The following is a 144,179-nucleotide window of genomic DNA, read 5'->3' as shown; positions in this document are numbered from 1 at the left end:
GAGAAAGTCCATCCCCCACTACAGTTCCAGCTTGGAGAGAGCAACAGTGCAGGTGCAGTTGCTGTACCGTCACGTTAGCTGTTCCGAACAAGGCCTGGCAAGAACTTGGCAAGGAGTTGGCAAGGACCCGGCATGGACCCAGCACAGGACAGCCTGATGCGCGGCCTGCTTCAAATCTCTGTTCTGAAGCCAAATGAACTCTTGGGGTGACTCCTGTGGTCCTTCACTGAAGACCCCTCATCTGCCTCGTTACCACCGTGACAGACAAAGATTGAGAACCCTCCTCCCAAGGACTGGGACTGAGACCCCTACTACAGGGAGGGGGGGAAATGGTGGTCTGACCACGAATGAAATGACCTGTTTCCCTTCAGTAATTCCAGGGCACGTTTTCTTCACTGTGTTCGTCCTGCCTTGGTGGTTTCGGTGGACTCACCTGTTCCCCCGCAGCGATCACAGGAGACTCTCATTGTCCTGCATGTTCCCCCCTCTTTCCTCTGTGGACTATAACTGGACCCCTGAGTTGACCAGAACTTCGAAGACTTCCCCGACACGACAAGAGGGATCCCCATCGTCCGGACCACTGAGGATCTCGCCTGTGTTGTTAGCTATTCCCATCCCCCTCTTGTCTCTCTCTCTCTCTCTCTATCCTTTTATCTCCTTTCTGACCCCCAGTATGGCATTTGCTGTTTTGGCCCCTAATAAAGGTGCATTTGTTGCGATTAACTGATAGTCCCTTGTTGTTGGCCTTTTCGCACGTTTGGGATCGGTGAAAAGAACCATCACGACACCCCGCAGCAAGCGGATCGTGACACCAGCGCCTCTCCTTCCCTGCAGAGTCCCACGGAGGCCGAGCCACGGAGGCTGAGGAGGAGGAGCCCCGCGAGCCTTTGGCTCCTGAGGCAGAAAAGGCAGCAGAGCCTCCTGCTCCCAGGGGGGAGCTGCCATCAGCAGGGACACAGAGCCCAGCCAGTGTCACCCTCAACACCCTGGCCGGCAGCCAGACTTCACTGGACTGGGACCACAACATCTCCAGGGTGATGAGGAGCCAGGCACTTCTGGAGAGCCAGGACCTGAGGCAGCAGCTGGAAGAAGCAAATTCCCTCCAGCAGTGGGTGGCTGTAGAAGTAGAAGCAGTTCCAGCTGAAAGGAAAGGGAGCTCAGTGCCTGCCCTGCACAGCCCCGCCAGCCCCGGGACTGCCCGGCTGGGAGCCCAGACCCCCAGGGAGGAGCAGTAGGAGGAAAGAGCAGCAGCCTCAGTGCGAGCAGGGCAAGAGAGCAAGGAGGGGACCTTGGCTGGAGATGACAATGAGGGGGAAGGCAACACGGAGCCAGAGCTTTCCCAGTGGGAGGGTGAGGAAGTCACAAGTTACCACCAGCTCTCCAAATGGCAAGAATACTTGGAGCAAGACCTGTCCCAGGGAGAAGTCAGCAGCTCCCAAGACCCCTCCGACTGGGAAGAATGCATCGAGCAAGTGCTGTTTGGGGGAAATGTCAGCAGATGTGCAGAACTTCCAGACAGAGAAGAATGCTTTGGCCAAGACCAATTGGACAGCTTTAGGCAGGGCACGACTTAGGGACAAACCAGCTTGGGGAAAACGTGGGGAGATAACAGCATGAACCATTTACCAATAATTTAATGAAATAAACACAAACTGCATCAGGTCCCTGCCTGCTCCGCTGCTGTTGGGGTGCCGGGGGTGGCCCTTTGTGACACAAAGGGCACATGGTGTCACGGCCCTTTGTGATGTGGGACGTGGTGGTGGCCAGAGAGCCTTGTGACATCAGGGAGCCCCGCCCTGGCTGAGGGTGTCCAAGGGGCGCAGAGCCCTGGGGTGCCCAGTCCCAGGAGAGCCGCTGTCTGAGGAGGAAGCAGCTCCCTGGCTCTGTCTGCGCCAGACGCCGATAGCGGCCAACAGCGACAGACGACGACAGCGACGAGGACCAAGCCAACTCCAGCTCCCGGTCCCACAGCCCCTTGCCCAGCTGGCTGGAAGCCCCCAGTGGGCAGTGATCAGGGGCGGTGGGCAGCTCAGTGAGGAGAAGCTGTCCCTTGTGGAAGAGGACATCATGGTGGTTGCAGGGGACAGCCCGACTGAGGAGGAGCTGTCCAAAGGGGAAGTGGCCATCGAGCTTCGTCCAGAGGACAGCATGGCTCTTCCCCCAGAGGGGCCCAGCTCTGCCAGCCCCGTGGGCACAGAGGTGGCAGCAGAGGCAGCCCCTGCCCTGCCCAGTGACTCTCCTGCCCCAGGCAGTCCCACGGAGACCGAGCCGGCAGCTGCTGCCCCGTCCGGAGCTGCTGAGGAGGCTGCAGCGGAGTCAATGCTGGCCGTGCAGGAGAGGATGGACGACTCCAACGAGGAAAGGAAATTTTGGCAGTTCTTGTATGACATGGAGCCTTTCCTGGCTGGAGACCCAGAGCTGTGCCAGGAAGTGTCTCATGTTGAAGAATGCAAGGAGGAAGATCTGTCCCACGGGGACGTCATGAGTTTCCACCAACTCTTTGACTGGGAAAAGTATTTGGAGCAAGACCTGTCCCAGGGAGAATTCAGCAGCTCCCAAGAGCCCTCCGACTGGGAAGAACGCATCGAGCAAGTGCTGTCCGGAGGAGATGCCAGCAGATGTGCAGGACTTCCAGACAGGGAAGAATGCTGTGGCCAAGACCTTTGCCAAGGGGAAGCCTGCATTGGCCAAGAGGTGTCCAGAGGGAATGGCAGCAGATCCTCAGGACACTCCAGCTGGGGAAAAGACAGTGACACAGGGCTCGTGCAGGAGAATGGGGAAGAGGAGACCGAGCACGACATCAGGACCAAGCCCTTGTGCCCAGAGGAGGATGAGTGGGACGATGTGAACATCCTGGAGCTGCTCCCGGAAGACAACAAATACCAGAAATGGAAAGTTTTTGTGGAAGACAGGCTCCCAGTGGCCGTCCCTCGGGAGGCAAGGGTGGAGTGCCCGGCACAGGAGCCGTGCAGCCAAGGGCCGGCGCCTGCCCCGCACAGCCGCCCCAGCCCCTGGCCTGCCTGGCTGGGCGCCCAGGCCATCCGCGGGCAGCCGGCTGCCCCCAGGAAACGTCCCTCCCGCTTCAGGCGGGCGCTGCGGGCGCTGCGGGGGCTGTTCCGCTGTCCCTGCCTCTGGCCACGGCCAGAGGAGTAAAACAGATAAAGAAAAATACGAAGAAGATGAAGACAGAGAAGGTGAAGAGCAAGACAACGAAGAAAGAGAAGATGAAGACAGCAAAGAAGGCAAAGACTAAGAAGACAAGATGGAGAAGACTTATTTAAGAATAGTTAGAAGAAGAATAGTAATAAGAAGTTAGAAATACTTAGAAGAAGAAGTGTACTAGGAATAGGAGTAAGATTTTAAAAATATGAAGAAGAAGAAAAAGAAGAATAGGAATAGGAATAGGAATATAAAAATACATAGAAGTAGCAAAGAAGGAGAGTAGTAAGAAAGAGTAGGAAGAAGAAGAAGAACCATAAGAAGAATAAGAAGAGAAAAAAGAAGAGAAAATTGTAGGAATAAATAAAACTAGCAGATAATTTCTTTTTATTACATATTGTTTGTTTCTATTACAGTCTATGATATAGAAACATTGCTATACCATATGTTGTGATTACAATACATTTTACTGTCCCCACACTGTTCCCGTTATTGAAGAATCTGTGCGTTTTCTAATAAAGTTTGTAAGGGACAAGAGCAGAGTGCCCAGATTCCATGTGCTGTCTCTCCGAGGTGCCGGGGTATTTTCACAGCCCGTGCCACGGAGTGCCCTGTGAGCAGTGAGTGCTCAGCCCCAGTGGCAGCGGGAGAGTTCCCGGCCGGGCCGGCAGGGCAGGGCTGTCGCTGCTCACTGCAGGCAAACTGAAGGTGCAGGTTGAGCCCGGCCGGGAGAGAGCTGTGCTGGGAAGCCCTTTGCAGCAGGGCTGCGCAGCCGCCGCAGCGAAGCCACCAGAGCCCCGCTCTGACGCTGCCCGTGGCCCGGGAGCCAGGCTGGCTCAGAAAGGCAGCGCCAGTTTGGTGTGGGCGCGGGACAAGGGCTGCTCTTTCCCAGGCTTGCTGTGGATGTAAAGGTGCTGCAAAGGCCCTTCTCCCCCTTTGCACTTCTAGTTTGCATGCAAGCCATCCACCGGAAGGAACTTGCAGCTGACCCTGTGGCTAAAGCCTTGCCCCTCTGCTCCCCTGTCCTGCCCAGGACCTGCTCCGCTGAAAGCAGCTGTGGAGTCACCTCTGGAGTCCGTGCAATTTCTACATGCCACAATGGTTGGGGCTGGTTACAGCTCATGTAGTTCCAGTTGATTAACTCCTGCTCTTTGTCTCCTCTCTCTGACAGGGGTTTCCTCTTCCTTTCCCTCACCCTACCTCACACTTCTTGTGCAGTCAATTCCGTGTTGTCGAATAGAATCCATCTGTTGCCATCCCATGGTCTCATTTGCCCCTTAATTTGGGCAGAGGCCTCTCTCCCTCATCGCATCGTGACACGTGGGCAGGGACATCTTCCACTATCCCAGGTGGCCCCAAGCCCCATCCCTATTTTTCACCGTTTGAGGATAACTTTCAGAGAATCCCAGGATCACAGCTGCAGGGACAGGAGCTCCTGCTCAGCCCCTGCAGCAGCTCCTGTGTGACAGCAGGGCCGGGCCCTCCCCGGCCCCGTCAGGTGCTGTAGATCCATCCCTGGAAAGAGAGCTGGTCTTGGAAAGAAAGGCCACGTGTTGGCGTAAGATGTTTGTTGGGTTTTCATTACTTTTATTTACTTGTTCTGATTTTTGTTGTTCAGGGCCTGATAATCTGCTCTTCATTTAGGAATCCTCCTCAGGAATAAATATCATTGTCTCTCTCCGTTTTCTCTTAACAGCCTCTGTGCTTGAGCTTGTAGAATGGCATATGGGATGTGTTCCAGGCCAAAGTTTAATTTTAGCATTCTTGTGATAACTATTTCTACTTAATACCAGTTTATTTAGGTTGTTATTTAAGAATAAATAAATAAACCAGTTCTTATTTAAGAATAGATAGAAGAAGAATAGTAATAAGAAGTTAGAAATACTTAGAAGAAGAAGTGTACTAGGAATAGGAGTAAGAATTTGAAATATTTAGACGAAGAAGAAAAAGAGGAATAGGAAAATGAATAGGAATAGGAATAGGAATATAAAAATACATAGAAATAGCAAAGAAGAAGAGTAGTAAGACAGAGTAGTAAGAAGAAGAAGAAGAACCATAAGTATAAGAATGGAAAAATGAGGAGAAAATTTTAGGAATAAATAAAATTAGTAAATAATTGCATTTTATTACATATTGTTTGTTTCTATTACAGTCTATGATATAGAAACATTGCTATACCATATGTTGTGATTACAATACATTTTAATGTCCCCACACTGTTCCCGTTATTGAAGAATCTGTGCGTTTTCTAATAAAGTTTGTAAGGGACAAGAGCAGAGTGCCCAGATTCCATGTGCTGTCTCTCCGAGGTGCCGGGGTATTTTCACAGCCCGTGCCACGGAGTGCCCTGTGAGCAGTGAGTGCTCAGCCCCAGCGGCAGCGGGAGAGTTCCCGGCCGGGCCGGCAGGGCAGGGCTGTCGCTGCTCTCTGCAGGCAAACTGAAGGCGCAGGTTGAGCCCGGCCAGGAGAGAACTGTGCTGGGAAGCCCTTTGCAGCAGGGCTGTGCAGCCGCCGCAGCGAAGCCACCAGAGTCCCGCTCTGTTTGGGCATCACATCAGCTCTGGGATCTGGGACAGACCCTTGAGCCCAGTGAGGGACGAGGAGCCTCAGCCTTGTCCCCCAGAGGGGCCCAGCTCTGCCAGCCCCGTGGGCACAGAGGTGGCAGCAGAGGCAGTGCCTGCCCTGACCAGCTGTAAGAGGCCGTCTGATGCCCCCGCATTTGCCTTCCGATTGTCACAAGGAGAAAGTCCATCCCCCACTACAGTTCCAGCTTGGAGAGAGCAACAGTGCAGGTGCAGTTGCTGTACCGTCACGTTAGCTGTTCCGAACAAGGCCTGGCGAGAACTTGGCAAGGAGTTGGCAAGGACCCGGCATGGACCCAGCACAGGACAGCCTGATGCGCGGCCTGCTTCAAATCTCTGTTCTGAAGCCAAATGAACTCTTGGGGTGACTCCTGTGGTCCTTCACTGAAGACCCCTCATCTGCCTCGTTACCACCGTGACAGACAAAGATTGAGAACCCTCCTCCCAAGGACTGGGACTGAGACCCCTACTACAGGGAGGGGGGGAAATGGTGGTCTGACCACGAATGAAATGACCTGTTTCCCTTCAGTAATTCCAGGGCACGTTTTCTTCACTGTGTTCGTCCTGCCTTGGTGGTTTCGGTGGACTCACCTGTTCCCCCGCAGCAATCACAGGAGACTCTCATTGTCCTGCATGTTCCCCCCTCTTTCCTCTGTGGACTATAACTGGACCCCTGAGTTGACCAGAACTTCGAAGACTTCCCCGACACGACAAGAGGGATCCCCATCGTCCGGACCACTGAGGATCTCGCCTGTGTTGTTAGCTATTCCCATCCCCCTCTTGTCTCTCTCTCTCTCTCTCTATCCTTTTATCTCCTTTCTGACCCCCAGTATGGCATTTGCTGTTTTGGCCCCTAATAAAGGTGCATTTGTTGCGATTAACTGATAGTCCCTTGTTGTTGGCCTTTTCGCACGTTTGGGATCGGTGAAAAGAACCATCACGACACCCCGCAGCAAGCGGATCGTGACACCAGCGCCTCTCCTTCCCTGCAGAGTCCCACGGAGGCCGAGCCACGGAGGCTGAGGAGGAGGAGCCCCGCGAGCCTTTGGCTCCTGAGGCAGAAAAGGCAGCAGAGCCTCCTGCTCCCAGGGGGGAGCTGCCATCAGCAGGGACACAGAGCCCAGCCAGTGTCACCCTCAACACCCTGGCCGGCAGCCAGACTTCACTGGACTGGGACCACAACATCTCCAGGGTGATGAGGAGCCAGGCACTTCTGGAGAGCCAGGACCTGAGGCAGCAGCTGGAAGAAGCAAATTCCCTCCAGCAGTGGGTGGCTGTAGAAGTAGAAGCAGTTCCAGCTGAAAGGAAAGGGAGCTCAGTGCCTGCCCTGCACAGCCCCGCCAGCCCCGGGACTGCCCGGCTGGGAGCCCAGACCCCCAGGGAGGAGCAGTAGGAGGAAAGAGCAGCAGCCTCAGTGCGAGCAGGGCAAGAGAGCAAGGAGGGGACCTTGGCTGGAGATGACAATGAGGGGGAAGGCAACACGGAGCCAGAGCTTTCCCAGTGGGAGGGTGAGGAAGTCACAAGTTACCACCAGCTCTCCAAATGGCAAGAATACTTGGAGCAAGACCTGTCCCAGGGAGAAGTCAGCAGCTCCCAAGACCCCTCCGACTGGGAAGAATGCATCGAGCAAGTGCTGTTTGGGGGAAATGTCAGCAGATGTGCAGAACTTCCAGACAGAGAAGAATGCTTTGGCCAAGACCAATTGGACAGCTTTAGGCAGGGCACGACTTAGGGACAAACCAGCTTGGGGAAAACGTGGGGAGATAACAGCATGAACCATTTACCAATAATTTAATGAAATAAACACAAACTGCATCAGGTCCCTGCCTGCTCCGCTGCTGTTGGGGTGCCGGGGGTGGCCCTTTGTGACACAAAGGGCACATGGTGTCACGGCCCTTTGTGATGTGGGACGTGGTGGTGGCCAGAGAGCCTTGTGACATCAGGGAGCCCCGCCCTGGCTGAGGGTGTCCAAGGGGCGCAGAGCCCTGGGGTGCCCAGTCCCAGGAGAGCCGCTGTCTGAGGAGGAAGCAGCTCCCTGGCTCTGTCTGCGCCAGACGCCGATAGCGGCCAACAGCGACAGACGACGACAGCGACGAGGACCAAGCCAACTCCAGCTCCCGGTCCCACAGCCCCTTGCCCAGCTGGCTGGAAGCCCCCAGTGGGCAGTGATCAGGGGCGGTGGGCAGCTCAGTGAGGAGAAGCTGTCCCTTGTGGAAGAGGACATCATGGTGGTTGCAGGGGACAGCCCGACTGAGGAGGAGCTGTCCAAAGGGGAAGTGGCCATCGAGCTTCGTCCAGAGGACAGCATGGCTCTTCCCCCAGAGGGGCCCAGCTCTGCCAGCCCCGTGGGCACAGAGGTGGCAGCAGAGGCAGCCCCTGCCCTGCCCAGTGACTCTCCTGCCCCAGGCAGTCCCACGGAGACCGAGCCGGCAGCTGCTGCCCCGTCCGGAGCTGCTGAGGAGGCTGCAGCGGAGTCAATGCTGGCCGTGCAGGAGAGGATGGACGACTCCAACGAGGAAAGGAAATTTTGGCAGTTCTTGTATGACATGGAGCCTTTCCTGGCTGGAGACCCAGAGCTGTGCCAGGAAGTGTCTCATGTTGAAGAATGCAAGGAGGAAGATCTGTCCCACGGGGACGTCATGAGTTTCCACCAACTCTTTGACTGGGAAAAGTATTTGGAGCAAGACCTGTCCCAGGGAGAATTCAGCAGCTCCCAAGAGCCCTCCGACTGGGAAGAACGCATCGAGCAAGTGCTGTCCGGAGGAGATGCCAGCAGATGTGCAGGACTTCCAGACAGGGAAGAATGCTGTGGCCAAGACCTTTGCCAAGGGGAAGCCTGCATTGGCCAAGAGGTGTCCAGAGGGAATGGCAGCAGATCCTCAGGACACTCCAGCTGGGGAAAAGACAGTGACACAGGGCTCGTGCAGGAGAATGGGGAAGAGGAGACCGAGCACGACATCAGGACCAAGCCCTTGTGCCCAGAGGAGGATGAGTGGGACGATGTGAACATCCTGGAGCTGCTCCCGGAAGACAACAAATACCAGAAATGGAAAGTTTTTGTGGAAGACAGGCTCCCAGTGGCCGTCCCTCGGGAGGCAAGGGTGGAGTGCCCGGCACAGGAGCCGTGCAGCCAAGGGCCGGCGCCTGCCCCGCACAGCCGCCCCAGCCCCTGGCCTGCCTGGCTGGGCGCCCAGGCCATCCGCGGGCAGCCGGCTGCCCCCAGGAAACGTCCCTCCCGCTTCAGGCGGGCGCTGCGGGCGCTGCGGGGGCTGTTCCGCTGTCCCTGCCTCTGGCCACGGCCAGAGGAGTAAAACAGATAAAGAAAAATACGAAGAAGATGAAGACAGAGAAGGTGAAGAGCAAGACAACGAAGAAAGAGAAGATGAAGACAGCAAAGAAGGCAAAGACTAAGAAGACAAGATGGAGAAGACTTATTTAAGAATAGTTAGAAGAAGAATAGTAATAAGAAGTTAGAAATACTTAGAAGAAGAAGTGTACTAGGAATAGGAGTAAGATTTTAAAAATATGAAGAAGAAGAAAAAGAAGAATAGGAATAGGAATAGGAATATAAAAATACATAGAAGTAGCAAAGAAGGAGAGTAGTAAGAAAGAGTAGGAAGAAGAAGAAGAACCATAAGAAGAATAAGAAGAGAAAAAAGAAGAGAAAATTGTAGGAATAAATAAAACTAGCAGATAATTTCTTTTTATTACATATTGTTTGTTTCTATTACAGTCTATGATATAGAAACATTGCTATACCATATGTTGTGATTACAATACATTTTACTGTCCCCACACTGTTCCCGTTATTGAAGAATCTGTGCGTTTTCTAATAAAGTTTGTAAGGGACAAGAGCAGAGTGCCCAGATTCCATGTGCTGTCTCTCCGAGGTGCCGGGTATTTTCACAGCCCGTGCCACGGAGTGCCCTGTGAGCAGTGAGTGCTCAGCCCCAGTGGCAGCGGGAGAGTTCCCGGCGGGCCGGCAGGGCAGGGCTGTCGCTGCTCACTGCAGGCAAACTGAAGGTGCAGGTTGAGCCCGGCCGGGAGAGAGCTGTGCTGGGAAGCCCTTTGCAGCAGGGCTGCGCAGCCGCCGCAGCGAAGCCACCAGAGCCCCGCTCTGACGCTGCCCGTGGCCCGGGAGCCAGGCTGGCTCAGAAAGGCAGCGCCAGTTTGGTGTGGGCGCGGGACAAGGGCTGCTCTTTCCCAGGCTTGCTGTGGATGTAAAGGTGCTGCAAAGGCCCTTCTCCCCCTTTGCACTTCTAGTTTTGCATGCAAGCCATCCACCGGAAGGAACTTGCAGCTGACCCTGTGGCTAAAGCCTTGCCCCTCTGCTCCCCTGTCCTGCCCAGGACCTGCTCCGCTGAAAGCAGCTGTGGAGTCACCTCTGGAGTCCGTGCAATTTCTACATGCCACAATGGTTGGGGCTGGTTACAGCTCATGTAGTTCCAGTTGATTAACTCCTGCTCTTTGTCTCCTCTCTCTGACAGGGGTTTCCTCTTCCTTTCCCTCACCCTACCTCACACTTCTTGTGCAGTCAATTCCGTGTTGTCGAATAGAATCCATCTGTTGCCATCCCATGGTCTCATTTGCCCCTTAATTTGGGCAGAGGCCTCTCTCCCTCATCGCATCGTGACACGTGGGCAGGGACATCTTCCACTATCCCAGGTGGCCCCAAGCCCCATCCCTATTTTCACCGTTTGAGGATAACTTTCAGAGAATCCCAGGATCACAGCTGCAGGGACAGGAGCTCCTGCTCAGCCCCTGCAGCAGCTCCTGTGTGACAGCAGGGCCGGGCCCTCCCCGGCCCCGTCAGGTGCTGTAGATCCATCCCTGGAAAGAGAGCTGGTCTTGGAAAGAAAGGCCACGTGTTGGCGTAAGATGTTTGTTGGGTTTTCATTACTTTTATTTACTTGTTCTGATTTTTGTTGTTCAGGGCCTGATAATCTGCTCTTCATTTAGGAATCCTCCTCAGGAATAAATATCATTGTCTCTCTCCGTTTTCTCTTAACAGCCTCTGTGCTTGAGCTTGTAGAATGGCATATGGGATGTGTTCCAGGCCAAAGTTTAATTTTAGCATTCTTGTGATAACTATTTCTACTTAATACCAGTTTATTTAGGTTGTTATTTAAGAATAATAAATAAACCAGTTCTTATTTAAGAATAGATAGAAGAAGAATAGTAATAAGAAGTTAGAAATACTTAGAAGAAGAAGTGTACTAGGAATAGGAGTAAGAATTTGAAATATTTAGACGAAGAAGAAAAAGAGGAATAGGAAAATGAATAGGAATAGGAATAGGAATATAAAAATACATAGAAATAGCAAAGAAGAAGAGTAGTAAGACAGAGTAGTAAGAAGAAGAAGAAGAACCATAAGTATAAGAATGGAAAAATGAGGAGAAAATTTTAGGAATAAATAAAATTAGTAAATAATTGCATTTTATTACATATTGTTTGTTTCTATTACAGTCTATGATATAGAAACATTGCTATACCATATGTTGTGATTACAATACATTTTAATGTCCCCAATTACAATACATTTTAATGTCCCCACACTGTTCCCGTTATTGAAGAATCTGTGCGTTTTCTAATAAAGTTTGTAAGGGACAAGAGCAGAGTGCCCAGATTCCATGTGCTGTCTCTCCGAGGTGCCGGGGTATTTTCACAGCCCGTGCCACGGAGTGCCCTGTGAGCAGTGAGTGCTCAGCCCCAGCGGCAGCGGGAGAGTTCCCGGCCGGGCCGGCAGGGCAGGGCTGTCGCTGCTCTCTGCAGGCAAACTGAAGGCGCAGGTTGAGCCCGGCCGGGAGAGAACTGTGCTGGGAAGCCCTTTGCAGCAGGGCTGTGCAGCCGCCGCAGCGAAGCCACCAGAGTCCCGCTCTGTTTGGGCATCACATCAGCTCTGGGATCTGGGACAGACCCTTGAGCCCAGTGAGGGACGAGGAGCCTCAGCCTTGTCCCCCAGAGGGGCCCAGCTCTGCCAGCCCCGTGGGCACAGAGGTGGCAGCAGAGGCAGTGCCTGCCCTGACCAGCTGTAAGAGGCCATCTGAAGCCCCCGCATTTGCCTTCCGATTGTCACAAGGAGAAAGTCCATCCCCCACTACAGTTCCAGCTTGGAGAGAGCAACAGTGCAGGTGCAGTTGCTGTACCGTCACGTTAGCTGTTCCAAACAAGGCCTGGCGAGAACTTGGCAAGGAGTTGGCAAGGACCCGGCATGGACCCAGCACAGGACAGCCTGATGCGCGGCCTGCTTCAAATCTCTGTTCTGAAGCCAAATGAACTCTTGGGGTGACTCCTGTGGTCCTTCACTGAAGACCCCTCATCTGCCTCGTTACCACCGTGACAGACAAAGATTGAGAACCCTCCTCCCAAGGACTGGGACTGAGACCCCTACTACAGGGAGGGGGGAAATGGTGGTCCGACCACGAATGACATGACCTGTTTCTCTTCAGTAATTCCAGGGGACTTATTCTTCACTGTGTTTGTCCTGCCTTGGTGGTTTTGGTGGACTCACCTGTTCCCCTGCAGCAATCACAGGAGACTCTCATTGTCCTGCATGTTCCCCCCTCTTTCCTCTGTGGACTATAACTGGACCCCTGAGTTGACCAGAACTTCGAAGACTTCCCCGACACGACAAGAGGGATCCCCATCGTCAGGACCACTGAGGATCTCGCCTGTGTTGTTAGCTATTCCCATCCCCCTCTTGTCTCTCTCTCTCTCTCTCTATCCTTTTATCTCCTTTCTGACCCCCACTATGGCATTTACTGTTTTGGCCCCTAATAAAGGTGCATTTGTTGCGATTAACTGATAGTCCCTTGTTGTTGGCCTTTTCGCACGTTTGGGATCGGTGAAAAGAACCATCACGACACCCCGCAGCAAGCGGATCGTGACACCAGCGCCTCTCCTTCCCTGCAGAGTCCCACGGAGGCCGAGCCACGGAGGCTGAGGAGGAGGAGCCCCGCGAGCCTTTGGCTCCTGAGGCAGAAAAGGCAGCAGAGCCTCCTGCTCCCAGGGGGGAGCTGCCATCAGCAGGGACACAGAGCCCAGCCAGTGTCACCCTCAACACCCTGGCCGGCAGCCAGACTTCACTGGACTGGGACCACAACATCTCCAGGGTGATGAGGAGCCAGGCACTTCTGGAGAGCCAGGACCTGAGGCAGCAGCTGGAAGAAGCAAATTCCCTCCAGCAGTGGGTGGCTGTAGAAGTAGAAGCAGTTCCAGCTGAAAGGAAAGGGAGCTCAGTGCCTGCCCTGCACAGCCCCGCCAGCCCCGGGACTGCCCGGCTGGGAGCCCAGACCCCCAGGGAGGAGCAGTAGGAGGAAAGAGCAGCAGCCTCAGTGCGAGCAGGGCAAGAGAGCAAGGAGGGGACCTTGGCTGGAGATGACAATGAGGGGGAAGGCAACACGGAGCCAGAGCTTTCCCAGTGGGAGGGTGAGGAAGTCACAAGTTACCACCAGCTCTCCAAATGGCAAGAATACTTGGAGCAAGACCTGTCCCAGGGAGAATTCAGCAGCTCCCAAGACCCCTCCGACTGGGAAGAATTCATCGAGCAAGTGCTGTTTGGGGGAAATGTCAGCAGATGTGCAGAACTTCCAGACAGAGAAGAATGCTTTGGCCAAGACCAATTGGACAGCTTTAGGCAGGGCACGACTTAGGGACAAACCAGCTTGGGGAAAACGTGGGGAGATAACAGCATGAACCATTTACCAATAATTTAATGAAATAAACACAAACTGCATCAGGTCCCTGCCTGCTCCGCTGCTGTTGGGGTGCCGGGGGTGGCCCTTTGTGACACAAAGGGCACATGGTGTCACGGCCCTTTGTGATGTGGGACGTGGTGGTGGCCAGAGAGCCTTGTGACATCAGGGAGCCCCGCCCTGGCTGAGGGTGTCCAAGGGGCGCAGAGCCCTGGGGTGCCCAGTCCCAGGAGAGCCGCTGTCTGAGGAGGAAGCAGCTCCCTGGCTCTGTCTGCGCCAGACGCCGATAGCGGCCAACAGCGACAGACGACGACAGCGACGAGGACCAAGCCAACTCCAGCTCCCGGTCCCACAGCCCCTTGCCCAGCTGGCTGGAAGCCCCCAGTGGGCAGTGATCAGGGGCGGTGGGCAGCTCAGTGAGGAGAAGCTGTCCCTTGTGGAAGAGGACATCATGGTGTTTGCAGGGGACAGCCCGACTGAGGAGGAGCTGTCCAAAGGGGAAGTGGCCATCGAGCTTCGTCCAGAGGACAGCATGGCTCTTCCCCCAGAGGGGCCCAGCTCTGCCAGCCCCGTGGGCACAGAGGTGGCAGCAGAGGCAGCCCCTGCCCTGCCCAGTGACTCTCCTGCCCCAGGCAGTCCCACGGAGACCGAGCCGGCAGCTGCTGCCCCGTCCGGAGCTGCTGAGGAGGCTGCAGCGGAGTCAATGCTGGCCGTGCAGGAGAGGATGGACGACTCCAACGAGGAAAGGAAATTTTGGCAGTTCTTGTATGACATGGAGCCTTTCCTGGCTGGAGACCCAGAGCTGTGCCAGGAAGTGTCTCATGTTGAAGAATGCAAGGAGGAAGATCTGTCCCACGGGGACGTCATGAGTTTCCACCAACTCTTTGACTGGGAAAAGTATTTGGAGCAAGACCTGTCCCAGGGAGAATTCAGCAGCTCCCAAGAGCCCTCCGACTGGGAAGAACGCATCGAGCAAGTGCTGTCCGGAGGAGATGCCAGCAGATGTGCAGGACTTCCAGACAGGGAAGAATGCTGTGGCCAAGACCTTTGCCAAGGGGAAGCCTGCATTGGCCAAGAGGTGTCCAGAGGGAATGGCAGCAGATCCTCAGGACACTCCAGCTGGGGAAAAGACAGTGACACAGGGCTCGTGCAGGAGAATGGGGAAGAGGAGACCGAGCACGACATCAGGACCAAGCCCTTGTGCCCAGAGGAGGATGAGTGGGACGATGTGAACATCCTGGAGCTGCTCCCGGAAGACAACAAATACCAGAAATGGAAAGTTTTTGTGGAAGACAGGCTCCCAGTGGCTGTCCCTCGGGAGGCAAGGGTGGAGTGCCCGGCACAGGAGCCGTGCAGCCAAGGGCCGGCGCCTGCCCCGCACAGCCGCCCCAGCCCCTGGCCTGCCTGGCTGGGCGCCCAGGCCCTCCGCGGGCAGCCGGCTGCCCCCAGGAAACGTCCCTCCCGCTTCAGGCGGGCGCTGCGGGCGCTGCGGGGGCTGTTCCGCTGTCCCTGCCTCTGGCCACGGCCAGAGGAGTAAAACAGATAAAGAAAAATACGAAGAAGATGAAGACAGAGAAGGTGAAGAGCAAGACAACGAAGAAAGAGAAGATGAAGACAGCAAAGAAGGCAAAGACTAAGAAGACAAGATGGAGAAGACTTATTTAAGAATAGTTAGAAGAAGAATAGTAATAAGAAGTTAGAAATACTTAGAAGAAGAAGTGTACTAGGAATAGGAGTAAGAATTTAAAAATATGAAGAAGAAGAAAAAGAAGAATAGGAATAGGAATAGGAATAGGAATAGGAATAGGAATATAAAAATACATAGAAGTAGCAAAGAAGGAGAGTAGTAAGAAAGAGTAGGAAGAAGAAGAAGAACCATAAGAAGAATAAGAAGAGAAAAAAGAAGAGAAAATTGTAGGAATAAATAAAACTAGCAGATAATTTCTTTTTATTACATATTGTTTGTTTCTATTACAGTCTATGATATAGAAACATTGCTATACCATATGTTGTGATTACAATACATTTTACTGTCCCCACACTGTTCCCGTTATTGAAGAATCTGTGCGTTTTCTAATAAAGTTTGTAAGGGACAAGAGCAGAGTGCCCAGATTCCATGTGCTGTCTCTCCGAGGTGCCGGGGTATTTTCACAGCCCGTGCCACGGAGTGCCCTGTGAGCAGTGAGTGCTCAGCCCCAGTGGCAGCGGGAGAGTTCCCGGCCGGGCCGGCAGGGCAGGGCTGTCGCTGCTCACTGCAGGCAAACTGAAGGTGCAGGTTGAGCCCGGCCGGGAGAGAGCTGTGCTGGGAAGCCCTTTGCAGCAGGGCTGCGCAGCCGCCGCAGCGAAGCCACCAGAGCCCCGCTCTGACGCTGCCCGTGGCCCGGGAGCCAGGCTGGCTCAGAAAGGCAGCGCCAGTTTGGTGTGGGCGCGGGACAAGGGCTGCTCTTTCCCAGGCTTGCTGTGGATGTAAAGGTGCTGCAAAGGCCCTTCTCCCCCTTTGCACTTCTAGTTTGCATGCAAGCCATCCACCGGAAGGAACTTGCAGCTGACCCTGTGGCTAAAGCCTTGCCCCTCTGCTCCCCTGTCCTGCCCAGGACCTGCTCCGCTGAAAGCAGCTGTGGAGTCACCTCTGGAGTCCGTGCAATTTCTACATGCCACAATGGTTGGGGCTGGTTACAGCTCATGTAGTTCCAGTTGATTAACTCCTGCTCTTTGTCTCCTCTCTCTGACAGGGGTTTCCTCTTCCTTTCCCTCACCCTACCTCACACTTCTTGTGCAGTCAATTCCGTGTTGTCGAAAAAAACCCATCTGTTGCCATCCCATGGTCTCCTTTGCCCCTTAATTTGGGCAGAGGCCTCTCTCCCTCATCGCATCGTGACACGTGGGCAGGGACACCTTCCACTATCCCAGGTGGCCCCAAGCCCCATCCCCATTTTTCACCGTTTGAGGATAACTTTCAGAGAATCCCAGGATCACAGCTGCAGGGACAGGAGCTCCTGCTCAGCCCCTGCAGCAGCTCCTGTGTGACAGCAGGGCCGGGCCCTCCCCGGCCCCGTCAGGTGCTGTAGATCCATCCCTGGAAAGAGAGCTGGTCTTGGAAAGAAAGGCCACGTGTTGGCGTAAGATGTTTGTTGGGTTTTCATTACTTTTATTTACTTGTTCTGATTTTTGTTGTTCAGGGCCTGATAATCTGCTCTTCATTTAGGAATCCTCCTCAGGAATAAATATCATTGTCTCTCTCCGTTTTCTCTTAACAGCCTCTGTGCTTGAGCTTGTAGAATGGCATATGGGATGTGTTCCAGGCCAAAGTTTAATTTTAGCATTCTTGTGATAACTATTTCTACTTAATACCAGTTTATTTAGGTTGTTATTTAAGAATAAATAAATAAACCAGTTCTTATTTAAGAATAGATAGAAGAAGAATAGTAATAAGAAGTTAGAAATACTTAGAAGAAGAAGTGTACTAGGAATAGGAGTAAGAATTTGAAATATTTAGACGAAGAAGAAAAAGAGGAATAGGAAAATGAATAGGAATAGGAATAGGAATATAAAAATACATAGAAATAGCAAAGAAGAAGAGTAGTAAGACAGAGTAGTAAGAAGAAGAAGAAGAACCATAAGTATAAGAATGGAAAAATGAGGAGAAAATTTTAGGAATAAATAAAATTAATAAATAATTGCATTTTATTACATATTGTTTGTTTCTATTACAGTCTATGATATAGAAACATTGCTATACCATATGTTGTGATTACAATACATTTTAATGTCCCCACACTGTTCCCGTTATTGAAGAATCTGTGCGTTTTCTAATAAAGTTTGTAAGGGACAAGAGCAGAGTGCCCAGATTCCATGTGCTGTCTCTCCGAGGTGCCGGGGTATTTTCACAGCCCGTGCCACGGAGTGCCCTGTGAGCAGTGAGTGCTCAGCCCCAGCGGCAGCGGGAGAGTTCCCGGCCGGGCCGGCAGGGCAGGGCTGTCGCTGCTCTCTGCAGGCAAACTGAAGGCGCAGGTTGAGCCCGGCCGGGAGAGAACTGTGCTGGGAAGCCCTTTGCAGCAGGGCTGTGCAGCCGCCGCAGCGAAGCCACCAGAGTCCCGCTCTGTTTGGGCATCACATCAGCTCTGGGATCTGGGACAGACCCTTGAGCCCAGTGAGGGACGAGGAGCCTCAGCCTTGTCCCCCAGAGGGGCCCAGCTCTGCCAGCCCCGTGGGCACAGAGGTGGCAGCAGAGGCAGTGCCTGCCCTGACCAGCTGTAAGAGGCCATCTGAAGCCCCCGCATTTGCCTTCCGATTGTCACAAGGAGAAAGTCCATCCCCCACTACAGTTCCAGCTTGGAGAGAGCAACAGTGCAGGTGCAGTTGCTGTACCGTCACGTTAGCTGTTCCGAACAAGGCCTGGCGAGAACTTGGCAAGGAGTTGGCAAGGACCCGGCATGGACCCAGCACAGGACAGCCTGATGCGCGGCCTGCTTCAAATCTCTGTTCTGAAGCCAAATGAACTCTTGGGGTGACTCCTGTGGTCCTTCACTGAAGACCCCTCATCTGCCTCGTTACCACCGTGACAGACAAAGATTGAGAACCCTCCTCCCAAGGACTGGGACTGAGACCCCTACTACAGGGAGGGGGGAAATGGTGGTCCGACCACGAATGACATGACCTGTTTCTCTTCAGTAATTCCAGGGGACTTATTCTTCACTGTGTTTGTCCTGCCTTGGTGGTTTTGGTGGACTCACCTGTTCCCCTGCAGCAATCACAGGAGACTCTCATTGTCCTGCATGTTCCCCCCTCTTTCCTCTGTGGACTATAACTGGACCCCTGAGTTGACCAGAACTTCGAAGACTTCCCCGACACGACAAGAGGGATCCCCATCGTCAGGACCACTGAGGATCTCGCCTGTGTTGTTAGCTATTCCCATCCCCCTCTTGTCTCTCTCTCTCTCTCTCTATCCTTTTATCTCCTTTCTGACCCCCACTATGGCATTTACTGTTTTGGCCCCTAATAAAGGTGCATTTGTTGCGATTAACTGATAGTCCCTTGTTGTTGGCCTTTTCGCACGTTTGGGATCGGTGAAAAGAACCATCACGACACCCCGCAGCAAGCGGATCGTGACACCAGCGCCTCTCCTTCCCTGCAGAGTCCCACGGAGGCCGAGCCACGGAGGCTGAGGAGGAGGAGCCCCGCGAGCCTTTGGCTCCTGAGGCAGAAAAGGCAGCAGAGCCTCCTGCTCCCAGGGGGGAGCTGCCATCAGCAGGGACACAGAGCCCAGCCAGTGTCACCCTCAACACCCTGGCCGGCAGCCAGACTTCACTGGACTGGGACCACAACATCTCCAGGGTGATGAGGAGCCAGGCACTTCTGGAGAGCCAGGACCTGAGGCAGCAGCTGGAAGAAGCAAATTCCCTCCAGCAGTGGGTGGCTGTAGAAGTAGAAGCAGTTCCAGCTGAAAGGAAAGGGAGCTCAGTGCCTGCCCTGCACAGCCCCGCCAGCCCCGGGACTGCCCGGCTGGGAGCCCAGACCCCCAGGGAGGAGCAGTAGGAGGAAAGAGCAGCAGCCTCAGTGCGAGCAGGGCAAGAGAGCAAGGAGGGGACCTTGGCTGGAGATGACAATGAGGGGGAAGGCAACACGGAGCCAGAGCTTTCCCAGTGGGAGGGTGAGGAAGTCACAAGTTACCACCAGCTCTCCAAATGGCAAGAATACTTGGAGCAAGACCTGTCCCAGGGAGAAGTCAGCAGCTCCCAAGACCCCTCCGACTGGGAAGAATGCATCGAGCAAGTGCTGTTTGGGGGAAATGTCAGCAGATGTGCAGAACTTCCAGACAGAGAAGAATGCTTTGGCCAAGACCAATTGGACAGCTTTAGGCAGGGCACGACTTAGGGACAAACCAGCTTGGGGAAAACGTGGGGAGATAACAGCATGAACCATTTACCAATAATTTAATGAAATAAACACAAACTGCATCAGGTCCCTGCCTGCTCCGCTGCTGTTGGGGTGCCGGGGGTGGCCCTTTGTGACACAAAGGGCACATGGTGTCACGGCCCTTTGTGATGTGGGACGTGGTGGTGGCCAGAGAGCCTTGTGACATCAGGGAGCCCCGCCCTGGCTGAGGGTGTCCAAGGGGCGCAGAGCCCTGGGGTGCCCAGTCCCAGGAGAGCCGCTGTCTGAGGAGGAAGCAGCTCCCTGGCTCTGTCTGCGCCAGACGCCGATAGCGGCCAACAGCGACAGACGACGACAGCGACGAGGACCAAGCCAACTCCAGCTCCCGGTCCCACAGCCCCTTGCCCAGCTGGCTGGAAGCCCCCAGTGGGCAGTGATCAGGGGCGGTGGGCAGCTCAGTGAGGAGAAGCTGTCCCTTGTGGAAGAGGACATCATGGTGTTTGCAGGGGACAGCCCGACTGAGGAGGAGCTGTCCAAAGGGGAAGTGGCCATCGAGCTTCGTCCAGAGGACAGCATGGCTCTTCCCCCAGAGGGGCCCAGCTCTGCCAGCCCCGTGGGCACAGAGGTGGCAGCAGAGGCAGCCCCTGCCCTGCCCAGTGACTCTCCTGCCCCAGGCAGTCCCACGGAGACCGAGCCGGCAGCTGCTGCCCCGTCCGGAGCTGCTGAGGAGGCTGCAGCGGAGTCAATGCTGGCCGTGCAGGAGAGGATGGACGACTCCAACGAGGAAAGGAAATTTTGGCAGTTCTTGTATGACATGGAGCCTTTCCTGGCTGGAGACCCAGAGCTGTGCCAGGAAGTGTCTCATGTTGAAGAATGCAAGGAGGAAGATCTGTCCCACGGGGACGTCATGAGTTTCCACCAACTCTTTGACTGGGAAAAGTATTTGGAGCAAGACCTGTCCCAGGGAGAATTCAGCAGCTCCCAAGAGCCCTCCGACTGGGAAGAACGCATCGAGCAAGTGCTGTCCGGAGGAGATGCCAGCAGATGTGCAGGACTTCCAGACAGGGAAGAATGCTGTGGCCAAGACCTTTGCCAAGGGGAAGCCTGCATTGGCCAAGAGGTGTCCAGAGGGAATGGCAGCAGATCCTCAGGACACTCCAGCTGGGGAAAAGACAGTGACACAGGGCTCGTGCAGGAGAATGGGGAAGAGGAGACCGAGCACGACATCAGGACCAAGCCCTTGTGCCCAGAGGAGGATGAGTGGGACGATGTGAACATCCTGGAGCTGCTCCCGGAAGACAACAAATACCAGAAATGGAAAGTTTTTGTGGAAGACAGGCTCCCAGTGGCTGTCCCTCGGGAGGCAAGGGTGGAGTGCCCGGCACAGGAGCCGTGCAGCCAAGGGCCGGCGCCTGCCCCGCACAGCCGCCCCAGCCCCTGGCCTGCCTGGCTGGGCGCCCAGGCCCTCCGCGGGCAGCCGGCTGCCCCCAGGAAACGTCCCTCCCGCTTCAGGCGGGCGCTGCGGGCGCTGCGGGGGCTGTTCCGCTGTCCCTGCCTCTGGCCACGGCCAGAGGAGTAAAACAGATAAAGAAAAATACGAAGAAGATGAAGACAGAGAAGGTGAAGAGCAAGACAACGAAGAAAGAGAAGATGAAGACAGCAAAGAAGGCAAAGACTAAGAAGACAAGATGGAGAAGACTTATTTAAGAATAGTTAGAAGAAGAATAGTAATAAGAAGTTAGAAATACTTAGAAGAAGAAGTGTACTAGGAATAGGAGTAAGAATTTAAAAATATGAAGAAGAAGAAAAAGAAGAATAGGAATAGGAATAGGAATAGGAATATAAAAATACATAGAAGTAGCAAAGAAGGAGAGTAGTAAGAAAGAGTAGGAAGAAGAAGAAGAACCATAAGAAGAATAAGAAGAGAAAAAAGAAGAGAAAATTGTAGGAATAAATAAAACTAGCAGATAATTTCTTTTTATTACATATTGTTTGTTTCTATTACAGTCTATGATATAGAAACATTGCTATACCATATGTTGTGATTACAATACATTTTACTGTCCCCACACTGTTCCCGTTATTGAAGAATCTGTGCGTTTTCTAATAAAGTTTGTAAGGCACAAGAGCAGAGTGCCCAGATTCCATGTGCTGTCTCTCCGAGGTGCCGGGGTATTTTCACAGCCCGTGCCACGGAGTGCCCTGTGAGCAGTGAGTGCTCAGCCCCAGTGGCAGCGGGAGAGTTCCCGGCCGGGCCGGCAGGGCAGGGCTGTCGCTGCTCACTGCAGGCAAACTGAAGGTGCAGGTTGAGCCCGGCCGGGAGAGAGCTGTGCTGGGAAGCCCTTTGCAGCAGGGCTGCGCAGCCGCCGCAGCGAAGCCACCAGAGCCCCGCTCTGACGCTGCCCGTGGCCCGGGAGCCAGGCTGGCTCAGAAAGGCAGCGCCAGTTTGGTGTGGGCGCGGGACAAGGGCTGCTCTTTCCCAGGCTTGCTGTGGATGTAAAGGTGCTGCAAAGGCCCTTCTCCCCCTTTGCACTTCTAGTTTGCATGCAAGCCATCCACCGGAAGGAACTTGCAGCTGACCCTGTGGCTAAAGCCTTGCCCCTCTGCTCCCCTGTCCTGCCCAGGACCTGCTCCGCTGAAAGCAGCTGTGGAGTCACCTCTGGAGTCCGTGCAATTTCTACATGCCACAATGGTTGGGGCTGGTTACAGCTCATGTAGTTCCAGTTGATTAACTCCTGCTCTTTGTCTCCTCTCTCTGACAGGGGTTTCCTCTTCCTTTCCCTCACCCTACCTCACACTTCTTGTGCAGTCAATTCCGTGTTGTCGAATAGAATCCATCTGTTGCCATCCCATGGTCTCATTTGCCCCTTAATTTGGGCAGAGGCCTCTCTCCCTCATCGCATCGTGACACGTGGGCAGGGACATCTTCCACTATCCCAGGTGGCCCCAAGCCCCATCCCTATTTTTCACCGTTTGAGGATAACTTTCAGAGAATCCCAGGATCACAGCTGCAGGGACAGGAGCTCCTGCTCAGCCCCTGCAGCAGCTCCTGTGTGACAGCAGGGCCGGGCCCTCCCCGGCCCCGTCAGGTGCTGTAGATCCATCCCTGGAAAGAGAGCTGGTCTTGGAAAGAAAGGCCACGTGTTGGCGTAAGATGTTTGTTGGGTTTTCATTACTTTTATTTACTTGTTCTGATTTTTGTTGTTCAGGGCCTGATAATCTGCTCTTCATTTAGGAATCCTCCTCAGGAATAAATATCATTGTCTCTCTCCGTTTTCTCTTAACAGCCTCTGTGCTTGAGCTTGTAGAATGGCATATGGGATGTGTTCCAGGCCAAAGTTTAATTTTAGCATTCTTGTGATAACTATTTCTACTTAATACCAGTTTATTTAGGTTGTTATTTAAGAATAAATAAATAAACCAGTTCTTATTTAAGAATAGATAGAAGAAGAATAGTAATAAGAAGTTAGAAATACTTAGAAGAAGAAGTGTACTAGGAATAGGAGTAAGAATTTGAAATATTTAGACGAAGAAGAAAAAGAGGAATAGGAAAATGAATAGGAATAGGAATAGGAATATAAAAATACATAGAAGTAGCAAAGAAGGAGAGTAGTAAGAAAGAGTAGGAAGAAGAAGAAGAACCATAAGAAGAATAAGAAGAGAAAAAAGAAGAGAAAATTGTAGGAATAAATAAAACTAGCAGATAATTTCTTTTTATTACATATTGTTTGTTTCTATTACAGTCTATGATATAGAAACATTGCTATACCATATGTTGTGATTACAATACATTTTACTGTCCCCACACTGTTCCCATTATTGAAGAATCTGTGCGTTTTCTAATAAAGTTTGTAACGGACAGGAGCAGAGTGCCCAGATTCCATGTGCTGTCTCTCCGAGGTGCCGGGGTATTTTCACAGCCCGTGCCACGGAGTGCCCTGTGAGCAGTGAGTGCTCAGCCCCAGCGGCAGCGGGAGAGTTCCCGGCCAGGCCGGCAGGGCAGGGCTGTCGCTGCTCTCTGCAGGCAAACTGAAGGTGCAGGTTGAGCCCGGCCGGGAGAGAGCTGTGCTGGGAAGCCCTTTGCAGCAGGGCTGCGCAGCCGCCGCAGCGAAGCCACCAGAGCCCCGCTCTGACGCTGCCCGTGGCCCGGGAGCCAGGCTGGCTCAGAAAGGCAGCGCCAGTTTGGTGTGGGCGCGGGACAAGGGCTGCTCTTTCCCAGGCTTGCTGTGGATGTAAAGGTGCTGCAAAGGCCCTTCTCCCCCTTTGCACTTCTAGTTTGCATGCAAGCCATCCACCGGAAGGAACTTGCAGCTGACCCTGTGGCTAAAGCCTTGCCCCTCTGCTCCCCTGTCCTGCCCAGGACCTGCTCCGCTGAAAGCAGCTGTGGAGTCACCTCTGGAGTCCGTGCAATTTCTACATGCCACAATGGTTGGGGCTGGTTACAGCTCATGTAGTTCCAGTTGATTAACTCCTGCTCTTTGTCTCCTCTCTCTGACAGGGGTTTCCTCTTCCTTTCCCTCACCCTACCTCACACTTCTTGTGCAGTCAATTCCGTGTTGTCGAATAGAATCCATCTGTTGCCATCCCATGGTCTCATTTGCCCCTTAATTTGGGCAGAGGCCTCTCTCCCTCATCGCATCGTGACACGTGGGCAGGGACATCTTCCACTATCCCAGGTGGCCCCAAGCCCCATCCCTATTTTTCACCGTTTGAGGATAACTTTCAGAGAATCCCAGGATCACAGCTGCAGGGACAGGAGCTCCTGCTCAGCCCCTGCAGCAGCTCCTGTGTGACAGCAGGGCCGGGCCCTCCCCGGCCCCGTCAGGTGCTGTAGATCCATCCCTGGAAAGAGAGCTGGTCTTGGAAAGAAAGGCCACGTGTTGGCGTAAGATGTTTGTTGGGTTTTCATTACTTTTATTTACTTGTTCTGATTTTTGTTGTTCAGGGCCTGATAATCTGCTCTTCATTTAGGAATCCTCCTCAGGAATAAATATCATTGTCTCTCTCCGTTTTCTCTTAACAGCCTCTGTGCTTGAGCTTGTAGAATGGCATATGGGATGTGTTCCAGGCCAAAGTTTAATTTTAGCATTCTTGTGATAACTATTTCTACTTAATACCAGTTTATTTAGGTTGTTATTTAAGAATAAATAAATAAACCAGTTCTTATTTAAGAATAGATAGAAGAAGAATAGTAATAAGAAGTTAGAAATACTTAGAAGAAGAAGTGTACTAGGAATAGGAGTAAGAATTTGAAATATTTAGACGAAGAAGAAAAAGAGGAATAGGAAAATGAATAGGAATAGGAATAGGAATATAAAAATACATAGAAATAGCAAAGAAGAAGAGTAGTAAGACAGAGTAGTAAGAAGAAGAAGAAGAACCATAAGTATAAGAATGGAAAAATGAGGAGAAAATTTTAGGAATAAATAAAATTAGTAAATAATTGCATTTTATTACATATTGTTTGTTTCTATTACAGTCTATGATATAGAAACATTGCTATACCATATGTTGTGATTACAATACATTTTAATGTCCCCACACTGTTCCCGTTATTGAAGAATCTGTGCGTTTTCTAATAAAGTTTGTAAGGGACAAGAGCAGAGTGCCCAGATTCCATGTGCTGTCTCTCCGAGGTGCCGGGGTATTTTCACAGCCCGTGCCACGGAGTGCCCTGTGAGCAGTGAGTGCTCAGCCCCAGCGGCAGCGGGAGAGTTCCCGGCCGGGCCGGCAGGGCAGGGCTGTCGCTGCTCTCTGCAGGCAAACTGAAGGCGCAGGTTGAGCCCGGCCGGGAGAGAACTGTGCTGGGAAGCCCTTTGCAGCAGGGCTGTGCAGCCGCCGCAGCGAAGCCACCAGAGTCCCGCTCTGTTTGGGCATCACATCAGCTCTGGGATCTGGGACAGACCCTTGAGCCCAGTGAGGGACGAGGAGCCTCAGCCTTGTCCCCCAGAGGGGCCCAGCTCTGCCAGCCCCGTGGGCACAGAGGTGGCAGCAGAGGCAGTGCCTGCCCAGACCAGCTGTAAGAGGCCGTCTGATGCCCCCGCATTTGCCTTCCGATTGTCACAAGGAGAAAGTCCATCCCCCACTACAGTTCCAGCTTGGAGAGAGCAACAGTGCAGGTGCAGTTGCTGTACCGTCACGTTAGCTGTTCCGAACAAGGCCTGGCAAGAACTTGGCAAGGAGTTGGCAAGGACCCGGCATGGACCCAGCACAGGACAGCCTGATGCGCGGCCTGCTTCAAATCTCTGTTCTGAAGCCAAATGAACTCTTGGGGTGACTCCTGTGGTCCTTCACTGAAGACCCCTCATCTGCCTCGTTACCACCGTGACAGACAAAGATTGAGAACCCTCCTCCCAAGGACTGGGACTGAGACCCCTACTACAGGGAGGGGGGGAAATGGTGGTCTGACCACGAATGAAATGACCTGTTTCCCTTCAGTAATTCCAGGGCACTTTTTCTTCACTGTGTTCGTCCTGCCTTGGTGGTTTCGGTGGACTCACCTGTTCCCCCGCAGCGATCACAGGAGACTCTCATTGTCCTGCATGTTCCCCCCTCTTTCCTCTGTGGACTATAACTGGACCCCTGAGTTGACCAGAACTTCGAAGACTTCCCCGACACGACAAGAGGGATCCCCATCGTCCGGACCACTGAGGATCTCGCCTGTGTTGTTAGCTATTCCCATCCCCCTCTTCTCTCTCTCTCTCTCTCTCTATCCTTTTATCTCCTTTCTGACCCCCACTATGGCATTTGCTGTTTTGGCCCCTAATAAAGGTGCATTTGTTGCGATTAACTGATAGTCCCTTGTTGTTGGCCTTTTCGCACGTTTGGGATCGGTGAAAAGAACCATCACGACACCCCGCAGCAAGCGGATCGTGACACCAGCGCCTCTCCTTCCCTGCAGAGTCCCACGGAGGCCGAGCCACGGAGGCTGAGGAGGAGGAGCCCCGCGAGCCTTTGGCTCCTGAGGCAGAAAAGGCAGCAGAGCCTCCTGCTCCCAGGGGGGAGCTGCCATCAGCAGGGACACAGAGCCCAGCCAGTGTCACCCTCAACACCCTGGCCGGCAGCCAGACTTCACTGGACTGGGACCACAACATCTCCAGGGTGATGAGGAGCCAGGCACTTCTGGAGGGCCAGGACCTGAGGCAGCAGCTGGAAGAAGCAAATTCCCTCCAGCAGTGGGTGGCTGTAGAAGTAGAAGCAGTTCCAGCTGAAAGGAAAGGGAGCTCAGTGCCTGCCCTGCACAGCCCCGCCAGCCCCGGGACTGCCCGGCTGGGAGCCCAGACCCCCAGGGAGGAGCAGTAGGAGGAAAGAGCAGCAGCCTCAGTGCGAGCAGGGCAAGAGAGCAAGGAGGGGACCTTGGCTGGAGATGACAATGAGGGGGAAGGCAACACGGAGCCAGAGCTTTCCCAGTGGGAGGGTGAGGAAGTCACAAGTTACCACCAGCTCTCCAAATGGCAAGAATACTTGGAGCAAGACCTGTCCCAGGGAGAAGTCAGCAGCTCCCAAGACCCCTCCGACTGGGAAGAATGCATCGAGCAAGTGCTGTTTGGGGGAAATGTCAGCAGATGTGCAGAACTTCCAGACAGAGAAGAATGCTTTGGCCAAGACCAATTGGACAGCTTTAGGCAGGGCACGACTTAGGGACAAACCAGCTTGGGGAAAACGTGGGGAGATAACAGCATGAACCATTTACCAATAATTTAATGAAATAAACACAAACTGCATCAGGTCCCTGCCTGCTCCGCTGCTGTTGGGGTGCCGGGGGTGGCCCTTTGTGACACAAAGGGCACATGGTGTCACGGCCCTTTGTGATGTGGGACGTGGTGGTGGCCAGAGAGCCTTGTGACATCAGGGAACCCCGCCCTGGCTGAGGGTGTCCAAGGGGCGCAGAGCCCTGGGGTGCCCAGTCCCAGGAGAGCCGCTGTCTGAGGAGGAAGCAGCTCCCTGGCTCTGTCTGCGCCAGACGCCGATAGCGGCCAACAGCGACAGACGACGACAGCGACGAGGACCAAGCCAACTCCAGCTCCCGGTCCCACAGCCCCTTGCCCAGCTGGCTGGAAGCCCCCAGTGGGCAGTGATCAGGGGCGGTGGGCAGCTCAGTGAGGAGAAGCTGTCCCTTGTGGAAGAGGACATCATGGTGGTTGCAGGGGACAGCCCGACTGAGGAGGAGCTGTCCAAAGGGGAAGTGGCCATCGAGCTTCGTCCAGAGGACAGCATGGCTCTTCCCCCAGAGGGGCCCAGCTCTGCCAGCCCCGTGGGCACAGAGGTGGCAGCAGAGGCAGCCCCTGCCCTGCCCAGTGACTCTCCTGCCCCAGGCAGTCCCACGGAGACCGAGCCGGCAGCTGCTGCCCCGTCCGGAGCTGCTGAGGAGGCTGCAGCGGAGTCAATGCTGGCCGTGCAGGAGAGGATGGACGACTCCAACGAGGAAAGGAAATTTTGGCAGTTCTTGTATGACATGGAGCCTTTCCTGGCTGGAGACCCAGAGCTGTGCCAGGAAGTGTCTCATGTTGAAGAATGCAAGGAGGAAGATCTGTCCCACGGGGACGTCATGAGTTTCCACCAACTCTTTGACTGGGAAAAGTATTTGGAGCAAGACCTGTCCCAGGGAGAATTCAGCAGCTCCCAAGAGCCCTCCGACTGGGAAGAACGCATCGAGCAAGTGCTGTCCGGAGGAGATGCCAGCAGATGTGCAGGACTTCCAGACAGGGAAGAATGCTGTGGCCAAGACCTTTGCCAAGGGGAAGCCTGCATTGGCCAAGAGGTGTCCAGAGGGAATGGCAGCAGATCCTCAGGACACTCCAGCTGGGGAAAAGACAGTGACACAGGGCTCGTGCAGGAGAATGGGGAAGAGGAGACCGAGCACGACATCAGGACCAAGCCCTTGTGCCCAGAGGAGGACGAGTGGGACGATGTGAACATCCTGGAGCTGCTCCCGGAAGACAACAAATACCAGAAATGGAAAGTTTTTGTGGAAGACAGGCTCCCAGTGGCCGTCCCTCGGGAGGCAAGGGTGGAGTGCCCGGCACAGGAGCCGTGCAGCCAAGGGCCGGCGCCTGCCCCGCACAGCCGCCCCAGCCCCTGGCCTGCCTGGCTGGGCGCCCAGGCCCTCCGCGGGCAGCCGGCTGCCCCCAGGAAACGTCCCTCCCGCTTCAGGCGGGCGCTGCGGGCGCTGCAGGGCCTGTTCCGCTGTCCCTGCCTCAGGCCACGGCCAGAGGAGTAAAACAGATGAGGAAAAATACGAAGAAGATGAAGACAGAGAAGGTGAGGACGAAGACAACAGAGACAAAGAAGATGAAAACAGCAAAGAAAGCAAAGACTAAGAAGACAAAGAAGATGGAGAAGACTTATTTAAGAATAGATAGTAGAAGAATAGTAATTAGAAGTTATAAATACTTAGAAGAAGAAGAGTACTAGGAATAGGAGTAAGAATTTAAAAATAGGTAGAATAAGTAGAAGAGTAGGAATAGGAATAGGAATAGGAATAGGAATAGGAATATAAAAATACATAGAAGTAGCAAAGAAGGAGAGTAGTAAGAAAGAGTAGGAAGAAGAAAAAGAACCATAAGAAGAATAAGAAGAGAAAAAAGAAGAGAAAATTGTAGGAATAAATAAAACTAGCAGATAATTTCTTTTTATTACATATTGTTTGTTTCTATTACAGTCTATGATACAGAAACATTGCTATACCATATGTTGCGATTACAATGCATTTTAATGTCCCCACAATGTTCCCGCTATTGAAGAATCTGTGCGTTTTCTAATAAAGTTTGTAAGGGACAAGAGCAGAGTTCCCAGATTCCATGTGCTGTCTCTCCGAGGTGCCGGGGTATTTTCACAGCCCGTGCCACGGAGTGCCCTGTGAGCAGTGAGTGCTCAGCCCCAGCGGCAGTGGGAGAGTTCCCGGCCGGGCCGGCAGGACAGGGCTGTTGCTGCTCTCTGCAGGCAACCTGAGCCCGGCCGGGAGAGAACTGTGCTGGGAAGCCCTTTGCAGCAGGGCTGCGCAGCCGCCGCAGCGAAGCCACCAGAGCCCCGCTCTGACGCTGCCCGTGGCCCGGGAGCCAGGCTGGCTCAGAAAGGCTGTGCCAGTTTGGTGTGGGCGCGGGACAAGGGCTGCTCTTTCCCAGGCTTGCTGTGGATGTAAAGGTGCTGCAAAGGCCCTTCTCCCCCTTTGCACTTCTAGTTTGCATGCAAGCCATCCACCGGAAGGAACTTGCAGCTGACCCTGTGGCTAAAGCCTTGCCCCTCTGCTCCCCTGTCCTGCCCAGGACCTGCTCCGCTGAAAGCAGCTGTGGAGTCACCTCTGGAGTCCGTGCAACTTCTACATGCCACAATGGTTGGGGCTGGTTACAGCTCATGTAGTTCCAGTTGATTATCTCCTGCTCTGTGTCTCCTCTCTCTGACAGGGGTTTCCTCTTCCTTTCCCTCACCCTACCTCACACTTCTTGTGCAGTCAATTCCGTGTTGTCGAATAGAATCCATCTGTTGCCATCCCATGGTCTCATTTGCCCCTTAATTTGGGCAGAGGCCTCTCTCCCTCATCGCATCGTGACACGTGGGCAGGGACACCTTCCACTATCCCAGGTGGCCCCAAGCCCCATCCCCATTTTTCACTGTTTGAGGATAACTTTCAGAGAATCCCAGGATCACAGCTGCAGGGACAGGAGTTCCTGCTCAGCCCCTGCGGCAGCTCCTGTGTGACAGCAGGGCCAGGCCCTCCCCGGCCCCATGAGGTGCTGTAGATCCATCCCTGGAAAGAGAGCTGGTCTTGGAAAGAAAGGCCACGTGTTGGTGTAAGATGCTTGTTGGGTTTTCGTTACTTTTAGTTACTTGTTGTGATTTTTGTTGTTCTGCTCTTCATTTAGGAATGCTCCTCAGGAATAAATATCACTGTCTCTCTCCGTTTTCTCTTAACAGCCTCTGTGCTTGAGCTTGTAGAATGGCATATGGGATGTGTTCCAGGCCAAAGTTTAATTTTAGCATTCTTGTGATAACTATTTCTACTTAATACCAGTTTATTTAGGTTGTTATTTAAGAATAAATAAATAAACCAGTTCTTATTTAAGAATAGATAGAAGAAGAATAGTAATAAGAAGTTAGAAATTCTTAGAAGAAGAAGAGTACTAGGAATAGGAGTAAGAATTTAAAAATAGGTAGAAGAAGAAGAAGAATAAGAATAGGAATAGGAATATAAAAATACATAGAAGTAGCAAAGAAGGAGTGTAGTAAGAAAGAGTAGGAAGAAGAAGGTGATCCAGTATCTGGATAATACAAAACCACTGGCAAGACCCCAGTGTAGTCAAAAAGTCTGTTGAAGATAAGCAGCAAGATCCTAAGGCAGAAATCAGGAGCCAGGATAAAAGAGCAACATGAGTAAGCACAACTTCCATCAAATGGCTCTTTCGGACGTGAAACATCTGATAGGTGGGTGCCCACCATGCAAGCTCTCACCTCTTCAATCTAGAGTTTGCTGGAACTTGACTGCTAAGGCAAAGCCTTCCTCTGTGGGATCTTTTTTGGAACTGTTTTGGTGCTTCTTTGAGTTCAAAAGCAATGTAATGTATTTCTTTATGAGCTAAGGTACTGTGACATTCAAAAGCAATAAATTCTATTCTTTATTTATTTCAGTCAGTAATTTCAGAGTCTCCAAATAAAAAATTAAACCCACCTTCAAGCTAATCTTAGCCATGCATTATCCACTTTCCTTTCTACCCTCATTCTTCTAATTCACCTCTTTTATCTAATTTGCTGCATTTACCAAATTTGAAGCACGTCTCAACAAACAACTGTGCAGAAACTCTCTTTATATTGCTTTTGTCTGTAGTAATGGAAAGTACTCTGCTAGACAAACAGCAAAGTGGATCCATATCTGCATTTTATGATGTGCTTATGAATTATAGGATTGTGTAAAATTTTCCTCCATCATAATGGAAAGGCAAATTTGTTCTCCAAGGTATCTGTGTTACCAAGTATTTCATGAAAATATAAAAAGAAAAGTCACAAGGGAATTGAAGAAGTACTGAAGTTTTTCCTGCTGGCATATTTTGTAAATCACTTTTGAATTTCCTTAGCTTCAAAAGGACAGTCCAATCTGGCCTTTTATTCTGCTGAGTAACCAGACATATTAGCCTTCACAATCTGACCTTTTATCTCCAGAGACCTGTTTCTTGCAAGTATAAAGGTGTTAATAGAAACCTTCAAGGAACTCACAAATTTCTTTTGGTTCATATTTCATAGCTCAAATACAGTTCTTTATTGGTTAAATAGATATTTTTAGAATTATTTCTTTCCCTGTCTGAGGTTGTAAGCTAGCAGCACATGAGCCTTATTGTTTCCTTTAAGAAAATGGTGTTTTAGTAGTTTGAAGTCTGTCGGGTTCTGCCCGCAGCCCCCTGAGTTTAGTGTTTAACAGGATTTTTCTAATTTTAGATCCTTCTCAAGTCTGACCAGCAGGTCCTTTCACTCCTCCCTTCCCTCAATACCCAAAGCTGTATTAACAACTTCAATTTATGCACTTTCAGATGTTTTCGAGGCAATATCTGATTTTCCACCATGTGTTGCTTTTGCATTTTCCCTCTGTTTCCTATCTCAAAAAGAATCCAAGCTCATTAAGGTGCTGTTTATTCTGTAGAGAGAAAGAGATTTCAGTGCCATCCTGCCAGGGTATCTAGACAATGAGTGGGTTCAAGGGAAGACTTCAAGTAGAAAAGAAATCCACTGAGAGCCATGAAGGCTTTAGCCACTGCAGGAGACTATATAGACCTTTGGTCTTCTCTAGTATGATTGTGATGAGGATCTCACCAAATTAACATTCCAGATATTCAAAGTACTTTATGTGGAGTACCATCAAAGGATGCAGAATTGCATTGAATTTAGGGGGCTGGGGTTTAGGTTTAGGTTTCACCTTTGAAGATCACATAAGGAACTGAGCCACAGCAGTATAAAACAAGTGTTTAATCATGGTGTATGTGACAAGCAGAATGGTCCTTCACACAGGGTAGTATATACAGCTTCCATTGTTTGTTTTCCCTCTGGAAAAATAGAAGTTTTGTTTTAGTTTTCTAAGTTTTAGCCCTCAGACAGAGATATCTGGACAGAGACACAGATGATGAAGGAACTCTTGAGGGAGGGCTGGGTCTGCCAGCTGCCACCTGTCCCACATCCATTGGGGGACTGCAGCTTTTTCCTCTCCTCCACAACCAGCCTGGGCCAGTAGAGAAAGAGGGGACAGGAATATAAAAGACAGCTCCTGTCTTTCTGCTTCTCACTGGCTACCTCCAAGTCTGAGGAAAGGGACTGGAGGATGAGGGAATGGAACTCTGCAGTCCAGGGGCTGCTGAGGTGTAGTGCTAAGAGAGGGACAGCCATGCCCTGTGCAAGGGGCTTGCAGAAAGTGCTGGTAGAAGCCAAGAGGGCTGATTCTGTCACTGTTTGGCCTACCCAGGCAGTTCCCTAGGCATGGTTGTGGGTCTAGGTGGGCTCAACCTTCACCTGCTCTTCCCTGTGCCCTGTCTCCAAAGAGACTCTCACTGGGAGGCATTGAGCCCTGGCTGGCCACTGGTTTGGCGTGGAGTGAAAGCAAGGCGCTGAGTCCAAGGGGAATTTGATGAGAGAGAAAAAATTCAGTTAATCCTTAAGGCTGCATTTAGGGTTTTATTATCAGGGAGGGGTTTTTTTTCAGGGTTTTGACAATCCAGTGAACTGGTTTTGGTTGCTGATTAAGCATTTCCTTTCTTTCACACCAGGCAGTCCTCTTGCCCGTGTCACAGACTGCTGAAAGCACTAGACTGATGACACCAGTGAGTAACATTCGTCGATATTACCTTAGGAAGGATTAATTTAAGCTTCCTCATATCACTAAATCTCCTTCTATCACATCTCAATTCAGCTATAATTGATCTTTTCTGTCTCTAAAGAGCATGCTGTAGAATAATCTATGTTATATCTGTGTTAAAATACACACCTCTTTTGGTCCTAAGCCCTCCTCTCTAGTTCTCAAAATGTCTTTGTTTACTTCACTGGAGCAGATGTTGAAAAACCTGCATTTCACTCCAGCTGTGGGACTGCTCTCTTTACTTCCAGGGCCTTAGTCCTAGCATAAAACAAAAGAATGATTTGTTCCATAATCAGTAACAGAGGATATATAACACCCCCTTATCATCCTGCTATATTACTTTCATGACTGCCATGGGTCAAAGTCTCCAAAGGGTATTTTCTTGTGTGACTGCACTAAAATAGAGATATTTCTACTTGCATCAGGCTACATTTTAGGTCTCTCAAGTTCTCTCTTGGCATGTACACATGACAGAATTTATACAACAACATGACTAAGAGAGCCAGCATTTTATGCTACAGTTATCTTCAACACTAGTCCCTAATCAAGCATACTGTGTCAGCAGCACTGCAAATTAAAAAGATACATACTATGTAGGAGGAGACCTGAGACCTGGAGCTCTAGCAATAAGCTCCATTTCACAGTGCAGTTCTACACAGAACAGCAGTTGTAAATTGTCTGAACCACTGACATAAAATAGAGCTAGAAAGGTAAAGAATATTTCATAAATGTCTTCAGTATTACCCAGTGCTGGCCCACATGACCACCAACAATAAAAATAATAGTGGTAAATCATACTTCTGGAAGACTTATTATAAAGCTGCTTCCAACCTTCAGTTCTAAGCAAAATAAAATCCTGTACATTGTGTTAGTGTTTTGTTTGGTGTATAAGACCTTTCAGGATGTGCCACTTGGGCAGCATTTTTGCCTCATTGCCAAGAACAACAACCATGCAAAATAATTTTTTAAAAAATTTGCATTTCTGTAATTAGAACATTTTTGTGAAAATACGACTACTGCAGTGAGAGTAGTTTGGGTTTTTTACAATCTGAATGATATTGCCTGCAAATTCAGGTAATACAACACTCACACTGAAACCTCTAAATATGTTTACTTTTTTAAGAGTCAGAGGGGGCAACAGAACAGACTTCAAAATTTAAAGAGGCCCAGGAGTGAGTACACTGAACCCAGGGGCTTTACGTTTTGGCTGCGTGAAGAACAAATTCATTGATTGAAAAAATTCAATGGAATTTGCCTTTTTGCACATTATAAAACAAGTTGAATATTTCAACTAGTTCAGCTATTTCTAGCACAAATAGAACTATTACTGCTGTTTAACTCTGTATCTGTAAATACTGCTGTTTAACTCTGTATCTGTAAATACTAAACTCTTGTCCTCTAAAAAAGGCTTTACATTTTCTCCTTATTTTCTGGGATTGACAGTAATCCCAGACAGAATATTACTGTTTAAACATGACTGATTAAAAGATTGATAAACTTTGAGGTATTTTAAAACACTCACTATATACATTTTTGTTTCATGTCAGTTTTTAAAAATGTCTTTCTGTAGTGCTATTGTGAGTTACCATTTTTAATATTTTTCTTACTAGTGCTGGCAGTCATGTATAAATAGACATGTTTTGTATTCAGTCAGTCTGTGTCACTGTCTCGGAAAGCAAATTTAATGATAGAATGTTTCCGTTAATTTCTTTTATCTCAAAACTTTTCCATTAGAATGTTTCCGTTAATTTCAGAATGATAGAATGTTTCTGTTAATTTCTTTTATCTCAAAATTTTTATTGTCTTTCTTGCTTACTTTTTACTATTATTTTTCTTTCAGGAAGAAATATGATCAAAATTGCATTAGGCTTAGTCCTAAAATATTTTTGAACACCTATAATTTTAATTTAATTTAGCAGAATCCGACAATGTTTGGCACCATTTATCATGCCCATCAAAGAAGAGACAGAGGTTTGGCAGAGCAGTTGATTGAGTTTCTTTTTTGTTAATGAAAACAATACTGCTGACAGGCCATTAAAAACATTCAATTTCTTTTTAATATTCCTGGAGGAGCAAGAATAAAGCCAGAGGGAAAGCTAAAATTGGAAGAATTGTTTTAGACTTCACTTCTCTTATTTGTGTTTAGACTTATAAGGCACTGGGTCCTCTTGGTACTTTTTTTTTTTTATTCTTATATCTGTGACAGAAGATGAAAGGAGGAATGGAAATGCCCCAGAAACTTTCTTTGGACATTTAAAAGCAGTTGCACCCAATTTGTTCTGTATAAACTTGTACCCAACATTAAAAAGATACTTTTTAGGTTTTGTTCCTTCTGAAAAACAAGCCTAAGTGGCCGGACTTACCTACCACACAAGTGATCAAAAAATACATTTTAATACCTTTAAATGTTACTGAAATGTGAATTTTAAAAGTAAATCTAAAAAATAAAATATACTTAGACTTTAATTATGTTAGGCACTCAGTTTTGAGTCATCATGATATTTTTTTTTTTTTTAAGGGGGATTCAGCCGTTGCCAAGAATGGCAACATTTTTTTTCCCATTGGAAATCTATTAGCAATATAGCCTGCGCACACAACTTGAGATCAGGTCTTTGCAGCAAAAGTGCTTACCTAAAAATTATCTTTTTGTTTCACACGCCCTCCATTCTCCTCACAGCACTTTAGCAAAAATAGGAGAAGCAGCTATATATTGCTGCTCTATTTGCTAATGATATATATTCTGAAATTTAATCCAAAAAGAAATTAGGAATTAATTTTGATTTGCTTCACTGCTTTGCTTTTAAAACAAATACATCTGATTAAAGGTGTAATATGTACACTACAGAATAGCCTAAATTATACCAGTCCAATTTAAAAGAAAGTTTTATGTATACATGTAACTCTGCTCTATTTCTTCTCAGTCCTCCCACCATATGAACCCCAGAATCCATAAAGATGATGTTCTGCCCTGTTCTTTCTGATACTATTTCTTTCAGTCCTAATGCAGTCTTTCCATCTGTGATGGGTACTCAAAACTAATTCACAGCTGAGTGGTAACATTTGCTAAAAAGATAACCTTGAACTCTACTTACCTGCCAAACAGTATTCAACAAATCTGTTCCATATCCTCTCTTTTAGTTTTTATTTTCTCTGAATCTTTGCATTGGTGTAATGATTGGACAAAATAGAGAAAGAGGTTTAATTAGTAGAAAGAAAACCTATGTAAATTATTAATGGAGATTCACCATTTTCAGTTGCCAAAGCCTCACTCTTGTTTTATTTAAACTTTTTTAATAGCAATAGTAAGATTTCAATGCAAATGAACCTATTCTAAATTAAGGCTCACTTCTCAAATACTTACTGCAAATAAGAAGCATACACCCTATCCTCTTACTGGGCTGAATAATAATTTGAAAACAAAGGTAGAACAGATAAATCAACTTCGATCTAATTTATTCATTAAATATCCCATATGTCCACATATGATTCTAATTTGTGTTAAAAACCATAAACAGAGACACCATAAAATTAACACAATAGCAGAATGTTACAATGGATATCAAAGAGAATTGAAATTGCTAAATTGATTATTTCTATTTTCTCTAGAAAGCAGTTAAAAATGTTCCAATTTCTCCCAGGTTTCAGAAAATTAAATAGTGGTTGTTATTTGTGTTCTGTTGTTTGGACACACCATCTAGTGACTCAGCAGGACAGGTTATTCTCCTTTATTGCTGTGGCAGGCAATACTTGTTACTTTTTTTTTTTCCTCAAAAAACATCTTCCTTTTTCCTTGAATTAATAACCTAATATGAAGACTGTGGATCTGTTTTGATTTTTTTTTTTATTTATTTGCAGACCTGCAATCCCTCCTTTTGGGAGTTACAGTGATACTACTTGTGGGCACAAAGAACCATACCAGAAGTCAGGGTGTTTTAATACTAGAGGAGAATACAATTTTAAACACCACAGACTACAGCATTAATGTAAAGAAGCAGGATATATCAAACAAAACTTCAGCGACTGCAGATGAAAAAATTGTAGAAGAAAAATCCTTATAATTATATGATGAACTTGATTGGTTTCAAAGCTCTGACTGATAATAGAGAATATCACTACAACAGAAAAAATAAAAAGCCCTGTCCTTAAATAGGGAAATCTGTTCATGATAAATGTTCACACTGAGATTTTGCCATCTTGATAAGGAGTGGTGCAGGACATGAAGAGACATACAAAATGCAATGTCTGGGGGAAAAAAATATACTCTATTAAAATGCTGACACAAATAGTATCCCTTAAGGCTGTTTTTAAAAGAATTTCTTAGGTGTATTGAATGGAAGCAAAATGAAATATTTTTTATTAATACAAAATTTTATTTCACCTGAATGTGAACCTAAAGAAAAGATCAGAACTTTATGAAGGCTCTGGCTTGCCAGGACTTATTTAAAATTTATGCCAATGTGAATTTCTCTGAAGTAAATATTTTAAGTAGAAAACGTATCATCTCTCCATGAGCACTAGCATTATTCTCTTCATCTCTGTCTCAGCAAAGCAAAACTCTAGTGCTTATCAGCAGAACTAGCTTCTGGTTTTCCTGACATGTTTCATCTTTCAGAAATAACAAAAAAAATACTGCTTTTCTTCATACAGGAAGACTTTTTTCTTTTTCTTTCTGTTTCTGTCTTTCTATTTTTTTTTTGTTTTTGTAGAAGTGTACACAAACACATGCACACACATATTGTTATAGACAATTATTGCTTGCAGAAAAGTGTCACAGTATCCTTGTGTCAGTGACAGGATAGGCAACAGTCAAACTTAATAGTCTCTTGTTGCATGCCGGGTTGGTTCAGTTAGGGGTTTTAATAAATGTTAGTTAGGTCGGCTCTATGTACCCCTATTTTCCCCTCAAAATGGTTCGTTCCAGGCTGTCTGCTATAGGAGCTTTCACCTGTCAATCTTGTAACCACTCCCTCCTTCCCCACGGAAAGTTCTGTGTCAATCACCCCACCTCTGTAATCCTATTTGTCCCAGGACGCTGTACCCACCTCTGTAATGTTCCCATAGGTTACCGTGGCCCACGTCACTCCCCTGTTGCCTGTCCCCATTGGGCGAGGGGGGCTTCCACCCCTCTCTACCCGGCCCCTATTTAACCCCATGCTCCCCTTGTCCAAACTGCCATTTTGCCCGCGCACGCACCTGGGAACAGCTGCTTTGTCCATCGCTGCAGCCACGCGGGAAATAAACAGTTCTCAGCCACGCAGGTGAAGTGCACCTTCCCTCGGCCCTTTATCTCGTCTCAGCATCTGGCTACAGAGGCGGCAGACCCACGTGGAGGCTCAGCCTTAGAGCTCCGCACCTACGCGGTAGTCCCAGTCTCATCGAAAAACAGCGTGCCATCTGGGCACCCCAGCTGCCTGGGACTGGGGCAGAGAAAAACCCAACGCCGCAGTCTCTTACACCTTATTTTTCTTACAAAATATTGACTGCAGCTGGCAAGACCAAGTTACTTTTTTCTCCCTTATCCTTCTTTAATTTATTTCTGCTAACAATATCAAATTTTCTATCAGCTATGTTGAAAGCAGGGAATTTTTCCATCATTTCTCTGCCATTTATGTTAAGGCAAAGGTGAATTTATTATTTTTTTTTTTTAATTTTCATTGTCTAGTTTCACTTTGCTTTGTTTGTATAGTACTGGAGAATTCTGTACTTGTACTGCTGTATTTTAAATTTTTAGTACTATTTTTAATAATTCCTCTGTTTTCTCCCTTAAAATTTATTTTCATTCCTTAGCATCTACAGCAAACATTTTTTCAAAGGTTACAGTATTAGCAGTACTCTCTTTTGCAAAATTACTGTGAATCTCTTGCAGTATATAAATTTTTAAGTATAGGAAATTTTAAATTTACAGATTGAAATGATGCAATTTAAAAATTTTAAGGCTATTTTTTTAAACCATGAAGTGTCTTGTAAATATCAAAATCTGTACTCAGACTTTAAATTTCAAGTAGCACCTTAAAATTTAACTTGGCACAAGTTTGGTGATATTTCAACACACAGTGACTCCATTATGATCTTCACAAAACTTTAACTGAAATTTTTACTTACAAGTATCTACTCAAGACATATGCCCAAGGACAACTGTATAGTTACCTTGGATTCACCTTACATTAAAAACTTGACACCAAAGGAAAAAAAAGGAACACAGCACTGGAAAGACGTGTGTATCACATATGCCCTGAGAAAGGAGTGGAATCTAGAACTAAATGTATTGTAGTTTCACAGAAACTTTTACATAAAGTTATAACAACAAATCTGTTGAAATTATTGGAGACCAATTTGTGAACAAATCAACCATCGCTAGGAGAAGTGAGTATTATTAAAATTGGAGCTAACTTTACAGAAAGCTATTATTAATTGCTATCCAAATTGAATTTGATATGGCAGAGTCTGAAATATTAGCTCAAGAAACTACAGAGCATGTCCGTCTATTAATTCATTATGAGTGCAATTGCCTAAACACTGGCAGAACACTGGCAGAAAAATCGTGCTTAACAGCATACAGCTCACTGGAGCTACTCACCACCAGCTTTACAGCACCTCCTTTACATTAAAACAAAGCAATGCTTCATGATGCAGGTCATCCAATCCTCCGGATTCCTCGTAAAATATTTTTAGCCATATAAGTGTAAAAAAAAAAAAAAGGATGGTGACGCCTGTTTTCTTTCTTTTTACTACAATCAACACTACAATCAACAGAAAAACAGAGTGTTATTAATCTGCCTGGAGGCTGATCTCTACAGTATCAGTGAACCAGTTGGCAAAGACCTTTATAATCAGTAGAGAGACATAGGTGTACATAGGACACACTCCCATCCTAATTAGGTCAAAGGCCTGATGTAAACCTTAATATGTACATTTGTTTCTCCTCAACAAGAAAATCTAAGGTCATTACATTAGAGATGGATTTCCTAAGCAGAAACACTTAATATTAAATGACATAATTTCATTTTACTGTTTATATACATTTGTTTGTGTAACTTCTGTCTCATTTGATGGACATTTGCACCCCTGTTTTACAATTGCAGTCTAATCAGGCAAAACTGTGTAAAAATTCAGTGGCCACGGGCTTCTTATTTTGAATGTTTTTGTATCTCCAGTTATAGAAAGCAGAATATATTTATGATATATCAGGCTTATAGTTATGATTTATCAGGCTATGTGATAGCCTGATTTTGAAATATACAGAAAATACATAATTCTTGCTTGATATAAGAAAGAATTACATAATGCTAGTGAGAAATATTAACAATTGTCTAAATGCAATTTCCCTGTCCCTTTGTAGTGCATTTCACTTACAAATGCAAAAGTAAAACAAATGGCTTACCAATGACTCAAAAAATAATTGTGTATGGAAAAAATAGGGAGGGAATTGTTGCCCATTGTTTATATGTTTCTATATCCATGGCATTTCTGGTGAGTTGACCTTGGCTGGCCACTGGGTACCCACCAGAATCGCTCTTCTCAGCTGGACAGGGGAGAGAAAACACAATGAAAGTCTTGTGAGTTGAGATGAGGACAGGGAGAGATCACTCACCAATCACCATAATGGGCAAAACAGACTTGACTTGGGGAAATTAGTTTAATTCAAATCAATTAGATCAATTCAAAACTGGAATTGGTTAATGAGAATAAATCCTTTTTCCCCCACCCCTCCATTTTTCCCTCCCTCAAAGTCACTTCTCAATTCTCTCCCTCCTCACCTTCAGAGTCTCAGGGGGATGTGGAATGAGGCTGAAATCAGTTCATTGTACATTGTCTCTGCCGCTCCTTCATCCTCAGGGGGAGGACTCCTCACACTCATCCCTTGTGCCAGTGTGGGATCCCTCTCATGGGAGACAGTCCTCCATAAACCTCTCCAACACAAGTCATTGCCACAGGCTGTAGCTCACAAACTGCTCTATTAGGTTCATAAACCTTTCCATAGGGTGCAGTCCTTCAGGAACAGCCTGCTCCAGGATAAGTCTCTCACAGAGTCACAGGTTCTGCCAGAATCCTGCTTCGGGGTGGACTTCCCACAGGGTCATAGCCAACTTCTGGCACCCATGTGGGCTTCAGAGGCACAGCCTGTTTCACCATGGTCTTCACCACAGGCTGTAGGGGAATTGCTGCTCTGGTGCCTGGATCACCTTCTCTCTGTCTTTCTTCAATGACCTGGGTGTCTGCAGGGCTGTTTCTCTCATGCATTCTCTGGCAGCTGTTTTTCTTGCATTTCCCACTCTTCTTAACTCCTTTATCTCAGGTGTTACCACCATTACTGATAGGCTTGGTCTTGGCCAAGGGTGTTCATCTTGGACTCAGCTGGCATTGACTCTCTCAGATATAGGGGGAAGATTTTAGCAACTTCTCACAGAAGTCACCCTGGTGGACCCTGCTGACAAAAGCTTGCTATGTAAACCCAACACAGCATTTCACCATAACATAAGGAGGGAAGGTTTCTGTACTAACGATCTTGTAATCCATATGCATTTATAGATTAAATATGATTTTCTCTCTGTGATGGTTTTAGATGGAATAAAGTGAATTTTCTCTGTAGTAGTTAGCATAGGGCTATGCTTTGTGTTTGTTCTGAAAACAGTGTTGGTAGAGGTAGAGTTGTTTTAACTATCACTGAGCAACACTTACACAGAGCCAAGGCCTTTTCTGCCTCTCACCCACTCCACCATGGGGGTAAGCAAGGTGTTGGCAGGGGACACAGCCAGGACAGCTGATCCCAACTGACCAAAGGGTTATTCCAGACTGTATCACATCGTGCTCAGCATTTAAAGCTGGGAGAAGGAGAATGGGACATTTGGGGTGATTGTCTTTCCATGCCACCATTACGTGTTATGGGGCCTTGCTTTCCTGATAATGGCTGAACACCTGCCTGCACATGGGAAATAGTGAATGAATTCCTTTTTTTGTTTGTGCATGCAGCTTTGCTTTACCTATTAAACTGTCTTTATCTGAAACTATGAGTTTTCTTGCTTTTCTGATACTCTTCTGTGGGTAGAGGAGTGAATGAGTGATGTTTAGTTGCCAGCTGGAGTTAAACCACAACACCCTGCGAGACAAAAATAATTCAAATATTTCATTTGCTGTGTAAGAGATTACATGCCTCATGTATTCTGGAAGGTTAAGTTGTGGCTAAAATGGAGTGTTCTTTGGCTTAATAAAGTAATATACTGGCATAGCAGTACTGCAATCTGAAATACTGGATCTTCAGCATGACTTTTTTCCACATAATTTTAGCCCTTTCTCTGAATATAACTTAGAAATTACAGTCTAAATCCAACAAAAGATACTACATATGAATTATCAAATGGAAAGTTATGAAACAGTATAGTATTGCACATTTATATTACAAGCTGAAATTTCATGTTTCTACTTATATTGATGAAACCATGCCAAATTCATGAAAATGTGATTATTTCCAAGGTGGCAGAAGAAGCATAACAGTTGAATGAATCTGAAATTACCATTATAGAAAAAGATCTGTAGAATTAAATACAGAATAATCACCTTTCTCCAGGAACTTTAAGCCTCTCTATAGCAAGGATGTAATTCTCTATTAAATTCTATAGACTGGATTAAACCTTGAACAGAAAGAATCTAATTTCTTGTTAAATTTCTTATCTTTGTAGAGGAATTTTTATAACTGTATTTCATTCTACAGAACCTATAGAAATGGATTTTCCACTTCACTAGGCCTTCTGCAAACTGCATTTCCTGACTTTAAAAGATAGCAAAGATCATCTTTTGTGAAAAGAAGCATTTATGCTTACACTGACCAAGCTAATCTCTCTTCCTAGAGTCAAAGGCTGAAAGGAGTAGATGTCAGTAGATGTCAGTATGCTGAGATCTTCTGCAGAGGGAGGAAGGAGTATTCCTCAGTGGAACCAAAGCCCTTTATACATAATTTTCACAAGTGAAGGAGTGTAGCTCACAAGGAGGACTAAAATTTCTTCTCTTAGGACCATGGTTTCCACTAATAATATATATATATATATATATAGCTCTGCTTGGCTCTAATGCATATTTTTGGTGAAAGACTTCAGTCTGGAGCTGTCTTTTGACACACCTGTTGGTGTGCATTTTGTCATCTGCATGGTTCTCCAGACTCCTCTGACTGTATTGATGAGAACAGGATAAATACCTCCATCTTTGAGGTTGCCTAGGGTGACTGATATGGTGTAAGACCTATAGTTGACATGTGTCCTTCTAAAAGGCCAGGAAAAAATCATATAGAAACTTAAATTACACTGATCCTTATCTATGTGTTGTTGAATGCAGCCATAGATTTCTATAGAGTATAGTTCAGCTAGTTCACATGTTTATATCTCTGGTGATAGACAGCTAACTCTGGTCTTCTAACCTGTAAGTTGAATTCCACTACTTTGTCTCATTAGGGACTGTTCAGTTGCCTGAACTTAACTGTTTCAGAATTTTCTAGGATATCTGGTAGATAACCGAGGCTGGGAGATTAGGATCAAAAGAGACAGAACATCTATGCTCTTCTAGTCCAGCATCTAGAAACCCAAGGGAATAACCCAGAGTCTGTGTTTATCTCACTGCCAATGTTAGGTAGATGTGTTGAAACTGTATAATAAAGTTTATATAATAGAGTCTAAGTATATTTAGAGTTTTGTTTTATTTCTTCATGTGTGGAAGAATTTTACAGTACATAGCAAAAAAAATATGTAAAAAAGGTCTTTAATAAAGTCTTCTGGAGGAACCATCACTTGCCTGAGAATAAATTCAGAGGTTCAAGTGGTCCTCATGTGTTCCCAGCTAAAGAAATTATTTATTATTCATTTGAAGGTCTGTGCTTTTTAATATGACAAACATTGATCAACCTCTGCTATCAGTCCTTTGGCTAGCCTTTTTCATGGCTACGTTAATGATTTTCTACTTTCTAACAATCTTAATCAGACATGTTCATATAACTTTCCAAATATTTTTCTTATTTGATCACTTTTGAAGTGTCAATTCTTCATGCCAAAAATTCCATACTAAGACATATACTAAGAAATTAATCCTATTTCAAATTTTTATGTGTGTATGTTTGTAAATGCTTTGAGGCCTCGGACCAGTCCTGCAAAACAGCCTCAGAAAGCCCTGAGGAAACACTATACTAGTGGGATGAAGTGTCAGTCAAAAAGCGTTCTGGCCATGCTGCTTCAAAAAGCCTGAGAAGATGGACAATGCATGCAGGAAAATTTCTGGATAACATGTTAAGTCAGCTGGTTTGGGGCTTGGTGATGCATTTTATTTTGGCAACAAGCATTATATAGTCTTTATTAAAAATAATGACAACAAACAGATGGTCACTCTTCGTGGAATTATACTGAAGACATTTGTGATTTTTTTTTCTTTGAATGAATTGCAACTAACTAACATGTTTAAATATCATGTAATGTCTTAAAAAGTGAAGAAATTTTAATTATGTTCTTGTCAGTTTGTTTAGTAAGAATTTTTCACCTAAAAAAATGAAGAAACCTAAGCACAAACATGCTTTCAAATATTTTGGACATCATGTACAGCTAACATTGGTTTAAACTGTGTGTGGAAAAACAGTGTAATAAAACATAATAGTGTTTGAAAGATTATTTTTTTTTTCAGGAATAAAACCACATTGTTCAGTAAGGAAATATGCAGACATATGTAAAAGCTTTAATCTCATGAAAAGCTTTATCTGGACAGAGTACATTAGTCTTATGTTGTTTTTAGGGTAAATAACCTCTATAAATACAAATATTTCTAATCATAATGAAGGGCAAGCTGGTGACAAAGGGCTATTGGGAAAGACCAGTGAAAAATTCCATTTCATGCATCAATCTTGAGTATCCCATGAGCAGGTCTCTTCACTTATTTCCCTTAATAAGTGCCATTGATGCCTCATCATGAATTTCTCTGTCAGGTTGAATCCGATTGACTTCATTTTTGTCTGATTAAAGAATGTAATATGTGGTTTTTACTTGTGTGAACAGTAAATAAGTTTTAAAAGAGACTTTCCTCTCTAAATTATTTATGATGTTGTACTGTCAGCCATTTCTGTGAAACCCCACTGAAGTTGTATGAAAGCACACCAAATATGTTCTTCCTTCCCTTCAGAAATGTGTCCCAAACAAAGAATGGCTGTGTGGGGCAGCATCTGGGGTTAGTCCATTAGGCTGAGGGGCAAAGACCTACACTGCAGAGCTACAGATTCCCCCTCTCCTGTTGGCTCCTCTCAGTGGTCTGTGCATTTCTCTGTAGTGGAAAATAAAACTTACTTTTAATTAGATTCTGCTAAAAAATGGAGATTGTGGTTTTGAAATTCAGATCATGCAGTGCTGTTTTTACATTTTTTATGTTATTAAACTGCCAGAATATTAGCACTGCAAAGTCAAGCGCTTAAATTATCAAATGCATTATTTAAGGTCCCCAAGCAATCTTGAATCTTCCTCTCTTTCTCTATACCCTTTTGATGGGAGACCACGTTATATTTTGCAGGTTGTTCACCTGCTTCATTTGTTACAAAGCTAGATATTGTTGGGACTACCTAAAAGAGTCATAGAACTGTAGAATTTCTTGAATTGGAAGGGACCTTGAAGATCATCTAGTTCCAACACCCCTGCTACAGGCAGTGATGCCATTCACTAGACCAGGTTGCTCAGGGCGAAACTGACCTGGCCTTGAACAGTTCCAGGGATGGGGCATCCACTTCTCTGGGCAGTTTCTCAGATTGGTAAAATTCATGAAGTTTTGCCTATAAGAACCTCTACCTTGCTTGTGTGTTTGTGGTGAATTGTCAGGGAACTGAAGAGATAAGCAATTTTTTTCTTATGATTACTGCAGTAAAATGTCACCCTGGACATATGTCTGCCACAAATGCCCTGAACTGAAAAATTATGCAATATATGTTTATTATTCACTGCCTATTCCATTAAAAAAAAAATCAAAATCCTTCTATTTCACTTTGAATGATTGAAATAATGTTCCTTTACTGACAATGGAAATGAATAGATGTTACTAGATTGTCATCACCTTGACCTCTGTGTTCGCCATCTTGAAAATTACTGGAGAAATCCTAATAGCTACAGATTTCAAGTGATCTGAAAGAAACTGCTTTTTGATCAAAGAAAACCTGCTTCCAGATGTTTCATCTGTAGCACAAGTATTAACATTGAGTTGTTGTGTGCTGTGTGAATGTATCAGCTTAGTTCTGGAAACTGGCAGGCAAAAAGAGAAGTCTTTCCAATTTCAAGCCTCCATACACTTCATTAACATGAGTACTCATTGGCTTGGACTGGCATCAGCTCAAGAGTCTCTGCACAAGGTGATATTCCCAGTAGTGCAGTGTAGGATATGTGCTGGCAAGTTGAAAATCTCATTTGTGCTTAGTGGTGAAGCTGAACAATAGCAAAATTTTTATTTTGGAGAATGTTATTTCAAATTTCTGAAACACACGAACAATGTCCAAAAGAAGATTAAAGGGACTCATTTGCATGGTAAATTTGATTTGGGGATACAAACATAAGGAGTCAAATAAAAATGGCATTCGGTAGTTATAAGTTTAGAGCTAAATCCTATGTCCAGAAGAAGTCACATTGTGGATCTTTGTAAGTATTTATTCAGCCAATTCTCTGTGTCCTTCTGGTTAATTGAAGGATGTAGGAGTTTAATAACAATAAAACAAAAATCTGTATGTACAAGGACATAAATAACTAATGTTACTTGATCTATGTTTATCAGAGGTTTAGCATATAGTAACATGATTTTGATAGCTTGAATATCTGGGGTAAGAAAAAAGGAGAAAGTTCCTAAGTTGTTATGCATAGCTTGGCTCTAATGGTTGCAACTATTTTTATCAGCTAAGGATTTATTTGCTCTTATTACTCTATTATCATATACCATAAATCCTACAGACCAAACTATATGATTATACACATTGCTTATGCTCTGTATTTGAGAGAATATAAAAAAGGAACAAAGTTTTAGGAATATTTTAGCTTATTTTTTTTATTATTACTGTTTTTCATGCCCTTCTACTTTGAGTCAGGTTAGATTCTTTACCATGCCCTCCAGATCACTGGATACACAAGGAGAGGAAAATGGTAGCTAATAAATTTTTGAAACCTCTAAAAATTACCTTCTGTAAAATAGCTTTTCTATATATTATAATGTCACTATTTTATGGCCTGATGTTGCCTGACCTTCTATTATGAGAAGCTGAGGTCCCTCTTCAGTGGTGTGAAGCTCACATTTATAGCCTTGTGTGGTTATAAGATATTGGCCCCTAAATATGTTATTTATGGCTAGGAGAGAATTTTCTGTTCTGGGACTCAGTATTATTTGAATGCATAGAAAGGAAAATAGGGGAATCATGATTTTGGTATTTGTCTGACAATATATACTTCAGAAATAGATTTAAAACTAAATATAAAATTCTGACACTAAAAGCCCCAACGTATCATTGACTACCAAGATTTTATTCCATCATGTGGATACTTTACCATGGCTCTGTGTGGCAATACAGCACTTCCTGAGTAGAAGTCACATTCAAACAATCTTTAAGAATTTATTCCAACATCTATAATGACTTAATAAAGATTTTAATGAAATAGAATGAGAGAAGTAGCAGACCTTAACTAGGTAATTTTGCAAAGTGATGTGTAGTTAATGTTGTTAACAAATTAGGTTTACTTTAGGAAAAAAAGTCACTAATTTTCCAAAATCCACAAAGCTATAGTGTCAATGTTCATCAGAAAAGTGTCCAGTTCACTGTGTTTATATTGCAATCCTAATTTTTTTTTTTTTTTGATATTTGAAAGATGTATTTCTTCAAAATATTTCTGTGCAGAACTGGAAATCTTTAATTTTGAATGACTGTAGTTTTTTTTAAAGGATTTGCCATGCTTGGTTATTAACCCTCAGTGTTAACAAACTCAGGAGAGTAAGCACCTGCTACTGCTTCCAGTTTAGTCCATTACCAGTCTCCAGCTTTACACTGTTGGAAGAGGAATTTATTATTTCAGTGCAAAAATTATGCACATATTTTATTTGGTTAAAAAAAAAAAGGAAATCCCCGAGCTTTATTGGAATTCTGCTTGTAGTTTGAAAACCTGATTTTTATGTTCACAGTTCAGAGTAGATGACAAATAAATATAACGTGGGCAGTACTGAAAAAAGGGTTAGAGGCTAATGATTTATTTTGTTTGGTACTTTATTTACAACCATAAAATCTGTACTGTGCTCTTGAACCATACTATGATGCAAATTCATGTTTACAACATCTGTGTGAGAAAGAGCTGATACTATGTTTGAACACTCTCTGTACATTGTATTCTTAGAGCACAGGTTTCTAAACTCAGTGACATTAGATTGAATGTTTTCACGTGCTTACTTTAGCTTGAAAATCTTTTTCTACTTAGTAAAATCTTGTGTTTTAAAGTGCTGCTGGAGCTGCACAGGAGTTTTATCTGGAGTATAAATCATGAAAGATCTCAATATTGAGTCTCAGAAGTTTTAGGTATATTAACATTCCAATTGAATGCTAAAGACGTTTTACTAGCAAGAACTTGAAGTAACTTGACCTTATAATGAGAAAATGGGATTTTTCTATTCAGGATTTCTAAATGCAGTATCAGGGCATATATGGGAAGAAAAAAACCCATCATAATGTTTTAAACGCCTCTTAAAGCAACTGCAGTGCTAGAAAAGAAGATGTATTTAAGTATTTCTTTTAGGAAATCCAAATTAAGTACTCCTATTTCTGTCTTCTCGTCATATCTCTCACAGCTACATTTTATTAGGCTGTTCCTTTGGAAATATTGCAGAGGAGCGAACATTTTGTGAAGGAATTCCTGAGTGCTTCAGTTCAGTTAATTTAAGGAAACATTAATAGAAATTTCAGCTGAACACAAAGGCAACCTAAAACCTTGAGACAGTTGCTTAAAAATTGTTTTTCCATGATTACAGAAGACTGCATTGCTATTTTTTGAAAAAAAACCAAAAATCCAGTATGTTGCTCTAGTATGATAAATCCTCCTGTACAGCCTAAGTATTTTAATACTGCCTAGATATCTTCCAGTTGAAATCTTGGGTTGTTATTCACATTCAAATTTTGATGAATGTAAAAGCGAACTCTTAGTAAACAATAATGGATTAGATGGATAGATCCTAAACATAGGAGGTGAGGAAACTGCAAAGCAGTAGTGGTTCTCAGGTTACAGACTACCTAAGGAACAATCTTCATGTATGAAAAAGAAGAAATAAATGACTGATACACAAGAATTCTAAATCTATGTCAAACACTAAAATAGAAATTATGAGATGGTATTGCTAAAAATTTGAAAGCTGCTTTAAGCATCCTTCTACCTCAAAAACACTCAAAAGTTTTGGGAAGCAAAAGGCTTTTAGGTACTGAATTAATTTTTTAATTTTCCTTTCTCTTCCATCACAAGGGCAAGAACAGCTGACTCTCAGGGTCATGGCAAATTGATTTTGTGTTGTGCACTTAAAAGGACATTTCTAAAGTTTTGCTTTACTATTAATTGTTCTCAAACATTTCCATTTTTATAATTGTTTCTAATTTTTTTCCTTTGCTGTGAAATGCTGTAGGAACAAAAGACATTCTTTTCATAGAGCAAAAGTATAATCTTGTATGGAATACCTGTGAGCATTTTGGTGTTGTACATCAAAATCAAAACAAACTAGACTAAAAACTCCAGTGCATTAGAAAAGAACTGCAATGACTATTGTGTGTTTTTTTTGTTAACTGTAACAGATTTTGTGCTTTAAAGGGCATGACCCTCGATATAGGAGGTGGAGACTAGAGGACAGAGAGCTAATCGTGGGATTAATGTAGATTTTATTTATAATCCCTCCTGTGTTTATATGCTTTTATCCACTGTTAGTGTGGAAACAAGACAAATCCCCTTTTAATTCTAGTTATTAATGAAGATTTGTCCAAAAGCTTTATTGTATTTTCAGTGAAAGCCTCATGCTTGGGAAATGCATAAGCTTGCCATTGCAGCTGGAGGACTTAGAGGTATTATTCCTGAGGGGCTTGCGGTACCATGTGAGGTTCAAGAGAGGCGTTGTGGGAGCACATCTGCTGGTGCATCACATCATGTCGCCTTCCGTTCTGACACAGAAGGACCATTGCTGTGAGCGTGGATGTGGAGGGCAGTGCTTTCCACCAGCTCCATCCTGCCATTCCCTCCTGGATCCTGACCATTGTTACAGAGCTGCGCTAAGCAGCACCAGCTTGCTCTGAAGAGTGTAGAAATCCCGAGTAGGCATAGGTAGGCTCAGGTCTATTTACACAGGACACTGAGCATTAGTCCCACTATCTCTTGGCTCATTTAATGCTTTTGTTCATAGTCAACATGATAATGCCTGAACTTTGAAGAAAGGAATGTTGGGAATGGCTTTTGTGAATGGCATGAGGAAAGGGATGGAGAGTGAGTGCAATAATTTCACAAAAGTTAACCATTCCAATTTTGCACCTTCTTGGCCACAACTGATTTGCTGAAGTATCCTTTTTAAAATATAAAAAAAAACCCCTCCCAAGCTCAGTTGAATGTTGTGCAAAATCCCTTGCCTTACTCTATGGTTGGAAGTATTTGTTTCAAGGGCTCACAAGTTTTGGTTCAAGATTTGGTTCAAGATTCACACCATCTTTACTTTTGGAATTCCTTAGAAGGTACTTTTGATAATTTTTTGGTTATCCATACTTTTGGAACATGCCTTTTTTCTTTGTTGAGTGTACAGCTGCTGAATACTCAGCTTAATGAGACTGTTTTGTCAGGGTAAAGGCTTGCTATGAGCTGTCCAAATTTTAGGGCTCTTTAAGAGACAAAGCTAATATAAACTGAATGGCTTTTGGGTTTTGTTCTTTATTGATAATCTCAGCACAGGATTTTTTTGTCAGAAATGCCTGTCTCTGAGTCCAAACCAATCCATTTTGAAGGCTAAATTATAATCAAATGTTTTATTATCTTTGTGTATGTTGATGTTCTATCAGATAATATGCTGTTGGGAGCTTGTGCCTGACCGAAGTACAACATTAATAAATAGACTATCTATGCTTCCTGTGGTTTGAGCCAGCATCATGGAGTGTGCAGGCTGAGCTACAAAAGAAATGTGGGAAAGAAGAAAACACCCAAATACTCACAAGATTATAACAAGAATGACTCAAATTATGAGGAAGAGAAATCTTACGAAGGTTTTGTTGATGAAATTACTTTCTTCACTGCATGAAAATTAGAGAATCCCTAGATCCAAGCCCCTTTAATACCCTGAAAAAGACTCTTGCCACCACAGGAAGTCAATTATCTCCATGGTAACTAAAACAAACAGTGAATATTGCTTTAGGAGCCACAAAGAATAAAAATTGCATCTAAAATTAATTTATGTCTTGGGATCAGACACTTGAGATGAGAGAACTGGTCCATAAAGTACCCCAGAGGAGGTAGTAAAAGGAAAAGAAAGTCACTCCCTTTGAAGACCACAGGGAGCTGCGCTTGGAGTGCATAAATTTGTTTTCCTGCTTTTTAAACAAATATTGTCAATGTGTCCATATTTGCATGCATACTCCCTTAACTTCCCTCTATATTTCCCCTTATTTTTGGCAAAGGTTTGGCAATAGTTGCCTGAAAAGACAATTACCTCATAATCTCCCTCACTGTGCAGAAGAATCTCTTCCATATTGCATTAATTAATTTGGGATGAATTAATTTATTCTCATTTCCTTCCTTGTCTAAAAAATACATAGAATTTGTTTAATAAATATTTCAGTGGAATAAAGAAAAAGAGAGGTAAGCTTTGGAACTATATAAAATTTCCTTTACATTTATAAAGTGTGAAGGCAAGCTCAATATAATAACTAGTAAGGTGAATCAAAATAGGGAAAAGGCCACAAAAATCGTGTGATTTCCATGTAACAGTGCAGCTAATCTATATATTTGTGCACTTGCAGCCAACACCAATACTGATTCTTTAGAATCCTCCTTTTCTACTGCTGAGATATTGTCTGTATAGATGGGCTTTAGTTCATGCTACAGAGCCTAGGAAATAGCACCCTTATCAGAAGTGCCTTCAGTCACTGACATTTAGGAAGACCTAGCTAAGGTGAGGTCATTCATCACATTTACCCTGTTTCTGCCATTAGTCACTAAGCAGCTCTGTTAGCCACAGCCAGAGAGAGTACGACTGAGCCTCTGCTGCTAGGGCATGTCTCATATTCTTACAAGAAGCATAAATAATGCCCAGAGTCTCAAAATGCTTCAAATCTGGCATCTCCTACTACAACACCTCAACAAGTGAATTTTCAGAAAGCTTTTTCTCAGGTTGACCTGCTCCGTATTGAATGCCTGGGAAAGTCTGGCCCTTTGCCTTAATTTTTGTGTCATTTTTCTTATTTGTGTATTATGAAAAGTGTAATTTAGTTCTGTCTTAAAAATATGTTTTCCCCAACACCTCCTCACCTCCCCTGCCCCCTTTAAAAATACACTATTGTGACATTTGTATTGGTAAAAAAACACCACAAAAATCTTTGGACCGTTAGTGAGACACAGCAAAAAGAACCTGGAAAAGTACACAGACAGGCAAGAATTGCTGTTATTTAAGTTAAATAAGTCTTGCCACATCTTTCAGGTTTTGCTGTGAATTATCATCTTTCTATAGTATAATGCAAAAAAAAAAAAAAAGCTAGAAAAGAATTTTGATCTGTATGCTTTCCACAGCTGCTAACATTTTCTCCAATTTAACAAAACAAGAAAGTCAAAGAGGATTTCTTGCCATTTGTATATTTTTGCCAATTATTAAATGATGAAAGGACATTACAGCCCGATCTAAAATGTCCCCAAAAGGAAGAGCCTGTTCTTGGTCCATTTTTTCCTTTTGTTAATTTATTTAAAATTGAAAACTGCCATATTAGAAATATTTTGAAATTATGGTCTGTGGGCTAAAGTTTATTGCGGTCACTAAAAATAACTCAGAACACCTTTTCCTGTTAGCTGTAGAGATTCATCTTCTGGCCTGGCTGGCCAGTTAATAAGCGCAGCCAGACATGACAAATCTGAGCCTTAGCCTACTTTTTCATTCATTAAATTTCATTAAAGAAAATGCAGACATTTAAAATAAAGTCCTGCTGTCACTTTAGCAATTTCTTTCATGGAAAAGGGATTCTGTGTGACTGCGAAACATGCCCATGAGATAATACTTTTCCCAAGTAATCTGAAGTTTAGACGTCCAGCTGTATTTGTCATAACTCATTGGGACTGACAAAAAAGGGCAGGCTGGTGGCCACTGCTTTGGGACCAAAATCATGTGGCTATATGTGACGTACATGTTGTGAATAGTCTCTAGTACATTCTAGTTCCCAGATTGTGCCCAGGAGTTCTTTCAAAACGTGGGAATTAGGATTGCCTAAAATCATGCCAGGCAAAGTTTTGAGTAAGCACCATCAATGGTCTTGCCTGAAAGGGATTCTGTGCATTACTTACCCTGTTAGCACACATCTATCCCCAGTATAGACACCTATGCCTGTGTGAAAATTCGTGTCTTTTTCTACTCTAATTAAAGAAGGAGTAAAAATGACCTGTCAGGACCACTTGCTTATATTTTAGAGGGCTGAATCCAGAGGAGGTAAATATAATTCCTATAGATACTTAATGTGTTCAAAACATTTTCTTCAGGTGTTATTTTATACTTGTCACAAAATATCCACATAGGACCTCAAAAAGGAGAAGAAAAATCTTTTAGACAAACTGATGTGACAACCTCTTACAATACACTCTCTCTTGGGTCACCCAGGAAACCTAGAATAGAACAAAATAATATGTAGTAAGAGAAAAAAAAATGAAGGAAAACTCTTATATAATGATTTTATTAAATGAATAAGGACAGCATTTCAAAAAATCTAGAATATGGATCATGTTAGTAACTGTAGTGTAAGTATTATTTCTGTGCTTTAAAGAGGAGATATACACCTTATTAATCAGACCTTGAACAATGTTCTGGTCTAGAACTTTAAATATTTTAAAAGTTATTGGTAAGAAATCTGCTCAAATCATTTCCTACATGCTCAATGTAACTCGACCTTTTTGTTACACTGCAGGGCTCTTGTTCACTGTTATCTAGTAAGCTTTGGAAAATCCTTAAATATAAAATGCAGAACAGCAAAATGGAAATACAACATTGTAAAGGGGAAAAAATGGAGAAAAATTTAGAACATGGACACATGTATTTATGCTAGGAAGAGGTTAAAATCTGGATGATATGACAAGACATAGTAAGCAAACCAGGAAAATTAGGAAACTTGGACAGAATTTATGTATTTCAAAAAAGATAATGGATAAGTAGAATAAATTACCAGTAAAGGCAATTGAAACAAAGATTATAAATAAAATATTAAATATAAAGTATAAATGAGGTTGGAAGACTTAGATTTATTTCCTAAGAAAGAGGAAAGTGAATGATCACACAGGGAAAAGAGAGGAAAGTGTGAAGGTGAGACTAATATGTTAGAAATGAAAGGTTGCAATTGCATTCAATAATTTACTTTACATACTTAATTGAAGTAATTATTAAAGATAATTTATTATATCTAATTAAGAAACAGTAGTCAATATGATTTTCTTTCCTTGCAATTTAGAAAGACCCCTTGACAAAATGGAAAATCATCAAAGAGAGCAGCAGCACAAATAAAGACCATTATGTATAAGCTAAACATGTGGTACTTTACCCGGAGAAGTTACAATGTAAATATTTAAAGAGAACAGACGAATGTGAGGACTCCCAACATAAAATAAAGGGGAATAATAAATACCCTGCAAGTTTGAAAGGTCAAAAGTCTCTCAGACAGATTAAATTTTCATGGTGTTTTTGCTAGAAAAATGACTGTGTTCTCTTAACGGAACCATGACCTCAATTAATTTGTGTTCTAAATAGAGGAAAAGCAATACAGAACAGGCTTTTTATTGTTGCAAAATAAAGATAAGTATGCTAAAAATCTTCCATACACAACAGACAATTTATAAAACTTTATGAATATTAAGTTTTTCCTTGATTTCTTTTTCACATTCAATGTCATAATCTTTAGGAGTAAAAAGGTTTGCTATGAAACATCTGCAAATGTCCAATACAAAACCACACTAATTTTTTAAAAAATATTTTGTAGTTAAAGAGAACAGTAGCACTATGCAAGGATATGCAGCATCATTTCAAAGAAGAGAAAACAAGGATCTAACACTGAAATAACCCGACTTTAGCAGGATGGTGCTTGTGTATAAGGATATTTTTGTTATAATCCTGGTAGTGTTAGTGCCTTGGGCAATACATTGTAGAAGACAAAGAATTTCACTATTGCAGTCAGTGCCACAATACAAAGACATCAAGAACACTAACCTCAGCCACATCTTTTAAAGTTGATGTTTTTTAGCTCAGTGTTTTGGCTTTCTCAAGGGCATATCCCTTTTAATGCTAATTTATTTGCAGTCTTTTATCTCCATAGGAAGAATCAATGCCATTTAATACTCAAACCTCCTGGAGGGGAAACAGCAGAAGCTGGGTTAGGTAAAGTCCAGAATGAACTTTTAATCAGCATAGCATGAAAATATACAAAGACCCTGAATTAATTTCTGCCTTCTCACAACTGGTAGCCCACAGCCTGCAAATTACTTTTCTCTGGCAACATTTTCCTCAAAAGAAATATGTAACAGTCCAGCGTCTTCCCTGCTCCTGCCCAGTCTCTGCTTACCAACCACTCTGACAGACAGGAGTAATAGGGTAGGTCTCTTGTAAATGTGAGTGACCCAGTAGAGATCACTGGGCTAAGTTACCAAGGCAGAGGCACAACTGAGATTCCTTTACTGCAGCTGTATCCTATTTCTAGCACTGGGGTTTGAATGGAAGCCTATCACATATTGGAATACAGCAGTAAAAATTGAAACTAGACTTTGCAGGTGACATTCCAGAACTGGAAGTGGTCTGGTCTAGCAGCACTGAGTAACACATGTTTTGCCATAGGTGTTCATTATCACTTCTGTATAATGATTCAAATAATCAGAAGCAAGTAAAATGGAAATATTTCCAAATATTAGATTCATCTTAGTGGAAGTATTTTGTCAAGGCTCTCTTTATAGACAGCGGAGGGGAGCAGTTTGATAAGGCTGATTGCAAGCATCTAAAATTAGATTTTTATTCTGAATCCACTACAGAAGGAGTCACTCTTTTAAATGTCTGTAAACAAAACCTACACAGGCCACTTTTGATAAAGTAAAAGATAGACTTTGTGAATACTTTACACACTATCCTCCTTAAGTTTAATAATTAGGATATCTTGGCTATAGCTTTGGATTTTATTTACTCTGTTGTGGTGCATTATTTATTGAAGGAGAGCACTCATTATGCTGTTGAATTCCTTGGAAATAATTTTCAATTTTAAACACTTGACCTGGAAAGGCTTTTCAGGCTAGCAGGGTTTTGGTAGTGGAGGGCTATAGGGGTGGATTCTATGAGAAGTTGCAGGAAGCTTCCTCCTACATCCAACAAAGCCAGTGCAAGTTGGGTCCATGAAGGACCCACAACAGGCCAAGGCTGAGCCCATCAACCATGGTGGTAGCACCTGTGGAATAACAGACTATGCGGGGGGAAAGCTGCAGAAATACAGCCAGAGGACATATGAGAGGAGCAGCCCTGCAGACACCCAGGCCAGTGAAGAAGGAGAGGCAGGAGGCTCCAGGGCTGGAGCTGAGATTTCCCTGCAACCCCTGCACCATGGTGCGGACCATGGTGAGTCAGGATGTGCCCCTGAAGCCCATGGAGTTCAATTGGAGAAGATGTCCACCTGTAGCCCATGGAGGACCCCACACTGAAGGAGGCTGCATCTCCATGGGAAGCCTGTGCCTGTTCCTGGCAGGACCTGTGGGCTCATGGAGAGAGGAGCCCACTCTGGAGCACATTTACTGGCAGGACTTGTGAATGCATGGGGGACCCACTGGAGCAGCCTACTACTGAAGGGCTGCACCCTGGAAGGGACCAATGATAGGGCGGTTTGTGAAGAACTGCAGCCCATGAAAGGACTCACATCCAAGAAGTTCATGGAGGACTGTCTCCTGTGGGAGGGACCCCACATTGGAGCAGGGGAAGGGTGTGTGGAGTCCTTCCGAGGAGGAGGAAGAAGCAGCAGAGAAACTGTGATGAACTGTCTTAGAATGAACTGCTGAAAAGTGTTCAGTGACTGTGTTAAAGGGTTTTGCATTGTCTGTGATAAGAGCTTTGGTAACTATATAGTTAACTCTATAGCTATATAGAGTTAATAACTCTATAGCCGTTTACTATTACAAAAAAAAAGTGAATTAAAAAAAAGCCATTGTAGTATGAGGAAATTCTGATTATTGTAAAGGTGTGCCTTAAGATGCAACATACCATTCTATTTCCCTATACTGTCAATAAAAGGAAATCTAGCTGATTAGCTCAGATGTGAATGTTTACATTTTACCACTTGAAGCAAACCGAAAAGTCCACCTGAGTGTGGTGTGAGGAAGGCCAGTTTGCAGATCCCTGTGTCTGACTCTGCTTACAGGCTCATCCAGTGATTATGACTTTAGTCTGCTACTCTTGAGACAAGACCTTTATTTCATTCCTGGCTCAGAAACCCACCAAGATCTATGTATTTTTGATTTGAATGTAAATACATTGTTTGAAAGATGTGTTGTAGTCTGTACTCTCTACACTAACAGCACTCTTCTCATGCTCACTAATCCTTCCTTTCATTGTGCCAGAAGTCTTTCCTATGCAAATCAAGTCACAGGAGCACTTTAACATGTAAATCACAATCTGCCTCACATGTGAGGAATTGATGGATTTTAAATTCCTTGTCTGTGGGGAAGTAATGAATGGTACTTATTTAATATAGATTACTACACTAGGTGCATCTCCAGTACTTAGTAGCAGTCTGTACCAACTCTAATATAGTGCTTATGGTTTTGAGAATACAAAAGAGAAGGACCAAAAATCAATGCTAAATGTATTTCTTTTCTTCTTTTCATCAGTAGTAATCATGATAAAACATTTAGTGGTCTAAGATTTTTTGCTGAGAATATGGTACTGTTCTTTCATTGTAGAGTGAATGCTTACTTCTAGGGGAAAATGTCACTGAATATTTATTTGTAACTAAACCTAAAACATTTCATATTAAAAAATGAAAAATAGAAAATTTGTCAAGTCAGAAGGGAATCCACAAAATCAGTGGCCAAAAAAGTTAGGCAAGCTAAATTTGTGAAATTTAACCATGTAGAAATTCTGAATAATATGCAACCTGGTGTATAAAAGGAATGACAAAAAATACATGACCCAATTTTTTTGGTGAAAATTTAAGTGAATTTCTGGAGAAGATGGGGGTTTGCAAGGGATAAAACACCCAATACTAAAACTGGTATCAAAAAATAAAATGCTGTGGAGTGTACTTATCAGAGAAAGGTCACAGATCCTGTGATGTATGTGACCATACCAATATGAATGCATTATGCTAAAGGTACTTAAGATAATCCGCGGCGTCGTAAAGTTTCTCTTCTTCTGCTCTTCGTGGCCATGAAGAGTTTCATTTCCCCTCCTACGCGGGGAAAGCACCATGTGCTTCCCTGTGGGTGGCGGAGTGTTCACTGACTTACTTTTGGGAAGCTCCGCTCCCGTTTTCAGTCCAGCATGAAGCACTGTCCCAGTGTGGACAGTGGCTCAGAAGCGCGGCTCCGCGCTGGTGGCAGTGGCTCTCCGCATGGCTCCCAGTGCCCTCCCGCCCAACGGGGGAAAGCACCGTGGCGATGATGTGGACCACGGCACCCAACAGGGACGCGACCAGGGACAACCCCAGGCTCTGGGGTGGACGGGGTTGGGAGATCGGAGTGAGGGGCACTGAACTCTCTGGGCAGGATGGGGAGTGGTCACAGGAGTGAAAGCGGAAGCTCCAACAGTCAGGGACCCAGAGCGAACAGCCGCGCGGGGGGGAAGAGACACAGGGGGTGCGCGGGGGTACACAGAACACGGCTAGCTAACAGATCAGAACCCCTAACCTAAACCCCAAACCGCGATGCAACATAATCTATCTAAAAGACAGATTTATTTCTTTGCCAGAAAAATAGATGGTTTGTTTCAATTTGATTTAAGTCAAAACCTGAAATTTAACCTAATGATTTAACATAACATCTAATGATAAAGTGTTTGCATGTTTTGTTCTAGCCATTTTCTCTGTCTGCAGTGTGGTCTACTCTCTTTTTAATAGTTAAGAATTCATTTCTACCTAAATTTGTACGTCATTCTGCATTCCCTGTTTACACTGAAGAATGACAATGCGAATGAGGTTAGTTTTAGAAAGATGAGAAGTCTAGACAATTTTGATTGGTAAAGAACATAGGCCTACTGGGTTTATCATTACAGAGAATATAAATACCTAGGTACATTTTATGATGCAGAATTGCAAGTTAATTTTTATGAGCACTTAAAATATAAAGATTTCCTTTTAAAAAATGCACACCAAAATCAACAATGTGACTTTTCTGAAGTTTTCCTTTTATCTTTTATCTGAAGACAAAAGTGTGATGCAGTGCTGTTTAGGAGATCAGAAAACCATTTACAAGTGGAAAGAATGTGACATACCAGACTTGGAAGGCTGGACGAATTAAAAGTATTTAACAGGTTCTGAGAAGCATTATGCTCAAACCATCTGAGAAGGAAATTAAGTCCATGTAAAATTAAAATCCAGATAATCTTTGGAATTATATGTGTATATATATATATATATATATATATATATATATATTAGTCATTTTACCATTTTCCCACATGACCCCTTCCCCCACCTAAAATATGGAAACAGTCCCTCTCATCTGTTAGTGATATGTAACCAAACCCACTATACTTAATTTTCAGATCTTCTCTAATTCTCCAGACTAAGAAAGCATAATGAAAATTTTCAGAAACACTTTGAGGAATGAGAACCAGTTCATGGAATGTAGGTGTAGAATATGAAGGACTACATGCAGGTAAGTCAAATCCCTTTGTGAAGAGAAATAGGCATTTTCAGGGCATGAATCATCTGTTTCTAAAATAGGTCAAAAGATTTGTGCTTTCAAATGCCCATTTTTCTTCTTTGACTAAAAATGGAATTTCAGTTGAATGACTCAAGTGATTCAGGCAACATAGGTGTCTAAAATGAGGTGAAAAGTATATTTCCCATAGTTATTTCAATGAAATTATTAATTTGAAAATCACTTTTATAAAGATGAAGTTGCATTATCATCTCTCACTTGTCATACAAGTATACCCAAGTACATCAAACTGTTGGGCTACAGCATATTTTAAAATTACTACTTGAAACAATAAAATTTCAAATTATTAGGTTGGATGAATTATTATATTAGTCATTCTCTAAAACCTTCTCTGGTACAAAGGCATTTTCCCCATTTGGCTAAAAACCAAATGTAGAACTTGCGTGTCTCTTTCTTTCACATAGTGCTCTTTCTGAAATTGTTTGAACTTGCACAGACAGTTGACAGGTTATTCCCGTTTCTTTGCTTTAATAGGAAACATGCTTGAGATTTTTACCTCTTCCCTTTTTTCTCCTTGTAGCAGCTTTACATAGATGAATGTAAGCAAACAGAATCCTCAAAGACTACTTTTTCTTCTGTGGTCTAGTCGCCACAGAGGTCAGATTTATCTCAGCTAACTTAGGTCACCACTGCAGTTTTCCATAGCACAATTTGTTGCTATCAGTTGTAATCAGTAGTGAAAAATAGGTGTTTTAAGACATTATAAATTAAATATTAAATTTCTCTAGATGAATCAGTCCTGAGAAGTACCTTCTCATTCATTGGAAAGAAACTTAACATGCCATCTCAGTAATAAGGTAACTGTACATTTCTCAGCAAAAATGATTCAAGCAGCAAACTTTTGAACAGGAATTAGTGCTATCTAGGTTCTTGGCTCTGTATTCCAGTCAGGTCTCTCTTGCCAGAGAGACAGAACATGTACAGGACAGAATAGGAGCTGGACAATGTCAATTATTCTTGGGGTCCAGGACTTGTTTTCTTACTTTGGCCTGCACATAAATGTTTACTTAGCAGATTGTCTGCATTTACTCAAAAGTATCCCACCTAAGATCTTTCCTTGTATTTATAGTATCCTGGACAACAAGGAAATGTCAAAATTGCTTAGTTTCCCAGAGGGAAAAAAAAAAAAAAAAGTCAATTCACTCTGTCCAGCCTGTAGGGAATATTTTGAGTGATATCCTAAAGTCATAGAGCACAACTGGCACTACTACTACCCTAGATGAAGCCTATCTGAAAATATGGCATCAATAAGACACAGACCTTTCTTTGTCTCACTAATTGCAAGCATGGGGAAAACCAGAAAGAAGTGCAAGACTGAAATAAACCAGAAGACATTTAGTGGCATGGAATGGTTGCTGTATGTGTGATATATGATTAGGAAATAACTTGGAAAACTGACTGTTAGGGTACAAATAAATTCACAGTTGCCAAATTTTGGCTGCTCCTGGCATGACATTTTCCCCTCTCTTTAATATGCCAGTTCATACAGAGCTGTGATTAAGTAAAAAAATGCATAGCATCTTCAAATAAACAGCTCAAGGACAAGTGTGGTATCCAGTGGAAATTTAAGCTTTAGTGGCGATGCAGTAGTTAGAAGTGTTAGAGAATCATACCTTAGTTCATTACATTACTGTAAATAGTAGTCTTAAATTTGTTTTTCTCTTTTGTGCCATCCAATTCTTGTGATGTATGCCAATTTCTTAATTTAACATTTTTACAGTACTTCTCTAGTGCTGACTGATTCTGTTTATTTAGATGCTTCTTAAAAGCACAATAAGATGTTATTTTGTGCCCTTTTCCCTAACATTTATGGCAAAGTTATAATGTTAGCAATTCACTGTTTTTCCACAGTTATTGTTTTTTTCCCCTTTTGCTGTAAAACAGAGCTGAAAAAAGATTTGATAATCCCTCTGAGAAAGGTATTTTTTGCCTTCCACTAGAATTTTTCAGTTTGACTTTATTAGGATACCAGTTTCATGTTAAATGCACTATGCTTTTTTAAAGTAATTTGAAAAAGTGGCTATGTATATTTTCAATTTTATTGCAAAAATGTTCACACTCTTATGTATCCAAAATGAGACTGAAAAACAAAGTGGTGAATTTTCATTCCGTTCTCTTCTAGGCAAATCCTAACTGCTTGCAAAGGAACCTAAAAGAAATTCTGCGGCTCTAGAAACCATTTAAAGGATCTTTTGTAGGTCAGTTGTAGTGTATGAAAAGGTGGTGACAGTACAAAGAAGTGACCTTTATTTATGATCTTTAAATGCTCTTGATATTTTCAAAATAAGTTTCACAGTTTCAGTGATCTGGTGGAAGGGTTTTGTTTTGTTTTATTTTGTTTTGCTTTGCTTTGTTTGCTAGTGTTTGAAGGTTTAGACAATATAAGGTCAATAAGGGACTTGTTCTGACTCTGTACCCCTTCATTTCTGCTGATATGAGCAGTATTGAGACTTCTGCCCTTTATAGTAAATAGAGCTGGATTTTTAAGAGTACAGTATAGCATGCACAACATTTTTGAGGCTGTGTTTTTCATGTTTACATCTTTAAAAAATAATATGCTGTATACTCTCCAAAAGACACAAAGAGGACAAAGAAAATGCTACCCAAATAAATGCATGCCTAAGTATATTTACAAGATCCTTCAAGAACATGCTCTAGTTTTTTTTAATCTCTTCTTTAGATTAATTATCTTTTTGTCTGCTTATATACACATATGAGTTGTTAAGGAAAAGAAGTGTGTAAGAAGAGGAGTTTCTGTTGTCACAGTTTGATGTCTATTCATCAGTCCATAAAGCTTTGTCTAGTTTTGATTTTATTTTTTTGGTTTCCAAAAATCATTGTACACTGAGAATATATGTGTTTGTACATATATCTGTGTATATTTTAGTGTTATTATTTTGCCTGGGCTGGCTGCAGGACACCTGCTTGTCAGCATGAAAATGTCTCTGCACCTCTTTGCTGCCAGCATGGCGTTAGGGTGGATTTCTGTAAAACTAAGCTCCTTATTATATTATATTTATATTCATATTTATATTTATATTTGCCAGGTCTCAAATGATTCAATAACAGTATCACCTTATGTAGCTTGGAACGACTATGCCATTTTTGGGTGAACAGAGTGCTATTGCATTAATAAAAACAGCAAAAGTGCTGTTCATTTTATTTTAACAAATGAAGAATTTAAAATCCATCAGATTGTCATGTGTGAGACAATAATGTCATTTACATATTAAAATGCCCCTGTGGGTGGATTACCATAGAAAAGATCATTACATAGTAGGGCTGTTTTTCCCCTTCATCAAAATCTCTTTTAAAATGTCTCTTAGAGAAACAAGTGAAGTGAAAACTGTCTTGATTATATATCTCATTTCATTTCTCTTGTCTTTAAAAATCAGAGAAGTTGAAAGCACAACGAAAAAGAAAAAAAAAAAAAGGAAACCTTAAGAAATAGGAGTAAAAATCCTTGACAGACTGAAAACAGTTATGGAAAGAGGAGGGAAAAGGTGGATCAGAGGAAGAGAGGAATGTATTCTGAGTTTATCAATACATGACTTGAGTTTGCACAAGCAGAATAGGCCTAAAAAAATTTATGTCAAAACCCAACCTGGAATGATTGTTCCAAGATCAGCTACTGTCATGTGTACAAGGTCAACAATTGAGAACCCATTTATTCGACAAAAAAAAATCAATTCTATGAGTGCATTTTTCTTCTCTGCTTATCCATTAAAAGTACAAGAACAATAAAACTGTGTGGTAGACAAAAAAGTACTCTATTATGTAAACTGTAGTCCTACTATATAGCATGTAGAAGACTTTGACTGAGGGAAGTTTTTGGTGTAGCAATCAGTCTTGCATCTCAGATTTTGTACTTTCATTAATGGCAGAATGACTGCTTTTGCCTGACGTATATATAAATGGTAACACTGAGAGTTCTTGGAGTTAGAATTTCCATCTGTAAAACATATCCACATATATAGATGCCTGCATGCAAATTTAGTCCTTGGACCTCCATAGAACTGATGCTACAAAAGCATCTAGACAAGTGTTCATACATGTCTTTTAGACAAAAGAGAATAATTTGAAAATGAGACAATGAAGACCTAAATTTCCTCACAGATTTATTTCATGGCAACTCTGCACACACGGGTGATTTTTGATTTTCAGCATGGCTGCAAAATTTTGTTTGGTGTGGGGTTTTTTGTGGTTTTTTTTTGTTGTTTTTTTTTTTTTTTTTTGTGGATTTTTTTTGTTTTGTTTTCCTTTCACAGAACAGACTGCAGTGCCTTTTCTGTGATCTACATTGACTTCCTCTGATGAACCAATGCAATGATGCTTTGTAGAATGAAGCTTGAAAAATTTCCTAAACTGTAGCCTGTAGCCTGCCTATGACTTGCAGAAAAGTTTTGCTTTTCCTATATAGATTGCTGCTGCTGACATAATCCAGCACTGTTGTTTTTCTTTTCTCCTTATAAATCATCCTAAAAAGAAAAAAAAAAAAAAATTGAGATATCAATTTCCTAACATTATGGTCTGATGAAAATGATGGCTATTGTGTGTAATCATTAGTTAGTGGTCAGTGTGAACAGAGGGTGGTCCATGAGACAGATTCAATTTTTAAACATGTTCTAAAAAGATGTTTCTGGAAACCCTATCTTTTAAAAATTAAATTGAAGCTGACAAAATGTCTCTGCACTGTCTGCCACAATTTCCTAAAGCCTCTAGCTGCTGATATAGAGATTTTTTGAGATTGTATATTCTTGAGGCAAGTTTAATAAAAACATTCTGATTTTGTATAATCAATCTTTTTGTCTGTGGGTTTGCTCTGATCCAAAACCTATTAAAGTCAATTAGAGTGACTGTGTAAATGAAATGATGCAATGATAATGTAGGAGTCATTGCGGTGTGACTTGCATTAAGCTCTAAGCCAACTTCTTATAACTCAGCTATTTCCATAAACCTCAGCAGATTTGGACTGACCGAGTGATCATTCAGTTAATGAAAATGTCATACTCTATCTGTTGATAAACCTCTCTGAGAAATAGTTTCTAATGGTACAGAGGATTTTCCATGTCTTTGCCTCTAAAATTCCTTTTGTTTGTTGATTGTTAGTGGTCTGTATCAAGTAGCACTGACATTATTTGACTTTTCATCAAATGAAAATTATACTTACTATTAAAATTATTATTAATATCATATTGATGACATAAGAAATGAATAAATATTCACTATACTGCTTTGGCTCAGTGCATATAAATTCTGTCTAGTACATGCTTAGGAAAAAAATGGGGGTTTTTGACTGCCATTTTAAAGAAAATAATAATGAATTTAAATTGGCCGTTCCTATGTGGTTTTTTTTGTTGTTTTGAAATCTGACTTTTCTTCTTAGGAGAAAACATGATATATACATGGATGGAGAAAGAAAAAATAGCAGAAGAAAAGAAGAAAATGAATTATGAAGATGAATGTCAATTAATTTGCTAAAAGACTGCAAGGATGTATGACAAGATCACTGCTACCATGTCAGGGTCTCTAGGCTTTTAAAAATATTTGGATTTTATTTGCTTGTTTTTATTTCTTCCAGTGTGGTGCAGTCAAATGTTCTTCTGTTGGTTCAGCATTGATTTTAGCATGAAATCAAAATGTTAAGAAGGGAGAAGAGTAATGGCAAAACTGGAACACAGAAGATTGATAGAACAATAGGAAAAAACATAGGCAGTACTAGAAAGAAGGCTGTTTCCATTTGTTTTTAGGGAACATACTGAAAGAAAGTCTGTTATTTTGTTTCCCTTCTTAGTTTATTCTTTAGTGATCAAGAAAGGATCAAAAACCAAAAAGCAGAAACCAGCATTATCATGGGGTGCTAATGAGGACTGAAGTTCCCTAAAAGGTAAGAATAAGAAGTAAGATGCCAAATTAATTAAGAAAGGCTTTTTTAAAATAGACACACTACTTTTCTCTTAGAACTATCCATCAGATCAATAACACAATAGTGTAAGAATTGTGTAAATGCACCCATCCCACAGCACTGTGGTCTTGATGCTCCAGCAGTGCTGTAAACTTGCCTGGACATGTGTCCATGTAGTTAACAGTCCTAATCCAATAACTATTCATGCTTTTTTTTTTTTTTTTTTTTTTTTTTTTTTCCCATCCAATTATTCTGGGTTTTCTTTCAAAAACAGTTTTACTCCTGTTATGTAATTTTATAAAATGGGTGCTATTGTCACAATTGTGATTTTTTTTGAAAGCAAAAGGGCTTTGATTGGCTCCCATGAAAGTAAAGTTAGCCCCAAGCTTCATATACTCAGAAATTGAAAATCATTATGTTTTCAAATCTTTCTGTGATCTTCAGCCTCGCTACAGTTCACTTAAACCTGCTTAGGACTCCTAACTCAATGTTCTTCAGATACCAAGATCAAAAGTCTTGCAACTCATGTCACATACTTTAGATAAGGAAAAGTTATATATTTGGTCTGAGCTAGATGCTACCCCATGGAGCCAACACACTTGATCTCCAAAGTGTCTTCTCCCATTCCAAAACGTTTAGGCCTGTTGTTCTGAATGCAATTTTTAATGGAGAGTTTAATCTCTTTAATAAGGATTATTTGTCTTCTTTAGCTCTGAAATCAAGCTTCAGTTAGATGTATGTTTCTTAGGTAGTTACATCTAAGTGAGAAATCTCATTGCTTAGGAAGAATTTGACTGTGAACAGGTATCTATAATAAAACATCAATATTGCCCTGAGTAAGATTCCTCATAATTTCCCAGTCAGGAAATTCTCAATCAGTGTTATAATTGCCACAGGAAAAAAATTCCTCAGAGTTATCAACCAGAGGCAGAAGCTAAGGAGCACCTTGCAGCACCTTAGAGTCCTATTTCTTGTCCATGGAAAGCACAAACTTCAGTCTCTTTAGAATATTTTTATAAATTACATTCAAGAGATTCTAGCGTACCATTGGAAGTACTGCAAAAAATATTAGAACAAGACAGTAAGCTGTATTTTTCTTTCAGTAATAATCTTGATATCATACTGGGTAAGATTGGGTGCTGCTAGCAGAATTTCTGCCTTTACTATGACAGACCATCTTCTACTTGTCTAGTACTGCTGCTGGGCTAATATTAGGGGGTCACACATTCATTCCTTTAATAAACATCCTGTCTGAGCATGAAAAACAAGGGCCACAGTACATAATCTATATTATTCAAATTTATCTTTATAATCTTACTTACATTTGCCTGTTACCAAGAAAATAGCATGAAAATGAAGACACAAGCAAAATATACCAAAGCTTCAAAATTTGAGTCAGGATATTTTTTGGCAATGTAGCAAATTAGGACTAATTATTGTACAGTGCCAAAGGCATTCTTGTCAAAAGCATGATGAAATTCTTTCCTCCCACATTCCCATCAATTTACTTTTACCTCTGCGTAGTTTCTGCTAATGCCACTCTGATTCTGCTTTAACAGAATCTAAAAAAAAAACACTGACCCACACCATCTCAGGAGAAATTATTGAAGTTTTTCTTCCAAACTCTTCAAAATTTTTAATGTATGCATAGACTATATATGGTCAGAACTGCAGCATCTTTGAAAGTTACTGTTGCCTTGACTGAGATAGGATTCATTTTTGTGGTGCCAGTTTGGTATATCCCAATCTTCTTCATATCTCTTTCTTTAGGAGCACTGGGGCTCCTGCGAGAGCAAAGAAGGGACATTCCATACATCTTACAATTCTGATTGGTTTTGATTTCTGTGGGATCCTCAGAGAGCCATAAAATACCAGATTAAATGTCACACCAAGGATCATCTGGTCCAAGTCTTCTTGGCAAAAGCATGGTCCAAACAAGATGACCCATCACCCTATCCAGATGAATCTTAAAAGTGTCCAGTGTTGGGGAATCCACCACTTCCATCGAGAGTAAATTCCAATAGCTGATTGTTCTAATCAAGAAAAAAAATTCCTTTTGTTTTCAATTGGAATCTCTCCAGGAGAAACTTGTACCCATTACACCTCACCTTTTCCACACGACTCCTTGTAAAAGAGACTCACCATCTGAAGATGTTTTTTCTGCTTTTTCTCATCTTGAGAGGCAGGTAAAGAATGTTTGTACTGTTTTGATTGTCCTGGTTTGTTCCCCAGTTGCTTGCAATGGGGTTGACAGTTTGGACCCACCCTGGGGTCTGTTTAAAGCCCACCTCACCAAGATGGCCAGCCCTGCTACCACAGGCTCCCTTGCCATACATCATAAGATAGGTAAACATACATGACTATTCTTTCTGCTTTTTGGCATGGAAACAAAGTTTAATTTGCCCCTATATAATATTTGTCATGTATAGAAGAAAACCTATAATGATAAGTTAGCATGCTCAAATAGAGAAGCAGGAAAAAAAAGAAGAAAATATATATACCTAAAAAATATCTCCCCTGAGTTCATATATTTTTAAGCATCACACTTAGTAATAAAATAAAGGTTTTCATTTTACTTGTCTCCTAATCAGCTATCAAAAGAAACTCCCAGAAGCTTTTGTGTTGACATTCAAAGGCTTCATAGGCTGCTGAAGCCGCACATACTTCTATAAAAGACAGGAATTATATGCCTTACAATCCAAGATTTTGCTGGTGCCAACTGGGGCAAGCTGTACAGTTGCTGTGTGAGATATCTGTAATAAAATTTTACTCACCTAGGGGGACAGCTGAACCACAGGTTTGCATCCTTCTTCTGTTGCTGTTGCTGTGTGTGTGTGATCTCTAGTGCATCCTTTTTTCTGTTGACATAAACATAGCTTACCAAAGAAGTATCTTCAGTAAATATTTTAGGGCAGGCTAATACAGTTTCTATCTCAGTGTTTCTTTAGAACTGAATTCCAGGCTTCTGACTGACACTAAAGAAAACAAAACCATTTTGTTTCAGTGAATGAAATAAATGAAATGCACTAATTTTATGAAACTCAAATAGTGGCAACTGAGGTTTCCTCACACCTCACACCCTCCTTAATTTTCTTTTGAGGGAAGACTTCACAGCAGCAATTTTAGTTGTGCAGCTGTAGCACAAGGGTAATTTCATTTGACTGTTGAAATAAAACAGCACTGACACATATTTGGGTGGAAAAGCATAGAGGGAGATTGTAACCATACTGAGGCTATCTTGCTGAAAATCTAGAATTCCTTTGCCAACACACAAGCAAACAAATGTTTTTGATTCTCAGCACTGTGCTTAAAATCAAAGCCTTTCTTGGATTTTATGGATTGAACCTCTTACATCATTGGAAGCTAGTTTTAATTTACCAAAATGGCTTCTGAACTGTAAAGAGATGGAAGATAGGATGCAATTTGTGGCAGCTAAATAACTTTTACAATTTCTCAGCTTTCCAAGAAAATCTACACAGACAGATATCTCAAACTGTTTTTACTTTTAGGCATTCTAAAGATAGATGGAATGATAATGACTTACATGTATCACCCCACTTTTCATACAGAAAGATTAAAAATATATGTCATAAATGAACATATAAAATAGCCTGAAAAAGGGCAGACACATATTCACGTCTGTATTATAAATTCAGTAAATGCTAAACACTGCGCACCACTAGAAAAAATGCATAATGGAGAGTAGAGAAGATTATTGTATCTAATTGAAAAACTGCAGCAGGGAAATCTGGTTTGTGTTTAATTACTCATGCTGAAATTTTTCTCTATTCTACCCAGGTTCTGATACAGCCCTCACCCAGGCAATATGTGAGTATATCCCAGAAGATCATTAATTGATGTGACTAGCATTTGTCACATCTTATTCTCACTCCTTTCTTTCAAGTGGTAAATTATCTGAAGTTTTTTGACCTAGGAAGATGCATATAGTTGTATAATTCATGCCTGAGATGCCACTGATATTTGTGATTGAAAATAAGATCAAGCGAACTCTTACTGGATTTGAAATGGCAGCCACTGAAATTCATGTAATGATCACAGAATCTGGGAATTTCTTGTGTGCTTTAAGAGGGGACCACAGACAGCTTTATACAAACATATTGTGTTCCAGACTAGAGCTGCCGTTTTGCTTGCTGGTTGGTTTGGCTCTGTGTTTGTTCTGTGTGTGTGTGTTGTTTTCAAGTACCGTTTCCTTATTTACAGTATCATAGGAATGCCATTGTGGAATAATGCACTAAGATTCATTGGTATTTACCTCAGAGGAATATATTAACTATGGATAATCAGAGTGGCTATCAGAATTCAGCAATGCTATCAATTGTCAGTATAACAGAATAATAATAAAAAAGAGAATAGAATGACTGTATATTACTATTTTCTTTTTTTTTCTTTTTTTTTTTTACTTTTAGGTTCATGTTGCAATGTCCTTTATAGATGTAAGAGTTTTTGAAGATACTTTCATATTTAACTACATTGTCTTACACAAGTAACTAAAAACTCCCAATTTACTGGCGTAGAATGGTTAACTGTAAGAATTTCCTTATTGCCAAGAGAATATTTTATTTTTTACTTCATCTTTAGTTTGTGGTTGGATATTTATGACTGTGAGGAATCTATCAAAAAAAGTGAAACAAATTATTACCTTTTCTCCCTTAACATGGTAATTTAAGAAGCTGATGATGAAGCTCTGGAAAAGAAAACGAGAAATTGAAGGGGGCTGCTGGAGGATACAAAGAAATATCAGGCAGATCTGGAAAGAAAGCCTTGAAAAATAGATTTTATGAGATAAACAGAGTAACATGAGAAGAAAAAGATCTCATTAATGTCTCATGTTTTTCTCTCTTTACAGATTGAGCACTAAAACAGAAATAATGCAGCTGTTTTGAGATCAGCAGTTTTGTTGCAAATAGAAGTCTGAGGAAACAGTTCAGTGAGCACCAGTGTTATAGGGATAAGGATGCAGATTCTCCCTTAGCTCAGCCTTTCAAACCATTCCAGCCTACTGTGATTGTTGTTGAAAGGATAAGAGAGGCAGGGCTCCCAGACCTATAAATCATTTAGGAAAGTCTGTTATATTAAATTTAAAAAGGAGGAAAAAAACCCCAGTCCCTCTGTTGCAGTAATTTTGCTCCATTGTTGATTTACTGTATCCTAGCTTTAGGATGAGTCCTGCATGCCATTTGGAATTTGACCATTTGATGGAATGTACTGTAAGGGAGGATTTCCCTTAGAGTTTAAAAGAACAATACAAAAATTACAAAATTTTTCATTACTTTTTAATCTAATAGAGATTAGCCTAAGAGTTACAATTCTTTTAGGATCACATTTGAAATTTCAAAACTGATTTAGAATTTTGCCTTTAATAGCAGTTTCAAAGGTCAAGGAGAAACTACATGTGGATATAGATGCTCTGATGATATTGGCTAAATTGTGAATATCTATTTGACTGTTGTCTTGTAAAGTGGATTGAGATGTCCTTCAGAATTGCCCCCTCTCTTCTACTCTTGCTCTGCAGTTACCCTGGGAGCCATCCAGACTTTAAGATTCTCAAGGTCAAAGCTAATCAAAACCACTTTATCCCTCTCCACCAATTCAGTAACTACACTGTCTCTTCCTTACCTCAAAGACATGTAATACTTCTGCAATAGAAATTATCACTGCCTGCTCTGCTCTGAACTGTAGTACCATGATGCTGTTGACAGCCAAAGGTACATGTTTTTAGTTTAGAGGATGTCTGGTTACTATGGCACAGTCTGAACCTACTCTAGCAGTCCAGATGAGAGGTGTGATGTGCTCCTTCAGTTAGCTCTTCTGTCGCTGTATTGCTACTGTTGGAACATCTGCAGCTGCAATAGAGCTGGCATGTTGATTTTGAACTGGAAGGCTTCAATGATCCTTCCTTCTTGCATTTAGAAGACTGCTTTCAGGGTTCTCAAATGAAGACTAAATTTTGGGGTGGAGCAATTTCAAGAGTCTTGGACCTTTTATTGTGCAAGTAAGCTCACACTTTGTGTTAGTGAGAGACATAAGTCAGTATATTTTCTCTTTAATGCTCCCCAAAGTTGTGTTATAGTGGTTTCTAAGTGAGGAGGCACATCTACAAAGTGTAACTGTGAGCTGGTTTTGGGTTGATCCATGAAATACAATATTTCAGGACCTAGATAAGACAAAGATCCCTTCTGGATGTGAATTGTAAAGCCTATGTTGTCTCATGGAAGGAAAGCAAGAAAAAGGATAATGATGTGCAGAAAATGTGTGAAGAAAAAATCTAAAAGCCAAGGAATTAATGAAATTGTGTGAGACATAAATAAAGGAAATGAATTCTAAGAATTTGCAGATTTTGATATAGATTTTCACCAAGAAACGTAAGATTTCTCTGAAAACCAAAACATGCAAATACTTAAAATTAAATTATTTCACTGAAAAATGGGCTTAATCTATTGCTTCTTAGAGAAATACTAAAAAATCCAACACTGTATCAACAAAAAACCTCACTGACCTGAATTAGGCTTTGAGACTGAGAAGAGAACTGCATTCAGCCTGTGGCAGCACTGCTGTATCAAATTTAATTCAGAGCATTTAATGTATAATTTTCTTTCTTGTCCACTACTTTCAGGTATTTACTCCATAGACATTTGAATGAATACAAAATATTTCATTCATTTCAATCGGAGAGACACAAGAGACAGCTGCTTCAATGCTCCTCTCTTTTAAAAGGAACAACTCTCTGATGCAGATTCTCATCTGGCAAGGAGATGAGTGTTATCACACTCATCCTCTCCTTTCCCCTTTACATTGATCATAGAATAGACAGCATGTTTTAACCTTTGGAATTTATCACAGTGGCTTCTCTTGCCTTATCAATTCTAGTGGGTTGAGCTCTCTGTATCTGCATGGAGACCTTTCCTATCTTCTTGCTTTTCTCACATTTCAAGAAGTCTGTCTTGTTGCAAAACTCTTGTTAGAAGATGTATATAAATGTTCTTGGGTTTTTAATCTGAAAAAGAAATGGCTACACTCTCTGGGAATTAAAATTAAGTCTCCAAAGAAAATAACTCTCCTTTAGGAAATCTAGATGTCTAAAGAAAGATTGTTATCTCTGACATGATCCCATCCCTATCATGCCATTTACTGTTTTTCTTTTCTCTTTGGATTTGATCATATTTCTGCCAGAACATTTAGTTTTATTTAAATTAAATGACACAAACATTGCTAATCTGGTTTCCCTTCATTCGTTTGTGTACTTGCTGTCAACAATGGTTTTATCAGCCATCAAAATCTAATTGAAATCGCAGTGCTGTATGTAGTCATCCAATAATTATGAAATTAATAGACTGAACTTTCAAGTGCATTTGAAAAAAAAAAAGCCCCTAAAGTGACATAAACAGAATAAGGTAATTAAGGAGCTCCCTCTATGATTTTTAATTCTTCTAAAATGCATATTAATCTGAAGATATCACTTCTAAGCTCCAGAGGTAGTTACTATGCCTTGTTTCCGTATTTCAAAAAGAAGACTGGCTGGATGGAGTTAATTTGGAAAATTGTTCTAATAAATAGTACAAAAAAACACTTCATCATCATACCACCAAACCATGCTTTGCTTTCTCTTCAGAGAACTCCTGCAGTAATACACACATGACAGTTAATAATAGATTATAAAAAGCAGTGCCCTTTATCATCTGAACACCAAATCTTTAGAGGCTTGCAAATAGAACAGTCTGTTCAGTGATTGTAGAAATGTGACGTCAAAGGCATGCTTCTTATTTGAAATGTCTTCATGTTACTCTAGATACTCCACTCCCTATCTTTGAAAAAATCAGGGCTGCGCATTGTAGTACACAGAGTTTTGCCTTAATGGAAACCATATAGCAGTAGCATATTTAAACTTTTGGAAGAAAGGGTAACAGAGCTCTCAAAATAAGCCCTGGTCATGAATGTGTATATATATATATATATATATATATATATATATATATATAGTCCTATGATGGGTTGGCATAGCAACTATTTCTTAGAACTCTCTTGCTGCCTAAGTAAACAGCTAAAGCACCGAGAATGTCTCAGCTAAGCTGTGCCCGTCTGTAGTACCAGCATGTACTGTGCACAAACGTTTTCTTCCAAAGACATGGATGTTCTGGTGCTGCTCATTTATGCTGCTATTGTTGTCAGTGTTTTAATCAAAAACCCTAATTTTTTTACTGATTTTATGATGCAGTTTATCTAAAGATTCTATTTTTTTTCAATTCAGAACAAAGCACGGCATAAATAGTCTCAACCTAGGTACTTTTTTATGCCCTTAATTTGTATCATTTTGACGGCATATTTTTCTGAATGCCAGAAAAAGCTAAATGTGAACATAAATTAGTCAAGGCAATCATTTAAATGAGCAGCATACCAGATTGTACATATCATGAAAAGCTACTCCATAATTCAGCCTTTTTATTTGTATTTGTGGCAATTTTTATTAATTGAGTCACCCTAACATATTTTAAATGCTAATCACTTAAGCTGGTAGCCTTTCTTAACTGCAAAACATACATTTAAATGTATATCATCTGATCATGAAAAACAATTGAAGCTTGTGATCCTTTAAATAAAGATAGATTTATGAATAGTTTGTACTGAGTTTACAAAATTATTCTTTAAATTGGTTAATAATTTATAATGAAGTCTAACTGAATTGTATGTTTCGTATAATCAGTTCAAACACCTACCAACATGGTTATAATTATCTGCAGCAGATGGTACTAATGTCCATAATATACTGGTAAACTATTAATAAATACTCTATAGATGGCAATAATCTGCTCATTAGAAGTTACTGTTGATAGATAGCTCCCTACTATTCTGTTTGAATCTTTAAAAAATGACTAACCATTTTAGTTAATAAACCTTTGCAAACCATTTATTCATTTCTAATGAATGAAAGAATGTTTCAGTTAGTGAATTCTAAGTGTCTGATTCCCAGCATGGAATGTTAGATTCTCTTTGATGTGGTTTCACTGAAATTTTTTCTCTGCACCTATCTCCCTAGTGAACCTGACAATTCATGCCATCAAGGCTCAATAACGCACTCTCCTCTCCTTGTGCTTTAATTTTTCTTTCCTAGGATCTTCTTAACAGTACTCTTCTTTCTGCTGCTTGGAAAGGTGCAATTCATGGGGGAAAGCCCTCATATCTCATCTGAGAGCATTTGTGCGCAGAGGATGGTAGGGAACCAAAATTGTTCTCCTCCTTCTCTAATGTATTTAGGTATTATACAAGATACAATACCTGCTAAAATACATCACTACAGCATTGAGAATGATTATAGTATTGTTTTGGGGAGGGATTTGTCTCACTTTATATTAGTCCTTCCTAGTCTCTTTCAGAAAAATAAGCATCTCTGAATGGGCACATGAGATCTTGGGAGAGGTGTCTTAGTAGATGTGATGAATCAGCCTCTGGAATGGTTTAGTTCTCAAGCTTCTGCTGACTATGGAAAGAAGTTGGCAACATGCTTTGGCTGCATACCAAACTCTAGATAATTGAAATTAAGTGATGTGACAATGCCACTAGTGTGTGCTTCAGCTAAAGGTTAAAAATACTAAATTATGTGTAAAGTATCTATGCACCTATATGTGCACTAGGTATCTAAACTTCCATTGTAGTTGGTAGTGGCCTGTCAACACACCAGTCTGGAGACTGAAGAATAGCTATCCTCTGTAACACAGGCAGATCTATTCCTTCAGATAAACAGTCTTAAGGACTTCCTTGGCTGCATAAGTTTTTTTCCAGTGATTGTAACAGGATTTTGTGCTTCTACATTACATGTTGTTGCCTACCTTTTTAAACATGAAACATGAGCTGAAAGGATCTGAATTTTGTCACTCATGTCCAAATAGAGAGCTTCAATGAAGAAATAATCTGTGTTGACTTGCAAACAAAATGCCAAGTTATAGTAATGGCTGTGGTCTGTTCCAAAGCCTTCTAAGATGCTGTGTGGCTTCATTGTCTTTTGTCCAATATCACCATTAGAATAAAAACCTTTAGCAAGCATAATGTCCTGTAGGCTACCTTCTGTTTCATCATAAGCATGACAAAGATATTTCTGAGATCTCAGATGTCTTGGCTTAGTGCAGCACTGCTGCAGAGCGTGCAGTGTCACTGCATTATGGAGGAGCAGGATGCTATTCCTGTAGGACTTCAGTGTGCACCTCAGAGAATTTATTTTTACTGACCTTGGGTTTATGATTTAGTTAATTTTATATATGATGCTGTGTTGGAGTCTCAGCTCATCTGGGCAGTTCCAGTATTCTTGAGAAGCAGACAAGGCTTTTCCCACAGCGTCTGGCTGTCCTGACAGAAAGTGACAGAATGATAAATGCAAGCACTTGTAAATCTAAGTCTTGTGTCATTTGTTCTTAGATATGTTGTAGCCTCTACCTTGAAACGGCACATTGCAGACTTAGCTGATGCTTCTGTCTCTCTGCATTTTCTGCGTTAATATCAGGCTAGAGATTTTACATTCTTGTTAAGTTACTGTAGTTGTGCACTGCAAGGCTGCTCTGGATAAGAAATCAGCAATGTATTTGTCAGTCTCTTTCATGCTTACACTTTGCAGTTTCAGTAGCATAGTCTAAAGGCTTTCTGTGACTGACAGTGTTTTTTAAAAAGCACTCCCAAGTGATTTATGGGCACTTCCTACTGGAATATTTTATCTGTCTTGGACTATATTGTTTAAATCTTTTGCATGCAAACACTGATACAAGAAATTCCTTTTCTATTTTGACTTTTTTGGATTTGGGTGATGCTGGGCTTGGCAACTCTCTTCTATTTGAGTATTGCCCTGTGTCCCATCTCACTAGCATCACAGGGACAACAGTTTCTTTGCTCACATCTGTGTCTTGATACGTTTAATTGGTATGTTTTATTGAACTATTTGTAATATGACATCTTCTTTCAGCAGTAGCTTCAAAGATTTGTACACACAGGTTGTTTCCCTCTCCCTGTAAATGCATTTTGTAATTACTAATAGTCTTTGAGTAATTAGTACCTCACGTATAGACATTACTCACATTGTATTTACTTTTTTAGATTTGAGGTGCTGGAGGATTTGAGGTGCTGGAGGTTCTTTGTGACCTATACTGCAGTGAGTATGGCTCACCATAAAGTCATCTTGTACATACGCAGTTTATGACTGATTTCCCTGATTCTTGTATCATGCAAAAGAACTTAAAATTGGGGTCTGCTATACCCTCTACAATACTGTGTCTTTCCAACATCAGCTGTGGTGTAGTTGGATTACTTTTCATTCCAGGGAACATCAGCAGAATGTGGTGAGGTTGACACTTTTGCTACTCAGGAATCTTTGCCAATATTTGTCTTTTGAATTTTGGAATTTGGCACCAGGTCTTTTCCCTGTAATTTTTAATTTTTGCTTTTGCCTAGGCAATATTTCATGACTCTAGACATTTGGCAGTGAGCACATTTTGTGTTTTATTCAAATAACACGAGTCTATTAAAATGTGGTTTTTGCCTTACATTTCAGTATCTACCACACTACATAGACAACATGTATTATCCGACTTTCACAAAGATGTCTTTATCTATCCCATCCTTATTGGCCCCTCTTCTTTGTATGCTCTTTTTCTTCTAATGCACTTGATATTTTGAAAAAAAGGTGCTGTTCCAGCAACACTGCTTCAGCTATCTTAATGTGTAATGTAGAAGAAGCCATTTCAGATTTTCTAAAACATGCTAACCTTTGGCAAACAAGTATCACGGTGGGTTTGCCTGTTCTGTGTGTTTGGGGTTTCTATGTTTTTAAATTTTGATTACACTGAATCACTGCTCTCAGCCTGACTCTACTAAATTCTTAAATTAACTTCTTTTGTCTGGAAACATTATTCCTGTGTTAAAAAAGGCACTTGAAATTCCAACCAATTTCATTGGTTTTGTGCTTGCAGTTGTTATTGAAAATATCATATGATTTTAAAAGAGGTTAGCCTAACTGCAGTCTCTGTTGCTCATGTGAAGCTAAGGAAATCTTCATTTAGTGAACTTGCTATCTGCCCTTAAATTGCCCATGTTTTCTATTATCATGTCTTTGCAGGTGATGATAGTCCACATTATGTAAATAATTTATTTTTGCTAGTTTCCACTGCATTGCTGGGATATATATGCAAAAACAACCCCCTTTTGTATCAATACTTATTTTTTTGACTTAGCAGACTGATTTCTTTTTAATGTAGTAGTTCTATATATCATAATATGCAAAGTTTTTCCACCACTGAGCTCTCAACTCTTCCTTGCAGCCTTTGCTCTGCACTTTGTTGTGCTTAGCCTTTTGGATGACATGTACCTGTTGCTTTCTGTAGATCTTCTTTGGGATGCCTGAGCATTTACATTTCAGCTGCTCTATGTTTCCTCTCTGTTGCTGGTTTCTCACAGGTTATCTTCTTGTGTTGAACTGATCTCAGCTGGCATCCACCCAGTCGTTCACTCACCCCCATCCTTAGTGGAAAGTGGGCAAGAGACAGAAGGCAAATGTGAGAAAAACTTGTGGGTCAAGGTAAATCTAGTTTAATAAGTGAAGGGAAAAACACCAAGGGAAACATGAGGTGATGCAAAGGCAATCACTCACTGCATCCCACCAGGAATTTGATGCCCAGTTAGTCTCTCAGCAATGGCTGCACTGGAAGAACTCTCTCCCACAGTTTTATTGCTGAACATGACTTTGTACGGTTTGTGATATGCTCTTGGTCAGTTTGGGTCAGCTCTGTGCCCTTCCAGCTTCTTGCTCACACCTTGGCTCACCTGCTGTGTAGGTTAGGGTGAGAAGCAGTGAAGATCTTGACATTGTGCAAGCACTTTTCAGCAACAGGTGAAACACTGCTGTTCTATCAACACTGTTTTTGTCACAAATCAAAAACACAGAACTGTATGGGCTGCTGTGAAGAAAATTAACTGCATTCCAACCAGACCTAAAATTTCTGAATTACACACCAGCCATCCTATGAAATTTAATGATATTTTTTATTTTATTTGTCTTCATATTAAATTATTGAGAAAACTCATGTAGCATTTTTCTGTATAAATAAACCTTTTCAGAGGATTTTTTTTTTATTATTTAGGATTTTCTCTGAGATTCATAAATTCCATTAAAGCTTGGACCATGCATTACAACTTATGGAACATCGTTTTGGTCTTTTCTGCATTGAGGAGTATTATAGTGCTTCTTACACTCAGACCCTGATAAATCTGTCTTCTGCAATGTCATTCCAACTTTGGAGTAACATTTTCTCTGCCTCTTCTTCCTGCCCTTGTTCCTGTATGAAAAAAATCTGAATTTGAAGGAGGATCATGGTGTGCTTCAGTTTTGTCTTCCAGCTTGAGCAGTCAAGGGAAAGGACAAAGGAGGCACAATCTTGGCCTCCAATCTTGAAACATTTTTATTTTGCATCCTTTTAAAATGGATTACTTTCCAGTTTTTCCTGTATGGGTTAAAGATCGCTTACTTAGGGAACGTTCTCGTGCTTATCTCCTTATGGGCCTGAATTGTGACCTTTTCTTTTCTTAGTTCTTTTTTTTTTTTTTCTTTTGGTCTTTTTTTCCTGCTTCTTTTTGTTTCTGATTGTACATTTCTATTGGAATCAATTTCTTATACAAAGTGATCAAAGAGAGGAGAGAGAGACAAACAGGGGGGTAGGAGTGAAGAGAGGAGCGGAGCAGAAAGACAGCAGTGCCTCCAGATATTATTTCTTCCTTTATTCCAGCTATTGTTTACTACCAATAACCTCCTGGAGCAAGAATGCTGTAAGATCCTACTGATCACAGTATAGGGCCACCCTGTCAGGATGCTATTTATCTTGGCAAAAAGAAATATGAATCCAAGATCTGAATTTAGCTGTAGCAATAATACAAATATCTGGATCAACTGGGATCTGCATTTGGTGATGATGGTGATGATGATGATGATAACAGCAATAATAATAATGATAATAATAATAATAATAATAGTACAATAAATGTTTAAGATCTACTATTGGTTTCTAGTCTTGTAGTTCACAGTCTCTGCCTATGTATTAATCCTAATTTATCTTACTGTGTTACAGAAGTGCTGAAAATTTTCATTAGTGCTTGTAAATAGGATTAATATGCTTGTCTGAAATGTGTACACAAGCTGTAATGGAGTAAACATGTTTCTTTTAATGTAGTTTTACACCTCAGACTTTTGTGTTAAGACAAAGTGTTCTCTGTACTAGACCATATGATGAATGTATGAATATTTTTATTGGAAAAGTAAATGCATTGGATACTGAGACCTATCAAGCAGCTGTCATGCATACAATGTGACTACATTATAAAAGCTTTAATATTCAAATTTTTTACCGGTGCATGGTTTGTGATATTGATTGTAGATTTTTTTTTTTGTGATGCTAGAAAGCAACTGCTTTGAAGGAGGTGTTTTGTCGTATAATATTGATGCAATGTATATTAAAATTCCTGTAGTTTCTCCTCAATAACAGCAGATTAGAATTATTATGATCTATCATTCTCAACAGTCTGAAGATTCTTTTTTTTCTGTTTGACAACATTGAGAATGGTGAAGCACAGGCAAGAGAATGACTGAAACCTGGGAAAAATATAAACTAAGAAATTCACATTTTAAGTTTCAAAACTATTGCTTCAGAAAGTATGTATTGATTTCACAGTCCTGGGAAACAACAGTGACACAGAGCTTTGGTAATGACATACCCACACATAATTCTTTAAGGGCAAGCAACAGCAATTTCAGAAGTGCAAGGTAAAATTTTGTCCCATTCCCGATGAAATCTTAGACATAGGAAAAAAATGCCTCACAGATTTTATTTTTTTTTCCACTTTACTACTAATCATCTGCTATCTTGTATCTTTCAAAAGCATAAGAAATAAGTCAAGAGGGTGTTGCAGAGTAGAGTGCAAATGTTCTGTTGAATTCCTGGTGGCTGAGGTCAGACAATACCCTGCAAAGGGTTATGTGATGCGGTTACAGAATAGGGATACTGTGGGCAAGAAATAAAAGTTGTGGAGGGGAAATGCTCTAAGGGTCTTGTGTGAGATGCTGCAATGGCTTAAATGTTAGGTGTCGATGCAGACTGAACATGCCTGGGGCTAGAAAGCTCAATCCAAAACAAAAAAAAAAAAAAAAAAACACATAATGTTGAGCTTTACAATGCCTAACTTTTATGCCTCAGACCCTGGATTGCAGTCCAGGATTCTCTAAGGCATCCACACTCTGTGCAATGTGCAGGAAGAGACAAACACCAGCAGAAAGCATTCACAGTAAATAGCATAGTGTACAGGTGCTGTCCAGAGGCAATCCATAAAGAAACATGGAAGAAAGGGGTGTTGCTGAATGCCTCCCTGTTTCTAAAGTCCAGGCATGTAGATATTTTGTGTTTTCACAGCTAAATCTATAAAGCAAGCAAGAAAAAAATCTATGCATGTATTTTTATCTTTGTTCTATATGCATGATACCTTTCAGAGAAATCAGCAATTGTGTTTTGTATGGAAAGGCTACCAGTTAAAGATATAGTCTGCCAAGAGCTGCACACTGCAAGGAATGTGGTTTGGGGTAATGTGTGTAGTTGTCTCGAGGAAAAAGCACAAGGAAACTATTGCATGTTGCGGCACATGACAGTGACTGGGAGAGCACACAAGATTTCTCTAGGGTCAATTATAAAAGCAGGAAACATTTCCACATGTTGGCTTTGGAGATACCCCCTGAATGGAGCTCATGAAGTTGGTGTGTCATCCTGCAGAGCAGAGTTGTGCCAAGGAATGAGCTCAGATACCCAAAACGGTGCTGGAAGTGACAGCTGTGACTGAGCCAGCAATCCCAGCTTCTCAGCAGAGCTAGATAGGTTTAAAGTGTGCTCTGTTGGTAGTTCTGTACCCCTTCTTGCTAGGAGATAGCCATGGTGATGAGGCTATTCCACGGTTTTCATATCACACACACCATTGCTTGTTGGAGACATGCCTGAAATGTCCTGATTTACTATTGACTGCTTCATTAGACTGGTCTGTATTTCATACTGACTAGAGTAAGTTGTTTAATGCTTCAGTGTAAAATACCACTTGGGCTTTTTTTTTACTTTTGCTATTTGTTGGGATATCTGGTACCTTGAGAGTGTCACAAACATAGGTAAAGATTGTTTCTATTTAGACAGATATGTGCACTTCTGTCCTAAATTTGTGACAACATATGTAACCTTTGTGAGGTATAGGCTTGCAGGCATGAAAGTACACAGATCAAATTCTTATTACAGCAATGCTACCCTCCCCCCAGTCCATTAATACATAGTTTAAGGTTTGACACAACTGGAAATTAAAATTTATAGGGTAAATGAAAACAGGCTTTCATTAAGGCCTCAATTGTACCCATTTTTTAGTGATAGAATAGGTAAGGTCTTTCTGTGTTAACCCTTCAGAATCATTATAAAAGCATTATCCACAATCTTTAATAACAGCTGAAATAGCAGCAACAATAGCAATAATATGTTGAGGTTTATTTTTGTAGTGAGTAACCCTTTCAATTTTTTTTATCATTGTGTTATTGATCTGCCTTTCTTTTTGTTTAAAACCTGACGGAGCCTTGGGGAGCAATGTCTGCAACACTGATGGGGAGCTGCAAATGCTGTTGCTGTGTATGAGGGTCTTTCTTTCCTGGTATTTTTGAAAGATAGGCTCTTGATCACACTAGCAGGGATCTATTGATTTATACCTTAGGCTCAGCTCCTGAGGACAAGTCATTCTACATTCTGTAGGCTGTATAAAAAAATGCTATTGTATTACCATGTGTTGATAAATTCTGTGAAGAAGGATACATATTATTAAAAGAACTTCAGTGATAATACCTGTAAAATCTTAGCATGTAGGTGATGCACAACTTTTGTGCCACATATAATCCCACCAATGATCCTGCAGTTATCCATTGCATATTGCTGACAACACAATCAAACACTGTGCCCATCTATCAATTTCTCCTCTTTGCTTTTAAAGCTCTGGAATTCAAGATGAAATGTTCCACAAAAAAGGAGCCTTCCTATTCTAGTACTGGAGGGGGGACTTAGAAAGAGTCTTTTGTTAGCTCTCTCATACTCATGCTGTTGACCAATGGCTTCTAAATTTTCCTTCCATGATTAAACAGTTAATATTCTGCTAAGATTTTTGGTAAAATACTGGAATACCTGGAAACATTATCTGCTGAGTGTTAGTGCTGGGATGTTCATCAAGTACATACTTGTCATCTTAAAACAGGATGGTCAGCAGAGAGTTTCTTCACTTGTATAATAGTAAAAAGTTATGACTTGCATTACTTCATCTCGAATAATGTAACTTTCATTACGTGTTGTGAGCCCCTGAGAAGTGCAAAAGCATTTCCCATTTAAATAAAAAAGGGTGAGTATAAAAACTTCACACTGCTTTTTTTTTGTGGCTAAATCACAACATTGTAAAAATTGCATTCTGTTTCATTTTAAGTAGAATGTTTTAGTTTTGGTCTGAGTAAAATGAAAGGTTCTGAAAATTTATTTTCAGAAAAAAAAAGAGATTTTTGTGCTGAAAATGAAGGTATTTCCCTTTTCTAGATATCTATGTTTTACAAGTTCAACTTAACATTTTTCATTCCAATTTCATTTCAAATGGAAAAATACATTCAAGTATCTTAGTTTTTCTAAATTCAACATATTCACTTGAGCAATACTTGTGTAGTTTAAATTTGCTTATAACTTCATTTTTCATCTTAATTTTTTGCCTTACAGGGTTTGCTCAGTCATAATTTGTACTTGCAAGTTTCTCTGGAGATATGAAAGTGCTATTGGCAAAACCCAGTTATCCGGTTCATATAGATAGCTTGATTTCTTATTTGACTTATTCTGAAGAAATTGTTCTCTTGTTGAAAACATCTAAGACAAGATGGCAGACAGCATTCCTTATTCCTTATTACTTCTTAGAAAAATTGAGAAAGTTTCACCCATTCTATCATCCTGTCTGATGAACAACAATTAATTAGAAAATTATTTAGGTGCAAGAGATGTTATGTGCAAGATTCATTTAACTTTTACATTAATTGTTGGCAGCTTGCCATTCTTATCACTTCTTTATTTGAATTTGACCTTGCATCCTTATGCAAAATTTTTTTACTATAAGTTTCTTACATGAAAGAAAGTTTTCTTTTCATTTTTATAATTAATTCTCATAAAAAATAAATTGTGAGGATGTAATGCTTCACTGATGTTATCCTTCAACTTAATTATAAGATGATCAGAGGCTGATTCCATAAGCTTTTTGAATTTGAGCTATATTTTCAGATATTTTCCAACTACCACTGAAACAACTCTAGTCTAACCTTTTAAAAATAAAGACAGTCAAAAAACAGGAAGTAACACCTTTAGATCTAGATGCTGAAAATTGCTTACCCTCATATGCATGGGTGCATCTAATTCCTCTGCAAGATTTTTTGTTGTCTGTAACCAAAATCCTTCCATCCATATTTAGATGTGGTTGTGTTAAGCATAGTATATTTGGCAGGAGTGGGTACAATACACATAACCATGGAGTCATCTGTAATATCCATTTGCAAAGCTGGCTCACGGAAATGAGACTATAAGCGTAGGAGCAACGAATTTCTTCAGTTAACATAAACAAATCTGTGCCTGACTTGTGTTCCATGTGCCGTTCCTCCTGTCAAAAATATAAGTTATTTTTCTAGCTGGGCTTTTGTTCTTGTTGCATGAGGTAAACACTAATATTTACCTTACAGATATTGTTTCCAAACACTGTCTTTTGTTTTGGTAGGCCTAAATGGTCTTACCATATCTTTTTCAACATTTTTCGCCTATGTTACCCTGGAGTTCACCATGTGTGGCATCTTTAAAGAGCTTCACATGAAACTGAGAGCTCTGCCTTCAGATAAGACTAGTGACAGGTGATAACCATTCCAATCTTAAGAGTTAGGACCACTTTTTGCAGCTCCCCCTCCTGAGCAATTATTCTGAGGATCACAATCTCCATACTTTCTAGAGTACTTATTATAAATTCAGTTTGATGTACCAGTACACTTTAATCAGTAGTACCTCACTCCTGTCAACTGTTCTGGAGAGAGAGTACACAAGCCTCAAAACTTTCTTAGACTTGTGTTTGCTTTGCAGATCTGATCACCATAATAAAATAAATATATTATTAACTTTTAGGGGATGGGATCCACTTGTTACAGCTTAGTCACATTACTGGCAACTGCATTTTAGCAGCTAGTGAACAAGTTTTCTAAAAATGCATGCTTCACTTCCCTAAAGTGACTAAAAGGCAGTAGATGCTTGTGAACACCTCCAGGGGGTGATCCTGTCTGCTGGAGTTCCACATGCCTAAGTTTTAACAATACATGTCCAAACAAACAATTTGTTTTCAAATGTGGTTGGTGTCTTGCAATTAAAGACGTGAGCCATGACATATCCAGTTACTAAGGCTACACAGAGTCTCCTTCTGTGCTTGACCATACTGACACGCAGGTTTCATTAACGATTATGGCTCATTAGGCAATTTGGACTAGGCTGCTCTTATTGGACTGGATGTGAATCTGGAGACAACTTAATTTCTTTTTCACTGCCAAAGCACCTTTGAACTAGGGACTCTTTTTTAAAAAATCTTTGAAAGTGTTTACGAAGGTTTGCAAATATCTGTCTTTTACTTTCCTTCTACAGAAGCATTCCTGTTCTCATTACAAATATTCTTTCATACTTTACCAATTCAAGGACTCCTTGTATTTCTTCCCTGTCATTTTGGGCTGGCATGATGATCACGGATTTAATCACGTCAAAAACAAACTCATAACATTTTATCACTTGCAATGTTTTCCACGTTCATTAGTCCCAGGAATCTGCATGCTTGATTGTTTAATTTGAAATCTGTTGCTCTGTTTTTCTCCAAAGCTTTCCAGAGATATAGGTGATATTCTTCTGCTTCTTTTTTTTCCTTTATATCAAAACATGAGCTTTCTGACTCTTAGAACATTCTGTGACATTAGAATCAAAAGACAGTAAATGAACTAAAATAGGCATTTCTCTTAAAAATATCTACCAAAAATATTTTTGAAATATATAATAAAAATAATTATTGGGTTGTCTAAATACTTCAGTATTGTTTTCTTTTTACTTTTCTAAAAGACTCATGTAATTCTTTTTAGCTATATTTCAGTAAAAACTTGTGACCTCTTTTTCTCTTTAATGACCACTGAGTGTACTCAGTGGCCATTCTAGTGACTGTATGATCTTAGAACAATGAGATTGATTCATTCTTGATTGACCTTTATTAAATTTGAGCTTTTCTTTGTTCCTTGAAAGAGAATGTCAAACTTCTAGAATTGTTTTGGTCTCTCCAACGACTAATAAATGCAGTATTGCCATAATGTTAGAGTTCCACATGAATAGTTTTAAAGTATACTTTTACATCTGCATCTTTTATTCATTAGCTGGAATCCACTTAATTTCATTTAAGATAATTATAATCAATAGCTATGACCTTTTATGGAACCAGATGTTGGAAACAGTAGCTTCCCCCCACCCGAAATTCAGCCACCTGTCACTATCCAAAGCACTGAGAACACGTGCATGTGCCCATATGGATGAAGAATCTTTGCTAGTTACTGTTTTTGAAGATATTTATCTCTGTGAGAGAGACGCACTCCAGAGGAGCAGATAGGTAAGGCTGCAAGCAAGGATCAGGTGTATTTTGAACAAATCCTGAGAATGCAGCTTGAAGAAAAGAAGGATTAACAGCTTTTGAGAGAAATTCTGATTGAAAATAGCACTGAAAACTCTGTTCAAAAGCAATGTTTAATACATTTTAAATTTATTTCTTGCTAATTTCCTACTTTGTTATGAAAAGCAGGATTCTGAACATTTTCACAAAAAAACAAGATAATCAAAGAAAAATCTCTATTACCAGTTTCTCTTTGAGACAGAAATCATAGTTATATCTTCTTGTTTAGGGAGAAGGCAGACACAAATATATGTGCACATATGTGCGTATCTCTAGCCTTCTAATGCTGATTTTATAAACGTAAATATAAACATAAATAAATAAACATCAGAAAACTTAGTCTGAATGGAGTGATCTGTATTCCCTAAGTCTCTGTGCTTTTTATTTACCGATTACACATTACTTATTCACTCTCTGTTTCTTTTTCCATTACAAAATCAGTGTGTCAAAACATTGGTTATTGGTCTGTGCTGTTGCAGAAGAACGTGCCAGCTACAAAACACAGACAGGAGCACGTGAATTATGACAACTTATTTTTCTTATATGATCTTTTTCCATAATAAACATAAGTAAGCATAGCATTTGGTCTTCATTTGGAATTTTATTTATTGCTTATTATTAAGGAGTTGTGGCCTTTGAATTGATTTGCATATTCATTTCTGTATAAGATTGTACAGAAATTATTTTTATTGTTTTAAAGGAGATTGAAATTATATTGCTTTTTCAATAAATAGCTGAATAGAAATTTACCTCTGAAGCATTAATTTTCTATTTGTTTAAATATGTATTAGGACTTTTATGAAATATATATTACTTACTGGACTGCTAATTCATAACATGGCTCTTGAATAATATGCAATTCTGCAATTCTAAAAAGTTTTTGTAATATCACTGGTCTTTGTCATTTAACACTGCTATTTGGAAATTTCTGTATTGAAACAAACTCCAGCATACATTAATATAATGAAATACCTACTTAATAGCAAAATGAGGCAGTTTTTTATTGATAAAGAAAGACAAAAATTTGCCATCTACGTTTCTCTGGTGGTATCTGAATATTGCAAAACTCAGATTTGTACCCTTCCTGCTTTTCCCATGGGGTTGCTTTACTGCATTAAAACCTCATAGTAAAAATCCACCTGCTGAGTAGGCTCTTTTTATCTTTCTTAGTTCTGGAGATCTCAGTCTGTTCAGCTGGGATGTTTCCCTTAGGAAGACAGGAACAGTAGAATGGTTCTCCCCTCCTGTTTGTTATCTTCCAGCAGACAGTTCTAGTAAAGTTGCAGAGATATGTATTTAATGTTTGATAATAGCGGACTTGAGATTTTTTGTGGTATCTTTGAACAGTCACTCTCTGACTTGTATCCACCCTCCACATCTTGCCTTTTGTATGCTGAGGTATGATGATTCCTTCTTACTTTCTTTGCAGATCTTTGTTTGGGATGCTGACAGTTAACTTGGAGCTTTGAAAAGTGAAAACTTGGCCCTGTGCTAATAAGGATTTTCCTTGCTTTGCTCTAAAAATATAAACATTTTACTGTTAAGTTGAAAGTTTGCACCTCCACTTTCAGCCTAGAGAATCTTAAAGATGCATTGCTGAAGCCCAGTTAGAAAAGTGAAGTCCATTGTATAAAAGAAGAATGTTCAATGATGAGACCTTCAAGTTGGAATGTGGCTTTGGCACAGCCATCACTAAAATTCGTGTGGATGCTGCCAGCACCCTTCTCTTCACTCTTCTGCTCACTGATGAAAGATAGGGCCATCCTCCCATGGTGCTGTATGTGGTGTGCAAGAACGTGGCAGGAGCTTCCTTTAGCTGGCTTTGCATGTTTGTAAAAACAAATGTGAGTTGTGATTCTGCACAGACCTAGCACTGTGGTGTCTTACCTCCAGTGAAAATTGGATGAATTAAATTTAAATGGATGCAATTCCTGTAAAGAAATATTAATATATCATATTGTTACCATAAAAATATTTTTATTGATTTTCCACTGGGAAATTTTCCTTTTTTTCATGAATGAGATGCTTCTTTATAATTTTATTTTGCATAAGAGCAGATCTGTAGAAAACTGAAACTTATAGGATTGCAGTCTTTGTAGATCTTTGCATTCAGGCTTCAACAATGATATTCAGCATTTTCAGAGATAAGTAGCACTGACTGGTGTTCACATGGATACCATTACTTCTGACGGGAGAATATCATCAACAGTTGTATGTGGTTGATTTGCAAAAGCTGTCATCAGTAACAGCATCTTATTTTTTTGTCCAAAATTTGCTAACAAACATCCTGCTTATAGAAGTTAAGATATGAATAGTGCTGGCTTGTGAGGGAAGGAGCTGGATTTTGCTGTACACACGTATACACTTCCCTACTTGTCTCTGCCAATACACCACAATCTTGATGAGTGATGCAGCCTAATATTCCAATCCTTCACATCTCCTGAGTCCAGATTTCCACCCATGCAGAACTGTGCCATATTTGGAGGTTCAGTGGGGTGTGATAAACAACTCATTTGAGACTAAAAGCAGTTTTTGAATTTGGATCTCCTGAGGTAAAAGGCTATTTCACTTATAATTTATGTTATCTAGCTCATTCATGACAAAGATTTTCTGCACCAGAACCACCTTGACAGGTGTTAGTACAAGACACTATAGTTACAATTAATGCAACAGCTTTATTAAATTTGACATTGACGTGTGTATTAATAATCCTTGGACTGGCACAAGAAAAGCACTCAGTTATAATTTGAAGGTTTGCTTAAACATGTGCATATTTGTGCTTGGTGTATCACACCTAAAGCCCTTTTTTCCTTGTCTAATGCCTTCTGTCACATCAGTATTATAAAGCAGATGTTTATTATAAATTATTACTCTTTAATATATGAGTATGTATGGATGCAAAGTGAGTTTATGACTTTTCAAGATTGTGCCTAACAAATTAAACTACATATTAACATCAATCCTACAGATTCATTTACAAATAAGATTACCTGAAGTGCAATATTGCATAACTGAATACTAAAACTCTTAGAGAAAGAAAGTAATTGCCAAAATGTATCAAGTCTAAAAGAGACAAAAGACTGCGAGGAAAAAAATTAGTCTTTTTTACTAACAGAATGAAAGATTTCTGCATTGTTTATTTTCTTAATATTCTTTTCTTATTCTGAAAAAAAAGAAAAATAATTTTTTTCAAATTGTTGAGTTTGTATGACACGGTAATTTGAAAGTTTAAAAAAACCTCCTGAAGTAATTATAATTCATCTGTAAAACTTTTAATTGCACTTTAACCCTTGCTGAGTTGATGGCTTTGAGTACAGCTATACCAGGAGTGCATAAAATTTTAACCCCTTTTCTTTTGCCCAGAATTAGTGCTTATGAGTCCCTTAACATGCATGAAAACAAATCGAATTGTTTAGGGCGACCCAGAAGGAAATGAAGCCAAACTAGGAAAAAGAATGCTCACAGTAATTTCAAAAATAAAGGAACCTCTGAAGATGCATTTACAAATGGTTTCAGTTTTTCCTTTAGAATAAAACAACATTCCTCATGTTCATATATTTTGAAATTTATTTTTTATGAGGACATTAACAGATGTACCACACAGAACAAACTTGCAGTGGTGGTGAGTTGGGTGACCTTTCAGTCTAAAATTAAGGGAAAAAGATAACACGCTTCTTCTGACCCACTTTGTGGAGATGAGTTCTTTTTGAGATGCTGTTTGACTTTTTATAATTTTCATCTTTTTTTTTTTTAACTTTAAATTTGTTACTTAGCTTTTGAATTTTAGTTACATCACATACTAGGAACTCTGGCATTATTTGTTCTCTTTGTCTTTTCCCCTCTTTCTCTTTTAGTCTTGTTTTCTCTTTTGTCTGGGATTTATATAAGTTACAGATGTCTACAGTGAGGGTGTGCAATGTAGATGTCTGTGCCTGAACTCCTATGGCTCACCCTAAAGAAAATAAGACAGTACTGAAGTACAGTTTATCTCATCCTAATGCAAACATTTTAAATGGGTCAGAAGAAACACCTTAAAAATGCCTGTTCCTCCCTATTGACTGCAAAAGGTGACAAGGGGGAACAACATAAAGGGACGTGTGTAATAGCAGGAGTCTAAAAGTAATATAGGCATCTAAAAGGAAGTGATAACATTTTGTTATCTACTCTCTTATATAGTATTAATTTCCATGAGTGCTGCTGATGTAAGCTCAATCTCTGCCACAGGGAAGGGTGCTCCTTGCAAGTCGGACTCTGATTTCCGGTGCTTGGATTTTTTAGAGGAGTCGCTGCATCTCCCTTTTATTAGGGTGCAGGAAGGAATATCAATATTGCCCAGTGATGAAGGAAGAGAACAAATACAGCTCATTACATATTTTTCATCTAGTTTTTTCTAGAACAAATAATAACTACTAAACAACTATGCTAACATGCTAACTATGCTAACATGCTAAACAAAATGCTAACAACTAAACAAATGTTGATGAAAATGGTTTCTTTTTTTGGCTTTGGCTCTCCACTTAGAAAGAAATAATTTTTACATTCTAACCACATTGTACTAAAACTCAAGTAAGTTTGGAGCAATAAGGGAGAGTAATGCTGAGCTAGGATTTATTTTAATTTTAAAATCAGTTTTCCTTGCACTACTTTTATATTTTTCTTATGAAAAGGGTTACAAGCCAACACTTAAAAAAAATTCTTGCCTTTTAAAGACAATGGTTAATGTGGTTAGAGATTTGGAGGTCTAAGCAATGTTATTCCTGACAATACCTTTCCATGTCTTCATATGCCAGATTTCTTTTCCATTCCTAGCAAAAGTGATCTTCTGATTTATTATTTAAGGCTCTATTTCTAACCAGTCCTCTTCTTGTAGTTGAGCTTATGGCTGTGCTTTTTTGATCAGGATTCCCAGTGCACAGCACTTGTTCATGAAATATTCGATGGTTATGCCTTCTGTTTTCATTCAGGAATGCAAACAGCATTGTATTACTTGGGATGAAGGTGAGGACCTGTGAAAAAACCCCAGTGGAACCAGACAACTGAAACAATAGCAGTCACCAGCAGGACATTTGAAATAAATACCAGTGTGGAGGTATTTTCTTAGGTTTTGTATTTATAAGAGTATGGGACCTTGTGACAGAGAAGCAAAAGCTCAGAGAAAGGAGGAAAGAAACAGGCTAGCAAGGAAGGAAAAGGACATGTTTTCAGTAGCTGGATAACAAAATAAAGTCTGAATGGGTTGTTTTTGAAGGTGAATGTTAGCTAACATTGGGAGGAGAGGGTTAAAACTGGAAAATTTGTCAAAGGGGTGGGAATAGTTTTACTCAAAGTGACCTTGCAGGTGCAGATACTAAAAATGTCACTGTGGGAAGACCCTATTTTTTATGCCTTATCTTGTCCAACTTCTCCCTAGTATGAGAAGCAGAATTCCTGCAGAGAGAGAACACACTCTCACAGACATGAGAGTGAAGCCATGACTAAAGCTTTTGTTATAGTGAAGTGCAGAGTGCCCCTCTTCCACCTCTGCTGCCCTCCAGGATGAGCTGAGCCTAGCCAAGCCTGTGTGTCCCCGTGTGTCTCTGCTGCCTGGAGTTGTCAGAAAGGTAATGAAATAAATCTGCTCTTTGTATTTCAGCTGGGGTTTGGTGGTTGCCTTTGGTTACCTGTGTTTGTCGATTCACACACCTACCAAGAGCTGGAGGCACTTAGCAAGGGATATGCCTTGTCTGATTCCAGTTGAGCTCAAGGAAACCAGTATGCCCAATTTATTGTAGATAGAGTAGATTGAATCAAATATATCTGAAACATCAATATGTTCCTCTAGTTGATTTTCTCTTCCCCAAAGCAGTGTAAAATTACCTTAATTGATCAAGTAAAATAATCTAATGGTACGCAGAGGAGTAGAATGTTTGGCGTTGGCCTAAATGCACAGATGAAAACAGTAGTTTACAGCAAATACTGACTTTTTGCCTCTTTCTTCTGTCATTTTTGCACTTGAGAGGCCTGTGGGCTCTATTGTCATTCCACTGTCTAACCACTCACTAATTGCACTTGTGGCAATATATTTTTGTAGGTCAAAGTGATCCTCCACATATGTTTTACTGCAGTAAACCTGAGGGATTACATTTGTTCTTTTTTTTTTTCCTAGCTGCTGTTGTCTTTCTTTGATTATCCTTGTGCTTCTTATCAGCACAAAACTTGGGCGTTCTTCCTCATGGTACACCCTGATGAGGGCAATAGATGCAAAGATTTTGAATGTCAAACTCTTCATTATTGAAACTTGAAAAGCCTCATTAGTAAGAAACAAAACAGAAACACCTACATCCGTTTTACTTATCTGTGTCATCAGTGACAGTTCAGAAAGACAAACATGTTTCCCCTCTATTACTGGCATCATTCAACTCATAAAGCTTGAAGGAAAACAAATGCAAATAAATACATGAAACTTACTGAAATATTTAATTATGGCTTTAGCCTAACATGCCAGCTGAATTTGAGCCAGCAGTGTGCCCAGGAGGCCAAGAAAGCCAGGGACATCGTAGATTGTGTCAGAAACAGTGTGGCCATCAGGACCAGGGCAGTGATTGTGCCCCTGTACTTGGCAGTGGTGAGTCCACACCTTGAGTCGCATGTTCTTGTTTTGGCTCCTTACTACAAAAAAGGCATCCAGGAGCTGGAGTGAGTCCAGAGAAGGGCAATGCAGCTGGGGAAGGGTCTGGAACACAAGTCCTATAAGGAAAAGCTGAGGGAGCTGAGGGTGTTTAACCCAGAGAAGAGAGGAGGCCTTATGGCTCTCTACCAATATCTGAAAAGAGATTGTAGCAAGGTGGGAGTAGGTCTCTTCTCCCAGGTAAAAAGTGAGAGGACAAGAGGAAATGGCCTCAAATTGCTTCAGAGGAGGTTTAGATTGGATATGAAGAAAAACATTTCTTCACTGAAAGGGATGTCAAGCACTGGAACACACTTCCCAGGAAGCGGGTTGCATCAAGAATCCCTGAAGATATTTAAAAGATATGTAGATGTGCCACTTCGGGACATGATTTAGTGATGGACTTGGCAGTATTAGGTTTATGGTTGAAACTGAAGATCTTAAAGGTCTTTTCCAATTTAAAAAATTCTATGATTCTGTGATTCTATGTATTGCAATATTATTCAGAACTAAGTAATACCAGGAAATAATTGGCAGCATCCTATTTTTTTTTCAATGATATCCAGTGCTCCTTGAAATCTGAAGCAGAATATCTGTATTATTTCCGTAGGAACTAAGATAAATAACCTTTCAAGAGCATTTCAAAAGGCATTTCAGAAGAAAGGATTTAATTACTCCTTTTTGATCTAAAACCAGAAAATAATTTGTCTAAAACTGAGTCACTGAGGAGTACACATATGAAACCCTCACAGATCATCTTCTGTGTAGTGCATGTACAAAAACTGCTTCTACATTATTACAACCTTTAATTACTGTGGTTGTGTTTTTTGTTTTGATTTTTTTTTTCATCAAGGCACTATCTGCAACCTATTGGGCAAACTGTTGTCTACAGCATGTAAAAAATACAAATGGTAAATGTATCAGCTGCACAAATATATGTACTATGAGATGAAAGAAAGTACTCTGAGTGCAGAATTGCTACCACACTCCCCACAGTCTCATTCTCACTTGTTTCTCTGGTATACATGTGTGGTTAGCTGGCAAGTCACTTGATTACAATGTGGGAAGTGTCTGAGTTCAAAGATAGTACTGCATCTCTATTTTCCCTTTGGAGACTTTTTCTTCCTTACTAGTCTTTTTCTTGTTTCTCCTTTTTATTTTTTGAAGTGAAACTTTATAGCTCTTTATTTCAAACAAACTTTTTCATTTCACATTTTGCTCTACATTTTCCCCCCAGAGGATTAGAAGATGGCTGAAATAACTTGAAAATAAAGCCAAATATTGAGCTGAATTTTTGTTGTTGGTTTCTCTACTGAATTAAAAAAAAATCCACAGTTCACACAATTCTACTTGAAAGGCTTTTGTAGTGATTGTAGAGATGCATATGAATAAGCATATAGCACATAATTCATGCAGTAAACATTTAACTTCCCAGATGAAATGCCAATATAATTTGGGTTAATGTAGCTCGTTGTGCTTGTGTGCTGTCAAGGTCTTCTGAGGTCTTGTGTCATGCTTTTCATTTTCTCCACCTGGGCTCATGACTTACTTTCCAGTTATTCTGTCATTTATGTTACTCTTTTTTTTTTCTGCATAGCTGCTAGTAAATGAAACCACTTGTGCCCATGAGGAGGCACATTTATTCTTTTATTGAAATGTGTCCCATTTTATGTTTCAGCACTAAAAATATTACATGGTTTCTGTTTATTTTTATGTAAATGTTTTAGGTGCAAGTGTTTTATTATTTATTTTTTGCCTCTTGGGCTCTCCATGCTAATAGCAAATCAGTTCTTTCACATAGCTTGCTTTTATTCAGATGTTTATTCAGGGTTTCTATTGCAATGGAAGAATTAGAGGATGCTTAATTTTTTTTACACTGTGTAGTTTAAGTACAAATTCTTCAAAGGGAATGTTTCTACTACAGTAGGAAAGCCTGGATTGTGAGATGTGTTTGGAAAAGTAAATCTTGCACCTGCATTTGCTATAGGTAACCCCAGTCTGATATTTCAGCTGAGCTGATGGGGAGCAGGCTGGGGAATGTGAAATAGGCTGAATAAGGTATGGGACAATATAGCTTGGAAAATGCAGTATTTTGTTATTTTGAGTCTCACTGTACTGAGAGCCAAGGAAATGTGTGCTCTGTCCATCTGTAAAGCAAATCAAGTATGATGAAACTGCATTAGTTTTATACAGGAATATTATAATAACAATAGCATCAACAGCAACAGCAACAACAGCAATAATAATGATAATAATAATAATAAAGGATGTAATTAAATTCTTTGCAAAGCCTCTGCTGAGTAAAAAAATAACAGATTCAAACTGACTACATTTATTTATAATATTTTCTTTCACATTCTCCTCTACTTTTCATATCACCAAACATAAATTCTTTTAGTGCTATTTTATTTTGAGCTTTTCAAAGGATTTATTATTGACAATTAATTTTAGATAGGAAATGCAGCTCCTTTCTAGCCATCAAAACTACCCTTATGAAATTAAGCAACAAATAAGAATAAACTTCTGACTAAATATATAAAAAAGAAGTCTGTTCCTCATATATTCACATCTTATATTATTACTTTTAATGTTTTCTGCCTTTATAACTTGGTTTTAATCTGCTTTTCATGGTTGATCTCGGCAACATCACTGTTAGAAATTGTGCAGACAGGTATGACAGAACCCTGATAACTGGTCTCTTTTCACACTTGATGACTGGTACTGAGTCTTGACGCATCTTCTACTAAGACTCTACTAAGTAGAGTCCATTAACTTTAGCTCAGCTTAGTTAGGCTGAGCTGCTAGTGGCCTGTCATATCAGCCACTGATTTATTATTACTCTGTACTTTTTCTTTTCTCAGGCGCAACTTGGGTTGGATCATCCAAATGCATCCTAGACTGGATGTGTTGGCTAATGCCCATTGCAGCACTCACAGAAGCCCCCTAGATGGGAAGGCACTTACAGGTATATCAGGGGGTTGGTGCCTTTGCACTGTGGAAGATTTCAATTTTAATTTGTATAGTTGCTTAGTTGGCTCATAGTGAGTCTGAGAATCCTTAAGTATTTATCCTAACAGCATCTCTGAGAGCTAGGGAATTGCTTTTCTCACTGTTTTACAGCTAGAGAGATGAAATGTGCTGCTAACCAGCTTTCCCAAGGTCACATCAGAAATCTGCAGTGCAGAAGGAAGCTGTCTAGAGCCCTAACCTCTACCAGTGTGATCCTCCCTCCACCAGTGTGATCCTCCCTCTACCAGATACAAAGCAAGAACAAACTGAAACCTAAGCCTCAGAGGGAGTTTTTCAGGCTGCTTTGGCAGCATGTTGTATTTCTAACTATTTCTATTAGTTAAAGTTTTTCCTTTACACTTAACCTAGATGTTCTCTGCTGAAGCATAAGCCCATTAGTTCTGTCCTCATTGACTAAGGAGAATAATTTGTCCCTATCCTCTTTATAGTAACTCAATGTATTTGTAGATATGTCATGCCTCCCTTCAGTATTCTTTTGTTTAGTCTGAACATGCCTAGTTCACTTAACCTTTTCCCATAGATCTTATTTTATCTTTTTTGTTGCTCTCCTCTGAACTCTTTCCAATTTGTCTGCCTTTTTGAAAATGTTGTGCCCAAAACTAAACACAGTAACCCAACAGAGGCTTAATCAGTGTCAAGAAAACTGCAATCCCCAGCAATCCCCAGGAACAATAAATCAGGTAAGGAAGGCAAGAGACTGGCATGCCTGGGTAGGGAGCTGGAGGTCAAACTAAAGGAAAAGAACAAATGCACAGGCAGTGGAAACAAGGACAGGTAACCTGGAAAGAAGGAAGAGTATAGAGATGAAATTTGGTTGGGTAGGAATGGGGTGAGGAAGGTCAAGGTTAAACTGGAACTGAACCCGGCAAGGGAACAAAGAAAAACTAGAAGGGCTTCCAACAGTATGTGACACAGAAAGGGAAGATCAAAAAAGGTGTACTGCCCTTTATAAACAGTGTTTGTCAGTGAACAAGTAATAACATATGAGGAGAAGGCTGAGGAACTCAACTAGGGGAGCACAAGCCCTCCCACTGTAAGTAAAGGTCATGTTGGCCACTTACTTACACCACCCGGTGAAGTAAGAAAATGGCCAACATGGAGAACCTGAATGGCCAGGTTCTCATAAGAAAGGTGCTCCATTCCTCTGATCAACTTGGTGGCCCTCCATTGGACTCACTCCAACAGGTCCATGTCCACCTGGAGAAGCTGAATAAGTTTATGGAACTCAATGAAATGCGTTCCAGAGTTCTGAGGGAATTGGCTGATGTAGCTGCCAACCTGCATCCTGTGATATTTAAAAAATCATAGTAGTCAGGTAAAGTCCCAGGTGACTGGATAAAGGGAAACATTGTATCTATCTTTAAAAGGGATTGAAATGAGGACTCTAGAAACTACTGACCTGTCGGCTTCCCTGCTGTCCCTGGGAAGGGCATGGGACAGATCCTCCTAGAAGCTTTGCTGAGGCACAGGGAGGACAGGGAGGTGATTTAGGACAGCCAGCCAGCAGGTCAAGTCCTCCCTGACCAACTCAGTGACCGTCTGTGATGGGGTCACTGCGTCAGTGGACAAAGGAAGGGCTGCAGATGTCATTTATCTGGTCTTCTGTAAAGCCTGCGACACAGACCCTGAGAATATCCTTCTCTCTAAATTGTAAGAGATTGATTTGATGGGTGGACTGTTAGATGGAAAGTTGTTACCCAGAGTGGTTAACCAGAACAATGTCACCTACTGTGGTAACATCCAGGGGATAGCAGTCAACAACTCAGAGTCCCAATGACATCGGTGATGAGTGGTGTCTCTCAGGGACCAGTGTTATTTAATAACTTCATGAATGACACAGATGAAGGGACCAACTACACCCTCAGCAAATTTGCAGATGACACCAATCTGAGCAGTGAAGTTGACACACCTGAAGGACAGGATGCTATCCAGAGGGACCAGGACAAACTCAAGAACAGGGCCAAAAGGAATCTCATGAAGTTTAACCTCCAGTATCAACACAGGCTGGGGGATGAACAGATGGAGAGCAGCCCTGCTGAGGACTTGGGGGTGCTGCTGGATGAGAGGCTGGACATGACCCAGCCATGTGCACTCACTCAGCACAGAAAGCCAAACATGTTCTGGGCTGCAGCAAAAGCAGCGCGGGCAGCAGGGAGAAGGAGGGGATTCTGCCCCTCTGCTCCTGTCTGGTGAGACCCCACCTGGAACACTGCATCCAGCTCTGGGGTCCCCAGCACAGGAAGGACATGGACCTGTTGGAGTGAGTGCAATGGAGTGCCACCAAGTTGATCAGAGGAATGGAGCACCTTTCTTATGAGGAAAGACTGAGGGAATTGATATTGTCCAACCTGGTGAAGAGAAGGTTTGGGGTGACCTAATTGCAGGCTTCTAGTATCTGAAAGGAGCCTACAAAAAAGATGGAGACTGTTTTACAAGAGCATGTAGTGACAGGGCAATGGGAAATGGCTTAAAACTGTAACAGAGTAGGTTTAGATCAAATATGAGGAAGAAATTCTTTGTTGTGAGGGTGGTAAGGCACAGGAACAGGTTGCCTGGAGATGTTGTGGATGCACCATGCCTGGCAGTGTCCAAGGCCAGGTCGGATGGTGCTATGAGCAACTGGGTCTAGTGGTAAGTGTCCCTGCCCATAGCAGAGGGGATTGGAACTAGATGATCTTTGAGGTTCCTTCCAACCAAAGCCATTCTATGTTTCTATAACTCTATAAAAAGTAATTACCTTGCTTGTTTTACATGTGATATGTCTGTTATCCCAATTCAATATAAAACTTCTCTTTGTTAAAGTGTGCTCTTCTGATTGTATTTAGTCTTTAATTTACAACAAAGCCAATACTTTTCATGTAGCATTATTCTTGCTAACATGCTATTAGTTTTCATACCCATTGACTTGGTAAATATGCTTCACTTATCCTTTTTACTGTTATGGCTTGCTTTCTCTGACTAATCTGAATCAGAGTAAGTCTTGTAAATTAAGGTGGGTAGGGTCCATTCAGATTTGAGTGTACTACAAGGCACCTAAGAGTGAGTGGAAAAGAGATGTTTGGTGGAATTTGTTGAATTACTACAGTTTTACTAGCATATTACTGAGTTGTGGTCTCTGCTTTTAAATTCATTATCATATTCTTCTTTCAAATGTCCCTTCTAAAGAGCTAACAATTCCTTGATTTTTCTTAACAAAACCTATGACTGTAAGAAGCTTTGACAAAAATGTCATTGTCTTTTTCTTTTTTTTTTCTTCTTGACCAGTAGCAGCCTTTCTGCCAAGAAATGTAGGAATAAGAAAGAAACATCAAAATAATGTTGTTTTAGATTGGGGGATTTTGGTAGGAATTTCTTAAGGGTCACTGATACCATCCTACAGTGGACTTGTCTTTATTGAATCACATTTTATTTCTTTTCAACAAAAGTAATCTCTTAAACACATCAGGGTCATATATAGTAAATATGCCATTCAATGCCTGTTTTATAATATCTATAAAATCTTTGCACAATTTTAATTACTATGGCAGCTGAATTTGTGTCATATGCCTGTCTTTAACCTGTGGTTAGTCACTGCACAGCTGCCAGTTCTCTGTCTTCTAAACATTTGTGTATTTCTATGGTGTGCCAGTCCATAATAGTTCAGCCTTGAAAGCTGCTGCATGAATTAATAGTTCCCCCTGGTGACAGCTGGTATACAGTGATTTACATTTGTCAGCATGTAGCCAGATTTTAATTTATTTACTCAAAATATTGAAGATTAATATTTCAGTTATTAACCTAAATATGAAAGGACAGCCTGCACAATACTGGATGTAAATATCTTGAGTCCCATATCAGCTATTATGGAAAAAATCGTAGTTAGATATTAGAAAACTAAGCTCCAAGAGAGCTGCTGAGCCAATGTAAACCAAACATCTTTGAGTGACATATTTGCCTCCATTGTTCACAAAAGGCCACAGCTTCAGCCGGTTTCTAATGACACTGTACTTCAACACAAGGCACTGTAACTCAGAGTAGAGGGAGAAAGCAGTTTGTTAAGAACTATAAATCAAAACACTCTGTATCCCACTACAGTTGATTTAGCATTCTTTTGTTCAAGGCTGCTACCTGACACGCATCTAGCTGGGCACTCATAAAAAGAGAATGTGTAACTGTGTTAATTTTATTCCAGTTATTGCATACTGACCTTTAACATTGTGAGAAAAACAGAGAAGTAATGTTTCCTTTGTCTTCAGTTAAAGTTTGCTTTACCGTCACAATATCTCCAGTAATTACCTTGTGTTTCAGTATTTTGGAAACTGAGCAGACAGTGTGGTGTATTTGTAGAGTTGGATCCAGTCCTAAGGAAGAGCAGCTAGAGCATTTGCAGACATATAGGTGATAGGGACCACACAAGGCTGATTTAGATACCATTTCAAATAATTTATAATGTAAGAAAAGAAGGCCCATAACAGAGGCTTGGGCCCCTTCATTGGCATTGCAGCAGCTTTGCTCCTAGTCCAGTTTATTCCCTTCTGTCTTTATCACTGGATTCAGTAAAAAGCACAGTAACCTTTAGCTGCCTGGACTGACCAAGGCTATGGAAAGTAGTATATCACTGTATATAGTCTAGCCCAACAACAGTGTATAGTGTTGGAGTGTCTCAATGCTGCAACACAGTCCAGAATTTAACAGGAGAAAATTCCATGTGAGACACTGTGTCTGTTTCTTCTGTGCATAATTTACTGGGGAACTTAAACTATAGACCTGTTTAACTGTCCTAACAGCAGAGTTTCTAGGCCAACAGCTAAATCAGCTGCAGTGCTTGCAGTGCTCTGCATTTCCAGGCAGGCCTTATGATTTACAAAATTTAATTTTTTTTTTCAAAGACATAGCTTTTATAACAGTTGCCAAGAAGGTTGTCAAATATACAAATACACCTTGGTATAATGAATTTCCTTTTTTTTTTTGGTCTTTTTTGTGAAAGACAAGGAATCCTTTCCAAGTATTAATTTTCATTAACTGAAAATTCTAGAGATACACTCTGACTGGCCATGGTAATACAATGGTGACTTTTCCAGCACTGCTCTGTGGCAGTGATAGTTCTTGGGTAGCAATGCAGTAAGCTGCTGGCAGCTGGAGAGCAGGAACAGGGAAGGAGGACTTACACTGACTCATTTTTAGCCTACCTTTTTTTAAAATGAGGGTTGCATGAAGCAAAGTTCCCTGTTTCACCCAGATGATAATTTTTAGTGCTAAGTTCCCCTTGCATTTTTAAGCAAATTATGTTTTATCCTAGTATTTGGTTTGTATTCAAAGTATCACAACAAATTCCAAGTTCTTTAATTAAAAAGACAGATATACATCAAACACCCAAGGTAATTTTTAAAGATGACAGATTTTGTTTATGTAGGCTAGTTAATAATTCTAGTCTATTGAATATTGCTGTTAGGAGGAAGGAAAAAAAGTACAAATTTTAATTTCCTACTAAAATTTGGACTTTGAAAAGATAATAAAAGAAAATCTTCATAACTGCAACATTTTATGCCATAAAATTTGAATTAATTAATTAGATATAATGAAACCTGTCATGTTTAAAATCTCAGTGCCCAGCTTCAGAGATCTTTGCTCTCTCATTCCTCCTCCATCGATATTTCTTTCTCTCATTTCTGGCTTAATTTCTAGGACAAGATTTCCCAAAATTTACTAGTCAGTGCTTACATCAGGAGTACATTCCTTGTTAACAGTTAACTTCTAAGTGTAATACTTACTGACCTCCATATCAAATATTTGCTACAAGACAAATGGAGTAAAAACACTTTGATGCAATTATTCTACCCTGTTTAGTTGTAATGCAATTAGATTATTCAAGGATACTTCAGAGGAAATTACTTTCCAGCCTGCTTAAATCCAAAAAGTTATTCCCTCCTAATAAAGGTGTGAATATTGGCAAAATAATGAAGCTATTTTTTCCTTGAAATTTAGATTAAAAAAAACAAGCAAAAAGAAAATATTTTTGGTGGAAATTATCTGTGTTTTAATTTTGAAAAACTCCACAAACCCTGTAGTCCCACTTTTCCTGAGCTCACTACTGGATATTTATGTTTGTGTTACTCAGTGTAGTTGTCATCCAAGCTTGTGTTGCCTGTGTAATATGTATTAGAGAAATGTGAATAAAGGTCAAATCTCTCTGATTTCTCCTAAAATGTAGAAAAGTCCAGTTTTCCACTTGAACTTGACAAACTACAGAAAAATACTGTTTCCTTCTCCAGCAACTCCAAGACATGAAACTCCCCATGGCTGTAACCCAGAGGCACTAGTCTTTCATTGCAGGATGCTACTCTTCCTGTTGAGTTTTTTTTGTCAGTCACTGTTAAAACTTACTCACTCTTCCTCTTTAAGAGTTACCCTAGTACAAAAATAACCAGTCATCCCTAGTCTTTAAAAAAGCAGTTTGTAGCCTGCACTATGTTTGCTGTTTTCCATTGTTCCATCCCTTCTCTTCCCCACACTCACCTCCTCCAGCTTTCCCCATTACATGAATCACTTTCATGTAAATTATCACTACTGTTTGTCACTCAGCCTAACGCTGAGAGAATATTACCCCTATTAAAAATGTATGCATTTTACAGAGCTATTTGGGAAGAATGTGATAAATAAAAGAAAATAGACACATTTTTACCACAACCTGATTGCAGAATTCTCTTTCCATTGCACATGTATGGCAAAACACATTGCAATCAATAGATTTTTTTTCAGTCTAGTTTTTCATTGCAAGTGATAGTTATTATTATTATTATTATTATTTTAATTATTTTTGTTATTGCTATTAATATTATTAGGAAAATCAGTTTTAATATTTTTCTATATAATTTAAGTAACAAAACAAAAGTGTCTTGTTTCTATCACAGAAGAACTCTTTTTGTTGTACTGTTTTACTGTTTTACATTATAAATATAGCATAAACAGCTTTTAAGGTCAAGCAGAAAGGAAGATTTTCTTTTCCAAACATCTGTCAGCAACCACATGGAAGAGAAGACAGTACCAGCATCATTTAGCATGCTTTCACTTGGTGAAAAATGTTCCTTGGACACTGTGTCAGGACACATACTTTAAGTAAAACTTTTTCCAAGTCCTTTATCTTAACACTGTATGGCTTTGCTTCTCTTACACTAATATTTTTCATTTTCCTTATTGTTTGAGGCTACAAATATGTCAGAAGAGGATCATAAATATTATTTATTCTTCTAGCATCCAGGCCTCATTGTAATAAGAGTGAGCAGTTGCTGCTCTGCAGATGGCAAGAAAACTGGTTCCAGGCTTTTGTGTACCTGGATGTCATTGATGGCTGTGCTGGAACACAACAAGTGAGAAAGCATTAGGTTTGGCAGGCAGAGTGTGGTTTGACATGTGTCCTTTTCTGTCAGGGGCTGCCACAGGGCAATAATAACCACACATATCCAAGGGACTGGAAAATTTTTTTTCAATTCTCTCCTCCCATCCCCCCATTTGCATTTAGCGCAAATGTACAATGGAGCTGTTGGTTCTGTTGAGTCAGAAAAAGAAAAATTACTGAAGAATATTAAATTTGAACTGATTCAGTATAAATGCTCTTGGATCTTTCAGTAAAATATGCCTAAGTTGTGCTGGAATTATCTCCTTGGGTAGAAAAGACATGCAAATATAAGATATAAAATCATAAAATCCTATACATTGTAAAACAATTTATCTGAAAGGAAGAAAATTTCTGCAAAGAAAGTAGCCTTTAGACTTAATAGGAAAACTCTGACACACCATAATCTGCATAGGGCAGATTCAATGCCATAACCCTGTCACCTAGCCCATACAATGAGGAACCCAGGAACCCAGTGAAAACTGAAAGCATTCTGAAACTGAAATCCTGTCAGATAACATCAAGTTCTGTACAACATATGTAAAGGGGGATCTCTTCTCAGTCCAGCGGTGAAAAACAACATAGTTAGACTTCGGGACACAGAGTCTACTTACTGGGTTAGATATGCTTTTTCCGACTTCATTGGAAGATATGAGATATATGGCTTCTTCATATCAGCCTTTTTATCTTTCTTTTCTGATAAAGATTTTATGATTAGATTACCATACCTGCATTAGCCTCTTTAATTGCATTTGTAAAAGTAAACAAATCCAGAAGGGAATTTGGAAGACCTTTAGGGTAGGTCAGAGGAGTTACTTCTGGAGGTCTTTTTTACCTTTAACTGGGAACAAACCCGGCTAAAGACTTACATTCTGTATGTTAAAATGTATTAATCCCAACCTTCCTGTCTCTTACATGCTGAAACCATCATAGCTGAAATACTGTTGCTTATAATTTTATTGTAAATAAGGCATATAAAAAGATTTTTTGGGATTTACTGAAGCCACTTCTGCTGTCTGCTTCCACAGCAGGTTACATATATAGCAGTGTGGTTATATTGCCTATGTTTTGCTTATTGAAAAAAAAATTATATGATTATATTGCTTCATATTTCTGCTTGTCCTCTCAAAGAAAATAGTGAACCTTCCACTGATGAAGAAAATTGTGAGATATCACCACCATACAAATAGTAGTACAAGACAAATTCAAATTAATAAATAGAAAATGGCTTGTGAGGTAAAGAAGACTTGTATTTTTCTGTGGAGACATGTTGGTATATTATCTCTCCATAAGAAATTAGACTTTCCTGGAATTGATTACAACAAATACATTTATTCTATAATAAAAAGAAGTGATGAGAAAAATTACATTTTCTGAGCTGAATGAGAGCTCTGTGCAGACAAACTTGCAATAGAAACACACAGTATGCACAGCAATTGATGCACATGGTTCTGATATTTAACTGACTTTACTCCTCCTGTAGAGTGTCAGCTTTATCCCTTTTTTCAGTCATGAGGCTGCTGGCTATAGCTTTATAGCAAGGTCTGATTATCTAGAGTTGCTGCATATCTAATGAATAAAAGAAGTGTCAGGATTTTTTTAACAATGTATCTTCAATTGGAAGTGATTTCAGGATCTTGTTTAGATGCAAATTGTGAAAGTACCTTGTGTGAAAGTAGGTAGTTTTAAATTATTTTACTTTTAAAATTTAGAGGATATGAGGGAAAATTTATGCCATGGGAGAGAATTTCCTGAATGGTCTACAGTTCAGTGCCTGTGGATTTCACTTGAACTATGGAAGAGTCAGCCATAGACTAAGTCTGTTGCCAGACTTGGCTTCTCCTGCAAATATTGTTTGTGTGAGTAAGGAAGTGTTCAGGGAGCCAATCTGGTCCAGATTTCATTTATTCTTGATTTTAAGATTTTAAGTGCTTGACCAAAATGTCTATACCACCAATTTATAATTTAGTGGTTATTTAGTGGTCCTTTATTTTCTTTTTTCTTTTTTTTTTTTTCTTCTTTTTTTTTTTTTTTTTATTTTGATGTAAAGATCCACTACAGATTATTCAGTTCTCTAAAAGTTCAAATTTCTTTCTGGAAATCATCTGCTCATTATTGAGTAGCTAGATAGGTAGGATGGATTTGTGCTTACATAAAAATAAGCTGAATGTATTTATGAATGCACAACCTGGCAGCAGAAGATTTATATTGCAGAATCACAGAATGAATCAGGTTGGAAAAGAACTTCGAGGTCATCAAACCCAACCTATGACCTAATAGCAACTTGTCAACTAGACCATGGCACTAAGTGCCACATCCAGTCTTTCCTTAAACACCTCCAGAAACTGTGACTCTACCATCTCCCCAGGTAGCCCATTCTAATATCTAATCACTCTCTCTGTGGAGAAATTCTTCCTAATGTCCAGCCTCTGCCACCCCTGATGCACCTTGAGGCTATGTCCTCTCCTCCTGTCACTACTTGCCTGGGAGAAGAGACTGACCCAGTCTCCTTTCAGGCAGTTGTAGAGAGAAAGAAATAAGGTCTCCCCTGAGCTTCATTTTCTCCAGGCTAAACAACTCCATCTCCCTCAGCTGTTCATCACAAGACTCACTCTCTAGAGCCTTTACCAGCTTCATGTCCCCTCTCTGGACTTGCTCCAGCACCTCAATGTCCTTCCTGAATTGGGGGTCCAGAACTGAGCACAGGACTTGAGTGGTGGCATCGTCAGTGCCAAGAACAGGGGGACAGTCACTGCCCTGGTCCTGCTGGCCACACTATTGCTGACACAGACCTGGATGCCATTGGCCTTCTTGGCCACCTGGGCATACTGCTGATTCATGTCCAACTGACTGTTGACCAGCACCCCCAAGTCCTTTTTTGCTGGGCAACATTCCAGCCACTTTTCTGTATATTTTGTGACTTTGTTTTTTTTAAAGTTCCAGTTCCTTTCTAAAGCACAGCAAAAAGTAAGTAGTTGAACATCAGCATTTTTCATAAAAACTTATTTTTTAGGCTTGTCAACAGTTTATATTGAGTTCTGTACTGTTATTTAGTTTCCTAGCTTTCTACATAAGATTGAAAGCAATGAAAAGCACAAGTTCTGATACTTTTTTTTAATATGGTATGTAAGAAGTACTTTTTAAAGCAAATTCATCTTTTATTTATCTCACCAAAAAATAGCCAGATTTCTGAGGAGTTCAGCAGTGAATATGCTGAGCTTTGGGAAAAAAAATGTACATCTTGCAGCTCTGGACAAAAAGTTATTATGAGAGTCACCCACTCACTTCAAAATATGGCTTTTAATATGTTGTGGTAGACATTTAATCAGTTTGGTTAGATCAATGTCTGTTGTAATGCGTTAGTTTTGCCACTGAATTCACCAGGTTGGGGACTGTACCTTGATCAGTACTGTTTTACTATACTTGAATAAAAAAAAAAAATCTTGTTTAATACTGGATGACAAAGAAATATTCAGTCAGTAGGATATTGAGATCTTTCTTCCAGCACACTGATTACAAATCTTTAGTAGAGGTGTTGGGTAAATGCCCCACAGGCTTTCCCGCAGTAGACACACCTGCTCTTCACTCGTTCTGATGTCATCTTCCTTGGAGAAGGTTCCTGAAAAAATATTGATGCAAAAGATATGTTAAAAAAATCAATGACAAAATGTCACTGAGAATTGAACTGGTGGAAAGGTCCTCAGAGTGGTGGATTATAAAGTGAAAGAGATGCTGTCACTCTGCTTTTACCCATGTTCAAGACTAGTATAGGCCTGCAGCAGTGCTTAAACTGTAGCAGAAGAGCAGCTATTGATCTTAGCACTATTGTGAATCCATTTATTGGATTTATCTTTTACTGATTTTCAACACTGACAAGATTTCTGTAAAGATAGATCTAGTAAAGGTTTCATTTATATTTCTCAGGAAATTCCCCTAATTCTCAAAATAACAGCAATAACAACAACAGCAATAATAACAACAACAAAACCAATCAACCTACCAACTAACCACACAAATTAAAATAAAAATCTCACCCACAAATGTTGAAGAGTATACAGAGGAGTTTATAATAGACATGACAGAAAAGGGGAAAATTTATTCACATTTTCTAATTTATTTCCATAACATGACTGGAAATAGCACAGATGAATAATATTAATTCACCTTCTAATGAATGGAGATATTACTAATATTATACTGCCTGAAAATATGGATTATAAAAGAAAATACTGTGTTTTAAAAATGTATGAATTTTATTTTTTCCAAAACTCATAAAAAAGAAAAGAGGCTGATTGCAGAATACATAGATTGGTCATTCCAAAGAGCTACTTTGGTCTCTGTTCTGTGATGATAAATTATGTCTATGGTTTGGTTTCTAGGTCAGCTTCAAGTCGGTGGTAACACTTGAGTATTAACATGATTCCATATCTTAAGTTCAGGAGAAACAAGCCGTCAACATGTCATTTGCAGGTTTCATCCCTTAAGTGAAATTAACTCGAAGTGAACACATCATGGTGAAATGGTCTTGCCAAGGCATAATGAAGCATCAGAATAAAACATACTGGAGCCAAGTTTTGCCTTATGTAGTACTGGAATCTTAAGCCATGTAGGGAACCCAGAAAAATTTTGGACTTCTTTTCCTAACCTAGTTTGAAATTAAGTTTCCAACTAAGGATTTGTGTGTTGAAATGAGTAAAGAGGCATGAATTATTTCCTGACACATTTTTCTGTTACTTGTCTATGATCAACTTGTGATTTTATGCACCTCAAATTGCACTGAATAAGCAGTGGCAAAGAATAAGTCTCTTCCCATTCATAGGTACAACTTTCCAAATTGTGGTTTTATGTCTGCTTGTAGTGGAGGAGAAAGTTGGTGACTTGTTTTTTATATATAGAATATTTTTATGTATAAAATATAAACATACTAATTGAGTGACTAAGCATGTGTTAGCTATGAGACATGGATGATCCTTGAAAAATATATGTTTGACTAATTTTCTGCTCTGTACTGGGCTTACATTTCCTACTTTCTGTGCTTTATATTGTTAGATTATAAAATTCAGTGATACTGATAAAGACTAGAACAGCATCAGCTTGACTGAGGCAATGAAAACTTTTAAAGGTTTGTCTTATGTCTTATATCTCAAGTATTTCCTCCTTTTGATGCAATTTAGCATGGGAAAACACACATATCTTGAGCATACTTCACATTTTAAAATAGATATTTTTCTATATAACAGCAAAAGAAAAAGTAGCATGAGCTGTATTCTACACAGAGATGTGTATGTATTCCAGTTCATACAAGTGTACTGTAAAAAACACAACTGAAAATCACCAGTCACTTAAAATGTCATAGTCTGGAGTATGCCTGAGTTGTGCTGTCAGTATGGGAAATGAATTCAAATAATAGGTGCCATTACTGTAGCATGAAACTATTAGTCAAAGTTCACGGTGCTTGACTAGGTCACTTAAACCTTTATTAGGAAAAAAAATGAAATTTTGAATGTTCTTCTTTTCTTCCTTAATTTGAGCAGGGGCTCAAAGTTTAACCAAAAGCATCTGGAAATAAGTTCCAGTGTTGTGCTTCTGGTTCAAGTTTGAAAGAACAGAAGGCAAAACTCCCTGAGCATGGTGCTAACTAGTATCACGGGGGTGTCAAACTTGATTTGAGGTAGATTGACGTGTCATTATTCCTCACATTCCTGCTTCCTTTTTAATGATCTGCACCTGAGCTCTAGTGTGTATTTTGTGACACTTATTAGCAATCTACGGGTCTGAGAGAACTGTTGTTTATCCATCTCTCACCTGTTAAAATGTTAACAAGATGAGACGTGCCACAGTGTCTGGTGCCAGCTGAAGGTCATGAATGGAGTGAAGAAGCCCCTGACATCTGTCTCTCGCAGTGGGCTTTGCACTGTGCTTCACTGAGAACAGCAGACTGAGCGATTTCTCACCATTAATATCAATGGGTCCTGAACGCCTGCTACCGGCACGCATTTCTCGGCTCCAGGAATGGAAGTGTGCAGCTATTAACACACCTCATTCACATCTGAATCAAGAGTGTTGAAACAGTTCCACATGGCAGATAAACCAAATAAGTCATTAGGCTTATTCTAGTCCACATGCACTCTAGTGCCTGATGGTAACTGCCTACCACTATTTTAAATTTAGAGGTGGAGGGCTGGCCCTTTATATTAGGGAGGATTTGGATGCCATAGGTATTGAAACTAATGACGATGAAGTTGAGTCCCTATGGGTAAGAATTAAGGAGAAGGCCAACAAGTCTGACATCCTACTGGGAGTCTGCTATAATCCAACCAGGATGAAGAGGTGGACAACTTATTCTATAAGCAACTGAACAATAATTCAGGATCATCAGTCCTTGTTCTTGTATGTGACTTCTACCTACCAGACATCTGCTGGGAACTCAATACAGCAGAAAAACAGCAGTCTAGAAAGTTTTTACAGTGTGTGGAGGATAACTTTTTGTCACAACTGGTGGTCAAGCCCACCAGGGGAGTGACTATGTTAGACCTGTTGTAAACAAGCAGAGATGGACTAGTGGGTGATGTGGAGGTTGGAGGCCGCTTGGGGCACAGTGATCATGAAATTATAAAATTCTCTATAATTGGTGAAATAAGGAGGAATATCAATAAGATCTCTACTTTGGACTTCCGGAGGGCAGACTTTGGCCTATTTAGGAGACTTATTCAGAGAGTTCCTTGGGAAACAGCCCTTGAAAATAAAGGAGCCCAGGAGAGATGAGTGTGCTTCAAAACAGAGATCTTGAGGGCACAAGAACAGACTGACCCTGTGTGCCGAAAGATGAGTCGACATGGCAAACACCCAGTTTGGATGAGCAACGAGGTTTTGAAGGAACTTAGAAAGGAAAAAGATGTATCATCTTTTTAAGGAGGGACTGATTTCTCAGGAAGTATTTAAGGGAGCTGCCAGGGCATGTAGAAAAAAAATTAGGGAGGCCAAAGCTCAGTTTGAACTTAACTTGGCAACTTCTGTTAAAAATAATAAAAAAAGTTTTTACAAATATATTAATAGTAAAAGGAAGGGTATAACCGACCTCTGTTCCTTATTGAATGAGGCAGGCAACCTAGTAACTAAGATGAGGAAAAGGCAGAAATGCTTAATGCCTTCTTTGCCTCAGTCTTTAGTGGTAAGACAGCTTGTCCTCAAGACAACTGTCCTCAGGGATCGGTAGGTGATGCCAGGGAGCAGAATGGTCCCCCTGTTGTCCAGGAGGAGGCAGTCAGAGAACTGCTGGGACACTTGGATATTTATAAATCAATGGTACCAAATGGGATCCACCCTAGGGTGATGAGGGAGCTGGCAGACGAGCTTGTGAAGCTGCTCTCCATCATTTATCAAGAGTCATGGCTCACTGGTGAAGTCCCAGATGATTGGAAACTGGCCAATGTGACACCTGTTTACAAAAAAGGTAGGAAGGAAGATCCTGGTAATTACAAGACAGTTAGACTGACTTCAGTACCAGGTAAGATAATGGAACAGTTCATACTGGGTGCTATCACACAACACTTACAGGATGGCCAGGGTATCAGACCCAGTCAGCATGGGTTTACGAAGGGTAGGTCATGTCTGACCAACCTGGTCTCCTTCTATGACCAGGTGACCTGTCTGGTGGATGCAGGAAAGGCTGTGGATGTTGTCTACTTAGACTTCAGCAAGGCCTTTGACACTGTCTGCCACAGCACACTCCTGGAGAAGCTGGCAGCCCATGGCTTGGACAGGAGCACTCTCTGCTGGGTTAGGAACTGGCTGGATGGCTGGGCCCAGAGAGTGGTGGTGAACGGTGCTGCATCCAGCTGGTGGCCAGTCACCTGTGGTGTCCCTCAGGGCTCTGTACTGGGACCAGTTCTATTTAATATTTTTATAGACGGCATGGATGAGGGCATCGAGTCCTTCATTAGTAAATTTGCAGACGACACTAAGCTGGGAGCTTGTGTTGATCTATTGGAAGGAAGGAGGGCTCTACAGAGAGACTTAGATCTGTTGGATGGATGAGCAGAGTCCAACAGCATGAAGTTTAGTAAGTCTAAGTGCTGAGTTCTACAATTTGGCCACAAAAATCTCCTACAATGTTACAAGCTGGGGACAGTGTGGCTGGACAGTGTTCAGACAGAAAGGGACCTGGTGGTGCTGGTTGACAGCCGGTTGAATATGAGCCAGCAGTGTGCCTTGGTGGCCAAGAAGGCCAGTGGCATCCTGGACTGCATTAGGAATTGAGTGACCAGCAGGAGCAGGGAGGTCATTCTTCCCCTTTACTTGGCGCTGGTGAGACTGCATCTTGAGTGCTGTGTCCAGTTCTGGGTCCCTCAGTTTAGGAAGGACATTGAGATGCTTGAGCGCATCCAGAAGAGGTCAAAAAGGTTGGTGAGGGGCTTGGAACACAAGCCCTATGAGGAACATTTGAAGGAGCTGGGGTTGTTTAGCCTGGAGAAGAGGAGACTTAGAGGTGACCTTATTGCTCTCTACAGCTTCCTGAAGGGAGGTTGTAGACAGGGGGGGGTTGGTCCCTTTCACTTGGCAGTAACTGACAGAACAAGAGGACACAGTCTCAAGCTACATCAGGGAAGGTACAGGTTGGATATTAGAAAGAAATTTTTCACTGAAAGAATAATAAAGTACTGGAATTGTCTTCCCAGGGAGGTGGTAGAATCACCATCTCTGGATGTGTTCAAAAAAAGACTGGACATGGCACTTGGTGCTATAATCTAATTGAGGTGATAGGGCATAGGTTGGACTTGATGATCTTAGAGGTCTCTTCCAACCTCATTATTCTGTATTCTGTGATTCTGTGATTCTGTAAATCAAGACTGAGGCTCAAGGCTCCTGAGTATCAATCAACATGGACTAATCTTCTCTTGCTCTTATTTTTCTGCTTCAAAACAACTAGGTCTCATTGAGTAAAATATTTATTTTGATTTCAATGCTGCAAGATATTCATTATACTCTAGTACTAATGGCATTTGTATTTTGGAAAATGGCCATACCATTTGAATTAGAAGTTTTTTAGGATGGAATAGATGACTCTCATGTAAAACAGTTTTAAATCATAGAATCAGAGAATGGCTTGTGTTGAAAGGAACCTTAAAGATCATCTAGTCCCAAATCCACTGCCATAGGCAGGCATGCCACTCAATACACCAGGCTGCTCAGGGTCCCATTCAACCTGGCCTTGAACACTTCTAAGGGTAGGGCATCCACAACTTCTCTGGACAACCTGTTCCAGTGCCTCACCACCCTCTGAGTAAAGAATTTCTCCCTAACATTTAATCTAAACCCACTCTTTTGCAGTTTAAAATCATTGACCCTTGTCCTCTCACTATTTACCTGTAGAAAAAGTCCTTTTTACTCCCTTTCACAGCCCCTTAACGAGGCTGGAAAGCTCTGGTGAGGTCTCTCTGAAGCTTTTGGGTTTTTGGTTGTTCTTTACTTTTATTTTTTTTCTGCTAGTAACATTTTCTTTCTTTTGAAAATCATTCAGACATTTTTGCCCATGCTGGGCTGTCACAGACACTAATAGCTTGTTGAAAAACCCTTCCATTTCTTGTGGAGCACATGAAACAATGCTGTTCAGCAGAGACAGTGGAAACAAGGTGTGCAGTCCTTTCAGTTTTTATTTATGGCAATGGGGAGCGTATTGCTGGAGGTACTAAGAACAGGTTTACTTTCTGAAAGAGTCAAATTTGTCTCAATTGTCTCTGGATGGAAACCCATCTATCCCAATAGCTGTGGAAACAGCTTTTCTGATCCCCTGCTGCTTTGTGTTCTGAAATATTTGTCTGTTTCATGAATGGTTAAACAATTTCACTCCTAATCTCATTAGTATAAGGCTCTCATGCACCCACTGAAAACAGCTGAATGACATTCCCGAATTTGAGTAGATTTTAGTTCTGACACTAACAAATGTCCCACTGGCTTAGCCTTTCAAAAGGCAGACAAATGAAAAATAACTTTAAGCACTTCTATCAAAAATAAATACCATTTGTTTTTGGAGTTCTGATTTTCAGAGGTTCCCATTGATGTAAGCTATAGCAGGCTTTGGAATATGACATATTTTTATTGGCTTGTTTCTTTTAAAGCAAACTCCAAAGCACTTTTTTGTTTTGCTTTGTTTTGTTTTGGGGGCTCATGGCTATTTAGAACAAACTCCCAACGTCTTGCAAGTTACAGCTGCAGTCCTAAGTACAGTAGTGGGCAATAAATAGGAAAGATTAAGTATTCTGTAGCTGGGTTAGAGTGGAACAACAACAAGAGACTGCTGCATTCTTTCAAAACAAACAAAAAACATAACTGGAAAAATTCATTTATATATTCTCTTACATTAGATGGGGCCACTGAGTGAAGCATTCACTGATGAATTACTCCTCTAATCTGTGAAGGAAAACCAGCTACTAGTGAATTAGAGTCCTGGAACAGAGCCATGAGAACTAAATGGCTAAAAATGAAAACAGGCAAACATTTGAAGAGTATTCTACAGAATACAGATCTTTCAACACCTCCCCCTTCCCATGGCTAATTCATTGTCATGGAAACTGAATTTATCAAAATGTTCTTGTTCACTCCTAGTGACCCAGTGAGTCGACTTACAGAGCTGGTGAAAGGTAACTCAGACTGAAGCAATTTTTACAAATGATATGCAGCAGTTCATAAGTCAGTAAATTTTGAATGGCATCATTGTACTTCCCAAGTAGTTTTCCCTAGTCTCAAAAGACTCTTTCTGTCTGCAAGCTGGAGGTGTCTGAAACACTTACTAATAAGTTAGCATGGCTGGTATGTATGACTATAGCTCTTTTCTTTCCCCTCTGCTCTCCTTTAATGTTTTTCTCCTTACCCTGTGAATTTATGCTAAAATTTTGTTGTTTGTGTCATTTCTTTACTTGATACATCTTCCACAACATTTTCCTGTGTTGATATGTAGCCCAAGGTTGCAAAAATCCTTCATCACCTCATGACAAACATCTCTTCTTATCTGCTACTGAAGATAGGTGTTGACTACCAAGTGTAATGCACAATGACTGCTGTATGCAGCCAGCTTTGCCAAATCCAAAATAACCCTGGAACTCTGAGTGTTTTCACCATGTCTCAGAAGGTGGGTTTGCTTGCATTTCTTCATCATACATGGAAATTGTCATAATTATTTGGAAGGTTTTTCACCAGCCATGTCACTGCCAAATTCCATCAAGGTTGATTTTTATTTTATTTTCTGTTAGCAATTAGTGACTTGTTGTCATGGAAACCATGCTTCACATGATTCTTGAACTTAAATGGCTGAATGTGATCAGCACCCTTCATTCTTTAGCCTTAGTAGCTAAAGACTTCTTTTTGTGTGCGATCTTGATTACAGAATCATATAAAATATCTATAAACACACAAAATAATAGCAGAAGGATACATCAATTAAAATGGAGTATTCAATAATTCATTCTGTAATTAAAGCTCTTCCTTTTCCTATTGCAGTAACCTTTCAAGTGTTAAAGCAGATATAAAAGCTAATAATTTGCATGAAGTATCTTTTCTAATTAGCAGTTTGCAGATCAATAATGAAGGAAAACAAAAAATGGATATTTAAATACTTTTGCTTTTACTCTTAATGCAGTGAATGGAAACAAATATACTGAAGAGAAAATATTTTCTAGAGGATAAGTCTGTATCTGTTTGTGGACAGTATACATTTATGTACAGTGAAAGGGATACACTTGTTTCAGCTTTTTTGTTTGTAAATAGATGAAATTGCTTTGGAAAAAGGAAAGGATATGTCTCAGTATAAGCTAAATAAAAGATAGATTTGAATTTGTTCATCCATTACATTTTTTTAATCTGTAAATCAAAGTCTTATAACTTTATTTCAGATGCTATATTTTTCAATAGAAGCTACACCAAAGGATTAATATATTGCATTTTTTTTTCATGTGAGTGGCATCTCCACCATTTAGAAATATTCCAGAAATATTGCTTCATCATAAAGACCTGTTTTCATTTTAGAACTTCTAGATATATTGCTCTAATAATAGTGGCAGAGTAAACTGAACCAGGTCAATATAAAGACGTGTGTTAAGTCTCCTATTCCAGATCCTAATCCCATTCCAAACTATCTAGATATTGCTATATATTTTTTTTTTTTTTGGTGTGGGTGTGTGTGTGCGTGTGTATGAATGCACATGTATAAATACATTTTATTGAGAAAACCAGTTCTACATATAAGAGTTATGCAGACATAACAATATTTTAAATTCACAGTTTGCACTGGTTCAATTTCTTTATCTAGATAAATGCTTCATGTGGTTGCATGTTCGTGTCCCTGTCTGACTTGAAAAATGCTGAATGTTCTGTAATCAATAAGAGTTCAAGTTATTTGAACTTTGTAGGAAATTATAAGAATCAGGCCTTGGCATGTGAAATTGTAAATGTCACTAATGAATGCTAACCAGTAGACAGTGAATTTTGAAGATTTTCCTGGTGCCTGATACATGAGAAGACTCAGTCTTGAAAGGACACTATACTTATTAAGCTTTTCAAATGCCTCTTTGGAAAATTAGAACTAAACTAAACTATTGGTTAATGTAGCTGTCAGAGAAAAATGTAGTCCAAAGGCATGATAAGACAATTTATTCCCTGTGGTAATATCTGAATTCAATGTTATTTTCCTCTATATCTCCTCCCATGTACTGGAGCCTCATTACTTGCATTCAATAATTTTACACAGTAAAGATATCTGTTTTCTTTCAGCTTTATATTTGTTCATAAACAAATATAAATTATTTAAGCATGCATTTGGTGTGTTCAGGGGTTACTTACAAGGAAGCAATTGTGAACTATTTTAGTGAAAAGTGCACAAGTATTTATACAGCACGTTATAATAACATCAAGCATTTAATTAAACACAATATTTTTTTGTGAAAAAGGAAGAAAAAATAGGCTAAACTGTTAATTTTTTATACTTGGAATAGTAAATATATCTGTCACGAGGCACCATAGTGATAAAATTTAACCTGTTTGATGAATATTTTTGTTAAACTTTGAGAAAACAGGTACATATATCATATTTGCTGTCTGTCTCTGTGCTCACTCAAGTTCTAGGAAATCAAAGCAATTATTCTGAAAACCATATGGAAAGCAGTTTGGAGCCACAATTTAGCTCATATTAGGATACACTGAATTCCATGTTATCACACCAAATATGGTGTTTCCTAGTAAATTGTGAATGTGGGCCTTAAGCTCTTTTTTAACTTTTCTCCTGTGTTAACGCGTCAGATTAATTTTAATTCTTATTTCTCTAGAATATGTCTTTCAGTTTCCATCTTCTCCTAAAATATGTTAGAAATACAGTCTATACTTTAAACGTTTAAAATCAAAAAACTGTTATCAATAATTGTATTAGCTCTGTGGTACCCACAACACATACACGTTCTTTCCTTAACACCTCCAGTACGTATTGGTTTTCTAAAGATTTGAGTTTAGCCAATGCTTATTACTAGTTGCACAATGTATTTGTTTTCACAAATGTGTGAAATTTTATCTGTTTTTTTTTCCATTAAAAATGTACAGAACAAAAAGCATCAAATTACTAGTTCAAGTTTGTACTGGAGTGACACATTTGGCCTTGCATTTGTACAGGGTCAAATGGTTCTACAGAACTATTGTTATTATTAAAGCAAATTTAAAGAGAATATTGTGGAAATAAAAATACAGAAAATGGTTCTTCAATATGTACAATTAGGAAAAAAGTTACTCCTTAAAATCAGATGTAAATGTAATTTAAAATTATCAAGTTAAAAACCAGCTGATTTTCTTTGCTGCCCAGGATTCCTTTGGGGTGTTATTTCAGTCTTGTAATATTTTTAACTTTTTTATACTTGGAAAGAGAATGGAATATGACAGGTTCTTTGACAGTTTGCTAACACAAATTAACCTCATTTATGGGAAAACTGGTTGTGCATGAACATCTACTTTTGCAGTGCTTTTCAAGACAATGTCTAAACTGCTGAATTTCTGGGAGGTCTGCTTCCTAAATTTTAAGCATTTTGCTGAGTAATAGCATTTATAATGTAACATGTATCTTATGATAGGCCTGCATATTGATGACTCTATAATATTTGTAGAGGAAAAGGAAAAAATAAAACATGCTTGATTTGTTATTTCAAACTAATGAAAATTCATTTCTGCTTTGCATATGATTTCATCAGAGAACAGAGTGGGGTATTTGACCATGGTTTATTCTTTAATTCATCAAGAACCAAATCTTAAGAGATTTGTGGTGGGGATTTGTCACATAGAAATAATTCTAGTCTAATGGAAATATGTAAGGTAGTATTTTTTTCTTTGTAGCCTGAAAAATGAATAAATTATTGTTCCTAGGAACAAGGAAAAGAATACAGGAGAATCTGACCTAAATGTAATCCCCTTACAAATATTGGTAACCAAAATAACTATTAGGCTATTCTTATTTTGCTAAATTTCATTATTTGTGGATGGAACCTATTTTATAATTAGGTGAGAGGTACTATATAATTTGGGTGAAGATGATGAAGAATATCTATCAAATAAAATCCAACACAAGTGGGCTTTAAAATTAAATTTTATAAATTAAATGGCCCAATGGGCCTGTCTATCCACCTTCTAAAATCATGTGTATGTCTCAATTCAGTTTAAGATATACTGTTGAAAAAATACACAGCTATACAGCAGAAGACAATACAAAATGTTATACAAACTCCTATGTTTCTTCATCAATAGTTTTGCATTTTTTTTTGTGTAGAACCACTGGTGCTGAAGTAAGGACCACAAAAGTTTCATGGAGGGTGGGGACAAATGCCATATTATAGTCTCTATCGTTTGTCTACAATGAAAAATCTGCAACTGTAAAGACAAATATTAGCTCTGTGGTAAACAAACAAAAAACCAACCAAATAAATAAAAAAAAGCTGACTTCTTCTTGAGTACTCTAACCCTGGACTGAAATTTTTCACTTTAGGCTACCTTTTCTGAAAATTTTTGCTATGAGTTTTATTTGTTCTGGTTGACCTGCATTTATGGTGGTAAAACCTTTAATGCATAATCATATAATCATATTTTCTGTACATGCCACATATGTTAGAAATAAACTATTTTAAGTGCATATCACAGGATTAAAGTATGTTTATGGATTATCTCATACTCTTAAGGTAAAGTTAGATTCCCTGTTTACTGTGGGTCCACTTGTGTGAAGGTTACAGAGGGAGACTTTGAAATATCTAAATATAGCTTAAAAGAGTTTCTCTATATCTAAAATGTCATGACATTAACATCCAGTATCTGGGGATGCTCCAAAGTTAGAAACTGGGAAACTGATAATTTCCAGTGGCATAGAGCTCTAATTTCTAGCCTTACAACTATTCAAAGAAATGGACCTATCTTCTGACATTTTAGATATAAAAAAGGCACTGTGAGTCCAGCTCATTCTGTATATTAGGAAGCCATATATTCTGAGGAAGAATTACTGATTTAAGAAGGGTTAGAATGAATGACTTGGTGTTGTATTTAATTAAAAATAACAATAAGAAAAGTCCCTACTGGTTCTTTACAGGTATTCTATAGTTCTGACTTTTATAAGAGGGTGTCTAGGTCATAAAAATGATATTAATGACTCAAAAATGCATATAAATTATATTATAATCGACTTCATATTTATGAAAAATGGACCTACTTATGTAGTTCTGAGTGAAACTAGGGTTTGAAGATGCAGACATAAATGGTTTTTATGAGCAGAGAAAGGAGATTTTATTTGTTGCTATTAAGAAGTAAGTTCAATTAAAGAGAATAATTCAGATGTAGTGTGTGCTCAGTTTTTCTTTTACCCAGTGCTCATCAGCAGTGATTGTCTGTTCAGGGTTTTTTTTTGGTGGTGAGACTGAATGTGTTATTAATTGCAGATATGAATATAAAAAGAAATTTACTTTCTCAGTGGTCTTCAGTAAAGCATTTCATTGAGCTGGATGACAAATCAATGTCTGACGTTGTGTGTCACAGCCCGACTGCTTTTCCATTTAGGGCCTATTTCACACTGACTGAAAAATGGTAGAGTGGTTCAGCTCCATTTGCTGAATAACCTGGAGGTCCTTAGGGGAAAAGGCGAAAAATCTGCTGTGTTTCAGAGAGAGTTGGATCTAACTTGAATTCTTGGCATGCAAGTAGTCTATTTCTCTTGCTTGCAATAACTTACATTAAGCCTGGCTTTGACGAGTGTGATGGGGATATCAGACATCTCTCCAGAGTAACATTTTGCAGTACAGCAGAAAAAAAAAAGCAGCTATCTATATGTTTGCACAGAACATAATATATACATTTCTGAGCTGGATCAATAATTCTTCTTGATATTGTACATGCCAGTTTATGGAATAGAATTCAAAACCAAAAATTTCAGAATTATCAAATGTACTACAATTTTTCTGCCTAGATACTTTGGAAAGGCCTTGTTTTTAAAGTATGAATTTTCACAGTATTATGACCATCATGTCATGGATGACTATGGGACAAAATGGAGAAAACCAAGTACTTTAGTTTATATTAATACAGTCCAACATAACTTCAGAAACTTATCTACCAAAGTTCGTTTTAATTTACACCACCTTCACTGTTTCCTACATAATGTCTGTGAAAAAGAGCATAGCATATGTGAATATATAGGCATGTTAAAAATTGTGCATAAAAGGTATAGAACTAGATATATATATCAACTGCTTTAATGTAGCAGTTTTAAGAAATTCTATGTTATATCTATAATTGATTATGTAGCAAAATAGGCTTCAATATTTTTTTTACATGAACTCTAATTTAATAATGATCTATAAAAATGATCATCACTGACTCAGGAAAGGCCAACATTTGAACTGCAGAAAACTGGAATATTTAGAGCCAGAAACATTTGAATTTATGTGAGTAGGAAATGCTTGCTAGATAGTGAAAGCATGCCTGGTTCAATAAAACTCAGATGTCAGTTGAGCTGTTTTATTTTCCTTTTGTGTTTTCTCTTCCTTCCTCTATTATCTTATTTCATACTGTCTTTTTTCTAAATGTGAGGTTCTAAATCAGTTATTCTTAGTCATCTAGCAGTACCACAAGACTTTTAGAGAGGTAAGAATGGAAAAAAATTGGATAGATTTTTTTCTCCAGCTTTTGCTTCTTGCTGTCAGCTGTTGAACACAATCTGAAGTGAATTTTAACCCTAAAGAAGCTTTATAGAGAAATTCTGAGATAACCTTCTTATAATGAGTTCATTGTTAACAATTCTAAGCTGTACTTTTGCATTATCTACCATGGCTTATAGACAAAGAATCCCTATAATTCTCTCCAGCCAATTCAGTAGATCTGACAGTGTTGTAGCTGTGGTGATGTGTTTTTGCATGTAATTGGGGCATGGAAGCATCCTTCACTGATATTTTTTGCTCCTGGGAAGCCTTGCATAAAAAGAGGATTGATCAAATGGTCTCCTAAAGGGGTACCATTGCTGCAGGCTGGTCATTTAGGGTGGCCAACAAAAATATAAGGCAAATATGAGGCAGATAAAAATAAAAAAGAGCAAATGAAGGTAGCTAGAGGCAGAAAAACACTGTCAATCCATTCTTTTGTTATAGCTGTGCTTCAAGCATCAGTGCTTGTAAGAAGCTCCAAAGTGGCCCTAGGATGAAGCTCTGTAATTGCAGGCAAGCAAGGCACAGATGTTAGCTTTTATTAAATATCAACAGAATTTAACAGTGCCAACAGCCTATTGCTGAAGGAGAAAGGAGGATGGGAAGGAAATTCCTTCTTTGAGATGATTTCATGCTTACTGTCTTTCAGACCTGCTCATCAGACCTGTCATTATGCTGTGTGTGTCTGACAGAGTCAGGCTAGATATAAATACCTTGATAGCTTTATACACTTGAGTTCTGTATATAAGCTTTTGCTCATGAGATGCTGTAGGCTGTACTGCCTGGCTCCCAGCTGCTGTTACTGAAAGGTACAATTCCCCCTAGTCCAATGTGGTATCTGTCATCCTTATGGATATGTCTTTACTTCCTTGGGGTGCCTCAAAAGTCATTTGACACTAATGTTTAGGCAACTGAATCCTTCCCAAAATCCTAAATGGGTTCCTTGAGTGGATGAAGGCATATATTAGAGATGCTGATAACTGTGCAGCAAAATGTTCCTTTTTCCTGTGTCTTCACACTGAAATGAAGAAGGTTTATAGAAGGAGGCACAAACATTGAGCCAGATCTTTCTGCTCATTAGAACTTTGTAGGTTTTTTTGTGGTTTTTTTTGGTTTTTTTTTTTTTTTTTTTTTTTATGAAAAGTGAGTTGTTAATTTAATTTAGACAGAGACATTATTGGGTTCTGGTAGTTTGCCATGACATGGCTTCATCCAGATGCAGAACGGATTTGTTAAGGCAGATTTACTGTTGCACTTGGACTTCTTTCTATTTTACTCAGTTAGTACAAGTGAATTCTGAGATGTCATATCTCCTGCCCCTTCACTACATTCACTGGACCAAACTAGTAATTTAGAAATTAATTTAGCAATTTAGAAATTGTTTGTTTAGCTTACCGCTCTGTTCAGATTATTTGAATAACACTGTGTTGTTCAGAACTTTGCCTAAGATCATGCAAAAAGGAATTTTATATAAAGTTATTTTACTTTGTTTAATTCAGAACATTACAATATTGAATTGCAAAGCGTTGATGACAACTTAACTGGTTTTAACTTGTTAATGCATGCACACAGTTCTTTGTTTTTTCAGATTGACCATATACAAGCTGCCTTTTTGCTGAAGGATCCCACTCCAAAATGGCTACTCAAGAGCCATTACTCAAAGGTAATTGTAGGATTGAAAGGTACTCAGTGCTAGCAACACAATCCCTCCCACCTTTGCCTCCCCTCCAATCCCCCAAGGTGCTACAGGAAATGCTAGCAGTAGAGATTGTCACAGGAGACACTGCTTTGCTTTGCAATGTTCATGCCAAAAGACAGCATTATTTTTGCCTGAAGTTCTCTTTTATGACATGTACAGATCAGCATAAAGTACTCGCAAAATTAATTGAATTCTCCAATAATTGTTCTAAAGCCAAATACCATACAGAGCCTTAAGATATATATGCATTTTCAAATGTCGTTGTACCCTGATTTGGGCCATTTACCTCACAAAATCTCAGCTAAAGGCTGAGTGCATTAATGAAACTGCAATTCAATGTGCATTTTTTTTTCTTTTCTGCTTTTCTTTTTTTGATGTGGATGCTTTTGTTTTCTGCTACAGTGAACATGTTTCCGAGGTTTACTTGATTTGTCCACCTGTTGGTGACAATATGAGCAAAGATGGGGAATAAAAGTGAATAGATATGAAGAGAAAGAGAATTGTGTCAAAGAAGATTAGGGAGAAGTTTACAGACAGAAAATCCAGCTTGATAGTTGTAGGAGATTTAACAGAGCAAGGAAGTCAAAGTTTAGCCGAACAGAACTGTCTAAACTGGGGGCAGTGTTCCTCTGCCATGTTCTAGCTCCTACTGAACAGATTCTCTGATTCCATCCCACACTGAGGGAGTCTGCTGTCAAGGATGTTGTGTCAAAATTATTAAATGAGTTCACTCTCATTTAATATGAAAAATATATATATCTCCTAGAACATACTGAGAGATGAGACTGGTCAAAACCGGTTTGGACCAATGAAGATACATTGAGTTGAACATTGTAGAATTCAGAGGATCACAAGTTCAGCTTCTGCTGACACAAAAAGATGGAGAGACATGTTTCTTCAGAGATAAATTCTAGAGTGGATCTGAGATGTTAAACACTTGATTTGTGGGCAAAAAAAATCAGGGCAATTTGTGCATAGTAAGAATTTTAGTTGGAACAGTCCTTGTTATATAAAACCCATCAATGGCAGGAATTTGAATATAAAGTACCAGAAATTATGGACTAAATTTACATTAGTAAATAATTCAATCCAGTGGGGAAGGATCAGCAGATCAAAGCAGGACATGTTGGCATTTATGTCTGCCATACTTGAAGTCTGGAATTTTAGCTCTACACTGGAATTAACATGATTTCTTTGACTGAACATATCTGCTCTGTGTAAGGCTCAAAGCAGTCAAAAGGACCAGTCACAGTGTCACATCCTTTTGTTGGTCGTGTCATGAGGGTACATTTGATGCATACATCAAGCCATCATTTTTATTTAGATTTCTGTTAAAGAAATCAGCTTTGCAGTGACTGAAGCTACTCTGAGCTGAATTGCATGTTTTGCTCTAGAACAAGTGACAATAGAATAATTGCTTAATAAATTAATAAAAATATATCTGTTGTTCATATACCACAAGATGTGCCTAGTTATAACTCCAACTTCAATGAATTTATATTCAATATTTGATTTTTTCCCCATGTGTCTATTCTACCCCAAATAAAATATTAAGTACATAATACATACTACATAAATGCAAACATTTATAGACTCAGAGGATGATGGGCTGGAAGGGACCTTAATTTATTTTATTTTCCACCCCCTTGCTGAGGGCAGAGATGCCACCCTGATACAGAAGCATTTTATAAATGTAAACTTTAACTGGGGTTATGTTAAACAATTTTTTTTAATTTCCCTCTCTTCATCTCTTTATATGTATGCATATAGTGTTTTCACACACTTTTTAAAATTCGTTATAAATTAAATTTTTCATTTGAAAGAAAGACTGTACTATGTGCTGCTACTACTGTTAAGTCACAGATGTAGCAGAAGTGTAAGTGGTAATATTATAGGTTCATGCTTTTAATTTATTAATTCTGCAATTTTATTTTTTAATGCTGTATGTTTCTCTCATATTTTGCATTCTAGTTGTTTTACTATGCTGTTTTCCCCTTCTTTTTAAAGCACCACTAATTCACCTCAGTGCAGCAACAATCAGTAACTGGGAAGGAGTTTGGAAGGAGAGAGGGAAAAAGAGAGCTACTGAAGTAAATGAAGCATTACCCATGACTACTGCACATGGCAGTGTCTGTTTCTCTACTAGAAATCATATCCCCTTTTCTGAGCATTTGAATGATAACTCATTTCCCAGATCATTCCATGCTCAAGGGCAATAGTTACCTTCACCACAGAGAGAATTAGCACTAGCTTTTATTATTTTGGAAATACATAGCTATTACTTGCAGCAGAAACTTGGATCTCAGAATCCATTTATGAAGAATGACAGAGCTGAGCTCAGAGATGGTGGCCCAGAGCTGCTAGATTCACTGTTCTACACAAATGGTTCATGGAATCCCTATCCAAATCATCTTCCCTTTTGTTTTTGTCTTCCTCCTTTCCCCTAGTTTTTATGACTTGATCCACTTAGCCTCTCAGCTGTATTATCTTCTTGTTTGTTGCATTGCATTTCCTTACCATTCTGTTTGGACATCTTTTTGGACTCATCGTATCTTAAAAAAGAAAATGCTTAAATGAACTATGTTTTACAGCTGCTTTGCATCAGCATGAACTCTTCTTCATTTTTCTTGTATGTTACCCAGGTAGTTGCTTTTGTTTTATTTCACAGAATCATATTCATAGAATAGTCCAGGTTGGAAGGCACTTAAAGATCATCTAGTTCCAATCTCCTTGCTGTGGACAGGGCAATTTTTCAATTGACCAGGTTGCTCAGAGCTCTATCTTTGATCCTTTGTATTTCAAAATTAAACTTTATTTTACTTCAAAGGTGTTAAGGATGTATGACTGCCATGCGTAGGTGTAACTAACCATGTATTTACACTGTTGGGGTAGCATAATGATCATAAAACTTCTTTTGGGATTCTGCAATTTGTGATAAACCAAAAAAAGATAATGTTAAAGCTCACTTCTAAGTACACATACTCTCTAATGACATTTATTTTCAAACTGAATTACAGAAATCTAAAGTCTGAGCCTGATATCTGTCTCTATGGGTAAGTTTCATTTTCACATACTATTAGAAAGATAGTTGTAACTGGAAAAAAAGGCTTGAAGGAATGTCTGAGAAATACCATTAATAAAGATCTACATTGTTTTGAATGTATGTTTGCTTGGCACTAGTACTTTTCTTTCTGAAGGAATCTTAGAGACACTTGTGTTTAAAACACTTATGATTAGAAATTATTTTATTATAGATGTGCCTGTCTCATGCATGCAAATTTCATTGAGCTAGCGACTCACTGCAAAATGATTTACAGCTGGACTTCATGGCACTGACCACAGCCCTAAGAGACTAGCGGTTCCACCAGTTTTCAGTGCATACTACTTTCCACTTATCTTTTCCATACTTCCTCATTTTGTCTAGAAGGTGATATGGGAGACAGTCTTGAAAACCTTACTAAAGTTGGAGTAAGCAACAGCCACTTCTCTCATTGCCTCCTGCTCCCCCTTTGCCCCCTCCAAGATGAGCTAGTCCTTTTTTTGTGAAGGCTACAAGGTTAATCAGTCTTGACTTCCCTGTTGTAAATCCATGCTGACCAATCCTATCACTTTCTTTCCTTTAACATATTTGGAAAAGGTTTCCAGGGCTATTCGCTCCATTGCATTCTCCAAGACTTAGGTGCAGCTGACTGAATTGTAGTTCTCTGAACCCTACTTACCTTTCTTGAAGGCAAGGGTGACCTTTGCTTTTTTCCAGCCCCTAAGGAACCCCCACTGATCATCACGACCCTTCAAAAGTAATTGCGATTGGCATCACAGTGTCATCAGTTTCCTCATTTTTTTCCACCAAAAACAAGGCCTCAGTGACTGGAAAAAAGGAAATAACACACCCATTTTAAAAAAGGATCAAAAGAAAGTTGCTGGGAATTACTGACCTGTCAGTGTCATCTCAATATGTAGTAAGATAATGGAACAGAACCTCCTGGAAGTTATGTCAAAACATATGGAAGACGAAGAGGTGATTAGAAACAGCCAGTATGGTTTCATCAAGGGCAAATTGTGCCTGATGAATCTAGTAGTCTTCTAAAATGAGGTAACTGCTTTTGTAGACAAGGGAAGTCATTAACAGATGTTATCTAGCTGAACATTTTTAAGACCTTTGATATGGTCTCCCACAATATTTTTGCCATTAAATTGAAGTTAAGGGTTTGATAGATTAACTGCCATATGCATAAGGAATTGGCTGGATGGTCACATGCAAAGAGTTGCAGTCACATGTTCAATATCCAAGTGAAAACCAGAAATGAGTGGTCTCCCTCAAGAGTCTGTACTGGGACAAAACCCATTTAATATCTTCATCAGTGACATATATAATGGAGTCAAGTGCAACCTCAGCAAGTTTACAGATGACAGTGAGTGGTGCAGTTGATACATGAGGACCAGAGGGACCTTGACAATATTGAGGACTGGCCCCAGGCGATTCTCATGGAGCTCAACAAGGCCAAGTGAAAGGTCCTGTATCTGGGTCAGGGTAATCCCCATTACCAGCATGAATGGGTTATGAATGGATTGAGAACAGTCCTGAGGAGGACTGGTGGATGAAAAATTAGTTATGAGTTGGCAATCTGCACTTACAGCCCAGAGAATCAACCCTGTCCTGGACTGCATCAAAAGCAGTGTGGCCATCAGGGCAAGGAAGGGGATTCTGCCCCTCTGTTTCTGCTCTTGTGAAACTCCACTTGGAGAGTTACATCCAGCTCTGCAGTCCTAACAAGATGAAAGACATGGATCTCTTAGAGTGGGTCTAGAGGGAAGAGGGTAGATTTAGATTGGACACAAGGAAGAATTTTTTTTTATGAAGAGCATGGGCCCAGTTCTGCAGAGCAGCATCTGTCCTAAGGACCTCCAACCAGGCTGAGGTCTTCTTTGAGCTGGAATAGCTGATCCAGATTTTCTTGTTCCCATCTATACAAAATGCTGTTCCTTTGTGATCCACTCTGGATCCAGTACTTTCATTTGGATCTCCATCTCCCTGTTGAAACTGGTGACCTTCACTAATCAGGAGTCAGCTGGAATAAGAGCTCAACAGCCTTTGGTCAAGTTTCTGAAGAAGCTCAAATCTGATTTATATAGAGGGGTGTGAAATTACTAAAACTGTCTTGAATAAGAAGAAAACGGACCTATTTTGTCATTGACACCAACTTTATCTTGGTATAAGACCACTTGTTGACTACCTACAACAGACCAATAGAGAAATGAAAGAGAGAAAAAAGACAGGGCTGATCCATAGAAATTGTAATTGCTTTAAAAGGCTGATTTAATTACTAATGAAAAGTAATCCCATGGTGTATAAGCACTAATGTTTACAAATTTTGCCACTTAGGTTTGAATTTTGAAAACTTCCTGTCCCTTGTATTATTAGTTGTCTTACATGATAATAATCTTCAAGAAATAATTTTTAAAAATTAGGCTGATTTTGAATGCAGTTAAATAATGCTTATTTTGGTGTTCCCTCTTTACACATATGCTTTTCCAGCTCTTTAATATTTGTGGAGCAAATGAAGAATTTCTAAACAGTGCCAGAGGGACATGGTGCTAATTCTTTGAGAAAGAAAATCCTTACAATTTTAGTGTGCCTTAAGCACTGCTGGTTTATGATAAGGTCTTTGTAGAGGTGCAATAAAGATAATGGCTTATTTAAAATAATATCAATATACTTGGTTAGGAAATGAAAACCCCAGTTCTTCATGCACTGTATTGAAATGAGTGAATCTTCTTATTCTTCCTTTAAAGAATTGCAATGTATTCGTAGGTACTCTGTTATGATGGTTTTATTTTTGGTGTAACTGTGTTTGAATATAGAAATATGGTTTGGATTAAGTGCCATCCTTCTTTGAAAGAGTTCTTTTCTGAGAGGAGGGTGAATATACATTGGGGTGAGCAAATACCACTGCAAATATCTTTTTTAAATTCAAGTGTAAATACAAATGCCTATGATATAGAATGTGTAAAAGTATTTTCTAATTAGTATATTAATTATTTTTGAAGGGAGTTAATAATGCCCAGAGCTGAATAGATTATTTTAAAAAAATCTGGAAAAATAATCTAAGACTTTTGTTGGAGATATTGTGTTCCATTGCATATTCTTTACCTATCGGTTTCAGAAAAGGATGTTAATGGCATGTGGCACTAATGTAGAGAAGGGACTACACAGTTTACTTTCCGGTGGCTGCTTTTTGGCTGCAGTAAGCCATTTGAAATGTATTCAGGTAGTGACTGAAAAGGGAGTGCAAGGATTTATTTGACGGTCCAGGGAAGAGGAGTTCAATTATCTTCTTGTGGATCTCTCATCACATATGTAAAATATGGGTGTAAAGTAATTTGATCAATGCTGAGCAATAACATGCCAGCAGCACTGTGACAAGAGCTTTAGATATAGCAATATGCTATGTATCATCATTTTTTCCCACTAAAACCTAATGGGATGGTATAGCTTTTGATCTCTGCTGATAAGGCCTTGCATGCATCCTGTATGACAATGTGTATTTTGAGTGTGTTGTCCTTCTGGCCTATATAAATAAATATTTTGAAGGCAGATATGAGTGCCCTCATTTCAAAAATTTCCTTTTTTTCAGCCAGAGCATTTTTTTCAGGCAGTAAGGTCCAGGGCTTCTGTTAGAGATTATATGGTGAATTGGAATGTTTTCCTTACCTTTGCTAATTATAATATAGTAAATTTTAGCTATATTCGAGTACTTAAAAAAAATGACACTCTTGATACATCTAATATATTATTGTAGGTTGTTATAAATTCTGCCATGCATCCCTACAATATTTTTTAAAGTAATTTAAGTAGCCAGTTACAATATGAGTTGCCTGTATCCTGATGTTTTCCACAAATGATGGCTCACAGTAATCCATTTATAAGGCTGTCGAGCCTTCAGCCAGATGTTATGTTGCTAACAGTTCCACTGGCTCCTCCAAATGCTGTTATCATTTTCCTGATCTTTCTAGTACCACACCTTTGACCTCCTATTGATTTGGTATATTATAATGATTCTACTCTTGTGAGGCAACAGTTACTGCTGTTCTCTGGATATTTTCAGGTAGAGTGTTTTTCCACATGACTGTGTGAACAGTATTTTCCTGTGGTGAAATAATTCTTTTCTCCTCTTATTCAAGGGCTTTTTGTGAGCCAGAATGACAAAATTAACATCTGAAGGGCTGGTATTTTTTTTCAATGTCTCATTAATCTTGTGAGATAAATGCTTGGCAGATTCCAAAGACAGAATATGTTAAAACAGAGACAGTTATAATATGACATTAATATAAAATGTAGTAAGAATTTAATTTTTTTTTAAACATATATGCTAATGCCGTACTGAAAAAGGCAAGTACTATTAGGCTCAGAGAATCAGTGCAGAGAAACGGATTGGATAAGCAGTGGAATTTTTTGCATGATATTTTAAGGAGCCAAATTCACTTTCATAATTTCCCATGAAAAAGATGGCTTGATGCTTAACTAGCTCTGTCTCACAATCACAGAATTTCTAAGATGGGAAGGGACCTCTGGAGATCAGATGGTCCATCCCCATGCTCAGTCTGGGTCAGCTGCAGAAGTTTTCCCAAGAAGTTTAAACTCACTAGCCATTCTTTGAGGCTAACTAAATCTTCCTATCTGCAATTCAGTATTTCAAAAGATTAGACTCCACTGTTAGCAATAATTCGTACTATGCCACCTCTTCCTATTGTAGTTAGATATGGTTAGTTTTAATATTTCTTCTGTGTTTGTCATCTAGGAAAACTCAATGAGCACAGGAGCAATCAATTAAAAGTAAATAGGTATCTCTGACAGTTTAAAGGAGTCCCAAAGAGGATGACAAGAGATTGGTACAAGACAATAAATAATTTATAGCTGGAGAAAATTAATCAAGAACCCCCAATTCCCTCTGTCCCCACACGCAGGTGCTCAATTACAGTATCTCTAAGAAGAGGCAGGAGACCAATAACCAAACATCTGTGACATAAATGAAATTAACTATTAGGGAAAAAAATCTTGAAGCATATAAACACACTAAAGTAACCAAACCAAATTACAATACAATGTACGTTTGCTTTGTATAATGCCTTTCATTATACTATTTCCCAGAACTCTTCACATAATTAAATAATATAAATGTTATGGAGTGTAAGTGAAATACAGCAGCAATAGAGAGATTTTCTAATGGAGGCAGAGAACACAATTATAAGCTATTGCAAAAAGTAAAAAACAAAAAAACAAAAAAAAAAACCCAACCAAACAAAACAAAACAAAAACAAAAACAAAAAAAACTAGAAAAAGAGAAGAATTCAGACAAAGATGACCATGACACTCAGTTTCAGAAATTTGGTGTATGGGGGACAGATGGGCTCCATTTGTCAGCAAACAGCATCTTGGTCATAAATTTGTTAAGCTGGTAAAGACAGCTTCAAACTAGAATTGCTGTGGGATTGGAATGTCAATCTATCCCATTCATACCAGTTTGATACCAGGCCGAGCAAAAGATGCCCAGAGCCTGGAGAGGGATCACAGGTCTGCAGAAGGACACATGAAAGGTAGCAGATAGCAATTCCAGCCACTCCAGCCAGTGAGTCATCTTCATCAGAATTCAATTTAAAAGTCTCTAAAATGAGCATGGAGCATGGGAAATAAGCAAAAGGGGTGAAGAATATGCACACACCTGCAGGGCACAGGTTCCTATAACTGGAGTGTAAGGATACAGTCTCTTTAGGAGAGAGGCAGGAGCAGAGAAGGCAGAAGCACAAGGAAGGGGTGTTGTCCACTGTATCAACAACCAGCTGTAGTGCATGGAGCTCCACCTGAGGATGGATAAGGAGCTGACTGAGAGCCTATGGATCAGGAATAAAGGGAAGGTAGGGACAGGTGGCATTATAGTGAGGATCTGCTACAGGCTGCCCTATAAGGAAGACTGAGTAGATAAGACTCTTAATGCACAAATAGGACCAGCCTCACGTTCACAATTCCTGGTTCTCATGGGGGACTTCAGCCACCCTGATATCTGTTGAAGGAATAACACAGCCAGGTGTAAAGAACCCATGGGGTTAGTGGAATGCATTGATGATAACTTCCTTTTCCAAGTGACAGAGAATCCAGTGAGGAGAGGTGTTATTCTGGACCTTGTTCTTCCCAAAAAATAGGGGCTGGTGGGGAATATGAATCTCGATAACAGCCTGGGCTGCAGTGATCACGAAGTAGTGGAGTTTAAGATCATCGGGCAGTGAAAAGAGTGTGCAGCAAGCTTACTGCCCTGGACTTCAGAAGAGCAGACTCTGGCCTCTTCAGCGATCTGCTTGATCTACCATGGGATAAAGCCCTAGAGGAAGAGAAGCCCAAGAAAGCTGGTTAATATTGACCAATCACCTCCTCCAAGCTCATGAGAGATGCATCATAACAATAAAGTTGGGCTAAACTACCAGGAAGCCAGCATGATTGAACACGGACCTGTTAGAGCAGGTCCAAGGAGAGCCACTAAGTTGATCACAGAGATGGAGCACCTCTCCTTTGTAGACATGTTCAAAGAGTTGGGGTTTAGGGACACGTTATAGCAGCCTTCCAGGTAACTAGAGGGATCCTGCAAGAAATAGAAAGAGAGACTTTCTACAAAGGTCTGTAGCAAAAGGATGATGTGTAATAGCTTTAAAGTGACAGACAGTAGGTTTACATGAGGTATTGGGAAGAAAATCTTTGCTGTGAGGGTGGTGAAGCACTGGAACTGTTGTAGATGTCACATCCCTGGAATTTTTCAAGGCCAGGCTGGATGGGCATCTGAACAACCTGCTCTAGAGGAAGGTGTGCCTGTCCATAGTGGAGGGTTGGGACAAGATGATCTTTAAGGTCTCCTCCAAACCAAACCATTCTATGTGTTTGTAGTGGGAACAGAAAGAGGAGTAAATAGATATGTGACCTCCCTGAAGAATTTTGGAAATAGTTGCCTGACTCGTTGCTAGTTTTCTTAATTTTGATGCCTGCACAATGTAAATGAAATAAGTGAATTGAATTAACAAACCTACCCCAGTCTGAAGCACAGGTAAGACTAAACAGTGCAGTTCAAAATGGTTTCTAAAATTATTGTTGATCCCTATGCATGTAGGAATAGTCCCTTCTATTCCATATTTACCTCTTCTGTTTTATAAAACAGTAGAGCATTAATCCTTCTGGAACATTGCTTGTGAGTTTTGAGACTCCCAGGGCTCATTCAGTGGGTTGCTCATCTGATTGCTTCAACATTAAACACGCAGTTTGCCTTGCTGCTACTGCTGAAGGAGACCATTTCTGTTTAGCTCCTGACAAATGAGATAGGTAATAGTTTATGTAACATAGTTGGATTTACTCACCTATTTTGATTTTTTTTTCAATTGACTAAGGACTAAGCTAGTCAGAGCTATGTTTTTTGATGTATCTTGACTTTATCTAGACAAAAATATATGTAATTAAAGTCAAAGTTTATTTCCTAATTTCTATCAATGATGCTTTTTATTAATCTATTTTGCCAAATAATACTTTGGCAGATTCTTCAGAAGCATTCCATAAGACTCAGTGATCTATCATTTTTCTTTGCATGGGTATTTCTCTGTCCAAAATACTTTTTCCTACTCTTCTCTTTTTTATCTAGTAACTACATGGAGGTGGGCAATTCCCTTGTCTGGTGAGATATAATTTTTTAAATTTCTTTCTAAGGATGCCAGAATGAATCATCCCTCTTGCTTCTCATTATAGCTTATAAAACTATTATTTTCTTTTTATGTAAAATGGGGCTTTAGTTGTCATCAAAATCTTGTTATTGTAGTGATGTAATCAAAAGATTTATTTTTATATTATTCAGTTCCTGAATCTAACTAATAGATTCATTTGAATGAAAAAGGATTTTAACCAGTAGCTGAGGGTACAAGACCCAATTCCTTATGTTTGACAGAAATGATAGTCAAAATCATACAGAAAAGGGATAAGCTACTATCAGAACAGATTATTTCTGAAGAGTGCAATTGACCACTATGGATAAGATTCAGCAGACACAGGTCTCCTATATTAATAGATTTCATGTCCACAGGCAAATTCTAGATGACTATTAACAGTGTTTCATTAAATGCACTTTCACTATGTTTCTGATTATTTTGTAATGGTATTTTAAAATATATTTATAATAGGAATTCCAGAATGTAACTTAACAGCGTCCATATCTCCTTTAGTTTATCATGATAATTTTTTTTACCTGTTTTAGTAATGTCAATAATGTTTATTTTTCTGAATGATACATACCTCTTACCATTCAGAATGTGGACCTGCTTATGCTGCATTTGTTTAATTTAAATTTTTTTAGTCCTTTCTGTTGCTCGGTGTAAATTTGCTACATGTTGAAGAGTATGTAATTTCATGATTTATCCAGTTACCAATAGATCAATTTTGCTGGTTTCACCTAAATATAAGAAAAATAATCTTTTAATTTTATTTGGCTTTTTCAAGAAATGTTTCAATGCCATTTGTGTATGAACTTAAGAATCTATTATGGCTTATATGTAGTTGGAGATTCTAAATGGTTGTTGAGCTACAGAATCATTTTGCATTTAAGAACCCTTCAAAATTAGTCCTCAAAATTTAGTTTCAAGGGGTACTAGTCACCAATAAAAAAGGCTCAGGAAGTGTAAAAAAATGGTGTATAGTTTTAAGCGTAGGTCCAGGTACTTTTCCAAATGGCATGGGGCCATTTTTGAGTGATTTTGAAATGCACTAGAAGGTGATGTCATGGTCTTGAATTTGTCAGTTTCAAGTCTGTCTTATATATATATATATATATATATTCAAAAAGGTCCTTGGGGTGATGCCATATGGAGTATGAAGCAGATAAGTTAGCCTATTTTGTAGAGCTGGACACCAGATGCTGAATGTGGCTCTGATACATACGGAACTGATCAATAGGTATTTTAGGACTCATTTTAAGTAATATAGAGTGTAATAGATTTAAACTCTATGGAGTGCTTGCCAAGCAACATATATATTCTCCTTCCTGGGAACCCTCTTTTTGCTGAACACTGCAAATGTACACTACAGCCAGTATTATTATGTAAAGAAATTGTTGCTTAGTGTTCACTATATGTAAAAATGTTGAAAATTTGATCTTCAAATCCAGCCTTCAAAGTCCTTATTGTTATCATTTCTTCTTTTTGTGCATACCCAGGACTGCTCAGGCTAAGATCACCCACCTACACCTTCTTGGGATCTAGGACATAGGAACTGAACAATGTTGAATAAAGCATGTAATAAAATGCTGCTGAATCTTCTTTTTAAAATCTGTCTAGAATATTTTTTTTTTCCTTCCCTCCTCACTTTTCTCTCCTCTGGTAGGAAAGGCAATCATTTACAGAAACAGAAGATCTTAGTCCTGATTTTTTTAGAACAAAGGATATGAATCTTAGCATTGTCATTTGCCAGGAGGGCCACTTAAAACCTCAATTTATAGAGAGTGCAACAAAGGGTGAGTCAGGTGGAGTTGTGTGGAGGCATAGATCCACACTCCTGTTGATACTGTACCACTGTAACACTGCAGAACTATAGGTGATGTGCAGGATCAGGAAAATCATTCTAAGGAAGAGTAACTCCATACTACAGTTATTGAAATCTTCCTCTACCAGGGGATCATAATATATTATTTTCTGATCGTTCTTGTGTATGTGTGGAGGTGGTAAAACCCCAGCCAGCAGCCAATCCCTCTTGCTCACTCCCCCACCAATGGGATGGGGGAGGGAATTGGAAAAATAAAAGGCAGGAAACTGGTAGGTTGAGATAAAGACAGTTTAATAGGGAAAGCAAGAGCAGCACACACAAGCATAGTGAAACAAGGAAATAAGTCACCTCTTTCCATGAGCAGGGAGATGTTCAGTCATCTGCAGGAGGGCAGGGAACCATCACACATAACTTTGACTTGGGAAGACAAAGGCCATCACTCCAAATGTCCTCTATTTCCTGCTTTCGTTCCCCTCAGCTTTATGTACTGCATGATGTCATATGGTCTGAAATATCCCTCAGGTCAGCTGGGGTCAGCTGTTACTTCCCAACCTCCCTTGCACCCCCCAGCTTCCTCACCAGTGTGGCAGAAAAGGCCTTGACTCTGTGTAAGCCCTGCTCAGAGACTCTATCCTGGTCAAAAGCTGCACAGTGGAATAGTCACTGGGAAAACATACAAAAAATTCTGAGTGAAGGAAAAATAATTCACTAGGGTAGAAGGGTTTAACCCTTTGTTTTTTCCACAACAAGCACTGTTCCTTCTTCCAAAGTGTAAATATACCTTAAGCCCTATCCAAGATATCTCATTCTTTGAAAAAAAGCAATTGCAGTCTAGATCCAGGAATGAATTCAGACATTAATCCAAAATGAAGAAGAGTGCCTAGATTTTTGAGTCTCAAGTCCAGACACAACATTTAATTCCAGGCAAGTTTAGTGATCAGCACTTCCTTGGGTCTTATTTTTGGCTTCTTGTTCATCATATGAGTTTATTTTCATTACCCTTCTGAGATGATCTTCATTCCTCCTATATAGGTTATATGTGTTTACCTAGTTCTATGCTAAAAATTTCATTCTGGGAAATGGATCGAAATTTACCTGTTATAGTGTATCTAGGTTAGTTAGTCATTATTATTACATCTGGTCCTCAATGGCATGGCAGAAGAAGCAGTATAGAAAAGATTGTCCTCACAATGTTTTGTGGAGGTGGACAATGCCCTCTTGTTTTGCAAGGGCGATTCATAATATCTAGCTTGTGTTTTTGAAGTTATTGAACTGCAGTTTGACTCATCTCCTTGATGGAATATGTGTTTCTGATCTGATTAGGACACAGGTTCTATTCTGAGAGATATTCTGCCACCACTTCAACATTTCTCATCAGCTAATAAATTTCATTTCTTGATTAAATTGAATGATTCAAGAAGACATATACATATTTATGATCTCCCCATCAAATTTCTAGAATTAGTACCAGCTATAGTTTGTTCTATTTACTTTCTATCTTTGAGTTGGCCCATGTTATTGACTTACTCTTTACATCCTTGTGAGAAAGTACAATTTTCTTTATTTGGTGGATAATTGATGTACTTTTTATAATTTTTTTTAGACTACAATCAAATTGCCTAGATTATGCCAAAGTTTCTTTTGTACTTTCTTGAAGTATCTGGACAAAGAGCTTACAAAAGTGATAGCGCTACCCCAGGCAGCCAAGGCCATGGAGTGCAACTGGTCTATTCTTTCTTAAGAGGATGCTAAACATAGCATAATCAATCCTTATATCCTTCAATGTTTAAAGTTGTGTTTTGTCAGAAATAGAACAAACTAAAACCACTAAAAAGAAATCACACTAGATAAAAGGGTCTTGCTTTTCAGCCAGCAAAATTTAAATTGAGCAGTTTCTGTTCAGTCTGGATCCTACTAATTTACCTTCACTTTAAGTTCGTTCCTTGTTTTTCTTGTAAGTCTCTTGGATCTATTTATATTTAAAATCACCAATTTTCTGCTTTTCTCTATCTGCTTCACTCTTGTATTGGACTTGCATGGCCAGGTTTTGATTGTGGGGGGAGCTACGGGTGTGTCCTCTGTGAGAAGCTACCAGAAGCTTCTCCCATGTCCAGGAGAGCCAATGACAACCGTGTCTAGGATGGACCCATCAAAGTCAAACCAATCAGGAATGATGGTAATGTCTCTGTGAAAACATATTTAAGAAGTTAAATAAAGTTATTGGGCAGATGTAATTGGGCCAGAGAAGAGTGACATAAGAACATGTAAGAAGAACAACTCTGCAGACACCCAGGTCAGTGGAGAAGGAGGTAGAGGAGGTGCTCCATGTGCTGGAGCTGAGATTCACATGCAGGCCATGGTGAAGATGATGGTTAGTCAGGTTGTGCCCCTGCACCTCATGGAGGTCAACAGAACAGCAGAGATTCATCTACAGCTCTACAGGGCATGAAGGAAAACTTCCTCTCCTAGTCTCCAGTTACTTGAATTTTCAAAATGAGTAGTTATTTCGATATCGTCTTCTTTGCAGCTTAAGAAAATGAAAACTGAATGTCTAAAACAGCTTTACTCCAATCTTCTCAGAAATGGTATTTCTTTAAAATGCATAATCTAAAGGACAGTGTCACATAGCAGAAATCAAAACTTTTGAAAATCTTAGCCATGCTGACCAAACCATGGAGTGAGGGACAAATTTAATTATTTTTTTGTCTGTACTAGTTGCAGAAGCAATTTTCTGTTTTTTACCCCGTGCTTATATTTGCAAATATACCAGCCCAAGCATAACACTAAGAGAGTGTTCTGGATATAGTCCAGCCACCCAGCCATGACACAATGTTGATATTAAGCCACTAGACATTGTCACCTTATATTGAAGACAAACGGCTGCGTTATAGATTTTTAGTGAAAAGGACTGAGTAGTGTGTTCTACTTTGTGATTTATCTAGGGAAACCAGGGTATCTGCTAATCTGAGCATTGTAGCACAGTTTCTGATCTATATGTATTTACAGACTCTTTCAGCATCAACAAGAAGAGCCGAATAGCATTTATAGACTTCTCATCCTGTTGCTTCTCCCAGTGTTCATTTCTTCTTATCACCAACTTCTATGTATCCTAGCCTTTCTATAACACAGATAAATAAATTATCATTACCTATGGCAGACTGTAGCTGTTCAAGGAGATACGTTTTCTGCCATCAAGACAGCATCTCCCTTAGATGCAGCATACACACAGTATTCTTGCGGCATAAAACTACAGCTGGAAACTCTTTACAGAAACTGTGGACCTGGATTAATTTTTCCTCCCTCTAAATCAGATAGACCTCACCAGGGAGGTTATTATCTTTGAAAGATTTCTCTAAAAACAAGTTTTATTACCTCACCTTGCTGATTCACTCCAACTTTGCCATAAATATGGTGGGTCAGTGATATTTTGTCCAGATTTTTTGGCTTCTAATGGCATGATTGAAGCTCTCAAAGTTTGTTTTGAAGAAGGGAAATGCAAAGGACAGTTTTGTGGAGTTTTGGTTAAGGCTAGAATCCAAAATATTGCAGTTAAAACATATGGATAGGCAAGATGTCAAAATGTGCTCCTTAGCATCCTATATTTATGCAAATAAAAAGATGAGGCTCTTGACATGAATTACAAAGTAGAGATTTCAGAATCTGAATACACTTCCAGCTTCGCAGATGGACTCCAAACTATGATGGGACTAGCTCAAATCCCTAGAATAACTTGTATGTACTTTGTAAGGGGAACTATGACCATATCTGGATTTTAGTCTAGCAGGTGGAGCACATCTGCATTTTGATATCACATTACCATGAGTGTACAGGGTGTGTGTGAGAGTGGAATGCTTGATGAGGGTTGCCCTCACCCTGAAACAAAATGCATTTTATAAACCTGCATTCTCAAAGAAAAACTTGACAGGTGGCAACCTAATAGGAGTTTGAACCTGCACAAATTTGCCACCTCTAACTTTCACACTGTTTGCAAAAACAAACTGACAGACACGGCTGACATTTCTTGACATAGCTTTAAAGCAGGGCATTGTTTCAGTGTGGATTAGCATACACATGCAATGGCAAGCCACACTTGATTTAAGTATTTTTTGTTCCTAGAATTTTAGGTTTTGTTTTTGTGATATTTTTTCTCCTTTTAATTTGTTACCGATGGAGCAGAACCTGCTCCTGCTCATCATTCTTTTTTAATCTAGCCCAGCAACGAAACACACAACTGGGGCAAGCTTGGCAGTTGAATGATCCAGATGCTAAATTCCAGGATTAATTTCTCTAGCAGAGGCAACTGGGAGTCAGATCCTCTCTCTGGCTTTCCTAGCAGTTTGGTTTAACCCCCAGCAATCCAAAAGGCTCATTTTTGTGTTATACTGGGAATTCAGTTTTCCTGGAAGGTAAAGTACTGCCAGATTGGCTTTGTCAAATTAAGGATTTTGTATTTAAATATCAGTGCCTTGATTTTCCCAGCGAGGGGAACACAGTCATTGAAGACTCATGTATGTGCTAATGATGCCTTCATTTGGGATCTTCCTCAGAATGTGACGAAAGAAGGAAGTTGACATTAGCAAGTGAAAACAATAAAGGAGGGGGTAAAAATAAGCAGTGATACAATGACATCAAAACAGGGAAGGTAATTGTGATAAAGGAAGAGAGAAAATCAAAGCAGCTTAAATCATGTAGAAATGTAAAATCAGTTAAAATGCCATCAGATTATTATCATTTAACCTGTTTTTTTTTACATTGCTTGCCTTTTTTGTTGTTTTGTTTGCTTAGTTACTCAGTTAGTTAGTTTTGTTTTAAAGTGACTTTCTTTTATTCTTGATGTCAGAGAAATGAATTGTGACATAACTGTAGAACAAAGAAATCTTGCATTCTTCCAGTAAATATTTTACCCTTGTTGCAGTAGTACTTAATGAAAAGTAAACCCTAAATATTAAACTTAATTCAACCTCTAAATTGTGTGTACTGTGGTTGCAGGGACTATGTGCCATCAGAAGACATAAAGCAATATAAACACAGTTTGGATTTCCAGTAATGAGTTATGCATTGTGTGTGTTTTTAAAATAAGTTAATTCTGTATTTATCAAGCAACACATGTTGAAGGTACACTACATACTAAATGACAAGCATGTCATTTCACAGAGATATTACCTGGGAAAAAAAATTAAGATGAAAGAGAATTAAAATTTAGCTTCTACAGGAAAATTCTTTACAATACAGTGAATGTTCTGTCCCACATTTGAAAATAGATCTTTTTGTATGACCATCTGTAAATTAATAGCCTACACTTTTGTAATATCACACCTACTACTAGTTAAAAAACAAAAAGCCTCAAACAGAGTATGCATCTAAAGACCAGAGCGATTTATGTTTAAATAATTTTTCTTCTTTGTGCTAGTGTGTCTTTCAAATCCACTTCACAATAGGCATGGATGACTTTAAAAGAGGAAATTTGGCAAGATCCATAGAAAAGTGGGAAAAACTGGAAATGAAAAATGAAAATTGAACTCCACAATGAAGATTTTCAGCATGCAGCCAGAAGGTGATCTTAAAGGTTACATTTATTTTAAAGATTTATTTTTATGCTGTTAGATTTATTCCTGCATCCAATAGCATTCTTGACCAAACAAGCACCAGAATTGCTCTGTGGGAGAGGACCTGGAATGCTGCACGGCAGAGTAGGGAAAAGGCTACCTTTTGGGATTTCTCCTTTACTTTTCTGGATGAACACATTCTACCCAGAGTATTGAAATAAATCTATTATCCTGAAGGCAATAAATGAGTTTATGCTCATTGTTTCCATGTTTGTGCTGTGTGCATACTTCAGCTAACACACAATCAAGGTCAGATGGATTTTATTTAATAGATGAACTAAGTGTATGCAGTATAAGTAGTGTGTCTGCCTATGTGTTGATCTGAAAAGTAATCTGAGAATTTTTGGCTGCAATCAAGCTCTAATATGATGCCAAGATTCATGACCTGTGGTTCATAGGTGGGAGCACAGGTCTTAGAGTTGTTTGTGAGCAATAAATTACAAACTCCTGATTAGAGAATTTTGGAGTATGGCTTTGGTCAAGGCCTTGTCAAGTGAAGAAGTGATGGATCAGCTGAGGGATTAAATTCTGGTCTAAAGAAATGCATTGGGATATCTCTGGGGATAATCAGACCTTTAGTCCAATAAAGGAAAAGTGAGAAGTATTATATATGTGAAAAAAAAAAAAACATGCATAATCTCTATAACCTGTATTCATGTTATCATATAAAATCAGTTTTCTTGGCTGGAGGAGGATACTTTACAGCAAGTTGCAGCAAAGTGCTATTAAGTTGCCTGGCAGAATTTCTTATGCCTCTCCTACCAGCACTATTTATTATGGGTGAGATCCTGACACCATTGAAAACAAAGATAAAATTCCCACTGAGTGTCTTGGGGCCATGATTACAGGAGGTTACTTTATAAAGAAATTTTTTTTTGGCAGTAGTTGATGTGTGTCTTTTCAGATTGAGATGAGTAGAGGGGCAGGAAAATCTCACTCGTCCTGCTGGCAATGATCTTCCTAATGCAGCCCAGGCTGCCTTTGGCCTTCTTGGCCGGAGAGCACTCCTGGCTCATGGATAGCTTGTTGTCCACCAGGACCCCCAGGTCCTTCTCCACAGAGCTGCTTTCCAGCAGGTCAGCCCCCAGCCTGTGCTGGTGGGTTATTCTTACCCAGGGGCAGGACTCTGCACTCTCCTCTGTTGAATTTTGGAGGGTTCTTCTCTGCCCACCTCTCCAGCCAGTTGAGGTCCTTCTGAAGGGCTGCACAGCCCTTTGGGATATTAACTGCTCTTCACAACTTTGTGTTACCAGCAGAATTGCTGGAGGCATCTGCCCCTTCATCCACGTAATTGATGGATATGTTGAACAGTTCTGAGCCCAGTACTGAACTTTGGGGATACCACTAGAGACAGTCATCCAACATCCATCCCGGTGCCACTGATTACAGCCCTCTGGGATCTGCTGTTCAGCCAGTTCTCAATCCACTCACTGTCCTTCCTGAGTTTGCCTACGAGGATGTTGTGAGAGACAGTGTTGAAAGCCCTGCTGAAGTTGAGGTCGACAATATCCACTGCGCTCTCTCCTCGTCCATCCAGGTAGCTGTTTCATCATACAAGGTTATTTGGTTATCCAAGCATGATTTGCTTTCTGTCAATTCATGCTGACTGCTCCTGATCACCTTCTTGTCATCCATGTGAATAGAGATGGCCTCCAGAATGAGGTGCTCCATCACTTTTCTGGGGATTGAGGCGAGGCTGACTGGCTAGTAGTTCCCTGGGTCCTCTTTCTTGCCCTTTCAGAAAGACTGGGGTGATATTTGCTTTCTTCCAGTCCTCAAGCACCTGAACTGATCACCATGACCTTTCAGAGATGATCGTGAGTGGCCTGGCTATGGTGTCTGCCAGCTCTCAGCATTCATGGATGCATCCTATCAAGGCCCATGGACTTGAGGATGTCAAGATTGCCTAGGTGTTCTCTGACCCAGTCAGAGAACCCATTGCTTAGTTTTGTATAAACTGTACTTTTAGCAACTCACACCCAGTCTTAGGTACAGGAAAAACAGAGCTACAGTTACAATGTTTTGGCAGGAAAGAAGCACCATGGTTTGTAATTTTTAGGATATTTTTTGCCTTCCTTTCAAAACTGTTGCAACTCACATTGATCTTCATTTTAGAGTGTCCTGTCAATAGTCTCAGAGAAATTGCAGAGAAAATAATATCTCAGAAAAAATACTATTCTTAAGGAGTTCACTTCTGCCAAATAAAACAAGAAAAATCCTTGCTATAGTTAAAGTACCAGCTATGGAGCTTGTAACAGGAGGCATGAAGGTACTGTGAATAGTTCAACATGTCAGAATAGTGCTTTATTCCAGGAATTTATTTCATTTGAATCACCAAAATAACTATTTAACAGCAAAGTTCATAAAAAAGGCATAGGTGAAGATAACACAAAAGAATTATTTAATTTACTCTGATAATTTTTAGTATAAGAATTTGAAGGTGTGTTCATTTATCATGTCGTTAGGGCATATAATATCATTGTTCAATTTAGAGTTAAAAATAGCATGTTGTCTCTAAACAATGTTGATATTATCCTTATATTCATTTATATGGGTACTGCTGATATCCTTGTTTGTCCAATTACTGCTGTGAGAGACTCTGAAGATCAGTTTAACTTTCAGTAAACCTTGCTACAAAAAAGCTACCATGTGATTAATCCATGGAAGCCTATAAAAGCTGTAGGAACTCTTCTTGAGAGGCATAAATTACTTCTTTAATTCAAATACATTAAAAAATTGTTTTGAATAAAGGAACATGAAGAACAGCAGAAAACATACCATTCATTTCTCATTGAAATACTATTAAATTCTATACAAGACTGATATTTATCATATCAGATTCATGTCAGGTCTTAAAATATTTGGGGATGTAAAAGTTTTGAATTAGATTGTTGCAAATATGGAGCTGTGTCTTGATGGCTGGAAAGCAACTGTTCATCTGACAAAGCAGTTATCCTAAGTTGTGTTTAGGGTAGGATTGGAAGGTATGGTGGCGAAACATCAGTAAGTAGACCTGGTTTTCCTGAAAGGAAACTTCACACAGCATTTCCATGGTTTTTTTCAATTGGTTCTTCTAAGGTTTTGTAAT

This window comes from Anomalospiza imberbis, chromosome 2 (genome assembly GCF_031753505.1).
Source record: "Anomalospiza imberbis isolate Cuckoo-Finch-1a 21T00152 chromosome 2, ASM3175350v1, whole genome shotgun sequence".
Lineage (NCBI taxonomy): Eukaryota > Metazoa > Chordata > Aves > Passeriformes > Viduidae > Anomalospiza > Anomalospiza imberbis.
The sequence above is the reverse complement of the archived record's forward strand: the minus strand, read 5'-3'. Positions refer to the sequence as shown.